The sequence below is a fragment of the Bufo gargarizans genome, chromosome 6 (genome assembly GCF_014858855.1).
Source record: "Bufo gargarizans isolate SCDJY-AF-19 chromosome 6, ASM1485885v1, whole genome shotgun sequence".
Taxonomy (NCBI): domain Eukaryota; kingdom Metazoa; phylum Chordata; class Amphibia; order Anura; family Bufonidae; genus Bufo; species Bufo gargarizans.
In genome coordinates this window covers 64,633,205-64,755,100 of record NC_058085.1, presented here as the reverse complement: position 1 = coordinate 64,755,100, position 121,896 = coordinate 64,633,205, and the positions used below count along the sequence as shown (strand labels likewise).

General features: G+C 45.6%; 3 protein-coding genes across 7 annotated transcripts; 1 reads left to right on the top strand and 2 right to left on the bottom strand.

The window, feature by feature from the left end:
- Window positions 1–2,842: 2,842 nt before the first annotated feature.
- On the bottom strand, window positions 2,843–19,729 carry WBP2 (WW domain binding protein 2). The gene is made up of 8 exons (XM_044297405.1): window positions 19,584–19,729; window positions 15,722–15,830; window positions 12,614–12,749; window positions 11,030–11,122; window positions 10,666–10,794; window positions 7,691–7,807; window positions 4,095–4,171; window positions 2,843–3,258 (listed from the first exon to the last, which is right to left on the bottom strand). The coding sequence occupies exons 1-8, from the start codon at window positions 19,640–19,642 to the stop codon at window positions 3,205–3,207; spliced, it is 774 nt and encodes a 257-aa protein (XP_044153340.1). The 5' UTR covers window positions 19,643–19,729; the 3' UTR covers window positions 2,843–3,204.
- Window positions 19,730–21,035: 1,306 nt separating this feature from the next.
- Window positions 21,036–93,955, top strand: LOC122940917 (glutamine-rich protein 2-like). Of its 5 annotated transcripts, none has more exons than XM_044297845.1 (21): window positions 21,036–21,091; window positions 53,573–53,712; window positions 68,987–69,091; window positions 69,817–69,906; window positions 73,437–73,499; window positions 74,192–74,660; window positions 74,969–75,051; window positions 78,065–78,165; window positions 78,261–78,375; window positions 82,239–82,571; window positions 85,368–85,490; window positions 85,666–85,740; window positions 87,303–87,467; window positions 87,683–87,804; window positions 88,251–88,316; window positions 88,417–88,518; window positions 89,065–89,277; window positions 89,507–89,663; window positions 91,008–91,200; window positions 92,522–92,635; window positions 93,841–93,955. In XM_044297845.1, the coding sequence occupies exons 3-21, from the start codon at window positions 68,990–68,992 to the stop codon at window positions 93,909–93,911; spliced, it is 2,757 nt and encodes a 918-aa protein (XP_044153780.1). In that variant the 5' UTR covers window positions 21,036–21,091; window positions 53,573–53,712; window positions 68,987–68,989; the 3' UTR covers window positions 93,912–93,955. The 5 variants fall into 5 exon arrangements, with proteins under 5 accessions (XP_044153780.1, XP_044153778.1, XP_044153779.1 ...); XM_044297843.1 differs by lacking the exon at window positions 21,036–21,091 and adding an exon at window positions 28,408–28,471; XM_044297844.1 differs by lacking the exon at window positions 21,036–21,091 and adding an exon at window positions 48,275–48,398.
- Window positions 28,349–48,097, bottom strand: LOC122940918 (tripartite motif-containing protein 65-like). The gene is made up of 6 exons (XM_044297846.1): window positions 47,391–48,097; window positions 45,853–45,948; window positions 36,411–36,641; window positions 32,819–32,990; window positions 32,616–32,738; window positions 28,349–31,012 (listed from the first exon to the last, which is right to left on the bottom strand). The coding sequence occupies exons 1-6, from the start codon at window positions 47,844–47,846 to the stop codon at window positions 30,438–30,440; spliced, it is 1,653 nt and encodes a 550-aa protein (XP_044153781.1). The 5' UTR covers window positions 47,847–48,097; the 3' UTR covers window positions 28,349–30,437.
- Window positions 93,956–121,896: the final 27,941 nt, after the last annotated feature.

Genomic DNA, 121,896 nt, shown 5'->3' with positions numbered 1-121,896 from the left:
AGCCACTTTTTTCGAAACATGTAATGGTGTAAAACAGGCTTCCGCTGAACTCAATAAAACCTAGTATGCAGAAAGCGCTCATACTCCCTCTAGTGGCAGCTGCAGGCAGTCAGCAGGGCATTTTATTTATTTTTTACAAACAGTAACAACTGCTGGGTGGCCAGGTCCTTATACCCATGCAGCACTCTACAAGTCACCATCACTGAGCAGACATCCCCTGTAACCGAGTCTGCTGTTACACCAATGGTCTTTTCTTTTAAAAAATAAAATAAAAATACACCAAAAAAGTACCTCTCCAAAAACAGCTTCCTGTGCAAATCGTTCTCGTACTGCGAGCCAAGCCATGACTGCCCGAAAGTGGATATACAATGACAGATGTAAATAAAAAGCCTATGATAGGGTACTATTATTATTGCCAGAAAGAAATAGCTAAAATGTTAAAATCTTTTTTTACAATTTTCAATTTATAATCCTGAACGTGAAAAAAAAAAAAAATATTAAACATATACAAATATGAAAAGAAACCTGAATTATTCCTAGAAAAAAAACGCAGAAAAGAAAATTTAAAAATAAAAACACATTGCTGCCCAGAAACAATGATTTTGGCGTCTACATGAATGATCATTTCGCCTACTGAACTTGTTACTCTGGTGATCGGTAGTGTTGATCATGAATATTCAAATTTTTATCGCGAATATAGGTACTATAGCTACAAAGAAACTGGCTCACATGTGGACCGCCCCAGGAAAGGAAGACCAAGAGTCACCTCTGCTGCGGAGGATAAGTTCATCCGAGTCACCAGCCTCAGAAATCGCAGGTTAACACCAGCTCAGATTAGAGGCCAGGTCAATGCCACACAGAGTTCTAGCAGCAGACACATCTCTAGAACAACTGTTAAGAGGAGACTGTGTGAATCATGCCTTCATGGTAGAATATCTGCTAGGAAACCACTGCTAAGGACAGGCAACAAGCAGAAGAGACTTGTTTGGGCTAAAGAACACAAGGAATGGACATTAGACCAGTGGAAATCTGTGCTTTGGTCTGAGGAGTCCAAATTTGAGATCTTTGGTTCCAACCACCGTGTCTTTGTGCGACACAGAAAAGGTGAACGGATGGACTCTACATGCCTGGTTCCCACCGTGAAGCATGGAGGAGGAGGTGTGATGGTGTGGGGGTGCTTTGATGGTGACACTGTTGGGGATTTATTCAAAATTGAAGGCATACTGAACCAGCATGGCTACCACAGCATCTTGCAGCGGCATGCTATTCCATCCGGTTTGCGTTTAGTTGGACCATCATTTATTTTTCAACAGGACACTGACCCCAAACACACCTCCAGGCTGTGTAAGGGCTATTTGACCATGAAGGAGAGTGATGGGGTGCTGCGCCAGATGACCTGGCCTCCACAATCACCGGACCTGAACCCAATTGAGATGGTTTGGGGTGAGCTGGACCGCAGAGTAAAGGCAAAAGGGCCAACAAGTGCTAAGCATCTCTGGGAACTCCTTCAAGACTGTTGGAAGACCATTTCAAGTGACTACCTCTTGAAGCTCATCAAGAGAATGCAAAGAGTGTGCAAAGCAGTAATCAAAGCAAAAGGTGGCTACTTTGAGGGAACCAAGAATATGAAATATTTTCAGTTGTTTCACACGTTTTTGTTATGTATATTATTCCACATGTGTTAATTAATAGTTTTGATGCCTTCAGTGTGAATCTACAATTTTCATAGTCATGAAAATAAAGAAAACTCTTTGAATGAGAAGGTGTGTCCAAACTTTTGGTCTGTACTGTATGTCGGAAGCTCCATTAATAGAGCACGTTTTTTGCTGTCTGCAAAAATACAGATCAGTTTTTTTGTGGTCAGTTCAGCATGTCCGGAAAAAAACAAAACGGACTGCATTCCGCATTTTTGCGGACCCAATGGGGCCACTTCCTGATTTTCAAGTATAGGACAAGTTTTATCTGATTTGCAGGGCTGTGGAACGGAAGAAAAGATGCGGACAGCACACAGTGTGGGGCCCCATAGAAGTTAACGGGTCCGCATCTAATCTGCAAAATTGTGCATCATTTGCTCAAAGCAACATATGGCCGTCTGAATAAGCCATTAGCCTCAGTCTTATATTCTACTACGGAGCTATTGATATTCCTGCTGCCCATGCTAAGGGTGGCATGAGTTGGTGACAGGGTGAGCGCCATACACAGTAAGATTTCCACAAGCTGTTGGCATGTTCATGAGCATACAATATATATGGCGCCAGGTCAGACACGGAATAAGGATCTGATGGGAGGATGCCCTCAGCCTTTGCTGTGAGAAACATATTTCTCATTACTCATGTACTGGGAAAGATCTTGCTCACTGTGATTGACAGATCGGGGAGGATAGAAGGAAGTTGCCCATCAGAAATCTCCTAGAGCCCAGACACGAGTAGTCCCTTGCAGGTGAAGAACTCGTTATGAAGAACGAATTGATTCGCTCATCTCTAGTCCATACATTGGCTGAAACTGACGATTTCAGCGGGACTGGCCAACCTGCGGGAGAGTTGGGCTTGTTGAAATCCTTTGCTCTCATGGGAGATAAGCCACCACTTGGGTTGTCTGGTAATGGCTTATTCCCCTTCCTATTAAGAGCACATGCGTGAATCTGTATACGATGGGGTCAGAAAAAAAATAAGTTGGTCACATTGGTATTTGGCCATCAGCTATCTGTGCACGGCTAAATTTACATCAACAATGTATGTTGAAGTGGAATCGCAATTCCTACTTATTTCCCAGAGAAATCTGAGAACCAATATTCTTAAGAAAAATTTTAAGGAATTTCCTCTGGACCCACAGAAGCCAGTAATAAACCTTCACTTCAATTTAATATATTACACACACTATATTTTAGCTTAGAATTACGTCTTTCAAAATAAATTAATTTCTTTAAAATTATTAGCATGTGCACAGCAATCAGGCTTCAGGGATTAGCCTTAGGGCATGCGTTGTACAGGAAGAGGAATTCAGACTTGTCAGCCATGATATAACTCAGAGTGTTGAATGCGGGGGGACAAACCGAAAGGGAAGGTGGTGTTGCAAAGGTCTTTATGAGGGCTGATTAAGAGTTCCACACCCCTGTAATGTATTAATGGAAGAAGTCAGCTCCCGGGGTCTACAGAAGATCTGGTCCTGGAGATGTTGGAGAGAAGTTGCTTCTCATAAGGTTCCTTACTGGTCCTTCTTGTTCTCTGGGGGGAAATAAGGAGGTGGAGGAGGGAACTCCTGCAAGAAAACAAGGAGCATATCACTTTGATGGCATGACAATTTAGCGGTCTGAGCAATCATCTTCACGTCTGTGCTAATGATATCACAGGAAGTGCAGCCATATTGGTTGTCGCTTCAGAAAACTATGATAAATTCTTACTAACAACCGGGCACAGTGGTACACAAGAAGCAACGTTTCGGGCTAACATAAGCCCTTCATCAGGCGATATCGCGACCACATTAGGGACGCAGCCAGAGTCGGCTGCGTCCCTAATGTGGTCACAAGACTGCCTGATGAAGGGCTTATGTTTGCCCGAAACGTTGCTTCTTGTGGACCACTGTGCCTGGCTGAAATGAAATAAAATTTACTGAGCATCATAACTGTTGTTGGAGTGCTGTCTAAATGTATACGACGTATACAGTTCTTGTGGTGGAGCTAAGAACAAAACCCGGACGTGCACCCAATTTTGCCAAGTCAAGAAAGAGTGCTGTGGTCAAACAAATTAGACATTTCTAACTAACAACCAATATAATGGGGTCCCTGTTTGAATGGAGTTCTGGTAGAGCATGCACCCCGCTGCTTCGCTCAAAGTCTATGGAGGTGCCAAAGATAGCCAAGCGCCGTACTCCAGCAGTCCAATAGAAATAAATGGAGCCATGGTAAACTTGGTCAACAAGGGCTCCAATCAAACAGGGAAGCCAAGTCCCCCGTTTTTATGATCAGTGAGGGTCCCAATAGTTGGAGCCTCACCAGTCTGTTATCCCCTATCCACTTGATAGGGGATAACTGGTTGTCACCAGAATGACCATTTAAAGTCTATTCAGAAGCTACCACCACCCTTTAGGAGACTTACCGGTGGCATGTAAAGGTGTGGAGGGTTGGGTTGACTGCTGTAACCGCTGGCAGCTGCTTCTGCAGCCTTCGCCTCAGCTACAAAACAAGCAGGAATCAGAAATGAAGCACGTGATACCTTTCATTACATTCACCATAACCTGCTCATGTAAATCCTTTCAAATGCAGCCTCCATCACTCTTTCTGACCTCTGCATCCCTTTTAGGCTGGAGCTACATAGTGACTTTGGCCCACGCACAATGCATGGCAAGATATATATTGCAGCCTATTGCAACCGCAAGTGAATGGGGTTGAGGTACATCCTGCCGAAGCTTTGACCCGACAGTGTGAAGAAACCCAGTAGGGTTGGAATTTTGGTGACTGTCAGGTCACAATGTGACCATGTTTTAGCTATGGTTGCAGCTATGGTCCTTTTTGAGCTGATGGCTTCAAAGAGTTGAGAAGATATGCTGCTTGTCTGTGACCGAGCAGATGTAAAATGAGACTCAGTGGTCACTGACGCGGGAAGTGAGGTCATCTGATTGACCATTGCGATCAGGATGACATAGAAACATAGAATGTGTTGGCAGATAAGAACCATTTGGCCCATCTAGTCTGCCCAATATACTAAGTACTATGGAAAGCCCCTGGCCCTATCTTATATGAAGGATGGCCTTATGCCTATCCCATGCATGCTTAAACTCCTCCACTGTGTTTGCAGCTGCCACTTCTGCAGGAAGGCTATTCCATGCATCCACTACTCTCTCAATTTAAAACTATGTCCTCTTGTAGCAGTTTTTCTTCTTTTAAATATTCTCTCATCTTTTACCTTGTTGATTCCCTTTATGTATTGTGGGGATGTGCTCGTGGTAGGCTACGGTAGCGGCGGCAGTATTGAGGCAATCACAGACAGTCTTTGTGATACACTGTGACTTTATTCACACCAACGGCATAACAGGCAATGTGCAGACCACACAGGTGCATATCCACATAGTGCATAGAACAAAAGTCCTTCCATAGAAAATAAACAGCAGGTTTGAGTCACCTTGTTTTGGACAGACCACAGCAGCTCTGCAGGCTTCTAGGCTATCTGCCTTTGTCTCCCTCAGGCCAGAGCCCCTTTGGCTTGTAGCACCACAGGTCCCAGGGCTATCCTTCAATGTGTGCTGCGCCCAGACTCTCCTCCATCAGCACTCACTCTGTCTGTGGAAAATCTCCAGCTCAGCAAGACACACCCCACCCCCATCATCAGCAGGCTGGGTTCTTAAAGGCCCAGCTCCACCAAAAACCTGGGCTGGCCGTGGGGAACAGGCACCCCCCCACTCTTTACCTGTTCCCAGTAAGAACCGGCCCGGACACGCTGCGCCAGCAGCATTCGCCGCTGTAACCGCAATGATCCGGTTCTTACTCCACCGAGGCCAGGACCTCTGGTGGCACGTATCGTCCGTCCATTATTATTCCGGGGACTCTCCTACAGTATTTAAAAGTTTCTATCATATCCCCTCATATCACATAATCTGGAGCAGAAGGCGCTTCCTATGGGAAAATGACTGCCATCAAGTTACATGGATCTTTGCATTTGTTCCATAAGCCAAAGTTTATTTTGCCCCCGGACGTAGACATTAAAGGCTACGTTTGGCTTCATTCGAATGTCTTCTAAGAACATACTGTAGTTGGTAAGAAGTGTATTCTACGGCTCTGTGTCTCTATGGTAACAGACTACAATAAAACCCTGTGTAGTCTGATCCTGCAGTCATACTGCCTTCCATTTACGCCCTACGCCTTGGTAACATACATCTGGAAGGTTGGCAATAAGTAGGGTATAGACTCTAGAGGGTAGAGACTACAGGATCAGACTACACAGGTTGCTCGCCGTCTGGTTCAATGCAGGCACATCTGTCTGCAGAGTTATATACTCCGTCTTCACATTATCTCACCAACCGCAGTCTGAACTACTGGTGAGAACACAATACAATACCTTATATTGGTAATCTCTGGCCAAAGCTCCACTGAAATCAATGGTGATTTATATACTCAAGGAGTTGTCCCACAATCAAATACTATATTTCTCTGTTAGATCAGGTTGGAAAGATTAAAAAAAAATAAAAAATTATAAAATCGGCTCCTATGTCTAGATATTGCTGCTATACGGTTGTTATGGTGGCTCATGACGGCATCTCTCAGAGCATCCTCTTCAGGGAGAAGGGTGGCAAGGAGGACAATGTTGCTGCCAGCGGCAACCGGGATCAATAATACTGCTATTGGTGGGAAAGGGGTGAGAAAAGGGTAATGGTGCTACCAATTGGAAGGCTGCAAAGGGCCATGATACTGCTGTTAGTAGGTTGAGGGGTCAGAAGGAGGACAATGCTCCTGCTAATGGTGCTGCTCTGTGATATTTGACCCGCACTATGATATTTGTTTGCCGTTGATGGGGAGGTATTTTGTGCTGCACTGTGGTATCTTCAGAGGACCGAAAGGAATTCAGTGATGCATTATGGTATTTGGCACTGCTGGGAAAGTATTTAGGCTGCACTATGGTATTTGTTCCCCTCCTGGGGAGGTATTTTGTGTGGCACTGTGGTATCTGGTGTTCCTGGGGATGCATTTTTTTTAGGCACTGTGGTATTTGGTGCTGCGGGGGAGGTATTTTGTGTGGCACTGTGGTATCTGGAGCTGCTAGGGAGGTATTTTATGTGGCACTGTGTTATCTGGTGCTGCTGGGGAGGTATTTTGTGTGGCACTGTGTTATCTGGTGCTGCTGGGGAGGTATTTTGTGTGGCACTGTGTTATCTGGTGCTGCTGGGGAGGTATTTTGTGTGGCACTGTGTTATCTGGTGCTGCTGGGGAGGTATTTTGTGTGGCACTGTGGCATCTGGAGCTGCTGGGGAGGTATTTTATGTGGCACTGTGTTATCTGGTGCTGCTGGGGAGGTATTTTGTGTGGCACTGTGTTATCTGGTGCTGCTGGGGAGGTATTTTGTGTGGCACTGTGGCATCTGGTGCTGCTGGGGAGGTATTTTGTGTGGCACTGTGGCATCTGGTGCTGCTAGGGAGGTATTTTGTGTGGCACTGTGGTATCTGGAGCTGCTAGGGAGGTACTTTGTGTGGCACTGTGTTATCTGGAGCTGCTAGGGAGGTACTTTATGTGGCATCTGGTGCTGCTGGGGAGGTACTTTGTGTGGCACTGTGGTATCTGGAGCTGCTAGGGAGGTACTTTATGTGGCATCTGGTGCTGCTGGGGAGGTACTTTGTGTGGCACTGTGGCATCTGGTGCTGCTGGGGAGGTATTTTGGGCATGTGTGATGTCCAGCTCTGACACAAAGGATGGAAATTCTGATTGGGAACAAAAGACCCCCCCGGGGCACCATAACAAATATGTAACAGCAATCAATAAATAGAGGACCATTTTTAAAATGTTTTTTTTTTTTTTTTTTTCTAATATAAAGTTCTTGGCTGTCAGGGCATCTCAATTGATGTAGGAAGTCGTACACTACCGAAAATACAAGCATTTTTGCTGCAGTTTTACAGTTTAGGAAAGCATTCCTAAAAGTACTTTTTTGAAAAACGTATTTTCCTGCAGAGGCAAAACTGAAATAAAATGGTACACGTGAACACCTACCTGCTGGTGTAGAAGGCAAATCAGGAGCAGAAGCAGCTGACGATCCCATAGGTCCTGGGTAAGGAGGAGGTGGAGGATGCATGTATGTCATATAACTGTCATGCCCTTGGTAAAAGTCTGTAAAAAAATGTACGGAATACATAAGACAATCTGTGACAATGGAGGAAACCCTATCCCTCTGCCCCGATGAGACCACAACTTATAACTGATGGAGTATTCTTAGTATAGGCCCCAGAGGGCTAATCTTCAGTCATCTGTGGGATCGTTGTGCGAAAGAGGATCAAAATGGCAGACTAAAGTGGCTGATCGGGGAGTCAGTTTACAAAAAACGCATCACAATTGTATTGCGCAAAGTGGCAAATGGTTGATTGTATTTAGCTGATCATGCCATACACTTGCACTGAAAAAAAAAAAAAAAAAAATGGGGGAAAAAATTGTTTGTAGGGTGAAACTGACAAAAACCCACAATTCTGCAAGGTTTCTTGAGTTTTGATATTACAGAGCTCACGGTGCGCAAAATATGACTTGACGTCCTTATCCTGCGGCTCAGTACGATTACGGACATACCAAATTTTTTTTTTTGCTCTACTACTTTAAAAAAAGAAAAACCTTTGAAAAAAAAAAAAAAGTTTTTGCATCGCCATTTTAGGACAGCCATAACTTTTTTATATTTTCGTCTACAGAGCATTTCGACTTTTTGATCACTTTTTCTTCAATGTTTTTGAGGGGACAAGGTGACCAAAGAATGGCAAATTGTGGATTTTTCTATTTCGTTTTCCATTATAGCATTCACTGCATTTTTAGATGCATTAATACCTATTATGTATTTTCTTTAAATGCTAAATTGGCAAAGAGGTGGATTTAAATGTACCGTAATCATTTTTTTGTTAACTTTTTTTTTTTTTTAAGTAACCCTTAGTCCCTTTAGGGGACTTGAACATGCTATCTTCTGATCGCTTGTCCCATAGACTGCAGCAGAATACTATTGCAGTATTCTAAAAGAGACTGCCTGCCAAGCCTTAGGCATGGCTTTTTGGCCAGTTAGCCAAGACAGGCCTGGGAACCTCCACAAGGCCTTAGACAGTCATGCCCCCTCCCTCTGCCTAACACCACAGAAGCCGTTGACGCCATTGACAGCAGCATCTGAGGGTTTAAATGACTGGTTCAGCATCATTGCCAACCCCAGTCATTACAGCCAGGTGTTACCCTGGGTTCACACTTGAGCGTTTTACAGCGCGCTGTAAAACGCGCAACACATGAAAACCAATGCTTCCCTATGGGGCTGGTTCTCATTTTCGCGTTTTACAGCGCGTTTGAACGCGCTGTAAAACGCCTGACGCTCAAACAAGTACAGGAGCTTTTTTTGGCGCGTTTGACGCGCGTTTGGGCCATAGACTCTTTGGATAACACTGCTGTCAATCACCCAAACGCGCGTCAAACGCGCGTTTACTATTACAAAAAACGCGCATAAAAACGCGCGACAAAAACGCGCATAGAAACGCGCGTTTGAGAAACGCTTAGGTGTGAAACCAGGGTTAATCTATTATACAGCTGGCACCCGTCATGTATGGAGCGAGCTCAGCAGATGAACTTGCTCCATACACCCACTTAATGCTGATCATGTACTTTCTGTGTGATTATGCGTTAAAGGGGTTATGCCTTGACTGATGTAGATACAGATGCATTGTATTGAATAGCTCACTGGCTACACTAAATGTTTAATGACATGCAATTATAAAAGTATTCAGATCCAGGTGCTGGTTTGAGAAAATGTAGAATATTTTTAGTGGCACAACCCATTTAAGGGGTTAAAGCTGCAGCAGAAGAAATGTAGTATTGTAATAGAGACCATTCTGATAAAAGGCTGTCAATGTAATACTGCCTCTGGTTCACAAAGGGGGTCTTAAGGCTGGGTTTACACATGAGCGTTTTACAGCGCGTTCCTACGCGCTGTAAAACGCTCAACAAGGAGAAACCAATGATTCCCTATGGGAATGGTTCTCACCTGGGCGTTTTACAGCGCGTACGATCGCGCTGTAAATCGCCCGACGCCCCAAGAAGTACATGAGCTTCTTTGGGGCGTCTTGTCGCGCATACCCGTACATAGACTTTCAGGAACGCGCGACAATGGGCATTCGCTTGTCTCTGTATGCGCGATTGCAAACGCCGGTACAATCGCGCATACAGAGCGCTCCTTTCAGAACGCTCAGGTGTGAACCCAGCGTAAACGGCAGATTTCTCTCCATGATTTAATGTGCCCTGACATGGGTGATCTTCACGATACAACGCCTTTAGGGCTCATTCAGACGGCCGTATGTTTTCTGTTGTCCGCAAAAATGCGGATCCGTTTTTTTGCGGATAGTTCAGTATGTCCCCCAAAAACCAGATTGCAATCTGCATTTTTGCAGACCCTCTGACTTCAATGGGGCCACACCCTGATTTTCACTGACAAGTATAAGACATGTTTTATTTGTTTTGCGGGGCCGTGGAACGGAAGAATAGATGCGGAAACCACACAGTGTGCTGTCCGAATCTTTTGGGGCCCCATAGTAGTGAATGGGTCCACATCTAATCTGCAAAATTGATCAGATGCAGAAAGCAACATACGGCCGTTTGAATGAGCCCTTAACCTCAATGGGCTGAGATACAGTATGAGGCACAGCTACACCTGTGTGTATAGCACTGTGTTTAAGGGCTCATGCACATGAACGTATTTTCTTTCCGTTCCGGAAGTTACTCCGTGTGCTTTCCGTTTTTGTATTTCCGGATTTCCATTCCGCAAGAAAATAGAACATGTCCTATTATTGTCCGCAACACCGACAAGGATAGGACTTTTCTATTAGGGGCCAGCTGTTCTGTTCCGCAAAATACGGTACGCACACGGATGGCAAAATACATACGGTCGTGTGCCTGAGCCCTAAGAGAAATGTAATATGGGGTTATTGCTGTGAATTCTTGCAGGTAATCAATCTTACCTGTAGGTGGTGGGGGGAAGGGATAGCCAGTAGGAGAAGGATACATCCCATTAGCTGCAGGTGGTGGATAGGCACACCCTCCATTGGGCATATATGGAAATGCATCGGGCGGTGGTCCCCCTCTTGAAGCTAAGAACACAAAGATATATCAGGGCGACATATTCACTGGTATGTGCTCAAGTCAGAGACCTCTGGTGAAACAATAGGACTGGGCAGGTTGAAATACAATCTCTCCAATCCCTGTTTCCACCTAGCTGAAAACATGTCTTGTCTACGGCATTCCTTCCCGAAAGGCTTGTTATTACTTTATTATTGCATTTCCATTGCAATAATTATTTATGTGCATTGGACATGTCTCACTTACCTTGTGAGGCCATTTGTAGCATGTGCTGGCCAAACTCAATAGCTCCCCCCGCAGGAAAAATAAGTTTGAATGTTGCAGAGCCTTCCCAGCCGCCTACAGAAGAAGCACAAGAAGAACTTAACATGCGCAAGTTGGATTACAGAGCTCTGTTCTGGCCGGGAGCTTAATGTACAGTTTGGCTCACATGAAAGTGCAGATAGGTTCTTATGCTAGTACGGCTGAAATGCAAGGATAATACGTTAGGAAAAGTCTGACTCTAGGTAAGCTCAGGCCCTGCAGTCATACACCTCCCTGCCGGAAGCATGATGATGTCATCACACCCAGATATGTAAATTCTATGTTAGTCCTACATCATGTGATGTCATTGGCAATTAAATGTTGGACAAAGTTAATTGACAATTGCAATATTGCCCACGGTAAAGTCGTGGAACAGACTGTCCATGTATTAAGTGAACCCAGATTGAGCAGGCACCTATCTGAAGTGAACCCTTCATTCCCGACAATTACCTGCTTATCAGAGGAGGTGAGAGGTGCATTTACATGCAGCAATATCCTTGCTGGATGGGGATGAGCGACCTTTATCTTTGAATAGCCACCATGTAAGGATTCATCCACATTTTGAGGATTTGACAGATAAAAAAAAAAAAAAAAAGCGTTCACAGTTGCATTGGGAATCCGGTAGCCTGATGTGACAGGCTCACTGTATCCGGCATTGCTGTATACGGTAGTGTACCACCGGATCTGGCCAGTATCCGTCAGCCTGACAAATAACACTGCATGCAGAAACAGCCTGCCGGGCTAGAGAACGCAACTGTAATTGCAGCCTCAGGCCTCTTTCACACGAACGTGTGCGCTCCGTGGCCGTACTGCGGACCTGCAATACGCGGGCACCGTTCCGTGTACATTTCACATCACAGATGCGGACCCATTCATTTCAATGGATCCGCAAATCCGGAATGGAAGGGAACCCTACGGAGTGCTTCCGTGGGGTTTGTCCCGTACTTCCGTTCCGCAAAAAGATAGAACATGTCCTATCTTTTTGCGGAACAGGCAGATCGCGAACCTATTAAAGTGAATGGGTCCGCGATCCGCTGTGGCTGCTCCACGGTGGGTGTTCGTGCATTGTGGCCCGCAGCACGGCCACGGGGCGCACACGTTCGTGTGCAAGAGGCCCTAATCACACTGTGTGAGTATACTCTAAAGTCTGTATTACACCAGTTGACTGTCGGGCCAATCCTCGCTAACAAGCATTTGTATGAACACTTGTTAGCGATGATCTGGCAGTGTAATACTGCCGCTGATTACCCGCTGGGCAATCAAAATCTTTTGAAAGGTTTAAAAACTATCATTTGGCGGCAGCAGATCATGCTGTCTAATCATGATCTGCTGCCGGCTAACAACTGGATGGCATGGGGATGAGCGATGGTATAACGATTGATCCTCCCCATGCTGTGGAGGCGATAGATGCATGTAACAGCAGCAGTCTCCCCCACTAGCGAGCAGGCGATTGCCGGGAAGGAACGCCGGCAGAATGGGGCTGTCTAATACAGCCCTAAGTTGCCGGACTGGAGAGACGCATCCTACCTCCGGGCTCTGCTCTCACTGTGCCCTTGATAAAATTGGCTCCAAACACAGGCTGCTTGATCTCACAATCCTTCATCAGGTAGAACGGCATCATGAACGACTGCATTGGGTCTCTTCCTTTGGATGAAAATATCACCTGCAGGTTCAATAGGAATGTTACATTAGCAGGATGTACTGTTTTAGGAAGAAATACACTAGAATATCATAATCATATAAAATATAGAATACGATTAAAAATAAAGCACACAACGTGTCACCGGCTCTGTTCACACTGGTGGATATGTTTAACTGGAAGAAGGAGCATCTTCAAAGAAATCCATTCTTTAATATATCCTTACATTTATTACTCAAATGTTTGTCATGTCCGTCCATTGGGGGACACAGTCTTGACCTTGGGTATAGCTATTGCCACTAGGAGGTGACACTAAGCAAAAAAAGTGCTAGCTCCTCCTCTCAGCTATATCCCTCCTGCAGACACTGAGCTAATCAGTTTGTACAAAAGCAGTAGGAGCAGCCAGGAGAAGCCAACAGCCAATAATAAAATGGAAGAAAACCGGAGATGGGTCATCCTGAAGAACCAAAAGGACCCATCTAGGAGAACCAGTAATGTACATACAGGGTGGGAGCTGTGTCCCCAATGATCGGAAGAGAAACTGATTCTACGGCAAGTACAACAATCTAGTTTTCTCATCCGTATCATTGGGGAACACAGTCTTGACCTTGGGATGTTCCAGAGCAGTCCCCGGGGCGGGTCATAAACGAAGAAGCCATCCAGCCAATCCGAGGACCACCTTCTGCAAATCTCTACGCCCCAGAGAAGCGTCAGAAGATGCAAAGGTGTGCACTCTGTAAAACCTGGAAAAGGCCGAAGCCCCATGATGTACTGCCCAACCCTTGCCCGAGCAAAATGAGCAGTAACCCGGAAGGGTGGAGCCCGGCCACTGATGCGGTAAGCTTCCACCATGGCCAAACAAAACCATCGGGAAATGGAAACTTTGGAGACAGCCAGCCCTCGTCTCGGTCCCTTCGGAATGATGAATCTGTCCGTCGGAAAGAGGACGTCTGAAACAGCTCAATTCTAACCAAACAGACCTAAGGGACCTGCACCCACATCCATCTGTACTAATAACCAGCATGGCAAGCCTCAGCAGAGAGCCCAGAAGCACTTTCCTCAGCACAGTAGCACTGAGGTAAGGAATGGGTTAAGCAGAAGGCAGGGGTGGAGCTTATTGGCAGCTGGTGGGGCTAGAGCAATTACTACACCAGACTGGACTCTCATCAACCACACATGCTGCTCAGCAGATTACTAGGAAACAACCTAATAACACACTGAGCTATTAGAGAAAGTCTGAGAATACTCACCCGTCTAGCGTTTTCTGACACAATACGGTGCAATTGAAACTGGATCCGTCCCCCATAGACTTTCAATGCAAGTCAGGACGGATCTGTTTGACTTACACTTAGGCCTCTTTCACACTTGCGTTGTCCGGATCCGGCGTGTACTCCACTTGCCGGAATTACACGCCGGATCCGGAAAAACGCAAGTGTACTGAAAGCATTTGAAGACGGATCCGTCTTCAAAATGCTTTCAGTGTTACTATGGCACCCAGGACGCTATTAAAGTCCTGGTTGCCATAGTAGGAGCGGGGAAGCGGTATACTTACAGTCCGCGCGGCTCCCGGGGCGCTCCAGAGTGACGTCAGAGCGCCCCATGCGCATGGATGACGTGCCATGCGATCACGTGATCCATGCGCTTGGGGCACCCTGACGTCACTCTGGAGCGCCCCGGGAGCCGCACGGACGGTAAGTATGCTGCTCCCCGGCTCCCCGCTACACTTTACCATGGCAAACAGGACTTTAGCGTCCCGGCAGCCATGGTAACCATTCAGAAAAAGCTAAACGTCGTATCCGGCAATGCGCCGAAACGACGTTTAGCTTAAAGCCGGATCCGGATCAATGCCTTTCAATGGGCATTCATTCCGGATCCGGCCTTGCGGCAAGTCTTCAGGATTTTGGGCTGGAGCAAAAAGCGCAGCATGCTGCTGTATTTTCTCCAGCCAAAAAACGTTCCGTTCCGGAACTGAAGACATCCTGATGCATCCTGAACGGATTTCTCTCCATTCAGAATGCATTAGGATAAAACTGATCAGGATTCTTCCGGCATAGAGCCCCGACGACGGAACTCTATGCCGGAAGAAAAGAACGCAAGTGTGAAAGAGCCCTAAGACTTAGATTTTTTTTTTTACTAAGTTATGCAGACGGATCCGTACTTAACGGATACCTGCGTTTGCATTTATAGGTACGGATCCATCTGTGCAGATACCAGACGGATCCGCACCTAACGCAGGTGTGAAAGTAACCTTAAACATAGCCAAGACGGATCTATCTTGAACACCATTTAAAGTCAATAGAGGACGGATCAGTTTTCTATTGTGTCAGATAAAACGGATCCATCCCCATTGACTTACATCGTGTGTCAGGACGGATCCCTTTGGCTCAGTTTTGTCAGACGGACACCAAAACGCTGCAGGCAGCGTTTTGGTGTCCGCCTCTAAAGCGGAATGGTAACTGATCGGAGGCAAACTGATGCATTCTGTTCAGATCCTCTTCTATTCAGAATGCATTAGGGCAAAACGAATCCGTTTTGGACCGCTTGTAAGAGCCCTGAACGGATCTCACAAACAGAAAGCCAAAACGCCAGTGTGAAAGTAGCCCAATACTGTACGGAGATCCGAGTTCGGCTTTAAGTTTTAAAATGGTTTTCCACTTTAAAAATCAACTAACGAAGTTATTCAACGAAGTCACGCACAACTTCGTGAATAACTTACTTTGGCTCATCGGAGCCCATACATTCTAATACTGTACAGAGACTGATCTCTGTACATATTATTCCGAAGTTTTGAATGAAGCGACTTCAGATGAAGCATCCAAAGCTCGCTTCGCTCAACACTAGTTGCTTTCTACCCAAAACAGCACCACACCTGTCCACAGGTTGTATGTGGTAATGCAGCTCATCCCCATTCACTTCCATGGATCTACGCTGCCGTTCCAGACTTTACATATTAGGAAACAAACATGGTTGTCACTAATCGCCATACATTCTCTTACCCTGTAGGGTGTTAGCATGACTCCCCCTTTCTTGGTCCCTCGAAAAACATCAGGGGTGTTCTCCATGTCACTGAATGCCAGCTCCACATGTTCATAGGACATCAAAACACTGCAAGAAAGACAAAAAAAAAAAAAAAAGCGTGAACACCGAGTTTAGCAATAGATTGGCGCCAGTGTAGGACTGGATTTAGCGAAAGCCTCACTTCATGCACTAGAACGTATGTTTTGCGGTCTGCAAAACACGTATTCTAGCCGAGTGGAGTGCATGCCGCCATTTCTTTTCTTCAAAATCCTGTAGAAACATTGTATTTTTGTCTGCAAAACGGACAAGAATGGGACATGTTTTTTTTTTTTTTTTTTGTGGGGGCGCTGCCTGTTCTGGTGGTGAAATGATTAGGTCGGCATTCAATCTGCCAAAACTGCAGACTGGAGGCGGACCTACAATTTGGTCGTGTGCATGAGGCCTAATTAGTCCCTCAAACGTTATTGCTTGACCCCACCCTTGAGATGTGCCAGAGATAATTCAAAAGGTTATGAGCGGGAAAGGTTATAAAATAATAGAATAAGCTATGCGCAACTTATAAATGTCCTGCAGCGCCACCGGTCTGGTCCCTGCCATTCGAAAGTCATCACATCCCGTTGACCGCTGTAGCCAATCACTGGCCTCAGCGATCATGTGCCGTCCATGTACACGTGACCGATGATGGCCAGTGATTGGCTGCAGCGGTTAAGGTGAAGATGGACAGGACGCCATCACTTCAGAATGGTGGAGACTGGAAACGTCAAGGACTGAACCAGCAATGGGACATCTGACCACTGGGTATAGCTTATGTCATATGTTTTCCTGCTCAGAGCATTGTTTGGGTGTAGGGCTGAAACGATTACTCAATTCGTTTGTGTCATGTGACCACGGAGCGCTAGTGAAGCGCTTGCTATTACTCACCGCTCCGTGGTCACCCGCCGGCTGGCACCGCGCTGCACTGTTAGGCCTCATGCACAACCGTGTTTTTTAAAGGTCCGCAAAAACGGGGTCCGTAGGTCCGTGACCGTTTTTTCGTCCGTGGGTCTTCCTTGATTTTTGGAGGATCCACGGACATGAAAAAAGTTTTGGGTGTCCGCCTGGCCGTGCGGAGCCAAACGGATCCGTCCTGAATTACAATGCAAGTCAATGGTGACGGATCCGTTTGACGTTGACACAATATGGTGCAATTGCAAACGGATCCGTCCCCATTGACTTTCAATGTAAAGTCAGGAGTCCCTTTTATACCATCGGATCAGAGTTTTCTCCAATCCGATGGTATATTTTAACTTGAAGCGTCCCCATCACGATGGGAACGCCTCTATGTTAGAATATACCATCGGATTTGAGTTAGATCGTGAAACTCAGATCCGACAGTATATTCTAACACAGAGGCGTTCCCATGGTGATGGGGACGCTTCAGGTTAGAACAGGCATGTCCAAACTGCGGCCCTCCAGCTGTTGCAAAACTACAACTCCCAGCATGCCCTAATAGCTGTAAGCTATCCAGGCATGCTGGGAGTTGTAGTTTTGCAACAGCTGGAGGGCCGCAGTTTGGACATGCCTGGGTTAGAATATACTAAAAGAACTGTGTACATGACTGCCCCCTGCTGCACAGAAGCGCACACTATAACCTGACGCTGTGTGACGTCAGGACGACAGTGCAGTGTGCGGAGAAGAAGAGGGAGGAGCTGTGGAGCGGCGCCCCTACAGGAGAAGAATTTTATTTCAATGGCGCTGGGACCTGATGGCACTGGGGGGTAAACTGATGGCACTGGGGGGGGGGCAAAGCTGATGGCACCGAGGGGGGGGGGCGCAAAGCTGATGGCACCGAGGGGGGGGGCGCAAAGCTGATGGCACCGAGGGGGGGGGGCGCAAAGCTGATGGCACCGAGGGGGGGGGGGCGCAGCTGATGGCACCGAGGGGGGGGGGCGCAGCTGATGGCACCGACGGGGGGCGCAGCTGATGGCACCGACGGGGGGCGCAGCTGATGGCACCGAGGGGGGGGCGCAGCTGATGGCACCGAGGGGGTGGCGCAGCTGATGGCACCGAGGGGGGGGCGCAGCTGATGGCACCGAGGGGGACAAGCGGATGGCACCGAGGGGGACAAGCGGATGGCCCGGGGGGGGGGGGGGGGCGAAGGTGATGGCCCTGAGGGGGGCGAAGGTGATGGCCCTGAGGGGGGCGAAGGTGATGGCACCGACGGGGGGCGCAGCTGATGGCACCGACGGGGGGCGCAGCTGATGGCACCGACGGGGGGCGCAGCTGAGGGCACCGACGGGGGGCGCAGCTGATGGCACCGACCGGGGGGCGCAGCTGATGGCACCGACCGGGGGGCGCAGCTGATGGCACCGACCGGGGGGCGCAGCTGATGGCACCGACCGGGGGGCGCAGCTGATGGCACCGACGGGGGGCGCAGCTGATGGCACCGACGGGGGCGCAGCTGATGGCACCGAGGGGGCAAAGCGGATGGCACTGAGGGGGACAAGTGGATGGCCCGGGGGGGGGGGGGGGGGGCGGGGGGCGAAGGTGATGGCCCTGAGGCGGGCAAAGCTGATGGCACTGAGGCGGGGGCAAAGCTGATGGCACTGAGGCGGGGGCAAAGCTGATGGCACTGAGGCGGGGGCAAAGCTGATGGCACTGAGGCGGGGGCAAAGCTGATGGCACTGAGGCGGGGGCAAAGCTGATGGCACTGAGGCGGGGGCAAAGCTGATGGCACTGAGGGGGGGCAAAGCTGATGGCACTGAGGGGGGGCAAAGCTGATGGCACTGAGGGGGGGCAAAGCTGATGGCACTGAGGGGGGGGCAAAGCTGATGGCACTGAGGGGGGGGCAAAGCTGATGGCACTGAGGGGGGGGCAAAGCTGATGGCACTGAGGGGGGGGGCAAAGCTGATGGCACTGAGGGGGGGGGGGCAAAGCTGATGACACTGAGGGGGGGGGGGGCAAAGCTGATGGCACTGAGGGGGGGGGGCAAAGCTGATGGCACTGAGGATAGGTCATCAGTATTAAAAGCCTGGACAACCCCTTTAACTATCTGCATTCCCCATAAAATAATTATGGAACATCTTTTCTTATAACTCTGCTTTGTGTTGTCCCTCCATTATTCCCCTTGGAAATGTATTTCAGAATTAGCAGTGTTACCATTCCCCGTGTGCCCCTGCACAGTCTGACACCGCCAAATCGGTGCTGACAGTATCGGTTTATGTTTGGTAACACCCTAATCACACGGGGGAACAGTAACATCACATTTCCAGGAGAAAAACAGAGGAACGGCACAACGGCGATTTAAAAGATGCTCTAGAAATGTTATTTCATTAAAGAGACAGGAGTCAAGAGAGGCGACAACCGCTCAGAAATGTCTCTGGTGTTTCCAGCAACGTGACAGATGCCTAAAACAAGACTGTTGAGCGCCTAAAATAACTTTTCCATGTTGTCCAAAGCAGCCAATCACAGTGAAGCTTTCGGTTCTTATACTACTCTTCAAAAATAAAAGCTGCGCTGTGATTGGTTGCTAAGAGCAACACCACCAGTTTTGCTTCAGCCTGCCTCCTAAACCTCCCCTGACGCTGTACATGACAAGCACCGTGTGCGGCTCCTGACGTCTCGTCACCTGCACATGACTCTACATAACGCACCAGCTGCAGTGCGCTGTGCCCGGACAGACGCATAATAATAAAATAGCGCATCCTGATTGGCTAGAAGCCCTGTCAATCATACCAAGCCCCGCCCTCCACGACATATTTCTGGTACCCAGGATGCTACGCAGCTCAGTCAGAGGCAGAGCGCTCCTACTGTAGACAGTCATGGCAGGTGGAGGTGACCGCCTTACAGCCCCTCACCCACCTCTCGTTGTTGTTCACTATGACACCTCCGCCGTCCGTGTGGTTTCTGTTCAGCGCCATGTTGCTGCCTTGCAGTAACTCACGTCCCGCAACTCCGGCTGGAGCCAATCAGCGCTCACAGCGACGTTGTTACGCGGCAACCGTTGTTCCGCCCCCTTCTGCGTTGCAGATCGATGGAGACGGCCGCTCAGTGGCCTGATCTTGTCACGTGACTGCAGCAGAGACGTCAATAACAGGAAGTAAAGGGGCACGTGTCAGGGCAGGGGGTGCAGTGACTGCTGCCATCCTGTGTGTGCAAGTGACGGTGCACAGACTCTATCAGCGACCTCCTGCTGTTCTGAAACTACAACTCCCAGAATCCTCCTTTCATTTCTATAGGAGTTACAACACCAGATGAATAGGTGTGCATGCTGGAAGTTGTAGTTTTACAGCAGCTGGCGTGCTGAAGGCTGCTGATCCCTGCACTAGAGCATGAAACCAGAGGGATAACCCCTCACAAAGCAGATATGGGATCACAGCATAGCAGCGACACTCTTAGGTTTGCCTAGACTGCGTCCATTTCTCACCTTGTGATAACAATTGCGCAGTGCGCCCTCCGTTCATTTCCCGACTCCGGGACCCGCTCCTATCAGACAATGGAGGCATATCCTAGCGATATGCCCCCATTGTCTGAGATGGGGAAACCCCTTTAACTGCTTCAGGACCCTGCCATTTTCTGTGTTTGCACTGTTATTTTTCACTCCCTGCCTTCCCGGAGCCATAACTTTGGTTTTCCCCCCCATTGTAGCCATATGAAGGCTTGTTTTTTGCAGGACATGTTTTAGCACTGTTTACAATTGTATACAACGCACAGAGGGAAGCTGGAAAAAAAATATTCAAAATGGGGTGAAATTGAAACAAAAAATGCAATTTTGCCACAATTTTAGGGGCTTTGTTTTTACGGCGTTCCCTCCAAATGACCTTTTTCCTTCATTCTCCAGTTCAGTATGATTTAATTAATACCAAATATATAGGGGCTCATTTATTAAGACCGGAATTTTAGACGCCGGTCTTAATAAAGCCCTACACTGGCAGAGGATGGCCGAATTTATGAAGAGGCGCCTCCCTCTCCATAACTTCGGCGCATTCGGCGCCAGTTCTAAATGTAACACAGCTTCCGAACGGTCTTACATTTACACCATATGCTTAATAGTGATGAGTGGCAGGGGTCATATTCGAATTCGCAGTATTTCACGAATATTTTGTAGAATATTCGTTGAATATTCGCAACTTCGAATATTCGTTATATTCTACGATTTTTTTACTCAAAAAATCGGCAAGGTAATGGTCATGTAATATGCAAATTTTCGTAATGCTGAAAGCTAATATAGTGCTATAATCTTTTTTTTTTTATAGTTGTAATTTTTTTCCAATCTGAACTTCAGATGAGTGTCACGGATGGTGTTGCAGAAAACTAGAAGACACAAATGAAGATCCGACTGACTTGATCCAAAACTAAGGAACAAGAGGGTAAGCCCTGTAACAGCCCTAGCTCGCTCCCTTACTGCTCAGCCTATGCAAAAATCTCTATGGTAGATGATTGCATACCCTCGTTCCTCGACTGTATGACACCTGAACACCCTATAATAGTGAGGGGACACGACCACCGGCTCCCTACACTAAATACGGAGGGAGTCAGGGTCACCTAGGATCAGGACCACAGGAATACAGAAATAAAGGAACAGACTTATCTTGTGGATGCAGCAGTAGCAGCTTCTAGCATCAGCACAGTCCAGGAAGTTGTATAAACCGCAAGGTGAGGCAGTATGGGGAGGAGATATATAGGGAGGCAATCACTGCTAATAGATGACAGCTGGGAGAGGGAGGAGAGATGTCAAAACGAAAGAAGATCATGCAGGAAGTACTGAAGAACGTCTAACAGAACTTCTCAAAGATCTGGTGGTGACAATGAGAAAAAAATTACAACTATTAGACAAAGAAGATTATAGAACTATATTAGCTAAATTGCTCTATATTCGTTTTTTTCGAATATTCGCTATTTTTCAATATATTCTTGTTTTAGAATATTGCGAATATTCGAAAAAACAAATATAGAGCAATTTAGCTAATATAGTTCTATAATCTTCTTTGTCTAATAGTTGTAATTGTAAGTTTAAAAATTCGCATTGCGAAAATTCGCAAACAACACTACTCCTAAAGTCAAATATACTGCAGCCTTCTCATTGGCCCACAAGCTAGAAGCAGGGAGGGATCATGTGTACTGATTAAAACAATATTTTGAATATTCGAAATTACGAATATATATCACTATATTCAAAATATTCGTGAATTTTCAAAGTACCTATATTCGTGATAAAAATTAGAAATTAGAATATTCGTGATCAACACTAATGCTTAACCCCTTCAACCCCTGGCCTGTTTTCACCTTCCTGCCCAGGCCATTTTTTGCAAATCTGACCAGTGTCACTTTATGTGGTGATAACTTTCAAACGCTTTTACTTATCCAGGACATTCTGAGATTGGTTTCTCGTCACATATCATACTTTATGACAGTGGTAAAAATTAGTTTAAAAAAAATAATCATTTTTATTCATAGAAAAATACCAAATTTACCCAAAATTTGGAAAAAAATAGCAAATTTCAATTTCTCTACTTTTATAATAGATAATAATACCTCCAAAAATAGTAATTACTTTACATTTTCCATATGTCTACTTCATGTTTGGATCATTTTGTGAATGTCATTTTATTTTTGGGGGACGTTAGAAGGCTTAGAAGTTTTGAAGCAAATCTTGAAATTTTTCGGAAAATTTCCAAAACCCACTTCAGAAAACCAGTTCAGGTCTGAAGTCACTTTGTGAGGCTTACATAATAGAAACCAGCCATAAATGGCCACATTTTTAGAAACTACACCCCTCAAGCTATACCAAACTGATTTTAAAAACTTTGTTAACCCTTTAGGTGTTCCACAAGAATTAATGGAAAACGGAGATCACATTTTAGAATTTCACTTTTTTGGGCAGATTTTATATTTGAATCCATTTTTTCCAGTAGCAAAGCAAGGGTTAACAGCCAAATAAAACTCAACATTTATTACCCTGATTCTGTAGTATACAGAAACACCCCACATGTGATCGTAAACTGCTGTACAGACACACGGCAGGGCGCAGTAGGAAAGGAACGCCATATGGTTTTTGGAAGGCAGATTAGCTGAACTGGTTTGTAGATGCCATGTCCCATTTGAAACCCCCCTGATGCACCCCTAGAGTAGAAACTAAAAAAAGTGACCACATTTTGGAAACTACGGGATAAGGTGCCAGTTTTGTTGGTACTATTTTGGGGTACAAATGATTTTTAATTGCGTTATTACGTTTTTTGTGAGGCAAGGTAACCAGAAAAATGTTTTGGCACAGTTTTTACTTTTACAGCGTTTACCTGAGGGATTAGGTCATGTGACTTTTTTTATAGAGCAGATAGTTACGGACATGGCAATACCCAATAGGTCTACTTTTTCTTATTTATTTAAGTTTTCCACAATAATAGCATTTTTGAAACCGAAATAATGATATTTTAGTGTATCCATAGTCTGAGAGCCATAGCTTTTTTTTATTTTTTTGACCGATTCTCTTAATTAGGGTCTCATTTTTTGCGGGATGAGGTGACGGTCTGATTGGTACTATTATGGGGGCATAATCCTTTCTGATCACTTGCTGTTGCAATTTTTGTTATGTAATGTGACAAAAATGGCATTTTTTTTAAGTTTTTTTTTTTACAGTGTTCACCTGAGGGGTTAGGTCATGTAATATTTTTATAGAGCTGGTTGTTACGGATGTGGTGATACCTAATATGTATACTTTTTTTTTTTTTACTTTAGCACAATAATAGCAGTTTTGAAGCAAAAAATAATCATATTTTAGTGTCTCCATTGTCTGAGAGTGATAGCTTTTTTATTTTTTGACCGATTCTCTTAGGTAGGGTCTCATTTTTTGCGGGCTGAGGTGACGGTCTGATTGGTACTATTTTGGGGGGCATATGCCTTTTTGATCACTTGCTGTTGCAATTTTTGTGATGTAATGTGATAAAAATTTCATTTTTTTTTTACACATTTTTTACGGTGTTCACTTGAGGGGTTAGGTCATGTGATATTTTTATATAGCTGGTTGTTATCGATGTGGCGATACCTAATATTTATCTTTTTTATGTATTTCACTATAGAACAATAATAGCAGTTTAAAAAAAAAAAATTATGTTTTAGTGTCTCCATGTTCTGAGAGCTATATTTTTTTTTTTTGGGGCGATTGTGTTAGGTAGGGGCTCATTTTTTGCGAGATGAGCTGACTGTTTCATTGATCCATTTTGTGGGACATATGCCTTTTTGATCGCTTGGTGTTGCACTTTTTGTGACGTAAGGTGACAAAAATAGCTTTTTTTTAATATTTTTTTTTTATGGTGTTTACCGGACGGGGTGGATCATGTAAGATATTTTTATAGAGCCGGTCATTACGGACGCGGCGATACCCAATATGTGTGGGTTTTGTTTTTTCAGTTTTTTTATTATAAAATAAGGGGCTTTATTAATTTTATTACACAGTACCATAGTACATAAGGCCGAAAAAATACATTTGTCCATCCAGTTCGGCCTCTTATCCTGCAAGTTGATCCAGAGGAAGGCAAAAAAAAAACTGAGGTAGAAGCCAATTTTCTCGACTTTCGGGGAATAAAAAAATTCCTTCCCGACTCCAATCAGGCAATCAGAATAACTCCCTGGATCAACGACCCCTCTCTAGTAGCTATAGCCTGTAATATTATTACACTCCAGAAATACATCCAGGCAGCTCTTGAATTCCTTTATTGTACTCCCCATCACCACCTCCTCAGGCAGAGAGTTCCATAGTCTCACTGCTCTTACCGTAAAGAATCCTTTTCTATGTTTGTGTACAAATCTTCTTTCCTCCAGATGCAGGAAAACTTTTTTTTCTTTACTTTATTTCTGATGTTCACTTTTGGGGGTCTGATCCCCTCTGCAATGCATTACAATACATCTGTATTGTAATGCATTGCCTGTTCGTGTACTACAGTGAGTAGTACACTAACAGGTTGCCTAGGAGACCGGGCCTGAGGCTGGATTTCCTCGGCACCCGTAGAAGGCAGTTCCCGATGCCGTGCAAGGCAGTCTCTACAAGACATCGAGCTGTCTTCCGAACAATCGAGTCCCCGTCACAGCAGCGCGGGGACTCGATGCAATCACTCACCCGACACAAACCCTTTCTATGTTGCGGTCAGCGCAGACCGCGGCATAGAAGGGGTTAATCCGCCGGCATGTGCTTTTACAGCGATGCCGGCGGATACAGCAGGGGCTCGGCTACCACGGACTGCTGGGCCCCTGCAGTGATCGCGCGGGCACCATGACGAACTATTACGTCAAATTGCGGGAACACAGTGGTTCCCATGACGTAGTAGTACGTCAAAGGTCAGGAAGGGGTTAAAACAGGTGTAGAAAGTGATGAATGAGCCCGTTTTTTTTTTTAGGATACGGCTACAGAGCTGTGCGAGGGCTATTTTTTTGCAGGAGGATCTGTAGTTTTTATTGATACAATTTTTCAGTGTGTATGACTTTTTTGATCACTTTTTATGACATTTTTTTGGTAGGTGAAGTGACGAAAAAATAGCGAATTGGCCATTTCGATTTTCTTTTTTTTAATTTGTTATGCTGTTCAGGATAAATATTTTTATATTTTAATAGTACGAGCATTTTTGGATGCAGCAATGCCCATGATGTTTATTTTTTTATGCAAGAGATACTACTTTGAACATTTTGTCCGCTTATTGACCGGCTCTCCTTATTGAGTATTATGGAGACCATCCACGATTTGGGACCTAAATGTGTCCCTATTGTCCTGAATATGTCCATGAAATGGGACCTTAAAAGGGAACCTGTCACCGGGATTTTGTGTATAGAGCTGAGGACATGGGCTGCTAGATCGCCGCTAGCACATCCGCAATATCCAGTCCCCATAGCTCTGTGTGCTTTTATTGTGTAATTAAAAACCGATTTGATAGATATGCAAATTAACCTGAGATGAGTCCTGTAGGTGAGATGAGTCAGGAACAGGACTTATCTCAGGTTAATTTGCATATGTATCAAATCGTTTTTTTTTTACACAATAAAAGCACACAGAGCTATGGGGACTGGATATTGCGGATGTGCTAGCGGCCATCTAGCAACCCATGTCCTCAGCTCTATACCTAAAATCTAGATGACAGGTTCCCTTTAAAGGGCTTCTGTCACCCCATTAAACCTTTTTTTTTTTTTTTCTTTACTAATAATCCCTACACTGCGATCTCATCATACATAAGCTAATTAATGATTTTCGTTCAGTAGAATGTGTTAAAAAAATCGATTCTTGAAATATGTAAATTACCTTGCTACCAGCAAGTAGGGCGGCTACTTGCTGGTAGCAGCCGCATCCTCCGATGGTAATGACGCCCCCTCTGCTTGTTGATTGACAGATCCCGTCCGCTGGCCCTTTCTCTGCTGGCCCTGCCTGTTTTGATTCAATATCTGGCGCCTGCGCCGCGGCCGTACCTCTCTTCAATCTGCGCAGGCGCACTGAGAGGCGGCCGCTCGCTCCTCAATGCGCCTGCGCCGGGTGTAGATGTGACGTCATCGGCGCAGGCGCATTGAGGATGGAGCGGCCGCCTCTCAGTGCGCCTGCGCAGATTGAAGAGCGATACGGCTGCGGCGCAGGCGCCAGATATTTAATCAAAACAGGCAGGGCCAGCAGAGAAAGGGCCAGCGGACGGGATCTGTCAATCAACAAGCAGAGGGGGCGTCATTACCATCGGAGGATGCGGCTGCTACCAGCAAGTAGCCGCCCTACTTGCTGGTAGCAAGGTAATTTACATATTTCAAAAATCGATTTTTAACAAATTCTACTGAACGAAAATCATTAATTAGCTTATGTATGATGAGATCGCAGTGTAGGGATTATTAGTAAAGAAAAAAAAAAACGGTTTAATGGGGTGACAGAAGCCCTTTAATATGTCCCTAATGCCCCTAGCATGATTGTCAGTGGTTGATACCTCTGCAATTAATGGGGATTTCTTAGGGACTATAGGAAATAGGACCACTCCTATTTAAACAGGATTTGTTTCGAATATATATCCATAAAGAAAATCGGGCAGCACTCCCTTCAAACGCAGCTGTAGGGTGCCCGCGGTAGTCCCTCGATTCATGACGGAAGACAGCAAAGAAAGTTCGCAGCACTCCTTGAAATATAAAATGTGCTCTTTATTCACACATATCAAATGTTGACAACGTTTCGGTTCTCTCACAGAACCTGACTTGAGAAACGTTGTCAACATTTGATATGTGTGAATAAAGAGCACATTTTATATTTCAAGGAGTGCTGCGGATTTTCTTTGATAGATATATATATATATATATATCTATCTTCTCTGTTTCAGGCAGGAGGGATCGTCTCTGCCTTCATCCTGTTAACCACGTATGACAGTAAATATTTCGTTCCGATTATTTACACACTGGTGTTACCTTACCATTAAGCTATTCCATGGACTATATGTCCTCGCCTAGATGGTGACTCAAGCAAATGTCACAAACTTTCACTCCCCCTTGTCATAGCGACGAATAATGTGAGGAGCAGGCGGAGTCGACGCAGATGACTGTGCAATGGGCTGTCCGTCCCCTGGTGAGGATGACGGTAGCAGGCGCGGTCATGTAGCGATCGTGCACCTATTGGATGCCTGCTAGAGGCTTGGCAGGAAAAGGGGAGTTTTCTCCATTTAAACAGAACACATCTCTCGCGCGCTACGGCCACTACAATGCCGGGAGGCTCGCATATCAGAAGCGTGCAGCGTCTCTCTAGTTAGCAGACCGAAAAGTGCCTGGCAAAATCATTGCATACCCACCACCAGGGTTGCAATACATGACATTGGCCAAGCACTAGGTTTAATGCTCCTGATGAAATACCGACAATAGTCGGATAGGGAAACGCGTCAAGCATTAGACTGCAGTACAAGAAAACGTGCAGACTGACTCTCGCTTTCATATTGAGCCTATTAGGGATTAATCCGCTAAGTGTGAGACCCTATACAGCACTTACTATAGGGTTTACAGCCTGGTATATGTAGTGCAAAAATATGTGAGATTACCAGAGGATTTACCCCATTATCCATACACTCCTAAATATAAAGGAGTCTTTGTGGTAGGATGTTACTAGGAACCAGCATATAAATAGTCTGAAAAATTCCAGTTCACCTTATCAGCCTATTCATGTGGAGATTTATTATTTTTAACATTATCAAATAAAGTGTTTTTAACGTACTTTAGATAGGCAGTAAATAATAATTTTTGAGTAGTACGTCTACAAGATTATCGTATTCAAGTGAATTAGAGATAGAGGGGTGATGTAATTTTTATTTTTTTTGTATGATATTGCTTCTTGTATTCTGTATTGTATATCTATGCATTACAGAATACAGGATTCAGTATATTCCAATGCAGTGCTGCCACCTGCAGGCCGGCATTGGAATATACTAGTGATCATCCTGGAAGCCTTGTATAGAGTTAGGGCTCATGCACACGACTGTATGTATTTTGCGGTCTGCAATAAATACGGATGACGTCAGTGTGCATTCTGTATTTTGCAGAACGGAACAGCTGGCCCCTAATAGAACAGTCCTATCCTTGTCCGTAATGAGGACAATAATGGGACATGTTCTACTTTTTTGCAGAATGGACATACGGAAACAGAATAAACACGGAGTAACTAGGTTTTTTTTGCAGACCCATTGAAATGAATGGTATATAAGCAAAAAAGAAGAAAGCTAAAGATAGGGATGCAAGAGGGAACAGGACATAAATAGAAGGTAAGTTTGTACGTGTAAAGGCATACAGGATGTGTTCAGAGAAACACGGCCATGTCATTTTTGTCATTAAGGCCATGCGGGCCCATGGCCTTGGTTCTGATGCTCCAACGTGCCTCCCGCTGCAGCAAGAGGCGGTGCCGGTCGCCACCCCTAGGGATGGGCCCCACAGCCTCAATGCCTGCAAAAGAGAGGCACAACGGATCACTGCCATGGACCACACGGACATGTTCAACTAGGCGGGGAGACCCCCATCCCGTTCTAATGGAGCCCAGGTGCTCTCGCACCCGCTCAAAAAGAGGTCTTATAGTTTTTCCAATATAGAACATCTGACATGTACAAATAATGACATAAACCACAAAAGACGTACGGCAAGTAATAAAATGTTTAACTTTGTATATGACCTCCGCAATTATATGGACAAAACGTCCGTCACCGCCGACCAGCAGTGAAGGGCATACCCGCTCCCCAGCCTGCCAACCTTCATGTTACATGAATGGATAAAGCATTGAAGTGCTACGATCTTTTCTACCTACCACTTTACCTTCACAAAGAGTCTGCTTGAGCTCCCTTGCTGAGCACCACACGATCCTGTTAGCAGCTGTAGCCGTGGTTGCATTGTTCCTATTGGGGTGTCTTTTGGGCGCATTGCAGCAGATACGCCGATTCCTTCTTCCATCCTTGTGTGCACTTTAATAAAGGTGCACCACTCGCTCTGTGTAATCCTAGCCCAGGGATCAGCAACCTATGACTCCCAGCATTCACACTTGCTTGGCTGTTCTCAGAACTCCCATAGAAGTGAATAGAAGCACGCTGCGAGTTGTAGTTTTACAACAGCTGGAGTGCCGGATGTTGCTGAACCTTGTCCTAGCCTATAACTCAGGGATGCTCAACCTGCGGCCCTCCCGCTGTTGTAAAACTACAACTCCCACAATGCCCTTCTGTAGGATGATAGTTGTAGGCTGTCAGGGAATGATGGGAGTTGTAGTTTTGCAACAGCTGGAGGGCCGCAGGTTGAGCATGCCTGCTATAACTGGAGGCAAATCACATGGACAATAGAAGGACACAGATCATCTTCTCCCTTTCCTCGCATGCTAACCTCTGCACAGGTCACAAAGCATGCCCACAACATGAAGCATGCCCTCTCCCACAGAAGTCAAGAAGTTATTTTCTGAATAACGTTTTCTATGTCCTTCTGGTTTAGAGCAGCAACAGATTGGACAAGATGGCTTTCCCCATAATCATGTATAAAAAACAGCCGCTGGATAAATAGTCCTGACAAGCATTAAAAACCGCGGAGGATAAGCGCAGTTATGAGACGTAAACTGCACTCCTGGATTGTATTTACAGTTCTCTGCCCCCCAGGGCCCCTGCACTCACTTCTGTGGGGCCCCTGCCAAATGGCATATCTCAGATCTTTAATAACGCACATCGGGGTACAAGGTAATAACATTACAGACACTTGGAGGGGCAGAAAAGGACATGCTGACTATTGGGGTGACAGAGTAATGACACTGGGTGACAGGACATTGATACATTAACACTTGGAGGTACAGGACAGAGCTGGGGGAGAGCGCCGATGGCACTTGGGGACAGTGGAGCTGATGGCACCGGGGTGGGGGAGAGCTCCGATGGCACCGGGGTGGGGGGAGATCGCCGATGGCACTGGGGGGAAAGAAGGGTGTTGGGGACTGATGGCAGGGGTCTGATAAGTTTTTATAAAGGAAAACAGTCTATTAATTCATTTTTTCTTATTAGTTATTCGATTAATCGTAAAAAATAATTGGTAGAATACTCGATTACTAAAATAATCATTTACTGCAGCCCTACACGATGGCGATTCAAATAAACAGCCAACCCTATAATGCCTGGACGGGTTTTGTAAGTGATCCTCAGCTCAGGACCCCCCTCCATGAGACAACCCCTTTAATTCCACAATACTAACACTGCAGGGCAATAAATGGATGGATCATGAGATTCCGATATTCTGATCTTCTGTCTCGGCCTCCATCGCGGTGTTCGGTATAGTGCAGATGGTGACCTGTGCATCTTCTCCAATCCAAAACACTGGGAACACCGTCTCAGAGAAGTGGCAGGAACAAGAATGCAGGAGGCGCATGCTACCATCCTTAACGCCGTAGAAAGCGAGTGTGCCACCCGTTACATCAAGATAAATGCCAATCTGTGTGAAGTTAGTTGGCTGAAGCTTCGTCTCCTGGCTGTTGTGCCAGGCGGAGTGGTGCATGCTGCGCAGCTGCAGGCTCCACGAAGAACTGTTCTTTCCGATGGTACTTTCCTGTTCGTTGGTACGTTTCAAGGAGCCCAATGCTACTCCTATATCCACGAAGAGGGTGGATATAATGACCTCCCAGTAGTGACTTCCCTCAGAAAAACCTTCAGTGCACATCACCTGCCATTTCTGAAATCTGTTCGGGGAGTCGGGCACGCCATTCCTCCGTGATCTGTGAGTGGCTTTACAGTTCCCATGGGATATCTCCAGATGCTTGTTGGCGGTCTCAGGGTCAAACTGCAGGTTCCGGTAATCTGTGGATCAAACCGAGTACGTGTCAGAACCAAGTGCTGGTGATATGGGTCACTTGTAACTGGTAAGAGGTCCCTGGCTGGACTACAGATGAAAGGGGTATTCCCTTCACACAAAAAAAAATAAAAAAAATGACGTATTTTGAGGATATGCTGTACAATCGGATTGCTATCCTCTGGCTTGGTCATTAGTATCTGATCTGTGGGGGTCCGACAGCCGGGACCCCCACCAATCAGCTGTAAGAGAAGGCACCGGCGCTCGCAGTAGCACCCCAGCTCACCAAGCACAGCGCCGTACATTGTATAGCGGCTGTGCTTGGTATCACAGCTCCGCCTCATTCACTTCATGCTGAGCGGGTCCTAGGCCACGTGACTGAAGAATGTGACATCACATGGACAAGAGAAAGCTGCGAGAAGGCCGCAGCACTACTGCAAGTGCTGGTGCCTTCTAAAACAGGTGATCGGCAGGGGTACACTGGGAACTTAAAGTCGCCCTGGAATAAACCTGGGAAAAAAAGTGGCCCAAGTTGTAGGCGGGTCCAAAATGACAGAAGAGCAGCACAAAATACAACACAATATAATGCCGCAGCAGAAACAAATACCACAGTGCAGCACAATATACTGCTGCCCTCGCCACAGTATGAAACTGTATCGTCATCCTGAGGACGGCTATACAGTTGAATTCAAGAGGGCACCTGCGGGCATTGGCCAGGTGCAAAAGTACCTGATGCTCCCATCACTAACTAATGCTGAAAGCATCAGATCATTATGAACTTGTCCGGTGGCTGTGAGGAGGGCTCGGGCGGCCCCCAGGGCATCAGCCCACCATTAAAATTTCCCTGTAGGGTTTATGGTCAGTCCGTCCATTGTACCAGGTGTCAGACGCCCACCAATCAGATACTAATGACCTATGCAGGGGATGTACTATAGGATGTCTAATTTTCATTTTTTTTTTTACATCATTCATGGCACAGCCCCTTTAATAGTCAATTTATAGAGGGCGGCTCCCAGATCCCGGAGGACATTTCTCCTGCAGCCACCTACAGCTTTCCTCGCTCATATTAGCTGACTGCTGTGGGAAGGAGCTGCCGGGCCTGCTGTGACTAGCTCATTGCCAGCGAGTCCTCCGCCAAGAAAGGGGTTATCCTTCCCAGATCTTTAATTCACAAGTTTTATTACAAATGAAAACAGTAATATCTCCCCTGTCAAAAGCCGTGAAAGGATACCCGTCACCTCTCCAGGCTTGGCCGTTTCAGTATTATTCCTCATGTAATACCAACTTTGGTAATAACTCTATGGTGTGTTGTTACTCCGTTATTCCTCGTAGAACTGTATGAATAACCTGACTAATGGGCGTTACCAGTTGCGGGTGTGTCCTTGTACACTAACATTGTCCATTGAAACATTGTCAAATTGTGTAGGGACACGCCCATTTGTCAAGGGGGAGCGTGATACCCAATTGTTCATTTGTTCCTAATTTTTAGGAGGAATAACAGGGGAACTGCACTATAAGAAAAGATGCACACAGGAAGACTGACCAAAGTAATTGATAGTGGTAATAAACAATCCAATCGGTTTCACACTGGCCTACCAAAAATGACATTACCTTTACAGAGTTGTGCTCTGAGGGCACTGATTCTTGCAGGTTCTCTGCGTGGAGTTGCCGGTGAGGTCCCTTCTACACAACAGGCGTCATTTACAGCAATGCCAGATGGAGATCCTGAGGTCTCTGCAGAGGAGAGTGAGAGCCACGTGTTATCTGTTATCACACGGCGCGTAGGTCTTCCAGTATATCGGCCTCGTACCAACCTCTACGTTTATCTACTGGTTTCTCTGGGTGTAACAACTGAGGTAGGTCCATTTGGAGCAGCTTGGTGACTTCAGGTAGGATCCTAGTCACGACCTCCATCTGCAGGTTTCCACTGAGCTGAACGTTTGGGGATCTTGGAGTGGCCCCGACGGGCATAAGTTGAGGAAGACCCTGCAAAAGTGACATGGAGAGTCCCATGTATAGTGCTGAGCGTACAGGATGAATCATATGTAACATTTGTGCATGCTCAGCATATGCCCATATTCACCTGATGGAGGCCAAACGAGAGCCCCTCTGGTCCACATCTGGGCGATACGTGTATAAACTGTTCTAATGGAAAATGCCAGTGTTGTCTGGTGGATGCCTCGGTGCTATGTTTGACACTGATCTTTCCTTCATCCCCTATACTCATTCTCTCGCCGAGACATCTCTCTGGCCCTTTCTTACTGTGAAAACAAAAACTCATTGTTGCCCTGATCCATGCCCATCTGGATTACTGTAACTCATTACTAATTGGCCCCTCCCTCACCAGACTTTCCCCACTCCAATCTAACCTGAACGCAGTCACCAGGGTCACCCATCGTCCACCTGCTACTCCGATGCCTCCACTCTGTGCCAGTCATTGCACTAGTTGCCCGTACAGTACATGATTCAATTTAAACAGCTTGTTCTCACCCACAAAGCTCTCCACAGTGCTGCACTCCTACATCTCCGTTTACCACCCTACCCGTGCTTTCCGTTCAGCTAATGACTTACGACTGACGTCCACCATAATCCGAAACTCTCACTCCCATCTCCAAGACTTCTCCAGAGCTGCACCAGTTCTCTGGAATGTCCTACCCAAGCAATCAGATTAATCCATAACATCCATAGCTTTAGGTGCGCCCTAAAAACACATTTTTAGGTTAGCCTATCCCATCCCCTGATCTAACCCTTCTCCCCCCCCCCCCCTTCAATCATTATTCTGAACCTGAAATCAAGCACTTGTTACCTTCTGCGTCACCCCATCTCCTTATAGATTGTAAGCTCTTGCGAGCAGGGCCCTCTTCCTCTTGTTTTATTTGTTTGCTGCTATGCAATTTATGACTCTGTACTTGAACCCCCTGATTGTAAAGCGCTGTGGAATATGTTGGCACTATATAAATAAGGATTATTATTATTGATTAAAAATTCCATATTGTGTATTTTTATCCTACACGACATATACAGTCGTGGCCAAAAGTTTTGAGAATGACACAAATATTAGTTTTCACAAAGTTTGCTGCTAAACTGCTTTTAGATCATTGTTTCAGTTGTTTCTGTGATGTAGTGAAATATAATTACACGCACTTCATACGTTTCAAAGGCTTTTATCGACAATTACATGACATTTATGCAAAGAGTCAGTATTTGCAGTGTTGGCCCTTCTTTTTCAGGACCTCTCCAATTCGACTGGGCATGCTCTCAATCAACTTCTGGGCCAATTCCTGATTGATAGCAACCCATTCTTTCATAATCACTTCTTTGAGTTTGTCAAAATGAGTGGGCTTTTGTTTGTCCACCCGCCTCTTGAGGATTGACCACAAGTTCTCAATGGGATTAAGATCTGGGGAGTTCCCAGGCCATGGACCCAAAATGTCAACGTTTTGGTCCCCGAGCCACGGTGCTCCATCGTGCTGGAAAATGCATTGTTCTTCACCAAACTGTTGTTGGATTGTTGGAAGAAGTTGCTGTTGGAGGGTGTTTTGGTACCATTCTTTATTCATGGCTGTGTTTTTGGGCAAAATTGTGAGTGAGCCCACTCTCTTGGATGAGAAGCAACCCCACACATGAATGGTCTCAGGATGCTTTACTGTTGGCATGACACAGGACTGATGGTAGCGCTCACCTTTTCTTCTCCAGACAAGCCTTTTTCCTGAAGCCCCAAACAATCGGAAAGAGGCTTCATCGGAGAATATGACTTTGCCCCAGTCCTCAGCAGTTCATTCACCATATTTTCTGCAGAAGATCAATCTGTCCGTGATGTTTTTTTTTGGGACAGAAGTGGCTTCTTTGCTGCCCTTCTTGACACCAGGCCATCTTCCAAAAGTCTTTGCCTCACTGTGCGTGCAGATGCGCTCACACCTGCCTGCTGCCATTCCTGAGCAAGCTCTGCATTGGTGGCACTCCGATCCCGCAGCTGAATCCTCTTTAGGAGACGATCCTGCCGCTTGCTGGACTTTCTTGGACGCCCTGAAGCCTTCTTAACAATAATTGAACCTCTTTCCTTGAAGTTCTTGATGATCCTATAAATTGTTGATTGAGGTGCAATCTTAGTAGCCACAATATCCTTGCCTGTGAAGCCATTTTTATGCAACGCAATGAAGGCTGCAAGCGTTTCTTTGCAGGTCACCATGGTTAACAATGGAAGAACAATGATTTCAAGCATCACCCTCCTTTTAACAGGTCAAGTCTGCCATTTTAACCCAATCAGCCTGACATAATGATCTCCAGCCTTGTGCTCGTCAACATTCTCACCTGAGTTAACAAGACGATTACTGAAATGATCTCAGCAGGTCCTTTAATGACAGCAATGAAATGCAGTGGAAAGTTTTTTGGGGGATCAAATTAATTTTCATGGCAAAGAAGGACTATGCAATTTATCTGATCACTCTTCATAACATTCTGGAGTATATGCAAATTTCTATTATAAAAACTTAAGCAGCAACTTTTCCAATTTCCAATATTTATGTAATTCTCAAAACTTTTGGCCACGACTGTACATAATGTGCATTTGCTCCGTTCACATCTGCTTTGCGGTTCAGCAATGATGCTGCACTGGATAGATCATAAAGCAGATCCAAACAACACCTAATGGCCCAAACTAGGGTGAGTTGGGGGTCCTGCCTAGGGTCCATCCCTTATACTACACTATTCTTACCATTAGAAGTACTGGAAACCTTGATGGACTGAGTGCAGATGTGAACATGAGCCTAATACCAGTCTGTCGTCCCCAGCTGTGCCTGTCCATGCCATTTACTGGAGTGTGCAGACGTCCAATAACACCCATCAGTGCTGGTTACTGCTTTATCCACAATGTCGTTAGGCAGATATAGAGCATCTTTTCTTAGAAAGGTGTTCCTCTGTTATTCCTCCTAGAAATTTATGACCAAACTGAGAACGGTTACCAATGGGGGCAGACCAGTAAGTGCTAACGCTGTGTAAGGACACACCCCTTTGAAAAGGAGGAATGGTAACACCCTAAATATCTGGGAGGAAAAACAGAGGGGCAGTACAACACAAAGTTTTAATACAATATGATCCAGAATTGTTATTTCATAGAAAACAAGTATTTACTAAAACGGACATGACCGCAGTGGTGACGCCTGTGATATGGTTTTGAAACTGGTAATGCTATAATATCCCGTGTCTCTAGAGCACAGTCGTATGTGGAGCTGCCAGCAGCTTGAGAGCCACCGAGGGCGATTTCTAGACTGGGTAAGGACACTAACGCTCCATGTCACCTTGTAATATGACTGTAGGAATTTATGGTGCTGACATCAGACTAAATACATTTCTATCAGTTCAAAACGTCATTTCAAGACCCTTGGATTCAGCAAATAATCTCATTACCTCAAGAAATGCAACCCTGTCATTCCTTAGCAGCACTTCTGCTTCCTTGTGATGTTTCTCTAGGTCCTGCAGATGGCGCTCTAGATGCCCTACATGTTCAGCTGCTTGTGCCAGCGCCGCAGTCTTTTCACAGATAACAGACTCTTCAACAAGGACCTGAATTTCATCCAATGTCTTACGCACTTGATCAAATTTGTTCCTTATTCCAGACATCGTCTTTTCATGAAACTCCTAGAGAGAGAGATGGATTGGATAGATTCACTGGATATAGAGAGTCATTGGACAGAGTCACTGGATAGAGAGTCAATGAATAGAATAACTGGCTAGAGAGAGTCATTGGATAGAATCATTTATTGGATAGAGAGTTACTGGATAGAATAACTGAGTAGAATTTTAAAAAAAACACTGGATAGAGAGAGTCATTGGATATAGAGATTCATTGGAGAGACTCACTGGATAGAGAGTCATTGGATAGATAGGGTAATCTCTGGATAGAAAGTCATTGGAAAGAATCACTGGATGGAATCACTGGGTATAGAGAGTCATTGGATATAATCCGTGGATGGAATCACTGGGTATAGAGAGTCATTGGATGGAATCACTGGATCGAATCACTGGGTATAGAGAGTCATTGGATAGAATCACTGTATGGAATCACTGGGTATAGAGGGTCATTGGATAGAATCACTGGATGGAATCACTGGGTATAGAGGGTCATTGGTTAGAATCACTGGATGGAATCACTGGGTATAGAGGGTCATTGGATAGAATCACTGAATGGAATCACTGGGTATAGAGGGTCATTGGATAGAATCACTGGATGGAATCACTGGGTATAGAGGGTCATTGGATAGAATCACTGGGTATAGAGGGTCATTGGATAGAATCCCTGGATGTAATCACTGAGTATAGAGAGTAATTGGATAGAATCCCTGGGTATAGAGAGTCATTGGATAGAATCACTGGATGGAATCACTGGGTATAGAGGGTCATTGGATAGAATCACTGGATAGAATCACTGGGTATAGAGGGTCATTGGATAGAATCACTGGATGGAATCACTGGGTATAGATGGTCATTGGATAGAATCCCTGGATGTAATCACTGGGTATAGAGAGTAATTGGATAGAATCCCTGGGTATAGAGGGTCATTGGATAGAATTACTGGATGGAATCACTGGGTATAGAGAGTAATTGGATAGAATCACTGGATGAAATCACTGGGTATAGAGAGTCATTGGATAGAATCACTGGGTATAGAGAGTCATTGGATTGAATCACTGGGTATAGAGAGTCATTGGATAGAATCCCTGGAAGGAATCACTGGGTATAGAGAGACATTGGATAGAATCACTGGGTATAGAGAGTCATTGGATAGAATCCCTGGAAGGAATCACTGGGTATAGAGAGTCATTGGATAGAATCACTGGGTATAGAGAGTCATTGGATATAATCCCTGGATGGAGAGATGAAAAAAAGATTGAGATTCCTCAGTGGTTGATACCTTTTAATGACTAGCTGAAAAGATGATAACTAAATTGCAAGCTTTTGAGGCTACTTGGGCCTCTTCTTCAGGCGTTTCTTAAGACAGTGTCTGAAGATTCACAAACTTATACACCAAAGTACATAGGAGTAATGCGGTAGATGAGACAAGCGATGTGAAGCAGATCAGTATGAGTGGAGGAGGAAACAAACGGTTGTGACAGTAAATTGTTGGAGCAATTCTACATGAGGATTATAGATAAGAAGTGTAAACGTTTTATTGTCCTCTAATGGATGTTCTGTCCATGAATGTGATGAACCAAAGAGATCTGAGAGCCACATTCCTTAAGAGATGTAGGCGACACATTAATTCCTGATCTAAGTGTGTCAAAGGTCATCATCCACTTGTAGTCCCAGATTCTCCTCCTGTCCCTCTGCGATTTGCAATTCCCCCTTAATATCAATACTTTCATGTCTGTGATGTTGTGGTCATGGCTGCAAAAGTGTTTAGTTACAGGCAAACATTTGGTACATATACAGGTCAAACTCGAAAAACGAGAATATCGTGCAAAGTAATGCAACTTAAAAGGTGAAACTAACATATGAGACTGATTACATGCAAAGTGAGATATTTCAAGCCTTTATTTGTTATAGTTTGGATGATTATGGCTTACAGCTTATGAAACCCCAAAGTCACAATCTCAGGTCCCCTTTGCTCAGGGGGTATGGAGTAATTAGCTGACTAGAGTGTGACACTTTGAGCCTAGAATATTGAATCTTTTCACTCAATTCTAATTTTAAGCTGCATTAATTCAATTCCTTTTAATTTGCATTACTGAAATAAATGGACTTTTGCACGATATTGTAATTTTTGGTGTTTCACCTGTAATCAGGTAGGCCAAATTTGCCGTGGTGCAGGTGAACGTACCTGGGATTTTGTAGTCCTGATGTGTATTGGGGACCTTCATCTCGTCAGTGGTCATTATGTATGGACAGGTTATACATCTGGTCTGTTTGCAGGGGAATGCTCCTGTTGTTGTTGGAGAGGACAGTGAGCTTCTGACAATGGTGTTTTTGAGATTAGGGGGCTGTCTGTAGCACAGGAGTGGGGGGTCCGGAAATATGGATTTCAAACGGCAATCTTTTTGTAGTATTGGATGTAGTCTCCAAGCAACCCTTCTTAGAATTTCCAGATTTGGGTTGTAGGCGACTACTAGAGGTACCCGATGATGGTACAAAACAAGAACATGGATGGAGAGAGTCATTGGGTATAATCCCTGGATAGAGAGAGTAACTGGATAGAATCCCTGGATAGAGAGAGTCACTGGATAGAATTCCTGGATAGAGAGAGTCACTGGATAGAATCCCTGGATAGAGAGAGTCACTGGATAGAATCCCTGGATAGAGAGAGTCACTGGATAGAATCCCTGGATAGAGAGAGTCACTGTCACAACCAGACAGCTGAGAAGCTCTGACAGAGGCCTTTCAGAACCTCCTCCTTGAGTTTCTGTGTTGTGGTATTCAGCTCCTCCTCTCGTTAGCCTCTCTCAGCTGTCATGTGTTGGACTAATTGCTTCCCTTTAAATTCTTCCCCAGAAGGCTTTTCTGGGCGGCTTATACTACTTCCTGGAGTGTGTGTGCACGCTGACTCTGTCCTCCTGTTTGCTTCAAAGCTAAGTGTTGTACCTTTATCTGTTATTTTCTGTTTGCTGGATCCCAGGTGACCCTGACTCCCTCCGTATCTTGTGTAGGGAGCCGGTGGTCGTGTCCCCTCACTATTGTAGGGTGCTCAGGGCTTTATAGTCAAGGTTCGTGGATATGCAAACCTCCACCTTTCGGATCTTTGCATAGGCTGAGCAGCCAGGGAAAGTGCCAGGTCTTCTGCAGGGGTCTCCCTTGGTTCCTTAGTTTTTGGATCCAGCGAGTCGTTTATACATGTTGCTTTGCCTTGTTTCCTGTACACCGTCCGTGACATTATAAGCCGCCATAACCGTCTCAAGCATGGATCCGGTTTCACTTTTGGCTGAACGCTTCCAGGGTCTTTCATTGGAGCTAGCTGATCTCCGTAAGACTTTTTCTCAGCTTCAAGTGACCGGTTCAGCTTGCGTTCATGGAGTTTGTTCTGAGCCTAAGATCTCGCTCCCGGATACGTTCTCCGGGGGTAGTGAGAATTGTGCGTTTTAGAGAGGCTTGCAAACTCCATTTTCGCCTTCTTCCCCACTCCTCTGGTGATGAGGAACGGAGGGTGGGGATCATTATATCGCTGCTCAGAGGTAACGCTCAGTCCTGGGCCTTTTCGCTGCCGGAGGGGGCACGGCCTCTCCGTTCAGTGGATGAATTATTTTTAGCCCTGGGTCAGATATTTGATGATCCGGATCGTATTGCTCTGGCTGAGTCTAAACTACGTCTATTATGCCAGGGTAAACAATCCGCAGAAATATACTGCTCAGAATTTCGGAGATGGGCAGTTGATACTGGTTGGAATGATGCTGCGCTCCGAAGTCAATTTTGCCATGGTCTTTCAGAGGGATTGAAAGATGCATTTGCCTTTCATGAGAGGCCTATTTCTTTGGACTCTGCTATGTCTCAGGCCGTTCGTATTGACAGGCGTCTTAGAGAGAGAGGAGAGATGTCCCCTTCCTGTCATACTCAGTCCCAGGACAGTGCAGCGGTCCTGTTCTGTGCGCAGGGGTCTCAGTCGCCGTCAGCCCCTTCTGAGCAGGAGCCCATGCAGCTGGGGTTGATTGCTTCTGACAATAGAAGATTCAGCTCGCATGGGAGGGTTTGTTTTTGTTGTGGAGGTATAAATCATTTGGCAAATATTTGTCCCTCTAGGAGATTCAGGCAGTTTTCTGGGAGTAATAAAGAAACTAACAGGAAAAAATCTTTTAAAAATGTTCCGTCTGTTACTATTGGCAGGGTTGAGGCAGAAATTGAAGGTTTTCCATTTGCTTGTAGTTCCCGTTTTGTCCTGCCGGCTAGGGTGGCGCTAGAGAGCAAGAACATTTTTTGTGGATAGTGGAGCAGCGGTTAATCTCATTGATAATCAATTTGCGATAACTCATGGTTTCCAGGTGCGCACTTTGGGAAAGGATATTCCTGTTTTTGCTATCGATTCCGCTCCACTTTCTCAAAAATCATTAAAGGGCATAGTTCACAATATCCGTTTAATTGTGAGTGATGCTCATGTTGAGGATGTGTCATGTTTCGTCCTTAGCGGTTTACCCACCCCTCTGGTGTTGGGGCTGCCCTGGCTCACTAAGCATAACCCCACCATTGATTGGCAAGCGAGGCAAATAAATGGTTGGAGTGACTTTTGCAGAGAGAATTGCCTCATGACATCTGTTTCTGAGGTTGCTACTAAGACTGTACCATCTTTTCTCTCTGAATTTTCGGATGTCTTCTCTGAGAGTGGAGTTCAGGATTTGCCCCCGCACAGGGAGTACGATTGCCCTATTAATCTCATCCCAGACGCCAAGCTGCCTAAATCTCGTTTATACAATCTTTCCCAACCTATGCTATGCGTGCTTATATCTCTGAGAGTCTGAGAAAGGGACACATACGACCCTCGAAGTCACCTGTTGCCGCTGGTTTTTTCTTTGTTAAGAAAAAAGATGGTTCTTTAAGACCATGTCTGGATTTCAGGGAGCTGAACAATATCACAATTCGTGACCCTTATCCGCTTCCTCTGATCCCGGACCTATTTAACCAGGTTGTTGGGGCTAAAGTCTTTTCCAAATTAGATTTAAGAGGGGCATACAACCTGGTCAGGGTCAGAGAAGGGGACGAATGGAAGATGGCCTTCAATAACCCTGAGGGCCATTTTGAAAATTTGGTTATGCCTTTTGCTTTGATGAATGCCCCAGCCGTTTTTCAGCATTTCGTGAACAGCATTTTTTATTATTTGATGGGAAAATTTGTATTGGTGTATTTGGATGACATTTAGATTTTTTCTCCCGATTTCAAAACTCATAAGGAACATTTAAGTCAGGTCTTGCTCATCCTGCGGGAGAATAAATTATATGCAAAACTGGAAAAATGTGTGTTTGCGGTTCCAGAAATTCAATTTCTGGGGTTTCTTCTCTCCGCTTCTGGTTTTCGCATGGACCCCGAGAAGGTCCGCGCTGTGCTTGAGTGGGAGCTTCCTGAGAATCAAAAGGCGCTGATGCGTTTTTTGGGCTTTGCCAATTATTACAGGAAGTTCATTTTGAATTATTCTTCTATTGTTAAACCACTCACTGATATGACCAGAAAGGGGGTAGATTTTTCTTCTTGGTCAGTAGAGGCGCGTAAGGCTTTTTCTGATATCAAGGAGAGTTTTGCTTCTGCTCCGATCTTGGTGCAACCTGATGTTTCTTTACCCTTCATAGTTGAGGTTGATGCTTCTGAGGTGGGTGTGGGGGCAGTCTTGTCTCAGGGTTCCTCTCCTGCCAATTGGCGACCGTGTGCCTTTTTCTCAAGAAAACTCTCCTCCGCAGAGAGAAATTACGATGTGGGAGATAGGGAATTGTTGGCCATCAAGTTGGCTTTTGAGGAATGGCGCCATTGGCTAGAGGGAGCCAGACACCCTATTACCGTATTTACTGACCATAAAAATCTGGCCTACTTGGAGTCAGCCAAGCGTCTGAACCCGAGACAGGCCAGATGGTCTTTGTTCTTTTCTAGGTTTAATTTTGTTGTCACGTTCCGCCCTGGAGTTAAGAATGTGAAGGCAGATGCCCTGTCACGTTGTTTTCCGGGAGGCGGGAGTTTTGAAGACCCGGGTCCCATTTTGGCTGAAGGTGTGGTGGTCTCTGCTCTGTTTCCTGAATTGGAGGCAGAGGTGCAGGCAGCCCAGTCAGAGGCTCCTGATCTTTGTCCTCCTGGGAGGTTGTTTGTGCCTCTCGCTTTAAGACACAAGATTTTTAAAGAACACCACGATACGGTCCTTGCTGGGCACCCGGGGGTAAGAGCCACACTGGATCTCATCGGGTTTTGTGGCAGCCTGCGAGACTTGCGCTCGTGCCAAAGTCCCTCATTCACGGCCATCAGGTCCTCTCCTTCCCTTACCCATTCCTTCCCGTCCTTGGACACATCTGTCCATGGACTTCATAACGGACCTGCCTCGTTCCTCGGGGAAGACTGTGATTCTGGTGGTGGTGGACCGTTTTAGCAAAATGGTGCATTTCATCCCTTTTCCTGGTTTGCCCAATGCTAAGACGCTGGCGCAGGCATTTGTTGATCACATTGTCAAATTGCACGGTATTCCTTCAGACATAGTCTCTGATAGGGGCACGCAGTTTGTTTCCAGATTCTGGAAGGCTTTCTGTTCTCGCTTGGGGGTTCGGTTGTCATTCTCTTCTGCTTTCCACCCGCAGTCGAATGGCCAGACAGAGCGCGTCAATCAGAATATGGAGACATATCTGCGTTGTTTTGTGGCGGAGAATCAAGAGGATTGGTGTTCTTTTTTGTCCCTTGCTGAGTTTGCTTTAAATAACCGTCGTCAGGAGTCCTCTGATAAGTCACCATTTTTTGGTGCATATGGGTTTCATCCACAGTTTGGGACTTTCTCGGGAGAGGGGTCTTCTGGTTTACCTGATGAGGACAGATTCTCCTCGTCTTTGTCATCTATTTGGCAAAAGATTCAAGATAATCTAAAGCGCATGAGTGAGAGATATAAGCGTGTGGCTGATAAGAGACGTGTGCTTGGTCCGGACCTGAATGTTGGTGATCTGGTGTGGTTGTCTACCAAGAATATCAAATTGAAGGTTCCCTCCTGGAAGTTGGGTCCTAGGTTTATTGGGCCTTACAAAATCCTGTCTGTCATCAATCCTGTTGCCTACCGTCTTGATCTTCCTCAGACTTGGAAGATCCATAATGTTTTTCATAAGTCCTTATTGAAACCTTATGTTCAACCCATTGTACCCTCGCCTTTGCCTCCTCCTCCGATTATGGTTGATGGGAATCTTGAATTTCAGGTCTCTAGGATTGTGGATTCTCGTCTTGTCCGCGGTTCTCTTCAGTACCTTGTTCAGTGGGAGGGGTATGGTCCTGAGGAGAGGATGTGGGTCCCAGTGACGGACATTAAGGCCTCTCGTCTCATCAGGGCTTTCCATAGGTCCCATCCTGAGAAGGTGGGTTCTGAGTGTCCGGAGTCCACTCGTAGAGGGAGGGGTACTGTCACAACCAGACAGCTGAGAAGCTCTGACAGAGGCCTTTCAGAACCTCCTCCTTGAGTTTCTGTGTTGTGGTATTCAGCTCCTCCTCTCGTTAGCCTCTCTCAGCTGTCATGTGTTGGACTAATTGCTTCCCTTTAAATTCTTCCCCAGAAGGCTTTTCTGGGCGGCTTATACTACTTCCTGGAGTGTGTGTGCACGCTGACTCTGTCCTCCTGTTTGCTTCAAAGCTAAGTGTTGTACCTTTATCTGTTATTTTCTGTTTGCTGGATCCCAGGTGACCCTGACTCCCTCCGTATCTTGTGTAGGGAGCCGGTGGTCGTGTCCCCTCACTGTTGTAGGGTGCTCAGGGCTTTATAGTCAAGGTTCGTGGATATGCAAACCTCCACCTTTCGGATCTTTGCATAGGCTGAGCAGCCAGGGAAAGTGCCAGGTCTTCTGCAGGGGTCTCCCTTGGTTCCTTAGTTTTTGGATCCAGCGAGTCGTTTATACATGTTGCTTTGCCTTGTTTCCTGTACACCGTCCATGACAGTCACTGGATAGAATCCCTGGATAGAGAGAGTCACTGGATAGAATCCCTGGATAGAGAGAGTCACTGGATAGAATCCCTGGATAACGAGAGTCACTGGATAGAATCCCTGGATAACGAGAGTCACTGGATAGAATCCCTGGATAACGAGAGTCACTGGATAGAATCCCTGGATAACGAGAGTCACTGGATAGAATCCCTGGATAACGAGAGTCACTGGATAGAATCCCTGGATAACGAGAGTCACTGGATAGAATCCCTGGATAACGAGAGTCACTGGATAGAATCCCTGGATAACGAGAGTCACTGGATAGAATCCCTGGATAACGAGAGTCACTGGATAGAATCCCTGGATAACGAGAGTCACTGGATAGAATCCCTGGATAACGAGAGTCACTGGATAGAATCCCTGGATAACGAGAGTCACTGGATAGAATCCCTGGATAACGAGAGTCACTGGATAGAATCCCTGGATAACGAGAGTCACTGGATAGAATCCCTGGATAACGAGAGTCACTGGATAGAATCCCTGGATAGAGAGAGTCACTGGATAGAATCCCTGGATAGAGAGAGTCACTGGATAGAATCCCTGGATAGAGAGTCATTGTATACATTTCCTGGATGGAATCACTGGGTATAGAGGGTTATTGGATAGCATTGTAGAGCCAGCATTGCTTTAAGAGTTCTGCGTTGCGTGAAAAACGCAGCATGTTCTATATTCTGCGTTTTTTCACACAGCCCTGGCCCCATAGAAGTAAATGGGTGTTCAGTGAAAAACGCATTGCATCCGCAAGTAAGTGCGGATGCAATGCATTTTTTCACGGATGGTTGCCAAGAGAGGTTGTTTGTAAACCTTCTGTTTCTTATCACGCGTGTGAAAAACGCATTGCACCCGCGCGGAAAAAAACTGAACGCAATCGCAGACAAAACTGACTGAGCTTGCTTGCAAAATGGTGCGACTTTCACTGAACGCATCCAGAGCCAATACGTCATGCTCGTGTGAAAGAGGCCTAAATGGTTGGCTGATCCCGTCAAAATCTGGGGGTTTGGCCGATGTTCATCTTCGGTGTATGGCCACCATAACACACGTGTCTTTTTATAGGTCATACGGAACTTAAGAGGATAACAAGGTCAACCCCTAATGATTCAGAAAACACGGAAAGCCCCGAACCCCCTTTGGCACTGCTCAGAGATGTCCATAGTGATGACGGGCCAGCAAAATGTACATGTACGTGTATTATACGACCTCGTGAACACCTCAGCATGCTTAGGTTACCTCGATGTTCTCCATCTTACACTTCCATTTGATGAGCTCCTCTTCCGTGTGCTTCTGCTGACGCTCACTGGCCGGCAAGTCATTTGCAAGTTTCGCCTATTGCATGGGGAGAAAATAAAGTAAAGATTGAATGTTATACATGAAGTTTATACAAAGGACGTATTCACTGTTCTGATGAAAACCAGATCTATATGGGAAAACCACCACACAGCAGTCTGTAGGATGCCCCAGGTAGAAGGGTATTCTTATTGGTCCCTTTAATTATTATTACTAGAGATGAGCGAATTTCATATTTCGAAATTCGTTCACACTTCGTTTGTTGGTAAAAGGGGAATTGCGTTATGGATTCTGTTACCACGGAACATAACGCAATTCTATGACGGAATGCATTCTGTTATTCATTCCATCATAATAGAAGTCTATGGCTGCAAAATGGATCCGGCCCGTTTCCGTTATGCAGGGGAGTTGCAGAGAGAGCAGAGCCTCTAGGTGTAACGGTAACGCCCCTGTTGCTCCTAGAGGCTCATTTGCATATATTAAAACATTTTTCTCAGCAATGCGGGCACATATGAACATGGGACCAACAAAGACGCCTTCACCTGCAAGGGCACATTAACAGGTCATAGGTACAAATCTGGGGACAGATGTCCTTTAATTAGTAGTTGTAACTAACCTGTGTCGGGAAGCTTTTTTATATAGCACTTACCCTCCCTCGTTCCCCCGATGCTTCCGTCTCCGCTGTGGGCTTTTCCTCTCCGGTCCCGACCGGATGTGGCCTCTTCTTTTCCCGTTCAGCTGCATTACAATCAATACAGCGGAACAGAAAGAGAAGAGGCCACCTCCGGTGGGGACACGAATGGAAGAGCCCGCCGCAGAGACGGCTGTATTGGGGAAACGAGGGAGAGTAAGATGCACTTGCACTCATTTTGAGCTACAAATCATTAAAAACGTCTAGCACCTTTCTCTGTGCGGCCTTGAGATTCTCTAGTAGCAGGCTCTGAATTTTCACTCTGTTCCATCAGGCAGCTCAGCTGACGCCTTCTGATCTCTGACCTTATAAAACGCTCATTACAGCTCAGTTCTTATCTTACTGATAAGGGCTCATGCACACGAACATGCCGTGTTTTGCAGTCCCCGCAAAAAACGGATGCCGCCCATGTGCCTTCCGCAATATGCTGAACGGAAAAGGGCGGACCCATTATAGAAACGCCTATTCATTTCGACGGGGCTGTGTACACGTGCGTTGGTTTTCACGCATCACTTGAAAATCGCAGCATGTTCTATAAGCGATGCGTTTTTCACGGATGGTTGTTTGTATACGCATAAAACGCATTGCATCCGCGGGATAAAAACTGAACTGAATGACTTTGCCTGCGAAATCGCGCATTTTTTACTGAACGCATCCAGACCTAATCTGGACACGCTTGTCTGCAAGGGGCCTAACAGGTACATGAAGTCGGTGGTGCAGGACAGCTTCTCCCAGGCTGTTGTAACCTTCTGGTAAAGAGATGATGCCTATGGCTGCTGTCCGCCCTCACCTTCTCCTGCTGACACCTCTCCTCCAGGTCCTGCACCTCATGGTGTCTGCAGGTTGTCAGCATACACTTGTGGCAGATGCAGCGGCTGTCCGAGGAGCAGTACATGGTAACGTCCAGCAGGTGGCGCTGGCATCGCGCTGGGACGGCACCGCGGGCGCCGCTGGCAGTCTGCACGGGGGGCAGCAGGGCACTGCGCCTCTCCAGCGCCCTTATGTCGTCCACCACCTTGGTGAGGCTGACGTTCCTCTGAGGCTCCGGCCGCTGGGGGAAGGAGAGCCGGCAGTCGGGGCAGGTGTACATGGGGGACGAGGCGACCTCCCGGTCCCAGTGCTCATGGATGCACTCCTGGCAGAAGCTGTGCCCGCACGGGAGGGAGAGCGGCTTGGTGAACACCTCCAGGCAGATGCTGCAGTTCAGGTTGTTGCGCAGGTGGGACACCGGGTCGTCCGCCTCCATGCTGCTGACACCGGGAGGAACCGAGCTGCTGACTGACACCGGGAGGAACCGAGCTGCTGACACCGGGAGGAACCGAGCTGCTGACTGACACCGGGAGGAACCGAGCAGCTGACTGACACCGGGAGGAACCGAGCTGCTGACTGACACCGGGAGGAACCGAGCAGCTGACTGACACCGGGAGGAACCGAGCTGCTGACACCAAGAAACAGAAAGTGAAACGTCTCTGTAGCGCTGCTGGGATCGGCAGGAGGAGAGGAGGTCACGTGGGCAACAGTGCTCTTAAAGGGCCAGTGTCATAGACAGTCATGAAGAACATGTCACCAGTGCAGTCCCACACCAGAGCCGATTGCTTATGTGCTGGAATCCCATTAAGTGCCCTGATGAGCGAAGTTTAAAAAAATTCGATTTCAGGGGCAAAAACATAAAAAATACATACTTGCCTCTCCCATTTGATGGCGTGGCCATCTTGATTGAAGAAAACATGCCAAATCCCACGCGTGATGACGTGGTGACATCACACATCAGCATACACGAGATTTGGCACGGGATCAAGTGGGTAAGATGAGTATGTTATATTTTTTTTTTTACCGCTATTTCAGGGAAAAATGGATTTGTTGCCACGGAGCGACAAGACATTCGGATTCATGACCAATCGCATTTTTCCTGACATTCGGATCGCATTCCACTTCGCTAACTTCGATTCGCTCAACCCTAGCCCATAGCAACCTATTAAAGGGGTTGTCCAAGTTATATTTATTGATGACCTATCCTCAGGATATAACTCATCAATATCAGATCGGCGGGGGTCCGACACCCAGCACCCCCGCCGATCAGCTGTTTGAAGAGTAGGCGTGCGGTCCGTACCATTGAAATGAATGGGACGGCTTGGGTGTAATTACACCTGCTCAGCGCTGCAGAGGCAACGGCGAGAAGGTACACAGTGAAGAGGAAGTAGCGCCGGCACGGCGCACGCCTCCTCTTCAACCAGTGATCGGAGGGGGGTGCCGGGTGTCGGACCCCCTCCGATCTGATATTGATGACCTATCCTGAGGATAGGTCATCAATAAATATAACTTGGACAACCCCTTTAAATCACTACTTACCAACAGTCCTTGACTTGCTGGGACTCGGATTGTTGCTATTTTTTTAACCCCTTTCTTGACGCAGCCATTTAATATTTTTCCTTTTTTTTTTTGTTTTTACTCCCCTCCCGTTATGTTTTTCTCTATCCACATGATAAGCGATAACTATTAGGCCTAGTTCACACGACCGTATGGCTTTTATTGTTTTTTGCAGTCCGTTTTTCACGGATCCGTTGTTCAGTTTTTGAGCTCCGTTGTGTTTCCGTTTCCTTTCCGTTTTTCTGTTCCGTTTTTTCCGTATGCCATGTACAGTATACAGTAATTACATAGAAAAAATTGGTCTGGCCATAACATATTCAATAGATGGTTCAGAAAAAACGGAACGGAAACGGAAGACATACGGATGCATTTCCGTATGTTCCGTTTTTTTTTTTTGCGGACCCATTGACTTGAATGGAGCCACGACCCATGATTTACGGCCAAATATAGGACAAGCTCTATCTTTCAACGGAACGAAAATACGGAAACGGAATGCATACGGAACACATTTTTTATTTTTTTTGTGGAACCATTGAAATGAATGGTTCCCTATACGGACCGTATACGGAACACAAAAAAACGGCCCGTACACTCACAGAAAAATCGTTCGTGTGAACTAGGCTTCAGATTGTGGGGGTCTTACCACTGGGACCCCCACCGATCACGGGAACGGGGGCCTTTTACCCCCTGCCGCCCTCTGAAATGAACGGAGCAACCGGTCGCACATGTGGAGATAGTACAGTGCTCCACTATTTCCGGAATTCCCATAGAAATGAATGGAGCGGCTGCACGCATGCCCGACCAGCCGCTCTATTCATTTCAAGGGGGTATGGGGCCCCCCGTTCCCGTGATCGGTGGGGGGTCCCACCACTGGGACCACAGGATAGGGGATTACTTCATCTAACCAGAATACCCCTTTAATATTCTATGCTGTGTAGAAGGAATCTGGTAGACACAATGCCACAGGAAGGCATTGAAAGAAAAATTCAAGTCCACCATTGTTTTGCGGGATTCATATATACGGCATTCACTGGGCAGTAAAAATGACACGTTCCGTTTAGGCTACATGCACACAAACTTATTTTGTTTCCGTGTCCGGAACTTTTTTTTCGGATAAAATGCAGACCGCATCAGTATGTCCGTTCCGTAGCCCCGCCAAAAAATAGAACATGTCCTATTCTTGTCCGTTTTAGGCATTGTTACAATGGATCTGCAAAAAAAAAAAAAAACGGATGGAATACGGATGTCATCTGTTTTTTTTTTTTGCGGACCGCTAAACACATATGGGCGTGAGCATGTAGCCTTAGTCTGCGGGTCAGTACGATCACAGCGGTACCGCATTTCTGTCAGTTTTTGTTAATTTTTTTTTCAAGTTACAAAATTATTTGCATTACTGGGGCCCACCAGTAAAATTCATTCCGGGGGCGCACTGTCCAGCTACATACAGACACGTGTTCACACAGGGGCAGGCAGCAGCAGCATGCCCAAGATGATTCATAATGGGGGTCCCTTCGGCGACTTTGAGAAGGCAGGTCATGGAGAAAGAGGGTACTGCTGGCCCGCCTCTGTGCCTAGAAGTCATCTGGGTGACCCGATGCATCTATAATAATAAGGGCTCATGCACACAAATGTATTTTTTGTCCTTGTCTGTTCCTTTTTTATTTTTGCTGCCCATATGCGGAACCATTCATTTCAATGCGGCCGCAGAAAAATGGAAATGACCCCGTGTGCATTCCGTGTCCGTATGTCCACATGTCCGTTCCGCAAAAAATAGAACATGTCCTATTCTTGTCCGTTTTGCAGACAAGTACAGCCATTGTTACAATGGATACGCAAAAAAAAAACGGATGCAGCATGGACGTCACACAGATTTTTTGGGGCGGATCTGTGTTTTGCAGACCACAATATACATAAGGTTGTGTGCATGAGCCCTAAACTGTCTATCTATATGTAGTGCAGTCTGTCTAGTGTGCCTATTGTGCAGGGGGTGGGGGACTAGGGGCCCACCGGGGGATTCACCTGTTCCCCTGTGGGCCAGTTTGAGCCTGATGGGATGCCAGGGGCCACTGTAAGATCTACCCTTACTAGACCCGGCAGCCCCTGTCCGAAAAAAACAACAACAACATTTTACCCATTCACGCATTATGACGTACCCGTACGTCCTAATGTGTGAAGACATGTACATACACGGGCGGGTGCCGGCTGTATCATACAGCCAGCACCCGGCCGCACTGACAGGAAGCAGTGATCAAGCCGTCCCTGTCATTTAACCCCTCAGATGCCACGATCAACGCTGATCAGAGCACCTATGCGTGAAGACAGAGGGATGCGGCTCCCTCTGCCTTCCGATCGCAGCCCCACGCAGTGAAAATGGCGGGGCTCCATAAAAACAAGCCCTCATACAGAATATGGCAATGCAAAGAAAATGTTAGATTTTTTTTCAAAGGTTTTTATATTTTTTTAAGTAGTAAGACCAAATAAACCTATATGAGTTTGGTACCGCCACCTTCGTATTGAGCCACAGAATATGGATGTCAGGTCATTTTTATCGCACAGTGAATACTGTGATGTCAAAACCACAAAAACCTTATTTTATTTTATTTTCAGTTTTGCCAGACAGAGAAGTTGTTTCCCATTTTCCAATACGAGATATGGTAAATTAAATGGTGGAGATAAAAAATGCATCTCGTCCCGCAAAAAAAATCTCTTATATAGCTATATGAAGGGAAAAATAAAAGAGTTATGGTTATTGTAACGTGGGGAGGAAAAATGCATAAATGAAAATAGGCCCTGACCTTAAAGGGACTCTGTCACCAGTTTCTGACCCCCACTTTTTTTTTAAATATTGTTCTGTCCATGGAGCCCTTGTGATTACTATTGTGGTGTTATAAGCTAAATGCTGGCTCGTTTTGTTAAAAAAACGTTTTATCTAACCTGTCAGTCATATTGTTAAGGTGCCCAGGGTGTTGCTCATGGCCTGAAGATGCCGCCCGCCGCCGTTGGTGCCCAGCTCCTCCTCTGCTCTCGTCTGCGCCGCCTGAAAATACTGAGATACGCCTCCGGCTCTCCCTCACTCCCCCCTCCTTCTTTTCTAAGATCCCGCGTGTGCGGCAGTGTTCGCGTTATCGGGAGGTTGAGCGAAGTGCCCGCGCATGCGCACTTCGCTCAATGAGGCTGAACGGAAAAGTCTGCATGGGCGCATCAGGCACAGGCCTGTGCGCACGCGCGGGATCTTAGAAAAGAAGGAGGGGGGAGTGAGGGAGAGCCGGAGGCGTATCTAAGTATTTTCAGGCGGCGCTGACGAGAGCAGAGGAGGAGCTGGGCACCAACGGCGGCGGCGGGCGGCATCTTCAGGCCATGAGCAACGCCCTGGGCACCTTAACTATATGACTGACAGGTTAGATAAAACGTTTTTTTAACAAAACGAGCCAGCAGATTTAGCTTATAACACCACAATAGTAATCACAAGGGCTCCGTGGACAGAACAATATTTTTAAAAGTGGGGGTCAGAAACTGGTGACAGAGTCCCTTTAAAGGGTAACTGTCATGTTTTCATAAAAAAATCTATTTTAGCATATGTTACTGCTGCAGCAGCATTTTGCATACAGCAATCTTTAGTTACTTCACATACCACTGTTTTCCTTGGGGTTTTCCCTTAGTTACGGCTGTTTAAACATTTACAATATGAGGACCTTCTCAAGATGGCTCCTCTGCCAGTTCTCTGAGGCCAAAACTGCTTTCCCTCACTTCCCATAAACACTTGCTCCCTGCCAGCCAATCAGATTGGATTACTGAGAGACACGCCTCCTCACTCTGAAGCCTAATGCAGGCATGCAGTGTGAAGGACCGCCCCTCAGTCTTCTGTTTATACTAAAAAGAAGACAGACAAGCCATACAACAGTCTTTTAAGGGAGCAGTGGAAAGGGACAGAGGACATTAATGAAAGCTGTTATTATAAGGTGATTACAGATCTTTGGACAATCATTCACAGACTAACTCCGGTATACATGCCTAGCTCTAATAAACTAGCAAATGAAAAAAAATATGACCGTTACCCTTTAAGGGGTTAATCATTGTACAATACCAATTTTTAACAGAACCGTGATGGAGCTTATTTTAAGTCAATGGGGGGCCATCAGCAGCGTACGAGACATCTGGCCTAGTAGAAGAGCAGCACTAATGGCACGGCCAAGGATCTGGTGTCATGTCATCAATTTGTGTAAATTCTCAGTTGATGTGAGTGCTCCTCACATACAAATTTAGTTTCGCATTTTTTTTCTTTTCTTTTTTTTTGCATAATGTTCATTTTATATGGCTTTTTTGTGTTCAATTGCATTTTTTTCTCTATAGAAAAGGGGAAAGAAAAATGCATGAAAAAAACCCGCCATTGCTTTAACATGCTGCATTAAAGGCCAGTAGTATAAAAATGCTTGTGTGTCCTGCCCTTAATATTTCCCATAGCCCTTCCGTTAAAATCTGGAGCTGGTATCTGCCTTATTTTATGTTTGATATATCATTTATTTACAGCTGATCTGTACATGCACTGTGTGGGGTTTTCACTATGATGTCGTCCTTATCGCCTCCTCCCTGGTTGTTATTTTCCAGGCTGCTCCACCACAACTTGCTCGTCCACCACTGACATAGATGAGAAGGTCAATAAGTAAGAGCAGGTGACTGGCACCACATCCTGGCGGGTAGAGAAGGAGGATGAGAGTCGGCAGGGCAGGACGGCGTCTTCCATACTGGTAACTAACCATTAATAACTTACTTCATACAGTATATCCTGATGCATACTTACCAACATTTGATTTGGTAAAATCGGGGCATATAAGCTCTGCCCCTGGAACACCCCAGTCTCACCCAGAAACATCAATTTGTGGGTTGAGTCTGTGTTAGCCCCGCCCATTTTTTTGCTTGGCTCGGAACACTGCAAATTTGCGTGGCTTTTTCTAAAAATCAGGGACAGTCCAGGCACATTTTTTGGCCCAGGACAGTGCAAATTTGCGGGACTGGCTCTGAAAATCAGGGACAGTCCCGGTGTTCTGGCAAATCTCTATACCTTGCGAAAAGTCTATACCGGAAGTGACGCGGCCGCACAGGAATTAGCTGGAGGAGGGTGTGCGCAAGCGCACATCCACTAGCTTAGGAAAGAATCGTTGCAGCGCCAATAGAAGTACTTCGTACACTGCGCGTGCGCACTTTGGGGTATAGAGATTTTGCAGAGCAAAATGTTGCATCAGATCTCCCTACCCCTGAGTGCGTACGCTCACACAAATCATCAGATCAAATCAGGATGAACTGCAACTGATGATTTGTGTGCGCGTGCGCACTCAGGGGTAGGGAGTGCTGATGCAACATTTTGTGCTGCAAAATCTCTATACCCCTAAGTGCGCACGCGCGGTGCACTAAGTACTTATATCGCGGCGCTGCAACGATTCTTTCCCAAGCCAGTGGATGTGCGCTTGCGCAGCGCCGCGCACACCCTCCTCCAGCTGATTCCTGTGCCGTCGCGTCACTTCCGGTGCGGCCGCGTCATTTCCGGTATAGACTTTTCGCAAGGTATAGAGATTTGGCAGAACACTGGCACATTTTTTGGCCCGGGACAGTACAAATTTGCGGGAGTGTCTCTGAAAATCAGGGACAGTCCTGACACATTTTTTAGGCCCGGGACAGTGCAAATTTGCAGGACTGTCTCTGAAAATCAGGCATAATCCTGGCCAATTCGGGACAGTTGGCAGCTATGCTGATGAAAACCCTCCTGTAACTACAACTCCCACTCGGGTAGATTTGGCATTTCTGGGGACCCATGCAAAGTTACGTCTAGGGGGCCTGCTGAGCTCCACCTGTTACTCCGCCCAGTTCCACTACTGAGCTCCACCCTTGTCAGCCCGCTAAGCCCTACTCTCAGTTTAGCAGCGCAGTCTGGGAACTTCCACTACTACTCCACATCTGGAACGGGTTCCCACTCCCACACTGGGCCAATGTGCTAAATTGGCTGCGCAGGACTTATAGCCACCCATAGTTTAGTCATGTATTTTCAGGCAATCACTTGTGGCCAATAGGGGCCCAGGCCCCAAGCTTTTGCTTGGTTTGCACTGTTGTAAAGTCCGCATATGCTCCTAGTATCCTTCATGAATTCTTCTCTTAACCTTGGTGATCATGGAGCTGGAGGCGCACTCCATACGCGACCGCTCCTCCTGTTTTACATTAAGTTACAGGAAAGTCTGTAGATGTGTTCTTTGAATAATCTATATATGCTTTGATGCAATTTCCAATCTTTCAAGTTTTCTCCTTGTTTAAATTTAGATTTTTACTTTTTTCTTTTCTTTTTGTTCCAGACAATACGGGACAACAGAGACGCACTAGACCTCTCTGTTTCTCCCGGGGTCGAGCTGCGCCAGTGCCGGTCATCCGCACTGCTGCCTCCCCCACAGAAGACAAGGTGGACCAGGGCAGCCCAGCTCCCCTGCATCCCGCCAGCGCAAGGGTCGCCCGCACGCCAAGTCCCTCTTCCAGCGTCCTGCCACTACGGTGCCAGTAGCTGAAGGGGCGACCCTGCTGGAACGGACCGAGGGTGAAGACGGCTGTGGTGAGAGAGTGGCTTCTCCAGCCCTACGACCCCCTCCCCCCACCCAGGTCTCCTGCGTGACTGACCCCCATACTGGTCCCTGCTGGTCCTAGGCTGGCCCCATCCTAGCTTGTTTTATTAGTTCCCTCTCCTCCCCTCCACAATAGGTGACCACTGAGGGGTTATGCTGGCGTCCCTATCATGCCGCCCAGGGAGCTGCCTCTATCCTTTACGGGCACCCGGTCACAGGGTCATCCACCCCACCCCCCCTATCGCCTTACCGGTGCGCTCAGGGCCAGAGGCCCTCTCCTGACGGCTGCAGCGTAGGGCCCTTGTTTCCGGTCCGCGGGGTGGGCACCAGCTGTCGGCAGACCCTGGCCGACAGCTGGTGCTCTCAGAGAGGCTGTCTTTCCGGTCGGCCGGGCGCCGCAGAGAGATTCTGTCCCAGGATTCCGGCTCCTTCCCGGCCTCCCTGACTGTTCCGGCCCGCGGGGTGGGCTCCCGCGGCCGGTATTATGCATGCGCCGCTCCGCTCCCTCCAGGTCCCGGCCGGTACCTCCGGGCACCACAAAAATTTAGGCCCCGGCTTCGCGGCCTACTAGGCCGCAAAATTCCGGCCTCGATTGGAGGGGGCGGGCACTCTCCAGGCGCGAGTTCTTCCCGCCGGAGGTTCCCCCGCCCCCAGGAGATCGCTGCACCGCCCTCAGGTCGGATCCCTGTTAACCTCTTGGATGCCGACGGCTCCCATCTGGAGGAGACCCTAAGGAAATGGCCTGTCTAATCCACCTAGCATAGACGATGACGTCGGCGCAGGCTGTGCCCTTATATGGTGGCCCCTTCCTACCTCAAAGAGGCTGTGTTTTAGAATAATAAATAAAAAATAAATAAAAAAAAATAAATATAAATTAAATAAAAAATATAAATACAGAAATAATATAAAACTAAACTGTATGTATATATATATTTATATATAAGAAATATCTGTATCTTTTTTGTTGGCTGCGCAGGATGCTGCAGCCTGACCTTAGAGCGCTGGCCGTATGCCTGCCCCTATTCCATAGGCGGCATGTTGCGCTCCGTGGCAATACGGCGCTGGCCAGGTGCAGGCCGCCTTTTCTATGGGCAGAATTGGTCGCCCTCTCCAGTCACGGTGCTGGCCATGTGCATGACCCCCCATTCTAGGCGGCATACTGCACTCTCCCTGGCTGCGGGCTGGCCTTGTGCATGACCCCCTTCTGTAGGCGGAATACTGCTCTTTTACCGCATACGGTGCTGGCCATGTGCACGACCCCCTTCCATAGGCGGAATGCTGCACTCTCGCTGGATTCGCTACGGCCATATGCATGACCTCCTTCCATAAGTGGAATGCGGCACTCTCTCTGGATTCGCTGCTGGCCATACGCATGACCTCCGTCCAATGGAGGACTGCTGCCCTCTCTCTCTGGATTCGCTGCCAGCCATATGCATGGCCTCCGTCCATAGGCAGAACGCTGCACTCTCGCTGGATTCGCTACGGCCATATGCATGGCCTCCTTCCATAGGTGGACTGCTGCACTCTCTCTCTGGATTCGCTGCCGGCCATATGCATGACCTCCGTCCATAGGCAGAACGCTGCACTCTCGCTGGATTCGCTGCTGGCCATATGCATGACCTCCGTCCATAGGCGGAATGCTGCACTTTCTGGATTCGCTGCCGGCCATACGCATAACCTCCGTCCATAGGCGGAATGCTGCGCTCTCACTGGATTCGCTGTCGGCCATGTGCACGACCCCCTTCCTTGGGTGGTATGCTGCGCTCTCACTGGATCCGCTGCCGGCCATGTGCATGACCCCCTTTCCAGGGGCGGTGTGCTGCACTGACTGGATTCGCTGCCAGCAATGGGCATGTATCTTTTCCTCAGGCGGCATGCGCACATACCCTCTGACTGTGGTTGTTCTCTTTCAACGCCACTGACTGTGGTTGTTTTTCTCGCCAGTGTGTTGCTGGCCATGTGCATGACCCGCATCCTTGGAGGGGTGCTTGCATTTTCACTGGATGCGATGACGGCCGTGTACATGGCCCCACCCCTTTCTGGGCGGAATACTGCACTTTCACCGGATGTGTTGCGGGCCATAAACAGCCCTCCTCATTCCATGGGTGGTAATTTGCACCCTCACGAGACCCATGGCTGTCCTTGATATGCTGTGCGGGACTCTTGCATGTTCCCCTTCATTGCGGAGTAGTTGCACTCTCACAGTATTCGGTGTTAGGTGGGTTATTGCGCAATCGCTTAATGCTAGGATAACCCCGTGCATGTCCCCCTTTCACTGGGCGGACCTCCTGCGTTCCTGCTGGGTACTGTGCGGCCATGTGCATGGTCACCTTCTGGATACTGTTGGACTCTGTGGCTGATCCCTTTCACTGGGTGACTATTTTTTTGCAGTGAGCGGAATTTCTGGTGAGCTCTGTCCGTTGTTTGGACCGTGTATGCCTTCTCCTCCCATAGGTGGGTTGGCCTTCTCACTGCTTGCTTGCGTATGCCTCACTTCCTTCTGCGACATACTTTTTTCTCTTGGGATATGGTGCTTGTCACGGGCCTTGCACTCTTCTCTAAGGAGATCATTCTGTCCACCTGTATAACCCCTGGGTGTTGTCATACCAGCATTAAAAGAATGCCATTGTATTCAAAGGTGTATACTTTAGATATAAGTAGATGGGCTCTACTTGCTCTCTACTGCACCGAGCTGGGTGGTGCTCGTTCTCTGGTTTGGCCTGTATATTGTGGTCCCGTTGTCGGCATCCACCATGTCCGTTGGCCTTTCCACCTGGGGAGTGTTTGTGGTTCTTAGATACGTACCCATTCGTTCTCCCGCGCACTTGCTTCCCGGCGCAAGCGGTCACTGGGTCGAGAGTGCCGTTTGCAGTGCCACTCGACTTCTGCGTTGGCTCTGGCGGGACTGCTGTTCCCTCGCCTACTACTGTTTCCTCCTCTTCGGGTGTTGTGCGGTTTGAGTCTTTTCTTTTGGCGCCCTCTGCGCTTCAGGCTGGTCCGCTACCGGGTTGGGGCCGCTTTTCTCCTCATGGTCACCCAACTTCTCTTGGGTGCTCGCTTACCCAGGTCCGGAGGACTTCCACCTTGGGTTCTTCAGGGTATTCGCCTTTGGCGTGGCAGTGTACCGGGCGCCTCAGTGTAGCGGGGTTCTGCCTTTTAGCTGTCCTATTGGCTTCCCTGTTGCCCACTCCTCCTTTCGGTTGGAGGGTGTTATGCCGGCCTCTGTCTCGACTGCCTTTAATCGCCGACTCTGTTTGGCTCCGGCTCGGTACAGATCACTCCGATGTGGCTTCTGTCCCGGCCACGCTTCAGAGGCTGTTCTTTCACTGCCCTCCCCTCTGGGGAGAGCATGGTTGTTCATGTGGATGGTTCCAGTGTTCCTTTTGGCCTCGTACGGTCTCCCTTGTTCACAGTGGCTGTACTAGCTGTGTGCCTATTTACCGGGTCTACCGCGTTCTGTCCTCCCTTTATTTTCCATTCTGGGCAATGGTCCTGCTATGGACTTACCTTCTCGGTAACTTGGGAGGACTTCCATTCGGTCGAGATTGTCCTTAGATCTCCCACACTGGGACTGTAGGACGTCTTCCTGTGGTGGCTACATCGACATGGACTTTGGCCTGTCTTGTCCTGGCGGTTGCTGGGCGGGCCCTTCGGTTCCTTCCGTCTGTCCTTCTGCTCCCCCCACTCCGGGTGGATACGGGACAACGTTGCTCGGGGGCCGGCGGGACCAGTTTTGCCGACAGTTCTGCCCGTATTACTGGTCTGCGCCTGATCACATTGGGTTTTCACCCGCTTGCCCAGGCGACTCTAGCGGGCTCGCTAGTGTTCGCTCCTGGCCGTGTTTCGTCCAGGATCTGTTGTAGGACTTAGGGTTTTTACCGGGGGTTCTGTGGGAAGCTGGGCGTTCCCCCACTCTGCCTTTCTTTCTCCATGGTTCTGTCTTTCTCCAGTCCGACCTAGATCTGGGACTGGGACTCTGTTGCTTGAAGTGTCAAGTGTCAGCACTGTCCTTCCCCTTTCAGCGTTCCCCGGCCTTCTGGGCCTGTCAAGACCCTCTTCCGTGGAGCGGCTTTGGGGTTCCCTTGTACTGCCCTCGGGTTCCGCCCTGGGAATTACATACTGGGCTCTTGGCACTCCAATCTTTCCCTTGGAGCCGTTACAGAAGTTCTCTCTACTCCTTCTGTCCTGTACGGTTGTGTTCCCGTAGCCGTTGTGTCTCTGACGGGTGCCTGAGTGGCGGCCCTTCTTGTTTCGAGCCTTCTGTCTTTCCTCAGGACAGGGCTGTTCTCCATCCCGTCTCTTCCTTCCTTCTGAAGGTGGTGTTTGTCTTTCATTTTAACGAGGCATTCGTCCTCCCCTTCCCACCCCCGGGAACCGACACTTCACCGGTTTGGACGTTGTTTGGGCCTTGCGGTTTTTACTTGGAGATCTCCGACTCTTGTCGGCGTTCGGTCTCTTGGGTTTCCAGGAGGTCCGCGCAAAGGGTTGGCGGCCTCCGGGGTGGCTTTCCTCCGCTTTCTCACAGTGGCTATTGCTGTGGTTATCGCACCAGGGCAGGGTTCTGCTTTTGGTGTCACCGTTGTTTCACTGGAGCGGTCGGTGCCTCCTAGGCCGGAGGCTTTTGGCTTCGGCCATGCGTTTGTGCAAGGCGGTCACTAGTCTTCCTTGCGGAGTTCTACAGGGTGCGTACTCTGGCTTCGGCAGATGCTGCCTTGGGCTGCCTGGTCTGCAGGCGGCGGTTTCTTGGTGCCTTAGGGTGCTTCGCCTTGGTGCTGTGGGCCCTCCCCTTTTTGGACTGCTTTTGAACGTCCCAAGGTCTTCTGTGTCCCCCAAGGAAACTGGGCGAGAAAACGAGATTTTTGTATAACTTACCAGTAAAATCTCTTTCTCGCTCTTTCCTTGGGGGACACAGCACCCACCCATTCTTTGTTTTTCTCTACACGGTTTCCGAGTTTGTTTTACCCGTTGGGTAGTTGGCTTGTTGGTTCCATTTTTGGACTTTGCCTTTTTTCACTACTTGGACACGCAACTGGCAGCCTCTCTCTCCAGGCTGAGGGTATAGCTGTGGAGGAGGGGCTTAACAGTTTTCACTTAGTGTCACGCCTCCTATGGAGATGAGCTATACCCAAGGTCTTCTGTGTCCCCCAAGGAAAGAGCGAGAAAGAGATTTTACTGGTAAGTTATACAAAAATCTCGTTTTTTTTAGTTCTGATTGGTTCTGTCGCTTTAATTCTGTTGCCTTTTATTATTATCATTCTGTGTAATGATGTGCCTTGTAAATGTAGTACACATCCCCCATTGTGCTGATAAGACCACATTCCTGAGTGATTTCAGAGACATGTGTGATGCACACTGGAGGGGGCTGATGGGAATAACTGTGGTCTGCACTAACAATTAATGGGGATTCCACCTGGAACTTCATCTTAGGTAGGATGTAAGTATTGATTTGCCCTATCTCTTGTACACCCTGTTGTGTTGGTTATGTGTAATAACGTGGTAGACAGCCATGTGTTATAGCATGGCCGAATGGAACCCTACCTCATATTTAGGCTAGTGATGTTTATTTACTTTTTATTATTCTGTATGTGATTTGTTTGTGTTATCGTATATTAGTAAATATATTTATACACTTAGCCTGCGTAAGCTTATTCATTCTCAAATCTTTTGAATTTACGTTACAGGAAGCAGTAACAAAATTGCCCTATATAAAGCCTTATAAAATGTTGAGAGTCAAAGAGTGGGTATTATCATGTCGCTGCTTAAAGGGGACGCCCAGGCTTGGGCCTTTTCTTTGCCGACTGGATCACAGTTCCTCCGGTCGGTGGACGAGTTTTTCAGAGCTCTGGGTTTAATATACGACGACTCGGATTGGATTTCCCTGGCCGAGACTAAGTTGCGTGGCTTGCGTCAGGGAAAGCGGTTTGCGGAGATCTACTGCTCTGAATTTAGGAGATGGGCTACGGATACGGAGTGGAATGATCCAGCTCTACGTAGTCAGTTCTGTCAGGGATTATCTGAGCGGCTGAAAAACGCGTTGGCCTTTCACAAGAATCCTGAGTCTTTGGAGGCAGCCATGTCACTTGCTGTACGTATAGATAGACGTCTGAGAGAGAGATCTAAAGTCCCTCATTCTCAGGAGGTACTATCATATGAGATGGCGGCTCCCTCTGATACTTTGAGTGGAGAGACTCAAGTTTACGCCTTGTGATGAGCCTATGCAGCTAGGGGGAGCTACTCCTGGGACTGCGGGTAAGAGCTTTGGTCATATGAAGGGGGTCTGTTTTTGTTGTGGAAAGAAGGGACATTTTGTGAATAGTTGTCCGTTTTGCAGCGTCAAGGTAAAAACACGAAAAAGACGTTTAATCCCCAAGTTACTATTGGTGGTGTGGGTGGGGAGCAAGAAAACGTACTTTTGTCTTTTACTGGTAGTACCAGATTTCTCCTGTCTGCCGAGGTGGCGCTAGAGTCCAAAACTGTGGAAATCAAAGTATTTATCGACAGTGGCGCAGGGGTTAACCTGATTGATGGACAGTTTGTTCGTATGCATAGTTTGACTACTAGTGCACTAGAGAAAAGTATTTCTGTCTTTGCAATTGATTTAGCACCTCTTACCCAAAAATGCCTGTCGCAGGTGGTGAATGACATTCATTTAAGAGTGGGTGATTTTCATCAGGAATCTATCTCCTGTCATGTGTTGGAGGGTCTGCCTGCTCCTTTGGTGTTAGGTCTACCGTGGTTAAGCAAACATAACCCTACCATCGATTGGCAAGCGAGACAGATTCTCGATTGGAGTGAATTTTGCGTCTTAATACATCATTCTCTGTGGTCACCACTAAAGCTGTACCCTCGTTCATTTCCGAATTTTCTGATGTATTTTCTGAGAGTGGTAACCAGGAGTTACCTCCACATTGGGAATGTGATTGTTCCGTTGATCTTATTCCTGGAGCTAAACTGCCCAAATCTCGGTTGTATAATCTTTCGGAACCCGAAAGAAAGGCTATGCGAGAATATATATCCGAGAGTTTGGCAAAGGGACATATCAGACCATCCAAATCCCCTGTAGCTGCTGGCTTTTTCTTTGTAAAAAAGAAGGATGGTACCCTGAGGCCATGTCTGGACTTCCGTGAGCTCAACCGTATTACCGTCCGTGATCCTTACACCCTTCCTTTGATTCCGGATTTGTTTAGTCAGATTGTTGGTGCCAAGGTGTTCTCTAAGTTGGATCTGAGGGTGGGCTTATAATCTGGTAAGGATCAAGGAGGGGGATGAGTGGAAGACTGCATTTAATACCCCTGAGGGCCATTTTGAGAATCTGGTCATGCCTTTTGGGTTAACCAATGCTTCAGCGGTTTTTCAACACTTTATCAATTACATCTTTCATCATCTGGTGGGTAGGTTTGTTGTTGTATATCTGGATGACATATTAATTTATTCTCCCGATATGGAGACTCATCAGGATCATGTGAGACAGGTCTTACAGATCCTAAGAGAGAATAAGTTATATGCTAAGATGGAAAAGTGTGCATTTGCAGTTCAGGAAGTGCAATTCCTGGGTTACCTGCTCTCATTCTCAGGTTTTCGTATGGATCCCGAGAAAGTCTGTGCCGCGTTGGACTGGGATCGACCTGAAAATCTGAAAGCGCTTATGCGGTTTTTGGGGTTTACCAACTACTACTGTAAATTCATCCTCAACTATTCGACTGTGGTTAAACCTTTAACAGACATGACTAGGAGGGGTGCTGATTTCTCTGTTTAGTCTGAGGCGGCATTACAAGCCTTTTCAGCTGTGAAGGAATGTTTCGCTTCTGCCCCTATTCTGGTGCAACCAGATGTGTCACAGCCATTCATTGTGGAAGTTAACGCATCCGAAGTAGGGGTAGGAGAGGTCTTGTCGCAAGGTCCTTCACCCAGTAAATGACGCCCATGAGCATTTTTCTCTAAGAAACTCTCGACTGCTGAAATAAATTATGACGTGGGTAATAGGGAATTGCTGGCCATTAAGTTGGCTTTTAAAGAATGGCGTCATCGGTTGGAAGGAGCAATTCATCCTATTACTGTGCTTACTGATCACAAAAATCTGGCTTACTTGGAGTCGGCGAAACTGAAAGACTGAACCCAAGACAGGCCAGATGGTCGTTGTTTTTTACCAGATTTAATTTCATTGTCACCTATCGCCCTGGGGTTAAGAATGTCAAGGCTGATGCTTTGTTGCGTAGCTTTCCTGGGGTAGGTGATTCGGAAGATCCTGGTCCGATATTGTCCTAAGGGGTAGTTATATCCGCCCTATATCTCGACCTGGAGGCAGAGGTGTTGGAGGCTCAGGGAGTTTCATCAGATTCTTCTCCGGGGAAGTTGTTTTTTCCATCTGAATTACGTCACAAGGTGTTCTAGGAACATCACTGTACTTTTATCGCAGGACACCCTAGGAGCAGATCCACTGTTGATCTCATATCTCGTAGATTCTGGTAGCCGGGGTTGCGTAAGTGTGTTGAGGACTATGTGTCAGCCTGTAGTACTTGTGCACGGGCTAAGGTGACAGATACTCGGCCTTCCGGGTCTTTGCTTACGCTGCCCATCCCGTCCAGACCATGGACTCATTTATCCATGGATTTTATCACAGATTTACCTAATTCATCAGGGAAAACTGTGATTCTGGTGGTTGTTGATCGATTTAGTAAGATGGCGCACTTTATAGCATTACCAGGTCTTCCCAATGCTAAAACTCTTGCACAGGTGTTTGTTGACAACATCATGAAACTACATGGTTTTCCCTCTGATGTGGTGTCTGATAGAGGGACTCAGTTTGTTTCCAAATTCTGGAAGACGTTCTGTACTCGTCTGGGTGTACAATTGTCCTTCTCTTCAGCCTTTCATCCTCAGTCGAACGGACAGACCGAACGCACAAATCAGAATCTGGAGACTTATTTGAGATGTTTTGTCTATGAAAACCAGGAGGAGTGGTCTTCGTTCTTGGCTTTGGCCGAGTTTGCTATAAATAACCGTAGACAGGAGTCCACCGATAAGTCGCTGTTCTTTGGGGCGTTCGTCGTGACTTGTGATGAAAGAACTGTCTGATAGTCCGTATCATCCCTGGAATCTCTCTTATCCCCTGCTTTGATGTTATGACTGCACATCGGTGATATTTTACTCTTCTGTATAAGGTTTCCTTCGGTCTTTCTCGGTCTAATGTAACTGTGTCAGTTTCTGTTCCCTGTGGTGAATCTTGGAGACCACAAACCAGAGGAACTCAGGGTGAAGCTACATGTATTGTACTTGATTCAACCGAAACAGTAAATGCTTGTGGTCTTACAGAAAAACAACTCAGCGAATACTTGCCTATATCTATGCGTTTTCATCACGTGACAGAATATCACAATATCATGGGGTTTTTCATCTCGTGCCACTCATCTCATATGTTGAGCCAAGAGGAAAGGTAAGGAAGGACACATCTGTAAACAAGTATTCCAGAACCACACCAAACCAGACTAAGGGCTCATGCACACAAACATATTTCTTCTGCACCATGTGCTGTCCGCATCTGTATGTCCATTCTGCGGCACCTGCAAAAAGATAGAACATGTCCTATTATTGTCTGTTTTACGGACAAGGATAGGACTATTCTATAGAGGCCAGGACATTCTGTTGCAGAACGCACACTGCCGGTATCTGAGTTTTGCGGTTCCACAATTTGTGAACCACAAAACAGGCTACGGTCGTGTACATGAGGCCTAAAACTGCATCCCAGCAGTGGAGCCGTCTCTTCTATATATAAACTCACCCTTACCATACGGCCTTAGATTCAGATCATCTCTACCAGTGACTGTCACCATAGAGGCTGGTTTCTGTAACGCAGGCTCCTATGGATGCCTCAGTTACACTGGGAGAGTGAAACATAGAAAAATAAAAGTGTACATATCCCGAGGGGTCTTTTATGAGCTAAAAAAATATCAAAAAATACAAATAAAGAATATAAAATCGAAATAGTATATAAGATTATTATATCAACCTCTAAATATGTACAGCGCTGGAGCAAAGTGCAAACATGGCGTCTGATTGCGCGTGCAGCGGGCGTCACAGCCGGCGGGTCTCCACTGTTTAAAAAAGCAGAGACCCGCGGGTAAGGACAATGACCGGCAATAATGCTGATTGCGGTAATTAGAGCCTTTAGCCGTGATCCAGTGGAATCACGGCATCTAAAGGGTGAAAAACCCAGAAGCTCGTGCCTCCGGGCTTCTTACCAGCATTATCTGTGGCCAATGAGAATGCCGGTAATTGATTTCAATGCAATGGGTCTCTCTGAAAGCCATTTTTTCATTGCTTCTCTTACACAAAAAAATGTAATAAAATGTGATTAAAAAGTCACACACGCTTCAAAATTGTATCAATGACGACTACAGATTGTCCTGCAAAAAATGAGCCCCCAACAGCTCAGTAGATATAACTGTAAAAAAGTTATGGGGGTCAGAATATGGTGATGTGAAAAAAATAAATTTTTTACACTATTTAGACATAAAAAAACTATACATATGTGGTATCGTTGTAATCATACTGACCCAGAGAATAAAGGGCACTGGTCAGTTTTGCAGCAAAGGGAATGTCGTGGGAACAAAACTCGTAAAATGAAGGTGGAATTGAGTTTTTTTCCCAATTCCACTCCATTTGGAAGTTCTTTTCCGCTTCCCACTACATTGTATGCTATATTAAATGGTGGCTTTAGAAAGTACAACTTTCCCCGCAAAAAATAAGCCCTCATACAGCTATGTGAATGGAAAAATAAAAAAAGTTATGGCTCAAGGAAAGAAAAATGAAAACTCCAAAACAAAAAAACCTCCGGAATCCTAAGGGTTAAATATAGAAAAAAATTTTACATACCATCCAAAACCATCGCCATTGCCACCCTGTTCACTCCAGACTATACATATTATATATGAAAAGGACTGACGTAGATTACGGATCTCATTTCTTTTGTGTCAATTTGCAGATTTAAGCAAAAAAATTCAAGATTTTGTTGCAGTTTTTCCCAGTTGAAGAAGAAAAAAACCTCTAAAAAAACTATCAATAAAAATAGTACAAAATTTACTTTGTTAGCCCAACAAATTAAAATGTTAGGGCCGTTATTCCACCACGTGCACAAAATTGAAAAAAAGTTTCAGGTCTGGTCAATAAGGGTTATTGTCACGGTGGGGAGTGGGGGAAACCCCCCACCGTACAATGAGGAGCAGACAGGATAGGAACTAGGCCAGGAAGCTGGAATAAGGGAGCAGGTCACCTCCTAGAGCTTCCCTAATCCTCGCCCTGACTCCTAACCGTATGAGTGGACCCAGGAGGTAGGACGGCTCATACCCAGTAACCTCGGACCCTGAGTTGCCCTGATAATCCCTGAAATAGGAGCAGGGGTGAGATGACCTGTTCTTCCAAGACACGGATGAACAGGAGTCTCACCGGCCTAGCTGCAAGGAAAGGGACAGGCAGTGAACAGCTACTGAATTGGCAGGTAAGAGCCCAGAAACAACATGCACTTCTGCCGCGGCAACAATGATGACCGGACCGGACCCCCATGCAGACAGGATGCATGGCGGCCCCTGGCAGAGCTGCACACTGACCTGTGGTTCACCCTCCGGAGAACCCTGACACCCCTTCCGCAGGCACAACACACAGGGAACATGTCTAGCAAACATGCAGAACTACAGACACCAACATGTAACAACCACTACACAAGACAACAACCACCCATACATAAACATCACCAAACATATGCAAGGGTAGTGAAGGGAAGGTAAACAACGGGGTGACATAGATGACATCGGAGATACATCGATTTCCCACTAGGTGGCCCTCAAGGACTGGGCAGATAAAACACCCAGGACAGGAGCAAAGCTCCAGCACCAACAAAGGCTGGAGTACAACTGACTCCAGCCTGGAAGCCACAGGCGATAAAACCCAAGTGGCCACACTCAGCCAGGAAGTTAACCCCTCCAGCACCAGACAGGGGAGGAACCAGGAGAAAGGGAGCAAAGCCCATACATGCTGCGACAACGCATTGCCCCTGGCAACCATCGTGTACGGCTAATGTCACGGCGCACAACAAAGACCGTGACAGTTATATGTAAATATACAGTATATGTACAAGTTTTTAGAAAATATCAGCCTCCTGATTATATACACTGATTATATATGGGAGTGTGATAGTAGTGCGCTGAGGTGGGTTCAGCAGCTGCTGATGTCACTAGTGGGCGTGGTCTTCTGCTTGCGGTGGTTGCCAGGCAACTGTGCTGTGAGCTGTGAGTGTTCTTATCACAGGCTGGTGTTCCGACCAGTCAGAGCTCAGACGGATCGGCAAATGGATGGGTGAGCATGGAGAAAGTCAGTCTACTTGACTTGGCCAATTTGGCCATTGGGACCCCAGAAGTGGGGGCGGTGAATTTCACTGCTCTGCACACTCTCCTTCACACCATCATCAAGCACTTACACATCCAGGATGTTAGCGTCCAGCTCCCTGTGTTCACCGGACAGTACCCACCACCGCCACCAGGGGGAGTCCTGGAGAAGAGGATCCTGCACCTAGAGAAACAGCTGGAGGTTCTGAACAACTTGCCCTCTGGATTAGATCTGATTGCAAGGAGCACATCTGGCCAGCAGGGCGGGAGCAGCCCTGTGGAGGACATGTGGCAGATGATGAAGCTGAAGAGCAGGCTGGAGGTGAATGAGGAAGGAGTGTGTAAGGTGAGGAGCAGTCCCTGATCAGGTCCTGGAGGTGACAGTGCAGACCAGTAGGTGCCATTTCCAGTGCCCTCCATCACTGTGGTAGTCTGCAGGGCACTGGTGTGTCAGGGGGCAGCAGTCAGGCTGTTTTTGCCCTTCTGGAAATTGTCTTCAGGGAAGATTTATTTCACTGTGTGGACACTGATTTACTAATCTAACAGTGAACCCATTAGAGCACTATAATCGGAATGGGAACTATCTAAATACCCAGGTGAAGGCAGAGTGGTTTGTCAGTGCCTTCTGGCACTTAGGACCTGGGGCACGTGCCCTGCCTACCTCCACATCCCCTTAGTAATACAATCAGTACATAAAATTGACTGGAAATACTCTAATACTCTGGATACGGTTGCATTGTATATAGCTATCCCAGATTCTATCCAAGTGCATCAGTAATGAGTCGCTACATTCAGGTGATCTAAAGGTGTGTTCTCATGACGTTGTTGTGCCTCAGTATTTGCCACATGGCGAAGACCACAATTTTAAAAAAAAACAAACGGCAATTCTAAGGATTTAATGAATATCACTAACGCAGCAAATTGCAGTGAAAACATACATGCCTTTTGTAGTTGGGTTTTTGCTCCACATCAGAAACCATTGTGCAGCTGCCCTGTGTGAGTACTCTCTGCCCTCATCCCTATGTTCCCTCTTGTGATTTCAGGCTATGACAGTGCTGCAGGACCTCATGCTGGAGATCAACACCCTGAAAGAGTCACAGCGGGGGGTACAAGACCAGATCCAGAAACTGCCCGACACTGCAGGGGTGGTAAGTGGCACAGAGTAACCGCACTGCAGAGGAGACATTAGTTAAGGTATAATGCACAGGACTGTATTCGTTTTGCGGACAGCAAATCGCACATACGCAAAATATGGATGCGGTCCGTGTGCCGTCTGCATTTATTTTTGCGGACTCATTGACTTCAGTGGGTCCGTGGTCTGTATTTTGCAGAATGGACATATCCTATACTTGGCCGCAAAATGTGGACCACAGACCTATTGAAGTCAATGTGCTCGCAATAAATGTGAATGCAACATGGACAGTATCTGTATTTCGTGGATCCGCAATTTCCAGTCTGCAAAATACATACGGTCGTGTGCATGGTGCCTAACAGTAAAGCGAGGAGGGGCATAAACTTTCCATCAATACACATAACCTAAAACTCTAACATAGTGATCCATAACCTACTACAACATACCGAATTCAGCCTGTTCTTACGCCATGCTGTGAAGTGATGATGGTCCTTAAATCATTAAAGCTCAGAGACACTTCCCTTTGTCCTCGCTACAATCCATGCAGGTCATTTATATTGGTCTGAAACAGAAAAGCCATCATACTGCAGAACAAGACCATTTGCTGGTTTCTCATACCCACCAAGATATAGTTCTCCTACATAAGGTTTAGAAACTGTGTAGGACTCAAAATGATGATGTTTCTGTGGGGTTCATGTCTATAGATAAATGTGTTCAGTTTATTCTGATGTCTGTACCTAGGGGAACCTGAGTCAGGTGCAGCTGAAGACAGAGACAGAAAAAGACATAGAAAGCTTACAAACAGAGCTCGAACTGTTGAAGGCTCGTCTGGTAAGTAGAGAGGTGAAAGACATCTAACTGGCTTATCTACTGTAAGGTTTGCACTATTTAGGAACGCCATACTCATTTATACCTTCTATACTGTATTTCTTGTGATGGCGGAAAAACCTTCCTAATTTCTCAGAGAGATACCTGAGATGTTGGCCTTCCAAGAGAGCCTTGTACCCAATGCCATGATGCCACTACTCATTAGTAGATGCCCAAATCTGGAGACACCACACAGGATCACTGATAGTTCTGTCTGTTTCTGGAGTGCCTTATACCAGGGCTGTTTTCTACTTGGGCCTTTCCAGCCAAACATGGTGATTCCTGGGTCTAATGGTCAAAGTATGTGCCAAAAATGAAAATACACCAGTATTATGTTAAAATACCCAGAACATTAGATGATTATGTCATTAAGTACAGGATGGGTACATCCAAAGAAAGGTGTGTGCAGAAATGCCTCCCCAACTTCACCTAATCTACAAGCTCCAAACTGACAGACACCATGCTTTAGCTTCTCCTCTACCAGATCCCCACCCTTCTTTGTCACATAGATAAATCATTGCTTCTTCTCACCCAAGTTCTACTCTACCATGACCTTATTACTGCTGTAACCTTCTATATAATCTACCAGTGCTGTTCCTTGCAGCTTACTACTGTTTTTTACAAGATATATCACTTAAAAAAAAAAAAGGGGTTTTCCAGTGCTGTCTCCATCTTTCGGTCCCCGTACTGTCTACATCCTGCTGGCTATGGGCATGGTCACATCACTGCGGAAGCCAGTCATTGGAGCGCTGCATGTGACCACTGACCATGCCCATAGCCAGTCAGATGTAAACGGTGCCGGAACCAAAAGATGGAGATAACGCAGAGGACCAGAGCGACAGAGAACTGGTAAGTATGATTCTTCTGTTTCAGGGGGCAGGCTGAGTGCACTTGCTCAGCACTCAGTGTATTATTACTGGGAAACCCCTTTCAGTGATCTTTTCAGTTTTTTCATGGGTGTGTATGCTGGAGCATGGCACTGCATGGGTTCCATTAATGGCAGATACACTGAATTTGGGGTTGGCTTTGCGCGCCTTGTGGCGAATTGTGTACAGTGCATTCAGAAAGTCTTCTGACCCTTTTACTTTTTCGCAGTTTGTTCTATTGTAGCATTTTCATGTTAGAATAAAAAAATCAGTTTTCCCCATCATTCTGCACTCAGTACCACTTAATGACAAAGTGATTAATATATTTGATAATCTATTGGAAAGGAAAAACTATAGTCTTGCATTGACATTGACTGTAGAAGTATTTAGACCCTTTACTCAGGACTTAGTTGAAGCACCTTTGGCAGCGATTACAGCCTCCAGTCTTCTTGGGGATGATGCCACAGGGTTTGTACACCTGAATTTGGGGATTTTCGGCCATTCTTCTCTGCAGTTCCTCTCAAGCTCTGTCAGGTTGAACAGGAACTGTTGGTCGACTGCCATTTTCAGGTCTCTCCAGAGATGTTCGATCGGGTTCAAGTCAGGGCTCTGGCTGGGCCACTCAGTTCCTGTTCCTAAGCCACTCCTGTATTGTCTCGGCCATGAGCAAAGGGTCATTGTCTTGTTGGAAGGTGAACCTTTGGTCTAGTCCAGGGATGGGCAAACTGCGGCTCTCCAGGTGTTGTAAAACTACAAATCCCATCATGCCCAGTCTGCCTACAGCTATCAGCCTACAGCAGGGCATCATGGGATTTGTAGTTTTACAATAGCTGGAGAGCCGCAGTTTGCCTATCCCTGGTCTAGTCTAAAAAACACAGCATGTTGCTCCCACCACCATGCTTTGCTGTAGGGAAGGTATTGGGCAGGTAATGAGTGCCTGGTTTCCTCCAAAATGACACTTAGAATTGAGGCCAAAAAGTTCAATCTTGGTTTCATCAGACTAGAGCAGTGTTTCCCAACCAGTGTGCCTCCAGCTGTTGCAAAACTACAACTCCCAGCATGCCCGGACAGCCTTTGGTTGTGCGGGCATGCTGGGAGTTGTAGTTTTGCAACAGCTGGAGGCACACTGGTTGGGAAACACTGGACTAGAGAATCTTGTTTCTTACAGTCTGAGAGTCCTTTAAATACTTTTTCGCAGAATCAAGGTGGCCTTTCATGTGTCTTTCACTAGGGAGAGGCTCCTTTCTGGCAACTCTACCATAAAGCTCAGATTGGAGGAATGCTGCAGTGATCATCAATCTTCTGGAAGTTTTTTCCATCTGCAGACAGGATCTTTAGAGCTCATCCAGAGTGACCATTGGGTTCTTGGTCACCTCTCTTACCAAGAGCCTTCTCCTTCAGTTACTAAGTTTGGTGGGGCGCCCAGCTATAGGAAGAGTCATGGTTGTTCCAAACTTCTTCCATTTAAGAATTATGGAGGCCACTTTCAGTGCAGCAGAATATTTTTTTGTACCCTTCTCCCACACAATCCTGTCTGAGCTCTACAGGCAGTTTTTTCCTCCTCATAGCTTGGCTCTGATATGCATTGTCAGCTGTGAGACCCATGTCTTTCCAAATCATGTCCAATCAACTGAATTTACCACAGGTGGCTCCAATCAAGGTGTAGATACATATCATAGATGATCAAGAGAAATGGGGGGCCCCTCACAGCTAAATTTCAACTGTTATAGCAAAGGATTTGAACTTACTGCTTATGTCCATGTGAAATTTTAGTTCCCCCTTTTTAATACATTTGCAAAACGTCTAAAATTCAGTTTTCACTTTCTCATTATGGGGTGCAGATTGGGCTGATCAAGGCCGCAACATAACAGAATGTGAAACAACTGAAAGGGTCTGACAGTGTGGCAGGTTTCATAGTACTGACAGGTAGCTGCCTGGTCTGTGAGAGAGATGTTGTGTCCAGCCAGTTGTTCCAAGATCCTGTTGCCTCAACCAACCCCTGGCTGTGACTTGTTTGCGAGTGCCATGTCTGGAAAGAGTCCTTCACCAGAGATGTCTATGGAAGCATGCTCAACCTGCGGCCTTCCAGCTGTTGCAAAACTACAACTCCCAGCATGCCCGAACAGCTATCAGCCTACAGCAGGGCATTGTTGGAGTTGTAGTTTTACAACACCGGGAGGGCCGCAGGTTGAGCATGCCTGCATTAGAGCATTATAACCTGAACGGGGACTATCTAAATACCCAGGTGAAGGCAGAGTGGTTTGACCGTGCCTTCTGGCACTTAGGACCTGGGGCACGTGCCCTGCCTACCTCCACACCCCCTTAGGGGGTTTCTGTACTCACTGATTGACCACTATCTCTGTATGAACAGTCATACAAGGATGGCCTACTGGACTCCTAAGCATGGAAAGAGCAGAGATATCAATGAATAATATACAAATTATACTGACGTTTTTATTTATTTATATATGTCTATATCAATCTGCTCAGCTCCTCCTGCTCTATAACATGCTGCCTGCAGATTGGGCTGCACTTTCCATATTGGATTTGAGTGTAATGTTGCTGGATGTAGGACATCACTTCTTTTATTTGTTCAAACATTTCTTTCTTCTTCATATCTTCCTGTAGAAAATTCTAGAAGAGAAGTTGGAAGTATTGTATGAGATTTTGGCAAGACGTCCGGAAACCCAGGTAACCAGTGTGGATGAGGGAACGACCCCCACTCCCTGTAACATGTTGTATTGCCAAATATCACATTCATGATTCACATGTGTAAAATAGAAGCAGGACAATTCACAATATGTCTCCACATAAACTGTATTTGCTCGAGGATTTACTTAGATCTTCTTTTATGAGTTGAGATTGGCATGACAGATGTAAAATGCTGTTTGTTCAGTCAGGAACATGTCTTCGTCTTCTCTCATTTGGTCCTCAAGGTGTGGTGGATCATAGGATGAGAAAGGGTTATTCCCATCTAATAAAGCAGTGGGATTTTTCGAGGACATGCCATCATTTTGTGATCGGTGGAGGTCCCACCTAAGGGCCACACACAGCTCTGGCCTAGGCTGCATCCCCTTATGTTTTCCTGCACAGCAGCGCTCTCAGTCACCCGCCTGTGCAGGGCCCCCTTCACTTGAATATAGCCTTTAACCCCTTCAGGACCAGGTGATTTTCCTTTTTTGCATTTTTGTTTTTCACTCCTTGCCTTCCCAGAGCCATAACTTTTTTTATTTTTTTGTTCATGTAGCCATATGTGGGCTTGTTTTTTTTGGGGGACAAGTTGTACTTTGACCTTTTTGTACCTCGAATCTATGAGGTCGAGGCAGGACTGAGAGATTATACAATGATCGTCTCATTCTTCTGTAACTTTCCTCATGTCTTAGGATGCCCAGACGCCATATTCTTTACCCCCTGGTGACATCATCAATCCTATGTCTGGACCTGCACAAGTTACTGAGATCTCAATTTCTAATGGAACCATATTGACCACTTCTCAAACTACACTGTCTCAGACTACACTGTCTCAGACTCAAGGATCCAGCCAGGCTGAAGAATCTGCCCTTCCTGTGGAGACCACACATGGTGTGAAAGCGGGTACATTGGAGGAAACTCAAGGACAGATGCATGAAACAGACCCAACTTACCCAGAGTCCTCCATGGCCCAGAGTACTGGGATTAACCCTTCTATTACTAGCATGGATACCACGCTTGCTCCTGGGTCACTTGAAGTGACCCCTGTTCTTCCGGCTGGAGCTACATCTACGGAGCATGCAATGCTTTCTACGAGAGTGGATGCACTGGAGAGAGACAAGGCCGACCGCTCCGAACTTGGACTTTTGCAGAAAAATTCAGGTAATGCTTGTCCAGCACATTACTGCAAACATCCAATGTAAGAAGTGGTCTCAAAGTGCAAGAGAAACAAGCCTGTTAGCAAAGTGATTTATCCAATGAATGTGGGATAGATTATCATTAGTCATGTCTTCGATGGCCACCACGTGACATAAATAGCAGCAAGTCATACAGCTATCTATGGCACCATATTTGTATATAGTATATCAGGCATATTTTTTAGCACTGTGATATTTGGCCAAGTTTTGCAGGACTTGTGGTTGCGTAATCTTACCCTGCTTGCATACAAGTGACATCCTTCCTCCTTCTAGATGACCTTGCTAAGACTGTACCTGACCTACAGGAGAAACTGAACTGCCTGAATAAAGAGATGCAAGACCTGAGAGAAGATAGGGTGAGAGAGCAGATAGTCTGACACATGCGAATACCGTGGTGTTTTTTCTTTTTTTTTTTTTTACATAAGGCTCTACAGATGTACCCGGGGAAGCACAAGCAGGAAAGCAGTTGCTAATTTAACTGTATTCTTTCTATAATAACAGAAATCTCTGCATTTCACTCCTTGATCATAATGTACATACAAGAAAATTCCCCCTGTCCCAGCAACAGCACGTGATGTGATCAATACCCATATTTTACAGTGCATTCGGAAAGTCTTCAGACTTTTTCACATTTTGCTATGTTGTGGTCTTGTGCTAAAATTTTTTTAAATAAATTCATGTCCCCCCCCCCCCCCGTGCCCCGACCATCATTCTGCACTCAATATCCCATAATGTGAAAGTTATAACAGAATGGTAGAAAAATCTTTGATCATTTATTGAAAAGGAAAAAATAAAAACTTGCATTGACATAAGTATTCAGCCCCTTTACTCAGGACTTGAGTTGAAGCCCCTTTGACAGAGATTACAGCCTCCAGTCTTCTTGGAGATCATGCCACAAGTTCTACACCTGGATTTGGGGATTTTTTGCCATTCTTCTCTGCAGTTCCTCTCAAGCTCTGTCAGGTTGGATGGGGATCGTCAGTGGACATGTTCGATTAGGTTCAATCGATTGGGCTCTGGCTGGACCACTCAAGGACATTGACAGAGTTGTCCCTAAGCCACTCCTGTGTTGTCTTGGTTGTGTGCTTAGGGTCATTGTTTTGTTGGAAGGTGAACCTTCTGTCCAGTCTGAGGTCCAGAGCACTCTGGATCAGGTTTTCATTAAGAATATCTCTGTACTTTGCTCCATTCAGCTTTCCCTCAATCCTAACCAGTCCCAGCTGCTGAAAAACAGCTCCACAGGTGACTCCAGTCAAAGTGTAGAAACATCTCAAAGGTGATCAAGAGAAATTGGAAGCCCCTAGAGCAGGGATGGCCAACCTGAGCCTCTCCAGATATTGCAAAACTACAACTCCCAGCATGCCCGGACTGCCAACCGCTATCAGCCTACAGCAGGGCATTGTGGGAATTGTAGTTTTACAACAGCTGGAGAGCCACAGGTTGGCCATGCCTGCCCTAGAGCTAAAGGGTCTGATTACTTATGTCCATGTTGTTTAGTTTTTCCTTTTTAATACATTTTCAAAATTTTGAAAATTTTGTTTTCCTTTTTTATCAAGGGAGATTAACTGCAGAATGAAGGGGAAAACTTTTTTTTATTTTAGCACAAGGTCGCAACATAACAAAATGTGAAAAAATGAAAGGGTCTGAAGACTTTTTGAATGCACTGTATATGGACAGACAGTCCAAGGGTCGTTGGCGAACCCCATTACTATCTGCTTATATTGCCTTTACAGACAATAGGGGGATTTATCATCAGGGGAATTTTTAAAGTCAGTTTTGCAGGAGTCCGCTTTACTGTAATTTGCACCAAATGTATCAAATGTTGCAAAATCTAACATCTCTGTCTTTTACTGAACTAAGGCCTGTTTCCCACTTGCATTGTTCTTTTCCGGTATTGAGATCCGGCAGAGGATCTCAAAGCCGGAAAGAAAACGGTTCCATTTAGTCCTAATGCATTTTGAATAGAAAGAAATCTGCATCAGGATGTCTTCAGTTCCGTCAGCAAGCTGCGGTTTTGTGTTCGGTAATAGAAACGGAACAAACTGGATCAGTCACTAAAAAAAACGTATGTCAATGGTGACTTATCAGTTTTTTTAGGATCCTAAAAAACCGGATCCATCACCCATTGACTTTCAATGTATTTAGTGACTGATCTGGTTTGTTCCATTTGGATTTCACACAACCGTCTTCTCTCATTTAGTCCCCAAGGTGTGGTGGATCATAGGATGAGAAAGGCTTATTCCCATCTAATAAAGCAGTGGGATTTTTCTAGGACATGCCATCACTTTGTAATTGGTGGAGGTCCCACCTCGGGGAGTGTAAGGGGCCACACACAGCTCTGGCCTAGGCTGCGCCCCCTTATGTTTTCCTGCACAGCAGCGCTCTCAGTCACCCGCCTGTGCAGGGCCCCCTTCACGTGAATATAGCCTTTAACCCCTTCAGGACCAGGTGATTTTCCTTTTTTGCATTTTTGTTTTTCACTCCTGGCCTTCCCAGAGCCATAACTTTATTTTTATTTTTTATAGATCATACGAGTGTATTACTGTACAGCGGCGGAGGCATGAAGCCTGCGCTTGTGCATTCAGCAGGACGGGTTTTCACGGACCGTGGTCCGTGAAAATCCACGTATGTGGGAGTGAGGCCTAATTCAGCAGGAGGTGTAGACCAGTATGTGGTATTTTGGTACTTTTAATATTGCCTGTCTCCACCATAGAAATGAGTTGTATTAGGGCGTCTGTACATGTAGTGGTCTGTGCCATGCTGTTAAAAAAATTCACAGAAAAACCACATTGTGTCCAGGTGGTTCACCTGTACAAATCAGTACAGAAAATCTGCAGCATTTCTACAATATAAGAAGCCTGCTACGGATCTGAAAGTCTGCAGGGTTCATGTGGAATTTTACCGCTACATGTGCATGGGGTTTGCAAAACCTCTGTCCAGATGTATTGCACCATTATATGCTGTAGAATAGCCCTATGAAGGGTGAAAGCACACAATCGGCAGCCACACACAACTGAAACCCCACACATATGCATTGACCAATGACCACACAATATCAATTGCAATAGCACAGTTTTAGTAACAAAATGATCTGGCCATGGAGTGGCTAAGAAGTGTCCACAGTGTGGCTTGATCCACATGACCATGCAAGCTACGGTGGTATTCAACTAACTCGTTACAAACTGATAGTTTTTTCACCGTTCAATGAAACCTGCAAAACCGGGCGGCCATTAAACCAAATAGTAAAGCAGTCAGTTTGGAATAAGTTAGATGATCACTGCCTCGGCTTGCATGGTCACACAGTTCAAGCCACATCTCAGCCGCTGCATCGGTTCATTTGATGTTTGACTTCTCTTTTGTTGCTTTCAGCTGGAGCAACTGCAGAGAGCACTGGACCCAATACTAACACAACAAATTGACCAGAAGTTGGAGGACACCAACCAGATCAATCAGCAGTTAGGCCACCTCAGGTAAGCATGGAGAATGGGGGTAAAGTCTGGAGGTTAGAGTGGCCAAAAGAGACATAAGAAAACAGTTTCCTGTGAATATCCCTTTGTTCTCCAAGTGCCACCATCCAAGACATTGAAAAAGAACTGAAGGAACTGCGTGATAGGCAGGAGCAGGAAAAGGCCACCATGGAGCAGTCAGTGGCTGATACATCTCTACAACTACAAGATCAGGTTAGAAAATGGCCGAAAATATGCACCAAGATGCATAGCACATCAAATACTGCACTGCTAAAGCTTAAGATGATATATTTGGTATAATAGGACAAAATGTTTAACCGCCTTATTAATAGCATGTGTACGGTACCATGGAGGTGCATGTGGTTAGTCCCATCCACTTGGTTGCTGGGTAGCATGAACCTCTTGAGGACTCTTGTCTCCAAAGGAACTGCAATGTTAACTATCTAGAGGGGGTGAAATGGCCACAGGGTCATGAAAGGGTGTGGAAGAGAAGCAAACACCAGAGGCAACCCCAGCAGTTAGATCTTTGCAAAAGGGGCCCCTCTCTCTTATGTATGACACTGATCATGAGGTAATGCTAAGCAGGATACAGAGGTGTCCACGTTCCCTTAGCTTGAATATAGATTAGAACTTGAATTTCTCATGAAACCAATTCAATACAATATGACATGCTAAGAAAATCTTGAAAGGCTGCAATTCAAGATTTTCCCAATTACTGGGTGGCCGCACATAGACATGCGGGATAGAGCTCTTGTGACACAATATCAGAAATCTTGTTGTGGCCTATGGTGTGGCAAACATATCAGGACAACAGGAAAGGTAAGAATGGGCATATCTGCTAACCAATAACACATAAAAGGCTATAAAGACCATTGCCCTACTTTTTTTTAATTTTCATTTCCTCCTTACATGCAAAACATTCTCAATCATATCCATTAAAATCTCTTACCATTTTGCTGGTGTAGAGTCCGTGGCAAAACCGACCGTGCTGCTGAACCTGACATATAGCCGACAGCACGCTCTCTCTGCTCTCCCCCTCCCTTCTCCCACTGTTAGGCCTCTTTCACACGGGCGTCATGTTTTTGGCCCGGAAAGGATGCGGGTGCGTCGCTGGAAAATGCGCGATTTTTCAATGCGAGTGCAAAACATTATAATGCGTTTTGCACGCGCGTGAGAAAAATCGGCATGTTTGGTACCTGTGTAGACTGTATTATTATCCCTTATAACATGGTTATAAGGGAAAATAATAGCATTCTTAATACAGAATGCATAGTACAATAGTGCTGGAGGGGTTAAAAAATATAAAAAATAATTTAACGCACCTTAATCCACTTGTTTGCGCAGCCGGCATCTCTTCTGTCTTCTTCTTTGAGGAATAGGACCTTTGATCACGTCACTGCGCTCATCACATGGTCCATCACATGATCTTTTACCATGGTGACGGATCATGTGACGGACCATGTGATAAGCGTAGTGACGTCACCACAGGTCCTTTTCCTACTGCACAGCAAAGATGAAGACAGAAGAGAAGCCGGGCTGCGCGAACAAGTGGATTTAGGTGAGTTAAATTATTTTTTCTATTTTTTAACCCCTCCAGCGCTATTGTACTATGCATTCTGTATTAAGAATGCTATTATTTTCCCTCATAAAGGGAAAATAATAATGATCGGGTCCCCATCCCGATCGTCTCCTAGCAACCGTGCGTGAAAATAGCACCGCATCCGCACTTACTTGTGGATGCTTGCGATTTTCACGCAGCCCCATTCATTTCTATGGGGCCTGCGTTGCGTGGAAAAGGCACAAAGAGAAACATACTGCGATTTTCTCGCAACGCACAAGTGATGAGTGAAGATCACCGCTCATCTGCACAGCCCCATAGAAATGAATGGGTCTGGATTCAGTGCGGGTGCAATACGTTCCCCTCACGCATTGCACCCGCGCGGAAAAATCGTCCGTCTGAAAAGAGGCCTTACAGATAGCAACTTGGAGGGGAGAGGAGGTTATATACTGCAGATGTGGAGAGGGGGAAATCATCCAAGTTTTCAGTGAGGACAAATCATACAGGCTGTAGACAAGGTGGAAAGTACGGGGGGAAGTGAGTGACATTTATCAATGTACACAGAAAGAAGAGAACCTATGGCAGACTGTGGAAGGTGGGAGTCATCCAGCACAAGGGAGAGCAATCCACCATGTGCTGTAGAAGCATGTGTTACTGGAAGAGACCCTTCTACATGAGAAAATATGAAAATAACAAGGGGGTGGGGGAGGGGTGTCTGTAAATCTAGGAAGCTTAGAAAGGTCCTGGTTCTCTCTAAGTAGACCAGCGATGTATGGAGACTTAGTGCCACTAGGTCTCCCTAAAAAGAGCCAGTACCCTGCCTGAGCTGCATCCAAGGCATCACAGCCGTAATCTTACTCTGTACTGATGATGGGCAAACACCCCAAAACAACGTGTTTACCCCCCTTCTTTGCCAGGCCAGTGTTTCAGTTTTTTGGGAAATTAGCCTATATAACTGCAAATAAATATTTAATTTCTGAGCCAACCTACCTGTATCTGATATTATTTTTCAACAGACTCATTAGACCTTTCGTTTGTGCCATTAGATGACGGGTCCAATGTTAAAAAATATTGAAGGAAAAACCGTGAAAATTATGAAAAATGTTTTTTATGAAAAAAGAGGAAAAAATTTGTGTGTAGTCTGCTATACTATTGCTAACACTAATAACTATACAGTAGCTATAACATTTTAATTTTTTATTTGACTTTTTATATATTTTTTATTTTAATTTTTTTTACTTTTTTTTTTTTTTTTTTCAAGGAAAAAAAATAATGAATTAACCCCCTTCTTGCCACTGTTCGGTCTGGAAGGGGTTAATTCGCAGACCGCAGTTAACTTTTCAACCAGCAGGGCTCACGCTGTCATCATCTGTAGCCCCACAGGGAGTTGGCAGATCCTAATGTAAATACATGGCAGGTTACTGATAACAGCTTGGCGCCTTGACAGATAAAGGGTTCCTGTCACCACTTTTTTCACTATTAAGCAGGCTGACATGATACATGTGCAAATGTCACCTGAATTTAACTCTGCATTTCTTTTTTTTTTCAGTGTGCCCCCGTTTTTGTGCAATTATAACTTTTATTATTTGCTAATTTGCCTCTAGGAGCGGGGGGCGGGGAGGCTCCGTTCTCCCAGCTCATGTCACGCCCTTCTACTCTTGATTGACAGGGCCAGGCCAGTGTTGGTCTCCTCCTGCCGGCCTTGTCTGCCGGAAAAATCTCGCTCCTGTACCGTCCCGTTCACTATTTGGCTCAGGGGCAGTGAGGGAAGGACGTTCGCCGGCTGCCGGTTTCCTCACTGCACCTGCGCCAAATACTGAATTGGACGGCGCAGGCGTGAGATTTCCCCGGCAGACAGGGCCGGCAGGAGGAGACCTACGCTGGCCTGGCCCTGTCAATCAAGATTAGAAGGGCATGGAAAGAGGTGGGAGAACGGAGCCTCTAGGAGCAGGTGCAACGCCCCCCCTGCTCCTAGAGGCTAATTAGCATATAATAAAAGTTATAATTGCACAAAAACGGAGGCACACTGAAAAAAAAGGATAGCAGAGTTAAATTCAGGTGACATTTGCACATGTATAATGTCAGCCTGTTTAATAGTGAAAAGTGTGGTGACAGAAACCCTTTAAAAAGTCAGACTTTGACTCATAGGGAGCCACTTCCAAAAGCTGGCGCTAGCGAGACGGTTTCCCTTTCTCTTGGAGATACTTCTTTGTATATTATTTTCCAATGGCGCATCACCACTAAGTCTACACATATACAGCTGGCCTCCTTGAAAAGAGTCAGCACCCTGCCTAAAGTGTGACGTGAGGAGAATCGGGTCAGATTCCTAGAGGTCACTGTCAGCCATGTGAGAAGCCTTCACCACAAGCGGCGTCTGTACAGTAGACATGGCGGTGGAGTAACTACATCTTTAAGAATAGCACATATTGGTACATAGACTGCAGATTTCATAGCAGGGCAGGATGACCACTGTGTCATATTCTTGAACTGTCCATTTACACGTTTCTTTATCCCACAGTTAGACATGCTTCGTGGGATCTTGACGACTATGGCGTCTTCCTCATCCACTCTTCTAGCCATGAGTATCCCCAAGGATTCTGACAGCAGTACGCCAGTATCGACTACAGAGGCTGAACTCCCAGCACAGGGTGCCATGCCATCTCCCGATACCACCACAACATCTGAGGAGCGTCTTACATGTCCAGCTTGCACCATTGACATAGGGAAGAAAGTCAGCCAACTAGTCAGCCAGTATGAACATCTGCAGAAAGTGGTGACAGATTATACATCTAGAGAGGGAGACGGTAAAGACCTACAGGAGGGCAGGAAGGCATCTGATCCTTCCATTCAGGTAACTACGTGGCTATAGGAGTTTTCTTATCAATGCAATCCCTGTCTATATGGATGCTATAAGGGGGGCCTTGCTGGATGCACACTGTACACAGATTGCTTTCAATCACATTAAAGGGGGTGTCTGCTTTGGACAATCCTTACTTGTTTGAAATGTCCTTTGACAAAACACAGACCACAAAGTGTCCCTCTACTCTGACCCCCCAGATCACAAAGTGTCCCTCTACTCTGACCCCCAGATCACAGTGTCCTTTTACTCTGACCCCCCCCCCCCCCCAGATCAAAAAGTGTCCCTCTACTCTGACCCCCCGGATCACAAAGTGTCCCCCCCAGATCAGTGTCCCTCTACTCTGACCCCCCAGATCACAAAGTGTCCCTCTACTCTGACCCCCCAGATCACAAAGTGTCCCCCCCAGATCACAGTGTCCCTCTACTCTGACCCCTCCAGATCACAAAGTGTCCCTCTACTCTGACCCCCCAGATCACAAAGTGTCCCTCTACTCTGACCCCCCAGATCACAAAGTGTCCCTCTACTCTGACCCCCCAGATCACAAAGTGTTCCTGTACTCTGACCCCCCAGATCACAAAGTGTCCCCCCCAGATCACAGTGTCCCTCTACTCTGACCCCCCAGATTACAAAGTGTCCCTCTATTCTGACCCCTCCAGATCACAAAGTGTCCCTCTACTCTGACCCCTCCAGATCACAAAGTGTCCCTCTACTCTGACCCCTCCAGATCACAAAGTGTCCCTCTACTCTGACCCCTCCAGATCACAAAGTGTCCCTCTACTCTGACCCCCCCAGATCACAAAGTGTCCCTCTACTCTGACCCCCCAGATCACAAAGTGTCCCTCTACTCTGACCCCCCAGATCACAAAGTGTCCCCCCCAGATCACAGTGTCCCTTTACTCTGACCCCCCCAGATCACAAAGTGTCCACCCCGGATCACAAAGTGTCCCTTTACTCTGACCCCCCGGATCGCAAAGTGTTCCTGTACTCTGACCCCCCAGATCACAAAGTGTCCCCCCCAGATCACAGTGTCCCTTTACTCTGACCCCCCAGATCACAAAGTGTCCCTCTACTCTGACCCCCCAGATCACAAAGTGTCCCTCTACCCTGACCACCCAGATCACAAAGTGTCCCTTTACTCTGACCCCCCAGATCACAAAGTGTCCCTCTACTCTGACCCCCCAGATCACAAAGTGTTCCTGTACTCTGACCCCCCAGATCACAAAGTGTCCCTCAACTCTGAACCCCCAGATCACAGTTTCCCCCCAGATCAGTGTCCCTTTACTCTGACCCCCCAGATCACAGTGTCCCTCTACTCTGCCCCCCCCAGATTACAAAGTGTCCCTCTACTCTGACCCCCCTAGATCACAGTGTCCCCCCCCCCCGATCACAGTGTCCCTCCACTCTGACCCCCCAGATCACAAAGTGTTCCTCTACTCTGACCCCCCAGATCACAAAGTATCCTTCTACTCTGACCCCCCAGAATTAGCTGTAATCTGGGGAAACCTGGCATGAAGGGGCACTGGTGTTTTAGACACCGATCTTAATAAAGTCCTAAACTGGCGGTGGATCCTCTGAAGTTATAAAGAGCCGCTGGCCATCTTCCGAGCTGTCTTACATTTAGAACTATTTCTACACCTGAAACAGGCGTAGAAAATGGTAAATGACACTGGCCTACCGGCCGATCCCGCCCACCCACCCCCACTATTTTAGACCTAGCGTGAGCGGGGAGAAGTAGAATATAACAGCGCAACTAACTGTTGCGCTGCCATCTGTGCCTTAGAGGGGTTGTCCGGGATTGGGGACATTACTCTAATAGTACAAGTGTGGCATACACATTACATACAAGCAGGTAGTACCTTTGGCACAGATTTCTGCAGTCCCGTTTTCATCTTTGAAATTCCTGGCCGGAAGTTACTGTTTTCTTCTCCTCAGTGACGTACCGGGTCCCTTGCAGGCAAGCAAAGCTTCCTCTTCCGCTGCTCAGGGAGCCTGGTGACGTCACTGGCAGCAAATGAATCGAGGTGAATATGGATGAGGGGCGGAGTTACAGCGGCTGGCCGACATCCCGCTAAGCCCCGCCCCTTAACCACCAGCTCAGCTCCGCCCCTTGACAACCCACTCAGCCCCGCCCCTCCAGTGGTGAGCTGCAGAATGAATTGAGATGAATATTGATGAGGGGGCGGAGTTACAGCGGAGCAGAGAGACAGCTGTAACTACCTGATGCTGCGCTGCCCCAGGACCCACAGGGCAGTGCAGCCGGAAGTCAGGTAAAGATAAACAGATATATAAACAATGAGTGGGGGACCGTTGGAGCCACATAGAAGTGGCAAAAATAGCTGAAAATGTATGGAGGCCTTTACTTAGCTGTACATTGTGAGTAAACGTGTTTTTAAAAAAAACATTTGGTCCCGGACAACCCCTTTAAATATGCCAAATATAGACGTATTTCAGTATAATAAATGACCCCCTAAGTGTATAATTGCCCTGCAGCGCCGGCATAATGCTGCACAGGACAGGTCCTCCAGGGTGAAAGACTCTCTTTGTAATTTGTCTCCACTATTGCCATGAGATAAGGATCCTAAACCGAGGCACATCCCCTATTATTCCTTAATATGAAATATGGAAATTGGTTCTCCAGACTGGACAACTCTTAGATCCACTGAGGAACTACAGTCTCCATACTTGTAGTGCACTGGTTGAATTTGAGCTCTGGACTTCACATTTGCAAGGCCACATTCGCTCTTCTTTTTTCGCAGTCCTTTTTAACTCTTCAATTTCCACTTCTAGGACACAGAAGTAATTGGTTACATCACGAACACCATGGTCCAGCTCCAGGAGGAATGTGAGCAACTGACCCAGACCACCAGAACTCTAATACAGGACCATGAACAAAAGCAGCAGCACATTGATGTGAGAAAGACGGGCGGGCCATATTATTTCTTTAGTTTTCCTTAAACCTTTCATGTATCCTCCAGTCTTCATCTCTTCTACGTTCGTCTGATTAATTGTCTCATTTCTCTCTTGTGAGCAGAACCCGTATTTACATGTCTCTCTTCTTACAATGCCACTGTGTTTCTTCTTGCAGATCCTTTACCAGGCAGTGGGCAAACTGGAGAACAAGAAAGCCGACAAAGAGCTGATTGGGCTGGAGATTGATGTGGTGAGTATGAAGTCGATGTAACATCAGATATGTTCCCCTTTATACAATCCTATTATCTACTGAAGGAGCTCTTCAGTCTTGAGTTATGATAAGTGTCCAAACACTTAAGATGAATGCTGACTGAACCCTTTTTTTACAAGACTGGCGGCCATCTAATGTATATAGAGGAATTCTGTCTCTCCGCTGAAGGGGAAAAAAGATTCAGGCAAGTTGAATTTCAGCATGCTTGATCCTCTTGTTCTCACCGAAGAAGCTACCGCCAAAGGTGTCCGTCAGCTCTCTACTACCTACCTCTTATTAAAGACACATGCATGCTCAGCTGAGTAAAGTGTGCATTAGTTTTAGGCCGAATAAGTGTCCATCTGACAGTTTTCTGAAGTTTATGGCCAGTGCCAGCCTAAGGTAACTGGAGAAAAAAATGGGTGATTTATTTTGGGTGCTACACCCCTGGAGGTCAGAGAGACATGGCCTCTCTCGCTCCTTGCAGGACGTACTCCACAATTCTCCCGCACTTCAGTGGGGCAGAGTCTCAGCTCAGATGACGCAAGATCAATTAGTGATGGCAAAATAAAGTGTTTTTAAGATCTTTGACACACCACAACAGCTTCGGCCAACTTGTAGTAGATAGGATGCTGTTCATGAGACCAGAAATGGTATGCAGTGGCCCGGGTGGACTGAGTGTAGGATGGGAGTGGTTGTTATGGCCTGGAGGGTGGTTTTGGTACTCACATTGGCAATCCTTTCTTCCCTCGGGGCACTCCCTTGTGATGGGGCCCCTTACTGGTGGTGGTTGAGTTGCCTTTGATATTAGGTGTTGGTCTGGGTGCAAGGCAGGAGGGCATGTGCAATGGCTGGGGAATGGTGAAGGCAGTAACCAAGCCAAGTTGGTATTAATAAATAAATCTCTCAACCTAATAGGATGAGCCAAGGTATCAAAGGGGTTATCCAATCCCTATAATGACCCCCAGAATGCTGGGGGCCCCTCCTCTAAAGCATACTTACCTGCTTCCGGGCACACATGTCCCTCCGGATCCCTGCACGGCCGCTGCTGCATCTCCCCATGACCAACCTCCTTGCGTCACCCGCAATGCTCCCGGTCACCGTCGCCGCCTACTACTATTGGCTGCTCCCCCCGTCGCCAGATGTTTTGATCAGTGCGATAGGGAGATGCAACGGCGGCCATGCAGGGATCCGGAGGGACTCGGGTGTCGGGAGCAGGTAATTATGATCTAGAGGAGAGGCCCAAGCATTCTGGAGGTCATCATAGGGATTGTATAACTCCTTTAACACTTAACTGTCCATACAGTGCTTTACTGTAAATAACAACATTTAAATTAACCCTTTGCAGTAGCCATGTTCTGGGGTACTGCACCAACAGATGAGAGACTATATAGTATTAACTATTATGGCAGATGTGAAAAACTCCAGATACTGCCCAAAGGCCACACGACATGACATCAGTAAACCTGAATACTATAGTCGCAGCACATTTAGAGGATGCCGTCCTTCTCCACTTCTGTTTGCATCTGATGATCTGTAACCTTTCACCTTTATCTGGACAGAAAGCAGACAAGAGTGCGCTGGAAAGTAAAGTGAGCCGCACACAATTTGATGCCACCACAGAACATCTGAGCAGAATGATACAGGAGCTGCTTGGCAAAATGAGCGCCCAGGAGCAAGACTGGCAGAAACTACTGGAGAAAATCAGTCTGGAGATGGAGAATAAAGTGAGCAGGGTCATGTAAATATTAGATTCAGTCCAACACAGTCCTCATGGTCCTGATTCTCCATGAATGGTAGCACTGTAGAGGAGCTGTATTCCAAGTATTAGCTCGTATTCTTGTCTATGATCATACTGGTTATTCCATATGAAAGCACAAAGACCAGGTTGAGTTCAGCAATACTACCGTTTCTAACATGATTTCATGATTTCACTCTTCAGCTGAACCGCATAGAAATTGAGTCAGTGAAGAACATCTTGGAGGAGCGTTGGCAAGACCTTCGCCGGCAGCTGCAGAAACATCCACCACAGTATCAAGCTGATGAGGCTGCCGGTATCCGCAAGTAAGTGGTTATCATAGGTGGAAGGGTAAGTCTGCAAATCCCTGGTGGATCCGAAGCAATAAGACACGTTATATGCAGTTTTGTGTTGAGTCATTATGTGTTTCACCCTGACTACATTGAAAGTGGTGAAATTGCGTGACCAATCCGCAACAAAATAAGCATGCTTATTTTTCCACGAGGAAAATGTCGGCAGAATGGGGATCAAATTTGTAAAATTTCACCCACATAGCAATCTTCTGAATAGGTAGGTCATCGATATTTGTCGGAGCCCCACCGATCCGATACTGATGACCCATCCAGAAGAAGCTATGTCATTGGTATAAAAGTCTTGTAAAACTCCTTTAAAGGGTAAAAACCTGAGTACTGTAGATGGTTCTAGGTACAATAGATACTTCTATTACAGAGAGGAGGAAGAATGATTATCTGTTTCCATCTTTTCCATCCAGGCAGCTGATGACAAGATTTCACTGCATCTCTTGTGACCGCAGTGTGAATATGATGGTACCCAGCCCGTAAGTCTTTATAAGAAGCATACCTCACAATGGAAAGTGATTTTAATTTTATTTATTTTTTATCTTCCATCATTTCACCCGTTGTTTTTTGTTTTCTCAGGAAAATATTGACCATCCCAAAGATTCCTGGGCTACCAGCACGTCATTCCAACCGGCCGAACACGGTGTTTGAACTCAACCAAGTCCGCCAGCAGAGCCGCAGGTGGGTGAGGCAGTCTGTGGCTTCAAATTTAACTACATCTTTGGCTGTATTAAGGGGATGCCTACTTTTGGCTGTCCATTTTTGTTGGAATAATCCCCCAGAGAGTAAACCGATCCTGCTTCTGAGATCCCCAGCAATCAGCTGTGATCTGCTGAGAAACCGGGTGGTCAGCTTCCCTGCAGCTCCACCACTGGGGAACCTAAGCATTCCATGGCGCCAAGACAGTTGGCTGTTTATGTAATGCAGAGACGTGCTGGGTCCTCTATAGAACGATGGAGATGCTCTTTCAGGATGCTTTGCTAAGTGAAGGATCCCCTTTAACTAACCTAGAATTATCTATAAGAGCTGTGAGTCGAAATCTGTGTCTGTCCGACTGTTGTGAGATTACACCTCCCATCATGTCTGTCCCAGACAGCCACAAGATGTATAATGGTAGAAAACAGAGGAAATGTCATCATTTACTTCATCCCTTATGACAATGCCTGTAGCGTCTATATGTGTGTAATATTAGGATGTTTTTCCACACTCGTGTTATCACACCCATAGATTAAAGTCAAGAATTTACCAGGCGAGATGTGAGGCCTCGCAGCTAGAAATGAACATCAATCACCTGCACAGAATCCATGCTCATATGTGTCAGGAGATTGCAAGAGTACAAGTGCATTTTGGAGGTTCAGATAAAACCTTGAAGAACACCATTGTCCATCATTGTGCCACTCTAGGGAAGACCTTCAAAATGTCCAGCTCCAACCAGAGATTGTGAGTATAAGAAATTAGGGTTTTAGGCTGGAGCCAGTGTGGAAAATATTGAGTTACAACTTTAGTGGATAGTCAGCAAGGCTTCCACCACAGGAGTGCAGCTCGGTCATCTGAAGCAGTAGGGTAACATGGCCACCATGTTATAAAGGTGGTTGTCAACCTTCAGCACTTTATTGTAAGGTTGTGTGAAGTGATTAGACCTGGCTAATCTTATGTCTTTTTCCATTAGTGATGGACGCTTACCAGAGCTTGGTAGTGTGAGGTCCATGTCCATCTCTCGCAGCTGCGGAGGAAGTCACACATTGACCTCCTCACAGAGACGTTGTACGAAAGTCGTCAGCTCATATTCTTTGCAGAAGAAAAACACTACTGAGTCTGGCTTAACGGTAAGAAGAGCTTCATAAGGCAGGGGAGACATTGAGAGAGACAGGAGTGACAAAGGACAGGCTACTAATATAATGACTGTAACTTTTTACTCTTGTCACTTCATATACCTGATTCCTGATCTGTTTGGGTGAATACACGCAGGATGGAATTGCGGTGGATTTTACCTGTGGATTTGTGCAGGTAAAATCTGTAGTGGATTACAGCAGCAGGCAGGTGGATGACATTTTACAAATCTCCGTGTGCTACAAACCGTACGCACTTTCCCCCCCCAAAAGTGGAGCAAAAATTGCAGTGTGCAGGAGGCACAGGGCACGGTGACTATAGCTCTGCTAGTGCTCGCTGTGCTCACTGCTCCCTGATCTTCTTCCGGGCCTCGGGCTGCACTGTGTTCTTAATGCGTATATCGTCAAGATGTATTGCATGTAGGCGTGCATTTTGACCTGACACTGTGAGTCCTCAGGACACAGTCCAGCCTGGAGGAAGACCAGGGAGCAGTGAGTGCAGGAAGAGTGTGCCATTCGGAGCAGAGGAGATAAGTTCATTTATTTATCTTATGTCTGATCTCAGGTCTGCTGAGGATTGTGGGGTCTGATCTGAGGTCTAATAAATATTGTGGGTCTGATCTGAGGTTTGATGAAGAATGGGGGCCTGATTTGAGGTCTGATGAAGATTGGGGGTCTGTTCTAAGGTCTAATAAAGATTGGGTGTCTGATTTGTGGGTCTGATCTGAGGTCTGATAAAGTTTGGCAGTCTGATAAAGATTGGTGCCTGATTGGAGGATTCAATCTGAGGTCTGATAAAGCTTAGGCGTCTGATGAAGATTAGGGGGTCTAAACTGAGGTCTGATAAAGATTTGGGGTATGATTTGGAGGTATTATGAAAATAGGGATTCTGATTTGAGGTCTGATGAAGATTGGGAGTCTGATCTGAGGTCTGATAAAAAAAAATATTATTTTTTCCTGATTTTCCTCCTCCAAAACCTAAGTGTGTCTTTTAATCAGGTGCATCTTTATTGGGGCGAAAAGTACAGGATTTGTTACCTAGTTTTTAATGGTTGCTTTCATACCATTGAGGCATATTCACACAGGCCCGATTCGCAGCAAATCTGCAACAAAGTCCACATTGAAAATCTGCCCCATACTGATGTGAATTTGACAATGACTTGGACACCTTGTAATGGCAGCGATGGCAGGCTGCACATCTCAGAGACTGTGCTCATACTTTACTCAATTTAAGATTTTGGTTTTCAAAAACCTCAATGTCAATGTGGTTGAACTTTAATTAACGGCAAATCTGTCCAGTGTGTACATGACTGTATATTTTCCACTCCACCCTTCCATCAGAAAGAAGAAGTATTGGTATTAGGCCAGGATGGGCACATCTATCATGGCAGGACGGGCAACCATTTACCAACAATTAAGCCTAAAGATGGCAGGAGAGAACTTGCTACTCATCACAAAGCAAGTGGATGTAATCTGAAGAGAAAAGAGAATCTTTCCAGCTGTTCTTCTGCCACATCTGCCGATATTCGTTATGGTAAGAAGGGAGCAAGAATGTTCTCAGAGGAATTGGGCCACTATGTAGTAGAACTGACATTGGCTCTTAGGTAGATGGCAAGCAACCTTTAGCAAAGGCTTTTAGTTCCAACCCACAGATATGTATTAACCCTTTGAATACACAGCAATTTTCCATTTTTGCATTTCCATTTTATACTATTATATAATTTTTTAATTTTTCCTGAGAGAGAGCTGTCACCGAATAAGTATGGCCAGCTTTAGTCCTCTACTGTTATTTTTATTAACTCTCTGTCTCTGCACATTAGTTGTTCTCATCTAAATAGAATGATTTTGGGGGCGCATTTATTAAGACCAGCGTTTTAGACCCCGGTCTTAAGAAACCCCTAAGCTGGCGGTGGTTCCGCCGAAGTTATGAAGAGGCGCCAGCGGATCCTGTGCCAGTTCTAAATGTAAGACATCTTCCTTGCTGTCTTACATTCAGACCTTTTTCTACGCCTAAAACAGGCGTAGAAAATGGTAAATAAGACGGGCCTGCTGACCTGTCCTTTTCCCCGCCTACCCCTGGCGTGAGCGGTGAGAAGTCGCAGATTGCTCCGCAACGAGCTGATGCGCCAAAATCTGCGCCTGAAATACACCTAATATAGGCATATTTAATCTTAATAATTGACCCCCTTGGTCACTATTTATAAATATGCCAAGCAAGTTCTCAAGTTTACCTATTGCCAAAGTTTCAGGTAGAGTAAAGCCACCATATGGTGCACATAAATACCACTGTCATACTGTACAAAGAAATTATATTACTACACATATAACACACATATATATGGCAGCCAGAGTTCCCCTATTAACAGCAGGACCAGTATGCCCTGAAAACAATTGTGTCAGCGGGGTGCTCCCTATAAATGGTGCCCGCTGTGTGCCTCACATACGTAATAGCAAAGAAGTGGCCATAAACATTAGTTCCGGCAGAGTGTAGTGGTATTCTCTCGGGTGGGTTAGGATAGTGAAAGGGGTAGCGGAGGCCTACCCTACCATTAATCCCTACCATTCTTTATTTCACCCGGTGAGATGCCCATAACGACAGTCCAGTAAGGAAACGTAATACTTAGCAGTAAATCAACCAAATTTTACAACATTTTTATGTGGGCAGTAAACAGATTTATATTCGATCACATCTTTTTCGGTTGTAGCTGGCATGTGCCCTGTGTGCCAAGAGGTATTCCGCAGCGTTCCCTGGGTGAAGAAAAGCCTCCTTTTCTGGAATGTAAATCAGTCTAAATGGGTAACGCTTACACATAGAAATGTATTTTTCATGGATATTTCTCAATATTTTCTTAAAGGAGTTCCCAAAGTCCTTGTAAAATCTCCGGGATCCGAACAGCCTTTGCCTTCCATTCAAGGCACTGCTCTAGCCACTTACTCTCAGAAAGTGCCATCCACACGAAGAAGCTCAGGTATCTTCTGCTGTCCGTACGAGATGTTCTGTATAGCTGCATATAGAGGAAGTTGAGGGTAAAGTGTTGAACGGATCTGCCACCAGGTTATGCTGCCCAATCTGAGGCCCTGATTCCATCTATGTATCTGTTCTTGCTCTACTTCATAACCTACAGCATTCATAACCATTCTTGTTTGTGAAACTACAGCTCCCAGCATCCCCTTACAAATTGTTCAGGTCATACTGTGAGCTGTAGTTTCATGTTGTAGTTTCATACTGTGAGCTGTAGTTTCATGTTGTACAAATACGGCAAGGGTTAACTCGAATTCACAATTGCTGGTAAAAAATTTGAATCTCACCCCTGTCTCAGTCAATAGACATAAGAGACGACTGTGCTCCGGTTTTCCAGAATTCAGGGACTGGGGACATGGCAAGTGGCTGTGGGGTCATCTGCTACGGGCATCATGGTGGCTCAGTGGTTAGCACCGGTGCCTTGCAGCGCGGGAGTCCTAGGTTCTATTCAGAGGTTCACCGGAGTCCTTCCGCAGCCTTGGTTTAACACACCGAACTCAGTAAGACAAGGAAAGGCCAGCTTATGGGCTTAAGCTTGGCCTTGCTTCTAGAACAGTGTTCCTCAAATCTGGTCCTCAAGGCCCACCTACCGCTCAGGATTTGAGAATGTCCCACAGAATTAATACTTGGGGTAAGCCCTGATGCATGGACATTAATTATATTACCTGCTTAATACTAAGGAAATCCTGAAAGCATGACTGGTAGGTGGGCCCTGAGGACTGGAGTTGAGGAACCCTGTTCTAGAAAGCATCTCAGGACATGGATTAACCCGTGGTTAGCATACAGCTTATATCTAAAGTCATAACACAGATGGTATAAGCCAGTGCAAAACATTATAACAGATCATCAGGAACATATCACATCCTATAACACAGATCATCAGGAACATATCACATCCTATAACACAGATCATCAGGAACATATCACATCCTATAACACAGATCATCAGGAACATATCACATAAAGTGCTGTAGAATATCCCTGTTTTTACCACTAGCGGTGGCCTAGTGGGACACTGCAGAACACGTGTGAAGAATAACCATCTTATACCACATCAGGTATAGTATGATATATAATTTCCTCCAGTATGCTCAGTGCTGGACTGTAATAATGGCATATATTACGATGCATTCTTCTTTCTTAATGTCCCAGCGCTACTAGGAAGAGCTCAGGGGCGCCCGCTCTCAGCTTCTCGTGGACGTCTGCATCAACAGAGTGATTAACTCAAATGTTGCCCAGAGAATACAGAAGTCAGGAGAATATCAACCTGAAAATATTTTAAAAAAAAATTCTATTATATTAAATAAACTTTACCTGAAAACATTTGATTGGTGGTCATATTGCTATGAGAAGGTAAGTAATGAGTGTACAGGAGACTCACTGCTCCCTGGATATGGTGGAGGCAGGCATGGGGAAACATCTGGACTGGGGTGCAACATCATCTTATGTGGTTGGGGCATTCATTTATTGATTTTTATTTAAAAGTTTATACCCAACTTAGACATTTATGGATCTGCTATAAATGTCTGATAAATGTGAGACCCATATCTGTGACCAGCCTGGTAAGGTGGCCTACCAGCTGCCCAATTTAGGTGGAGAATGAAAGGAGTTATGGTTATGGATGTTCGAGGCTCTCCACTCTATGGCAGAAATATATGCCACAAATGTCAGCCATACTCAATTAAAGGGGTTGTCTCACTTCAGCAAATGGCATTTATGATGTAGACAGAGTTAATACAAGGCACTTACTAATGTATTGTGATTGTCCATATTGCTTCCTTTGCTGGCTGGAATTTATTTCTCTGTCACATTATACACTGCTCGTGTCCAGTCCAGGATTTATGACGACCGATGTGGCGCAGATATGAAGTGGCCGGTATGGGAGTTCTGTACTTGATCACACCAGTTACATTAGCTGCAAGTCATATTATCGATCTCAACCACAACTGGTCTAGAAGCGATGGTCCATACCTGGTAAAAGAACGGTTAAGGGCTCATGAACGTGTGCTGGCCGTTCAGTGCAATGCACGGGCAACATCTGTGCGGTTTCTGCAGACAGATGCAGACCCAGGTCCGTGATCCGTCCGCACCGCAAAAAAATATCAAATATCAAAATTCTTGTTAGGAGTAGGCAACCCCTCCCTTTACATTCCAGTATTGGGTCATAACCCCGTCCATGTGTCTTGTGTCTATGCACTGTCCTTTTTTTTTTTAAATTAAAACGTCACTTTAATAAGAGCCTTCTTGTGTTCTAAGGATTCCATGACCTTAGAAGAAGCATTAGGCTTCGTTCACATCACCGTTCAGCCTTTCCGTTCTCCTGCTCCATTTAGGAGCAGGAGAACGGAAAGGATGGAAAAGTCACATAACTGACGCCAAACTGAGTCAAACGGAGCCCTTAGGACCCTATAGACTATAATGGGGTCGTTATGTTTCCGCTCAGAAGATGATTTTGGAGCGGAGACAAAAGTTGTGCATGCAGGACTTTTGTCTCCGCTAAAGTCTATAGGGTCTCCGCTTATAGTCTATAGGGTCCTAAGGGCTCCGTTTGACTCAGTTTGGCGTCAGTTATGTGCTTATCCGTCCTTTCCGTTCTCCTGCTCCTGAACGGTGATGTGAACGAAGCCTAACCTAGATTGCTTTATTAACCTGTGACTGCTAGCAGTTGTACAGTACTTGGGCCTTATTTAATGCAAGGTGTCTCGTCAGCCTGATATGACGAGTGGTGGCAGCTAAGACTGATTCGTTTTGGATGACGGAGTGCGTGACCCTGCAGGCTCCTATCCTTAATCTAAGTCCGTGATCCTAACAGCGACTAAAATAAAAAAGTATTTTTTTAAATATACTATTTAAATAAAAGAAAAACAGACAAAAACCTTTTCGCCCCAATAAAAATGATTTATGATGTTAAAAAATTAAAAAGGACACAGAATTGGTATCACCACATTCATAAAGATCTAGGTTATAAAATGATCACATTATTTAAACTGCACAATGAACACTGGTGAAAACAAATGCCAGAAATTGACATCCTACCTTCTAAAAAGCTGTATGTACCTCAAAATGATACCAACGAAAATGTAAACTCTTTCCCCAAAATACAAGCCATTACACAGCCATGTCATTTAGAAAAAATATGGCTCACAGAATACGGCAACACAATGTAATAGTACGTAATAGGATGCCAGTAAATTCACAATATGCTGCTATACAGAAGTATTGGTGACATCACTAAGGTCCTTCCATGGGTCACCCATTCTTTAGCCTATTTTTCTAACAAAACCAACCCTGACAACATGGTGGATGTCTCCAAGACCCCTGTGACTTAACCCCTTGGTGTCCAAATGCTCATGCTCACAAGCAAAATACAAAAACGGAGGAAACAGCACCCCAAGGAGCAAACAAAAATCAAAAGTAGTGTGGGTGCTCACCAATGTGGGGTTTGGACCAACTCACTAACATGGTCCCAAATGGAAAGTAGAAGCAACACTCCATAAGGACATAAACAAAAGGTGTATAGTTTATTCCAATGTTTTGGCTGCATACAACATGAATAACAACTTAATATATACCCATAAATTAGTGACATCATCATAGTGAGTCCTAACCAGAGTGATATCATCATAAAGCGTCAGTTGCAAATATAACATCAGAAAAGAACATAAACAGATCACGATGGACATACCTGTTGGATCCTGGAGAGACTACTTAAAGGGAACCTGTCGCTGGGATTTTGTGTATAGAGCTGAGGACATGGGTTGCTAGATGGCTGCTAGCACATCCGCAATACCCAGTCCCCATAGCTCTGTGTGCTTTCATTGTTGGAAAAAAAACGATTAGATACATATGCAAATTAACCTGAGATGAGTCATGTTCCTGACACAATAAAAGCACACAGAGCTATGGGGATTGGATATTGCAGATGTGCTAGTGGCCATCTAGCAACCCATGTCCTCAGCTCTATACACAAAATCCCGGTGACAGGTTCTCTTTAAGCAAGTGTCCTGATGGTAAAGCAACAATAGGTCTGCACAGACATGGAAAGTGGATGTACAGAACCCCAGACCTGGGGTTATCTGCAAAGTTTGGTTTGTTTCTCTGGAGCTCAGAGTGAGGGCTGGCTCCACCCCCTAGCTCCAGAAGTTTCTGATCAGAGTAGCTGTAGAAAGGAGGAAGAAGGAGCAGTCTCATGTGCTCCTCTCCCATATACTCCAGCTCCAACCTCTGGAGCCTCAGTCACCTCCACAAGCTCCAGGAGAGGCAAGCAAAAACTAAAGGACGAGGATGGGCATGGCTACAGCGAGAGAGAGACAGCAAGATAACCCAGTTTAAAGTGATCCAGACCCTGCTGCTGCAGAGAGATAACAAGTTAAGACACCCTGCACATCCAGAATAGTGGACACTACAGCCACGGTTGCAAGGGCACAGCTATTATCTAGAGATCCCTATAGAAGATATTTTAGCCAGAGTAATTTGAGGGCCAATGCCATATTCATCTGTTTAGCTCATGCTGGGACATCTTGGAGGACTTGCATTGTATAAAACTACTGCTGGATGTATTACAACTTCAATTCTGCATACAGTAAATAGAGACTCTAGTTAGGTTTCATCTGGCCTGGTCTCCCACTTTCAACACACACTGGCCATTGCACGATTTCATGCCCTGCTTTGCACCCACACGGACCTTTAACATCAAGGGCACCCCAAAACTACCATAGCTACAGGCATGCCCTGATGAAATATAGGGGGCCCTCATTCACTGCACAGACCCCAGCGAGTGAAGGCCTGAGGGGGTACACCATGACTCATCATCACCAGGGCCACTACCACTCTCATCCTCTGCTCCAGCTCCTCAGAATCTTGCTGCACATGCTCTGGCTTCGTCATAACAGAAACGTCAATGATGTATAATGTTGAAGAGGCACCAGATGCATCATAACCTTGTCACGGCCACGGCTATGGCCGTGACTTCTTGGGAGCCGCATACAGTTGCCCGCGGTTTGGGTTGTTGTTTCAACCGCAGCTTGTTGCCGCGGACAACAGTGATGTGTGCGGTTCCCTTGGAGTTGTGTGCGTGTGTGTATGCACTTTTGTATGTCTGGTGTGCACTGTGTTTTATGTTTGCTGCGCACGGACATCTTCCTTTCACTGTGGCTGCCCGTGGCAACGTTTGGTATGATGTACATGTGGTGGCAGTGTCCCGGCCTTCGGGCTGACTCCCAGGACATGAGTGCCACCCATGTCGTTGCCTGCAGCAACAGCCACAGTGTGTGTTAGTGAGTTGAACACTTTTCCTTTAATGTGTGTTTCCCTTCTCTGGTGCTGGAAGGGTTAACTCCCTTCCCAGTGTGTGTGTGTGTGTCACTAGGTGTGTCCGACTGTGGGGTGTGGCTTCTTGGCCTATAAAGCCTCACTGTTAGCACAGGTCTGAGGGTTGCTTCAGCCATGCTTTGCTGGAGCAGCCTCCTGTGTTTTCTACCTGCCAGTGAGAGCCACCCCTGTGGTCATAACCATTATGTCACATTTAAGTTTATGTCCAGTTATGTGTGATGTCTACTTGATGTTTCCTTGTGATTTTGTGCAGCTATGGATCTGGGTCCCTGTGTGCGGATGCGTTCTGAACTTCTCCTTGCCAGCACAGGGATCCAGTCAGCAAGGCTGTGACAGGTAGGTGGAACTCCTTGTTCACCTGCCATATCCATAGAGCTGTTTATGTTCCCCCTTTTCCAGCAGCTTGGCCATTGAGGATTTTCCCCCATCCTCAGCCGTGACAAACCTACAGCGTCATGACAAGCATGATCGCAAAACATAGGAGAGATTAGCGTAGCTGTTGCTAAGCAAGCGCTTAAGAGTCTAGCGGACACAATGTACATCATACTGTGGCTTACCCACAAAGCGTAGAGGGGAAACAGCATAGCCGTTGACCACCAACCAGGGGCATACACAGATCTCATAGGGCTGTAGCAAACCTGTGCCACTTTCATTTCCCAGTACTCCTGCGTCAAACACTCAGTTCAGAACACAAAGCACAATGCCCCAGATTTCTGAGGAATTTACAATTTTTTTTATTAAGCAAAATAAATTTTAATTAAAAAAAATTGTAATAAAAAAGTTGCCCTTGGCCTCACTCACTTTATCCGACTTCTGTTTTGGAAAAATAAAACAGGTGCGTCAAAAATATGGTGCTCATTCTGAACAGCAAATTTATCAATATATTTACACCAAACAATTGCCATAGATAAATTGATAAATTCTCCATGTTCACTTCTCATAGTACAAAGCAGTCTGCCTGCAACTACCACTAGGGGGAGCTCATTGCATAGGAATTTATACAGTGCAATGGAAGCTACAATAATCTGCACTGAGCTCCACTAGCAGAGGCTGCATGAAAATCCAGTATTTTCACCTCTGAACGGAGGGAGAGAAGGCGATCAGTGCCGGGCCCCATAGCAGTTCAGTGATCTGCATTTATTAAAGGTGCGCCACTGCCACCAACAGCAAGTGCTGTTAAAATATCATGGTGCATTAACCCGTAGGATACCAGCGCTGTACATGTACGGTGCTAGAAACAGGGTCACAAATCCCAGGAGCTGCGCCCATCCGATCAGCAGCAGGGGTCCGGCAGTCACTGATAGCCGGACCCCTGCTGTATGCGCTGGCATGAGTGAAAATGCCGATGCATTAACCCTTGCACTGCCGCAGTCAGCGCTAACCGCGGCATGTGCGGTATCCTGCCGGGTGTGGGGTGTCCATCGGGTCCCCACACTGCTGTGACGGGGACCCGATGGCTTGGACGGTAGCCTGATGCCTTCATTAGGCATTGTGGCTGCCATCCGTGTGAGCCTGTGAGATCCAGCCCCCTGGATCTCACAAGCAGGAAGCTGTAAGTGTATTACACTGGTAATACACTTACAGCCAAAGCATTACAATACAGAAGTATTGTGATGCATTGTAAAGGGGTTCAGACCCCCAAAAGTTGAAGTCCCAAAGTGGGACAAAAAATAAAGTTAACCCCTTAAAGGGGTTGTCCGAGTTATTTTTTTGTTTTTTGTACGGTATGTTTCTAACTAGGCAAATGAAAGGACTTTACAATTCACTTACTTTATCTCCAGTTGCTGGTTTCTCACTGAGGGTCACATGACCTGTGATGTCAGCTTCTCTCCCTGCTCTGGTGATGATTGGTGCACAAGCCTGAGAGAGCACTGACTCGTCTCAGGTTAATTTGCATACGTATCAAATCTTTTTTTTTTTTACACAATAAAAGCACACAGAGCTATGGGGCTTGGGTATTGCGGATGTGCTAGGGGCCATCTAGCAACCTATGTCCTCAGCTCTATACACAAAATCCCGGTGACAGGTTCCCTTTAAGGACCAGTGCCGTACATGTACGGCGGGCTGATCGGGTGGGTGCAGAAGCAGCGCCCTCCCGATCAGCGACATAGACTTGACATATTAACCCCTTGTATTCCACGGTCAAAGCTGACAGTGGCATGCAGAGGGTTCGCAGAGGGTACGGGTGCCCTCCGCTTCCCCATCAGGTCCCCGCGCTGCAGTGGCAGGGACCCGATGGCAGAGAAGGCAAGCCCAATGTCTTGCATAGGCATCGGGGTTTGCATTCTACGGAAGCCTGTGAGATCCAGCCCTTAGGCTGGGTCTCAGAGGCAGGCTGTCAGCATAAAAGCTGACAGCCAATGCATTACAATACAGGTTGTATTATAATTTATTGCCAAGGGGATCATACCCCAGAAGTTGAAGTCCCAGACTGAGACAAAAATAAAAAGTAAAAAAAATAATAATAAAATAAAGTTTCAAGTAAAAAAAAATAAAAATAATAAAATGTCCTAAAATAAAACATAAAATTGTAAAAAAAAAGAAAAGAAAACCGGACATATTGGGTATTGGCGTGTCCGTAACGACCGGCTCTACAAAAATATCACATGGTCCACCCCCTCACCTGAGCGCCATAGAAAAAATAAAATAAAAACTGTGCTGAAACAATCATGTTAAAAGTGAATTTTTTTTAAAATTAGACATATTAGGTGTCGCCGTGTTCGTAAAACAACCACGTCTATTAAAATATCACATTACCTAACCCCTCAGGTGAAATCCGTCAAAAAATAAAATAAAAAATAAAAACGCTGTCAAAAAAGCCATTTTTTTTTCACCTTACATCACAAAAAGTGTAATACCGAGTGATCAAAAAGCCATACTCACCCCAAAACCGTACCAATCAAACCGTCATCTCATCCCGCAAAGAAAGAGACCCTACCTAAGACAATCACCCCCCCAAAAAAAAAAATATATTGAAATATGGCTCTCAGAATATGGAGACACTAAAACATGATTTTTTTTGTTTCAAAAACTTTAATTAAAAAAGTATACATATTAGGTATTGCCGCGTCTATAACAACATGCTGTATAAAAATATCACATGACTTTAACCCCTCAGGTGAACACTGTAAAAAATAAAAAAAATAAAACTGTGTAAAAAAAATGCAATTTTTTGTCACCCTACATCACAAAAAGTGTAATACCAAGCGATCTAAAAAGTCATATGCACCCTGAAATAGTACCAATCAAACCATCATCTCAAACCGAAAAAAATTAGCCCCTACATAAGACAGTCGCCCAAAAAAAAAAAACTATGGCTTTCAGAATATGGAGACAGTAAAAAAAAATTGTATTGTCGTGTGCCTGTATATATAGAGGCCTCTATATATAAAGTGACAATTCCCATAACCACGATATAAAATTACATATGCAAAATATTACAAACTGTCATACATAAATATATAAGCATATACAGTCATGTGAAAAAATTAGGACACCCTTTGAAAGCATGTGGTTTTTTGTAACATTTTTAATAAAAGGTTATTTCATCTCCGTTTCAACAATACAGAGAGATTAAAGTAATCCGACTAAACAAAGAAAACTGAAGAAAAGTCTTTTCAAGATCTTCTGTAAATGTCATTCTACAAAAATGCCTATTCTAACTGAGGAAAAAGATAGGACACCCTTGCCCCTAATAGCGAGTGTTACCTCCTTTGGCTGAAATAACTGCAGTGAGACGGTTCTTGTAGCCATCTACCAGTCTTCGACATCGGTCTGAGGAAATTTTACCCCACTCCTCAATGCAGAACTTTTTCAGCTGTGAGATGTTTGAGGGGTTTCTTGCACGTACAGCCCTTTTCAAGTCACCCCACAGCATCTCAATGGGATTCAAATCTGGACTTTGACTTGGCCATTCCAGGACTCTCCATTTCTTCTTTTTCAGCCAATCTTTGGTTGATTTACTAGTATGTTTTGGGTCATTGTCATGTTGCATGGTCCACTTCCGCTTCAGCTTTAATTTTCTAACTGATGGTCTCACATGTTCTTCAAGCACCTTCTGATACACAGTAGAATTCATCGTGGATTCTATGATGGTAAGCTGACCAGGTCCTGCTGCAGCAAAGCAGCCCCAAACCATGACACTTCCACCTCCATGCTTCACAGTTGGTATGAGGTTCTTTTCTTGGAATGCTGTGTTTGGTTTACGCCAAACATGTCCTCTGCTGTTGTGTCCAAATAATTCAATTTTGGACTCATCTGTCCAAAGAACATTATTCCAGAAGTCCTGGTCTTTGTCAACTTTATCACTGGCAAATGTCAGTCTGGCCTCGATGTTTCTCTTGGAAAGCAAAGGTTTCCTCCTTGCACACCTCCCATGCAAGTTAAACTTGTACAGTCTCTTTCTGATTGTAGAGGCATGTACTTCTACATCAACAGTAGCCAGAGCCTGCTGTAGTTCTCGAGATGACACTTTAGGGTTTTTGGAGACCTCTTTTAGCATCTTGCGGTCTGCTCTTGGGGTGAACTTGCTGGGGCGACCAGTCCTGGGCATGTTGGCAGTTGTTTTGAAAGCCCTCCACTTGTAGACTATCTTCCGGACAGTGGAATGGCTGATTTCAAAATCTTTTGAGATCTTTTTAAATCCCTTCCCAGACTCATAGGCTGCTACAATCTTTTTTCTGAAGTCCTCTGACAGCTCTTTTGCTCTCACCATGGTGCTCACTCTCACTTCAACAGTCAGGAGCACACCAAACTAAATGTCTGAGGTTTAAATAGGGCAAGCCTCATTCAACATGCAGAGTAACGATCTACTAATTATGTGCACCTGGTGTGATATACCTGTGTGAGATCTGAGCCAATTTAAGAGGGAATACATGTGAGGGTGTCCTATCTTTTTCCTCAGTTAGAATAGGCATTTTTGTAGAATGACATTTACAGAAGATCTTGAAAAGACTTTTCTTCAGTTTTCTTTGTTTAGTTGGATTACTTTAATCTCTCTGTATTGTTGAAACGGAGATGAAATAACCTTTTATTAAAAATGTTACAAAAAACCACATGCTTTCAAAGGGTGTCCTAATTTTTTCACATGACTGTACATATACAAATATATATCGTCATCATACAGTATTGGCAAATACTTTTTAATTGTTTGCTGAATTATTTCAAACTGCTTGCTGTACGTTAAGACAAGTTTAGGCATATCCTCCTTAGTTTCACATTGATCAACTTGTGTATCTTTATTAGAGCTATATATGTTATAAGGGGTAGCTCTCTTTCAGGGGGTCACACTCACAGACATCTTCACAGACACCAGGATTTAAAGGCCAAAACTGTGTTTTATTGCGGCATGTCCGCGTAAACATAAACCGTTTTACAAAACAAACTCCTGCCCTTCTGGGCTCTACCTAAACATATAGGTTTCCCTGACTCACCTCTAAGTACCGTTTAGTGTCAGGATCCCAGACTCCAAGCCTTAGCAGGTTCCACTCATCAAGCATCAGTCCACACGGGGGAGAGATCAGGCTTCGCATAGCCTTGTGGTCCCTCAGTCCTCCTGACTGAGACCACACACAGCCTTTGCTCCAGTATCACAGACACTTCTCCCTTCCCAGACTGACCTACTCTGAGGCGCTTTATGCCAGCCTGATTACAGCAGGCCTTACCTGCGATCACCTCAGGTAGAAAGGAAAACCCGTACTGGAAGGGTGTGGACCGGCAACTCCCTCTACCAAGCCTAGCCACCAGTCCAAGTAAAATCCAGCCCAGAAAATGAATACAAAAATGTCTCAGCAAACTATGCTTTGCTGAGACTACTGCCACTCTCTGGATTTTATCTGTCTCACCCATCTGAGGTACCTGAAGTGGGACAACACACCTTCCAGCACTGTTTACATTACCACATATCCCGGAGGTCTGGGGATTTTCTCACATCGTACCATGATGTGGTCAGTGTCACATATTTCTCTCTATTCTGCCACCCCCATGCTAGCAGAGCTTGGTTTTTCATAAACACTGACTTTCTACCTAACAGACTGAGGGACTCCCCCTTCTCCTCTTTGCTGGAGAACTTTTTCTTAGCTTTCTGGCTTGCTCCTTTTCCAGATTTCTTCTTAGGTCCACGACCTCTAACTTCCGCAATCTCTACAGCCGTGTTTTCCACAGGGAGCTCCCGCCTCCTCCTTTTGTTGGAGATCCAGCTGGTCAGTTTTATACCACCCTTTAGCCGCTCTGGTGTCGCTTGGTGTTCACACTCACTTTGTTTCTTTCTTCTATCAACAGATAACACTTCTCTTTTTTCTTTACTCCCCACAGGGTTTAGCTCAGGTTTGGCTTCAGTTTCAGAGTCTTTTGCTTCTTCAGTAGCTTTGCCCACTTCGGCCGACTCTTCTTCCGCCTTATCTTTGGTCTCTGGAGCATCCGAGAATCTCTCCCACTCCAACTCATCGGCCTTAGCTTCTTCAGCCTTTGAGTCTTTATTCAGTTTGTTAGCCATCTCATCCTCCTCGGACATGGCATCATATACTTGCTTTCTTAACCCCTCCTCTTTCTCATCAAGGTTGGAGGTACTGGAGAGTGGAGACACTGGGGTCGTCATCAGAGTCCTCATCTTCTGGCATTCCCTCCAGAGGGTCACCCAGGACATTGTTCTCCTTTCGGGCAGGCTCTAGGAGAGCCATCTCACAGTAGTAGATAACATCTGCATGCTGGCCGTTTGTATCCTCATATTTCTTCCCCAGCAGACCGCTGGCTTTCTGGAAGGCATTGACGGCAGAGGGGACATCTTTCATGACCCGGTCCTGGCTACTCACTGCCATGAGTCTCATGACTTCTGCCTCCACATCAGCTTCATCAACTTGTTCAGAAGAAACTTCTTCCATCTTCTCTGCCTCGGCCGGCAGTGCAGTGCCACCATCTTCGGGCCCATTCTTAACAGGATCTGAATTCTTGGCATCTTTCAGAGGGTGCTCCTCTTTAGGTTTCTCATTTTCCTTTGATCGAGCCAACCTGTCATCTCGAGAAGCTCTTGCCTCTAACTCGTCAAGCTTAGTCTTCTCCAACTCATAGACGTTCTTGCCGACATCATCCTTAGAGCTCATGAGATCCTCCATCTCTGCTATGGGTTGCTTGTTCAGCCTCTCACATTCACCTCGCTCCTCAAGCGCTTCTTCAAGGGCTCTAACCAAGGAGAGGGCCTTGGTCTCCTTCTGCCGAACATCAGCCTCAGCTCGGTCACGTTCTTCGGCATATCGGGCCGAGCCGTATTTCTCTATATGAGACATAATTTGCTTCTGGTGGTCCAGGTCCACCATCAGATCATCCAATTCTCGCTGAAGTTTGTTATTGGTTTTGCACACAAACGTGATGGAAGCGCCCCGCTCTTTGGCCTCCTGTTCCAGCTGCTCGCCGCTTTGCTCTGCTGCAGCAGCAGATGTAGGCGTACCACAATTCTCTTTTGGGCACGCTGTGGGGGTTCTACCCAGGGCTTCTTTAAGCACATTGTCTGTGTCTACCGCAGTTTTCTGTGCTTCTTTGGAGCCTTTACTCTTCACCTGGATATCAGGCAGTAGATCCTTCAGCTCACTCATCTCTTTCTGATTGCAGCTGTTCTGACACGTCTGGTCATCTACCACTGCCTGCGTATAGGTCTCAGTCACTAGGCTGACGTCTCCCCACTTAACTCTCGTCACGTCAGGAATAACTGTTGTCTGGTCGCTACTAGCAACTACTTTAATTTTGCAAGACCTTGACATGGTAGCTTCTTTCTCTGAGTTGCTATCGGTCACAGCATATACGTCATATATACTGCTCAGGTCATTATCAATCCTGACCTCTAGGGGCACCGATGAGCTAACCCCCACTTGGGACACTTCCTTAGTAACCAAAAAACACTGGAGACTGCATATCCACCTCTGGTACGTGTGGTACACCATCTAGCCCTATCATATTTTCCTGCACCGTCAAACACTGAGCTGGAGCTGTGCTTTGCTCCACACTACTTAAATGCATTTCTTCAAATCTTTTCATCAAGTCATATAGATCTTCATGAAAAATAGCAGATGCAGAAAATAAAGCTTCATTATTATTTACATTTTTACCACCAGAGGGCGCTTCTCCCCTGACCACAACCTGCAACGAAAAAGGTATATCACCACATATTTCCTAGGACATCATATTTTCTGTATGCATTTCCGCACTCTTGTCACTATCACTTTTCACTTTACCAGCACCATTGTTTTCAATGGTCAATATTCTTTCCCCATGGAGGTCAAAGTACAGCTCCCTTAGATCTTCACTTAAAGGGACAGGTACAGGTTCTGCAGAAGTGTCTACCTTACCCCACAGCAACAAAACAATATCAAGGCCCAATAACACATTATGTACTGTATACATGAAACTGCATCACAAAGTTCACAAGTCCCAGATTGCACTGGAGTCTCACACTCACACTCAGGGAGAGCCACCAGACAGTTCATGCTAACTCCATTAAAGTCCCGCACATAGTTCTCAGCCACCCGGCTGGCAGGTATCAGGATCACCTGGCTCTCTGCGTCCATCAACGCCTGGATTCGACTGCCCTTCTCCACAAGGTCACACATTTGTGTAGTAGTCTCTAGTCCGGGTGTTTTTACACCGACTGGCTTGGCGCACCACACAGGGCTTCTGAGGCATTAGGGCACTGGTCAGCAACATGCCCAACCTCCGGAGCCGTGCTCACTGTCACTTTAACGGCTGTATAAGAAACAACTGGAACGCTCTTACCCACAGCCGTTACGGGGTTGGCGCTCCCAAGTGCTGTACGCACGTCTCCCCAGCAGTCATTTTCCTTCTCCGGGATGTTGGGAACCTCCCATATTTGATTCCTGGTCATAGGACAATCAGGTGCACACTTTCCCACTTGGCGACATCTCCAGCAGCACTCTCTCTGTTTCCGGCCAGCTGCAGGCTGTCGTGGTTGGTTGCTCTTAGCAACAGCATTACGGCATCTTCGCATATCCTCTCTAGGACTCTGTACACCTTGGCAGAAAACACTTGAACTCTTGAGAGCCGCACTGCTCTCTATCTAACTCTCTTCCCGTCGGTTGCCCTCGGCAACAGCAAATACCACCTCTGCATCCAACCTCATCCTGAGAACCTGCAGTTCTTGGCTCCTGGTCACGAGGTCACTGCCCAGTTCCTCCGCACAGGGGTTACCATGGGAAACGCCTTGGGTTAGGACGTCTCTTTATCCAACCCGCACATGAGCTTTTCCTGCTCCTGTTGCCACATCACTTGCCTTTGGCTAGCCTTCAGATTGGCCTGCATCAGCTGCTTGGTGAAATCCTCCATCCACCCCATAACAACAGACAGTACTCTAGCAACACAACAAAACAGGTCAGTCTCTTTTCTGGGCTTCTGGCCCTTAAAATTTTTGCACCACAGCAAAAATAGTCCACAATAGCATGAGCAGCCCCTGCTCCACCGAATAAACAGGCTTCCGGCCCTTTAAACTCCAGCACAGCAGGATTCAGCAGCACCTGCTCTTTCTCTTGTTGTTGCCCCTAGCAACCGACTGTTGCCCTTCCTTCACGGACAACTTGCCCGCATCCTCCACCATATGTAAGGGGTAGCTCTCTTTCAGGGGGTCACACTCACAGTCATCTTCACAGACACCAGAATATAAGGGCCAAAACTGTGTTTTATTGTGGCATATCCGCGTAAACATAAACAGTTTTACAAAACAAACTCCTGCTCGGCTGGGCTCTACCTAAACATATAGGTTTCCCTGACTCACCTCTAAGTACCGCTTAGTGTCAGGGTCTCAAGCTCCAAGCCTCAGCAGGTTCCACTCATCAAGCATCAGTCCACACGGGGGAGAGATCAGGCTTTGCATAGCCTTGTGGCCCCTCAGTCCTCCTAACTGAGACCACATACAGAGCCTCTGCTCCAGTATCACAGACCCTTCTCCCTTCCCAGACTGACCTACTCTGAGGCGCTTTATGCCAGCCTGATTACAGCAGGCCTCACCTGCGATCAGCTCAGGTAGAAAGGAAAACCCGTACTGGAAGGGTGTGGACTGGCAACTCCTTCTACCAAGCCTAGCCACCAGTCCTAGTAAAATCCAGCCCAGAAAATGTATACAAAAATGTCTCAGCAAACTATGCTTTGCTGAGACTACTGCCGCTCTCTGGATTTTATCTGTCTCACCCATCTGAGGCACCTGAAGTGGGACAACACACCTTCCAGCACTGTTTACATTACCACAATGTTCCTATTGCTGATGTCACCGCAATCATTCGCCCCTTTGTATTTCTTTTTCTTTGTAATCCTGTCCCTTGAAGAAAGACTTTGTAAGGGGAACAAAAGTTCCCTTCTAGTTTTGTTTCTGACAATTGCCAGACCTCTAGATATCATCCACCCAGGGTAAGCTCTTTGTGCTAGCCGCATAACAATCTGGATTTCCCTTTCAAAAGCCACAAGTGTGCTACAATTTCTATGGGCACGTGTAAACTCTCCCACAGGGATCGATTTGATCGTGTGGGCTGGATGGTGACTGTCCACACGTAAAATCGTATTTCCCATCACTTCTTCGCGAAATGTTTGTCTGTATTATGTGTCCCGGTATTCCCGAGAGTTTGAGATCCAGAAAGTTAACAGTGTTGGTTCTCAGTGTAGGTGAAATGTAAGTTGTAAGGATTATTCTCGAGATACTGCATGAAATCTTTTATGGCAGGTACATCGCCGCTCCAAATAAGAAGCATATCGTCGATGTACCTGCCATTCCACACAATATACTCTGAGAATGGATTGTTAGTATTATATTCATATGTCTCCTCCCAATAGGACATCGTGAGGTTAGCCAATGAGGGCAAGTATTTCGCACCCATTGATACACCTGAAGTTTGGATATAATATATAGAATTGAAGGTAAAATAATTGTGAGACATCAGGAACTGAGTCACAACAAAAACATAATCAATGAACTCATGAGAAAAACTGCTATACCTGTGCAAGTGAAATTCGAGTGCAAGCATTGCCACATTATGTGGAATCGAAAGATACAAAGAAATTACATCCACTGTCAACCATCTGTAATCATTAGCCCAGGTCATATCAAAGAAGGATCTCAAATCAACAAAAATCAGAATACTGAAAATAGAAAATTGGACAATCCTATTATATCATCAAAAAACGAGTCCATCGTGCGGGACGAAAACATGCGAATAACTCACACCAGATCAACACGTCAACAGAAAAGATAGTATTAGATCAACAACAATTTTCATTGGATGTAATAAATCTATCTGCTGTAGTTCTAACAACTGAACAATTAGAAGTTCTCAAATTGGGTTTAAACTATGTGCCATCAGTTAATTTTGATTTATTTTCGACGTTGCTAGATATCAATAAATTCATGAGAGAATTGACTGTTGTGAGACATTTTCGTGATATCTGTGCAGATGATGCTGGAGGGGATATCCCTCAGACATGTATAATTAGAGATGTAGATAACGAATATTGCAATCTCTTATTCAAAGAAAAACTATCTCTTACATGTCTCAGCGATCTCCACCGGGAATCGTTTGTTCCGAATACGGAAATTAACATACAAGAGTTCAAAACTTATAATCCTGGGTTTTACCCAATCATGTCTCGAACAGCCATTTATGCGGTATAGGATAGAATTCTCAGAAGTCTTGCGTATGGGATTTGATCAAGGACATATTAACCTAAAACAATTTGAATATAGAGTCTGTAGTTACTCCTATAATGCACGCCATCCCTAAAGTCCACAAGGGTCAATTTTCACCTCCCTTAGGTCCCATAGTCAGTGGAATTGGATCTTTAACAGAAAGATTAGGTAACTGGCTAGACTGTGTCCTGCAGCCGTTTGTCAAGCGAATCCCAGGTTATGTCAAAGATACCTCATCATTTTTGAGATCCTTCTTTGATATGACCTGGGCTAATGTCCAAACTTCAGGTGTATCAATGTGTATCAATGGGTGCAAAATACTCGCCCTCATCGGCTAACCTCACGACGTCCTATTGGGAGGAGACATACGGTATGTATATAATACTAACAATCCATTCTTCGAGTATATTGTGTGGTATGGCAGGTACATCGACGACTTGCTCCTTATTTGGAGCGGCGATGTACCTGCCATAAAAGATTTCATGCAGTATCTCGAGAATAATCCTTACAACTTACATTTCACCTACATTGAGAACCAACACTGTGTTAACTTTCTGGATCTCAAACTCTCGGGAATACCGGGACACATAATACAGACAGAAACATTTAGCAAAGAAGTGATGGGAAATAAGATTTTACGTGCGGACAGTCACCATCCAGCCCACACGATCAAATCGATCCCTGTGGGCGAGTTCACACGTGCCCATAGAAATTGTAGCACACTTGCGGCTTTTGAAAGGGAAATCCAGTGCCTTATACAGGGAACAGAGGGCTCAACCTTTTCCTTCTTTTCCCTTCCCCCATCTCTCCTGGTGGGGGTGGAACCATGTGTTTCCAGTCCAGTATTTAATCCCTGGAAAAGACACTGCTCACAGTTAAGAATAAGAACTTCATTCGAAACGCGTCAATGTTGCTACACTAGTGGGTGCATGTCCTGTACATTGTTTCTACTGCCTGAATAAAGACGAGGATTTTAGCTACCAAAGAAAACGTGAGTGCTGGAACTTTGTTTTATTACTTATGGCTATTCTGTTATCTGCTAGCTGTCCCTTACAGACTGAATCCCTTTCTGATCCAAAGGGTAGATATTTTATACTTAAAACTACCTTTCTGGGCAACCCACTTATATTGTGTAATCTTTATGCTCTGAACTCTGCACAAATGTCCCTGGCTGGAACTACAGTCCATTCTCAGCGTAGACTTTCATGTCTTTTTAACAAATCTTTATTTACTTTTTCAAAATGCAAATAGCGTAAAGAACGCATTGTTAATACAATTGACATAAGCAAAGACAAACAAAAACCTGAGGTCTCATGACTAGCAAGACAGTTATAAAAAAGCGGTAATGACAATATAAGAGCTACCTGGCGCTTTGTACTTTGTAGAGTATACTGAAACTGAGAACCATTTATGACAAATGAATACGTCGGCCCCTTAAGAGAAAGGAGGCTAACTTAAGGCCTAGACACTGGAGATGGGAGGAATAGTGTTAGCTATATTACTTTAATGAAACCAAGGGGATTACATATTTGGGTAGACATCGTGAGAAAGATTTTCCCAACTAGAGAGTTCTTCCATTCGGCTAATTTCGTAAACTTTGTGTATCCAATCAGCTAGGGAGGGAACTTGTGCTGATAGCCAGTGTAGAGGTATGAGAATTTTGGCTGCTGCAATAAGGTGTGATGACAGAGAAAACTTGCTCAAATCGTATTGTGGGGTTGGCAAGTTCAGAAGCACGAGCGAGGGAGACAGGGGTTCTTTGGTGGAGTATATGTTTTGGACAGGTTTAGACACCTCTTCTCAGTAAGGGGCAATATTGGGGCATTCCACTATGTGGTAGTTCGTACCAGGTTCCTTATGGCACCTCCAACAGAACGGAGAGATGGAGGGGTCAAACTTATGTAGTATAGTAGGAGACCGGTACCATTGCGTAATAAGCTTATATGAATTTTCCTGTAATCTGACACATCTTGAAGCACCATGTGAGTGATTAAGAATCTTAGAGACATCTCTGATATTAAAAGTTACTTGCATGTCCTTTTACCACTGTAAAATAAATGTTGGTTTATCAAGAATGTGTGACTCTAGTAATTTATTGTAGAAATATGAGATCAGTTTTTTCCTGGAAGTGGCGGAGTGTAAAATGGTATCATACCATGTTGGTATATAATTGTTATGGACCATATCTAAGTATTGTCGGCAGATAGAGCTGAAATGAGAGAAATGGATATGAGACCACTTCGAGACCTGAAACGACGCCCGGAGATCACAGAGGGAGGGGACCACTTTATTCTTGAGTATATCACCCACAGTGCTATCACCAAAGGCAGACCAGAGGTTGTATGTGTCAACATAGTTATCAAATATGTAGAAAGGAAAAAGTCTGATAGGCATAAAAGGAGAGGGACCTCTAGGGAAGTTAACAATCTGTGGCGGATAAATTACCCAACATCAAAATCTTTCACCTTTTATTCTCACCCTCATAACACCCTTGTGTCTTGCCCTGTCTTAGTCTTTATTATTTTTCTTAGTGCTTTTTGTATACACTTGTTAGCTACTTATTTTCATTTGTGGCCTATGCAATAAGTTCACCTAGAATAACATGCCTATTTGGACGATATAGGTAATATACTGGTTATCAAAATGGATATCTTATCTTACAGTTATATAGGTTTCTTTCAACACTATTGTGATTCCATATGTTTGTTAATATGCAGACCACTATTGTCTAAGTGGCCCAATGTTCTTCCCTAGAATGTATTTGTTCAACATTCTTGTTCTCATGTAAAAATGACAAATACCCTTGCATGCTTATTTTTTTGAAACTATTGCTTTAATAAAAAAGACAATTATAAAAAACAAAATTATCCCAGTTAAATTTGCCTTTCAAAAACCATATGGCATTCCTTTACTTATGCGCCCTGCCGTGTGCTCGTACAGCAGTTTACGACTACATATGGGGTGTTTCTGTAAACTACAGAATCAGGGTAATAAATATTGAGTTTTGTTTGGCTGTTAACCCTTGCTTCTTAGCGGAAAAAAATTGATCAAAATGGAATATCTGCCCAAAAAGTGAAATTCTGAAATTTCATCTACAATTTCCTTTAAGTCTTGTGGAACACTTAAAGGGCTCATTCACACGAACATTTTTTGCGGGGTGTAGTTTCTAAAATGGGGCCATTTATGGGTGGTTTCTATTAACTGAACTGGTTCTTAAAAAGTGGATTTTGGAAACTTTCTGAAATATTTCAAGATTTGCTTCTAAACTTCTAAGTCTTCTAAGGTCCCCAAAAAAAGAAAATGTATTTTATAAAAAGATCCAAACATGAAGTAGACATATGGGAAATGTAAAGTTTGTAAATGTAAATGCAAATATTAGCAATTTTCTAAATTTAAATTTCTCTGCTTTTAAAACAGATAGTGATACCTCATATAATTGTTATTACTTTAGAAACATAGAATTTGTCGGCAGATAAGAAATGGTTCTTATGTGTCGACACATTCTATGTTCCTATGTTTCAAAAGTAATAACAATTGCCGTATATGAGGTATCACTATCTGTTTTAAAAGCAGAGAAATGTAAATTTAGAAAATTGCAAATTTTTATTTTTTTGTAAATTTGGTCTTTTTTTTATAAATAAAAAGGAAATATTTTGACTCTAATTTACCACTGTCACAATTATGTACAATATCTGACAAGAAAACAATCTCAGAATGGCTTAGAAAAGCAAAAGCGTTTTAAACTTATTACCACATAAAGTGACACGTCAGACTTGCAAAAAATGGCCTGGTCCTTAAGGTGAAAAATGGCAGGGTCCTGAAGGGGTTAAAAAAAGAAGAAAATTAAAGTTACAAGTCCTTTTCCCCAAATAAAGTTAAAAAAATTGTAAAAAAAGGGAAAAAGAAAAAAGTAGACATATTAGGTAAACCAATCCATCAAATCTGCGCTGCAAAAGCCATATGGTGCTCCTTCCCTTCTGAGTCCTGCCATGTGCCCCCACAGCGATTTACCACCACTTATGGGATGTTGCCGTATTCAGGAGAAAATGGGTAACAAATTATGGGGTGCTTTTTCTCCTGTTACTCCTTGGTAAAATGAAAAATTACGGGCTAAAGCAACATTTTCTTGGAAGAAATTACATTATTATTTTCACAGCCAGGTGTTTCCAAATTCTGTAAAACGCTTAGGGGGTAAAAGTGCTCAGTACCCCCTTAATATATTCTTAAAGGAGTGTAGTTTCCAAAATGGGGTCACTTTTTGAGGGTTTCCACTTTAGGGGTACGTCAGGGTCTCTTCAACTACAAAATGGTGCCTGAAAACCATTCTAGCAAAATCTGCCTCCAAAATCCATATGGTGCTCCTTTCCTTCTGACCACTGCCACATGCCCATAGGGCAGTTTACCGCCACATATGGGGTATTTCTGTAAATTGCAGAATCAGAGTAATATATATTGAGGTTTATTTTGTCGTTAACCCTTGCTGTGTTGCAAGAAAAAATGGATTAACATAAAAAAATCTACTAAGAAAGTGAAATTTCGAAATTTCACCTCCATTTTCCTTTAATTCTTGTGGAATACCTCAAGGGTTAACAAAGTCTGTAACATCAGTTTTCAATCATTTCAGGGGTGTAATTTCTAAAATTGGGTCATTTATGGGTGGTTTCCATTACGTAAGGCCCCTTAAAATCACTTTATAACTGAATTGGTGCTTTAAAAAAATGGTTTTGGAAATTTTGTTGAAAATTTGAAAAATGACTTCTAAACTTCTAAGCCTTCTAGCGTCCTAATAAAATTACATTTACAAAATGATGCCAACATAAAGCAGACATATGGGGAATGTTGTCGCATGAACGTAGATAAAAAGAATCGTGGCACTCACCACTGCATCTGGGAACTTCAAGACTTTATTAGACGTGCTGATCATTCGCAGGCTGGGGAGCGGGGTGGCCTTTCAGTGTGAGTAGGCGGTGACAGCCGTTTCGCGCATGACTTGCGCTTCCTCAGACCGCTGTCAACATAGGCACGCACCGCCGTACTTTATATGGGCGGACACCCGATCATCACTCAGGCAACCAAAGGACGCTCCACAGGTGCGCAACTATGTAATTAAGAACAAGGAACAGGATACAGTATATGCAAATCTAAAGAGCACAACAGGGTAAATGTACAAAACAGTCTCAAATGACTACAAAGCAGTTACAGTTTGTGAACAATTATGGGAATGGAAAAAGGCTAGACCACTTCATAGAAATACTGCCATGCCATTTTTGTCATTGAGGCCGTGCAGACCCATGGCGCTAGTTTTAATGATCCATCGCGCCTCCCGCTGCAGCAAGAGGCGGTTGCGATCACCACCCCTAGGGATGGGTCCTACGACCTCTATGCCGGCAAAGGAGAGGCTCAATGGATCACCGCCATGGACTGCACGGACATGATCAATCAGGCGGGGAGAGCCTCGTCCCGTTCTGATGGAACTCAAATGTTCCCGCACTCTTTCGAAAAGAGGTCTAATGGTCTTACCTATGTAAAACCTCTGGCAGGTACATATTATAACATAGACTACGTAGGGAGTACGGCAGGTGATAGAGTCTTTGACTTTATGAGTGACTCCTCATATACATAACATTTTTCTCTGTAAGTTATGGGGGCAAAATGAGCACATTCCATACTTATAGTTTCCCTGCGGTTTCCTATTCTAGACTGTCTTACCACACTGTGAACCAGTTTATCTCTCAAAGTGTGACATTTTGTAAAAGTAATTAAAGGTTTTCTGGAAGCCAAATCCCTTAGAACAGACTCCCTTTTAAGGAGGAGTCCTTAACACAGCTTGTCTCGCTATGTCTGCCGCGGGGCTAAATTTAAACACAAACGCAAATCTGTCGTTGTTGCTTCTTTTGTCCTATCACTAAGGAGGTTTTGACGTGCATAATGGCTGGCACGGTACAAGGCATCAACTACGTCTCTCCGAGGGTAACCCCTCTCCAAAAGCCTCTCCTCAAGTTGGTGGGCCTGACTGAAGTAGCCCTCATCTGTGCTATTAATTCTGCGGAGACGGATAAATTGTCCAAACGGGACAGCCTCCTTCACCGCAGGAGGATGGAAACTGGTCTGGTGGAGCAGCGAGTTCGTTGCGGTCGGCTTACGATATCCTGTAGTATGGAGGATGCCATTATCTATGGTAACTCTTACATCCAAAAAATCAAGGGAATCACCCCTGAAATTGAGAGTAAATCTCATATTCATGTGATTCGTGCTGTTTAAATGATGTACAAACTGCCTGCACAACTCTTCGCTGCCCGACCAGAAACACATCGTCCACATAGCGCAGATAGAGGTGAATGTATCTCAGGAAAGGGTTCCCTAAAGAAAAGACGTATGTCTCCTCAAAATACCACCAGATACAGGTTCGCGAAAGTGCACGACACCGGTGTGCCCATCGCTGTACCTAGTATCTGGCGGTACCACTGCCGATCAAATTGGAATACATTATTGGTAAGCACCAAATCTAAAGATTCCTGTATGAATCTAGAGAACATGGGGCCCTTGTCAGAGCAACTCAAAACCATACTAATGGCCTTCAATCCCAGATCATGGGGAATTCTCGTATATAAACTTTCCACATCCAAGGACACAAGGCGGAATTCCTCCCGCCACTCGAAATTATCGAGGGCGCGGAGGAAGTCCCCGGTGTCCTTAAGGTATGTGGGGGTGCCCTTGAGCAGGGGCCTGAGCAGCCAATCAATGTACCTGGAGATGGATTCGGTCGCTGACCCTACCCCGGCGACAATAGGTCGCCCTGGGGGTCGGGACAGCGACTTGTGTATCTTAGGCACAAAATACCAGGCGGGGTTCTTAGGAAACTTAGGGCTCAATTTTTCCAGGATATTTTTAGGCAAAAACTGTATGTCTATATACTTGTCAAGGAGCGACTCTAACTTGGCAAGTATAGAGGGGACCGGATTATCACTTAATTTTTCATAGACATTTCTGTCCTCCAGCTGCCTAGCTGCTTCCTCCAGATAATAAACTTTAGTCATCAGGACCACATTTCCCCCCCTGTCGGCGGGCTTGATGATGACGCGATATAGATTGTCAAGCCACTTAAGAGCCAACCACTCCTCCCGAGTAGTGTTAGGGGGTGCCACTGGATAAATCAGTGCATATACATCCCTAAGTACTCTTTTATAAAAGAGGTCAATGGCCGAGCCCGTCGGCATAGGGGGGAGAAAGGTGGACCTGATGCCGCCTAGGACTCCCATCTGATGTTCAGGTACAGTGGCGCTTTTGTTCTTGATATCGGCAAGGAACTTTACACATTCAATCTCCTCATGGGTGAATCGTTGCTGTAAGTGAAAATCAGCACAAGTCATGTGTGCTGGGACTTCACCAGGGAGGGGAAGGGGACGTATTGAACTGCTTTCAGAAAACATTTTTTTAAGGAATAATTTCCGAACGGCTCGGTACAGATCTATTTCAAAGTCCACCAAGTTGAATTGTTCCACTAAGCTGTATCCCATCCCTCGTTGGAGGAGTGAGAGAAAGCTCGGGGGAAATTCATATGGGGTGAGGTTGATTACAATACTAGGATGATCCTGTTGGGAAACATCAGAGTGAGAGGTCTCTACTGTTTCCATGAGACCTGTCTCCTCCTTCTCATGGACTTACGGGTCTGGTTGCTTCTTTCTTTTGCGGCTCCCTTGTCCCCTTCGGGTTATTTTCCTAAAGGGGGGCCACTATTGGCCCGAACGTTCACTCCACTTTCTGACTGACTGTGACTGAGTCTGAATCTGTTGTCCAGAATTCACTCCGGGTTCGACATGGGTTACGCTTAGAGCGGCCTCTCTTTTTGTTCCAGTCAAAGACCCTGTCGTTTTCATAGTCATTTTTGGGGAATATGGGGAATGTTGATTGATAACTATTTTATGAGGAATTACTATCTTTTTTAAAAGTAGAAAAATTCTCATTTAGAAAATCGACTCAAATGTACCACTGTCATGAAGTACAATGTGTCACAAGAAAACAATCTCAGAATGGCTTGGATAAGTAAAAGCATTCCAAAGTTATTAAGGTGAAACGTGGCTTGGTACTGAAGGGGTTAATTGACGAGAAGAACAACTGTAAACTGGCATCGGACAGATACCATAGTATTGTGCCCTAAGTGAAGTAGATTTCCATTAAGTAAGCAATAACAACTAAGAGATAATTAAATACAGAACGGGCATGGTTAGGAAACATGTAACCAGGAAGGTGAAATGTCAGGCTATACAGTTATAATTAAACTGCTAAAGAGGCAACAGTAATTCATCACCCCCACCCCAAAGGTGTATGTGAGGTAAATGTCCAGGAAAAAACCAAGTACCTGAAAAGTAAAAATACACTGGCAAAACTATGATAGATCTCTACTGGTTCCAGGATGACCATTTTATGTTGAAACCATTGTAACTTGAGTTATCGGTTCCAAAGCCCAAAATGTCATCCAAGATAAAGGAAAAAATGAAGATTTAAGAAAAATAAGCAGGTGGCAGACATAATAAACAAGTTCTTACACATAACAGTCAGGAAAAGCTGATAACTAGCAACTAATACAGCCATTTTACCAGAGAAGTGGTCTTGATTGGTTGGATCTGAGTCTGAGGCATTCTATGTTGAGTCTGGTTTCAACTTACGATGGGTCAGAAAAGAGGCCATTGCATTTTGAAAAACGCTTCCGTTACTGATAATACAACCATCTGCATCCGTTATGAAAGGATCCAGTTGTATTATCTTTAACATAGCCAAGACGGATCCGACATTAACTCCATTGAAAGACAATGGGGAACGGGTCAGTTTTCTATTCTGGCAGATTGTGGCAGAGAAAACGGATCCGTCCCCATTGACTTGCATTGCTATAATGCCGGATCTGTTTTGCATCTGCACCCTAGGATGGAAAGCAAAATACAACATGTTGCAGTTTGCTCTCCGGTCTGGACACACAACTAAACGAAACAGAATGCATTTTGGAGCATTCCATTCTGTTCAGTTCAGTTTTGTCCCCATTGACGGAACTCAATACCGAAAAACGTAAACGCTAGTGTGAAAGTACCTTCTTTATGGACCAATATGTCCATAAAGACTGGTTAAGAGTATTGTCAGTGATTACATATTGGGTGAGACCTGCCTCAATGAGATGTGCCATAAGTTTACCAAATGGGGCTACCCATGTGAGTTACTTGAGGGCCATAACAGTAGACACTATACAGAGGGATACTTTGCCAACGCCGTGAAAGGATACTCACAGTACTCGTGTTCCTTTTTTTTATTTGAGTCCCAAGATTGCAAATATCCTAAGAAAGAATTGGGACATAATACAAAGGGGCCATCCTGAGATACAAATCTTTCAAGAGCTACCCATTACGTCATTTGAAGGACACACTTACTAACTCTGATGCGGTCCCTAAAATAATCTTAAAACAAACTTGACATCACTTAAGAAGGGCAACTTATTGTAATTAATTGCTACAATGCCCCTGTGACCAATTTTATGCCGGTGGATGCAGGGAAAGAATAACTAAACACAAATCTAACATAAGATCGAAACGTTTGGATCTTCGTGTGTCGAAACCCTTCATGGAAGAGAAACGTAATGTTAGTCAATTAAGATTCTGCATTATTGACCGTGTCTCCAAACCTCATACAGGAGGTGATAGGGAAAGAATTCTAAAACAGAAGGAACTTGGATGGATTTATGGACTGGATGTTCTGGTTTTATGTAATTTGTGCTTTATCCAGTAGTCACCTTATGAATTGTATATAGAGGCAACAGACGTCTATCATAGTTTTTCCAGTGTTTTAATTCTTTTTTATTACTTTTCAGGTACTTGGGGTTTTTCCTGGACACTTGTTTGTTGGACACTTACCTTGGACACACCTTTGGGGTGGGGGTGATGTATTACTGTTGCTTCTTCAGCAGTTTAATTATGACTGTATAGCCTGACATTTTACCTTCCTGGTTACATGTTACCTAACCATGCCCGTTTTATATCTAATTATCTCCTAATGCTTAGTTGTTATTGCTTACCTAATGGAAATCTACATTACAAATGTCATAGGGCACACTACTATGGTATCTGTCCGATACCAGTTTACAGTTGCGCTACTCTACCGTTATTTTGACAGCGCATGTTTCCTCCTCCCCTTTGCACTACAGTATGATGTACCCAGTGTCTGCCAGACTCTTAAGCGCCTGCGCTAACCCATCCTATGTTTTGCTATACTGCACATCATGACGCGTCTGAGGTGGACGATGCTGCTTTACCGTTATACGCCAAGACGTTTCTGTTATCACGAAGCCGACGCATGCGCATTGCATTTTTGTGAACACAAACACCTTACTAGCCTCTATTTTCTCTTCATTATCAGGACCCTTGCTTGAAGGGAATGTGTCTGACATTGTTTAAATCACGTTTTTATGTTTAACGTTTTAAAGATTTTTTTTATAATGTTATCTTTAATTTTCCACTTTAATGTCTATATTTAAACAAAAAACATAAAATCCTGCAGTTTTCGCCCCTGGTCGCTAAGCCTAAGAATAGGCGTCACTTCTTGCTTTGTACAGAGCACTTTCCTGTAGTTACCTGCTTATCTGTCATTCTAATCCTGCTCATAATGATATCTCCTCTATGTATAGATAAGGCAGGATCCACCATTCACAATAGCTGATTGTCAGGGCTTATCTATTGTTTCCTTGTACAATGACCTCTGCACAGGTCACAAAGCATGCCCAGAAAACTGTCCCATAGAATCAATGGGATCTCCTCCTGACCATTGTGTCTATGGCCCATGGGGCTGCTGTGAAGCAATTTTCTTAATGCTTTCTAAATGCTCAGGCAATATGGCCGCCCCCATAATCATGTTCATTGAATAGAATAAATAAATCTGTAAACAGAAAATATAAGACTTTTTTTCGAATCTGTTATGTGTTGCCTCATTTCCTTCAGCATCCAATACTGTAAGGCACATGTCCATCATGACCTGTTCATGTTCTTTTCTTTATGTTATATTTGTACCTGACGCTTTGTGATGATGTCACTCTGAATGATGTCAGGTTTATATTAGGCTGCTATTCATGTTGTATGCATGTTCCAAAAAGGCTATTCAGCCGAAACAAGCAAAGGAGAAGATCCTTGAAACGTTGCAGGGTGCCCTGGTCTGAGGGCAGATTCCTTCATGGTGGACTTTGATTGGAAGTAGGCGCTTTTAAATATGTAAAATAAAATTAGTGAGCAACACAAAGCCTGGAAGCTGCACCAATCTGTTTATTCTACACTGTTAGATGGTATCAGTAAAGGTGCACCTGGGTGTTACCAGTCGGTGGGGGATGTCCCTGCACAGTTTGATACTATCCACTCAGTGCTGCCAGTAACACCCATCTAGACCTTTATATTCCTACAAATTCTAGGAACGGCACAACATAGAGCTATATGAACTGCTCCAGAATTGTTATTACATGGGGAATGCAAGTAGTTACTAAAATAGACATATTCTTTGATTCTCCAGGCATATTGTATCACCAAGGGCTCAAATGTCATGCTCTAAATCCCCGTAATGCTGAGCCTTAGGGTCCATTCACATGTCCACAATATAGGTCCGCATCCGTTCCGAAAGTCATGGATCAGCAAAAACACTTCCATCACGATAATACCACTGCCTTCATCCATTATGAACGGATTGTCATGGTCTTACCTTCGTTTGACATGTGCTGGCGGCCATCTTGGTTTCTGGGTTTCTTGTAGCCTCCCACCCTGCGGCTTCTCCTTCCCACTGGGAGGAGCTGGATGCCTAGCTCATATATATAGAAGGTCTGTGGCTTCAGTTCCTTGCTTGGTCCTCCTGTGTTCACATGCTTCTAAGACTGCTGCTGCTTCTGGTTCCTGATCCTGGCCTCGTCTGACTACCCCGTTGGTTCCTGATCCTGGCTTCGTCTGACTACCCCGTTGGTTCCTGATCCTGGCTTCGTCTGACTACCCCGTTGGTTCCTGATCCTGGCTTCGTCTGACCACCCTCCTGGTTCCTGACCTCTGTCTACGCAAGACCCTGCTTCGGTTTAGCCATCCGTTTGGACTTTTGCTACGGCTTGATTTCCAATAAAGCCTTCTTATTTCCACTCATCTCTGTTGTACGTCTGGTTCATGGTTCCATGACATTAGGACCAAGCCATGAATTCTGAC

Coding starts and splice junctions, on each gene's coding strand:
- WBP2 (XM_044297405.1), bottom strand. CDS start 19,642: ATGGCGCTGAACAGAAACCACACGGACGGCGGAGGTGTCATAGTGAAC. Junction 11,123..12,613: donor AGTGAGAGCAGAGCCCGGAG/GTAGGATGCGTC, acceptor CTTCTTCTGTAG/GCGGCTGGGAAGGCTCTGCA. Junction 10,795..11,029: donor GCTACAAATGGCCTCACAAG/GTAAGTGAGACA, acceptor TTGTGTTCTTAG/CTTCAAGAGGGGGACCACCG.
- LOC122940918 (XM_044297846.1), bottom strand. CDS start 47,846: ATGGAGGCGGACGACCCGGTGTCCCACCTGCGCAACAACCTGAACTGC. Junction 36,642..45,852: donor GTAAGATGGAGAACATCGAG/GTAACCTAAGCA, acceptor CTCTCTCTCTAG/GAGTTTCATGAAAAGACGAT. Junction 32,739..32,818: donor ACCAGTAGATAAACGTAGAG/GTTGGTACGAGG, acceptor TCTCCTCTGCAG/AGACCTCAGGATCTCCATCT.
- LOC122940917 (XM_044297845.1), top strand. CDS start 68,990: ATGACAGTGCTGCAGGACCTCATGCTGGAGATCAACACCCTGAAAGAG. Junction 75,052..78,064: donor AAGACCTGAGAGAAGATAGG/GTGAGAGAGCAG, acceptor TGTTGCTTTCAG/CTGGAGCAACTGCAGAGAGC. Junction 88,317..88,416: donor AATATGATGGTACCCAGCCC/GTAAGTCTTTAT, acceptor TTGTTTTCTCAG/GAAAATATTGACCATCCCAA.